At 53.0% G+C, this 120,512-nt stretch overlaps 6 protein-coding genes across 8 annotated transcripts in view; 3 read left to right on the forward strand and 3 right to left on the reverse strand.

The window, feature by feature from the left end:
* PPP1R14A (protein phosphatase 1 regulatory inhibitor subunit 14A) overlaps positions 1-4,631 on the forward strand; it is a 7,166-nt gene extending 2,535 nt beyond the window's left edge. The window contains exons 2-4 of the mRNA XM_079985823.1: positions 2,153-2,233; positions 3,107-3,139; positions 4,185-4,631. Of these exons, the coding sequence (XP_079841949.1) occupies positions 2,153-2,233; positions 3,107-3,139; positions 4,185-4,325 (255 nt within the window). The 3' untranslated portion in view covers positions 4,326-4,631. The remainder of the gene's footprint in view (positions 1-2,152; positions 2,234-3,106; positions 3,140-4,184) is intronic.
* A 6,194-nt stretch (positions 4,632-10,825) lies between these two features.
* LOC307221253 (cdc42 effector protein 2-like) lies at positions 10,826-22,952 on the reverse strand. The gene is made up of 2 exons (XM_079985656.1): positions 22,859-22,952; positions 10,826-11,976 (listed from the first exon to the last, which is right to left on the reverse strand). Exon 2 carries the CDS (start codon positions 11,709-11,711, stop codon positions 11,043-11,045), a length of 669 nt encoding a protein of 222 aa, XP_079841782.1. The 5' UTR covers positions 11,712-11,976; positions 22,859-22,952; the 3' UTR covers positions 10,826-11,042.
* Positions 22,953-24,067: 1,115 nt separating this feature from the next.
* ZC3H4 (zinc finger CCCH-type containing 4) lies at positions 24,068-51,170 on the reverse strand. Its single transcript, XM_079985296.1, has 14 exons — positions 50,974-51,170; positions 39,955-40,171; positions 38,892-39,008; positions 38,014-38,230; positions 36,889-37,031; positions 36,196-36,292; positions 35,862-36,001; positions 34,738-34,851; positions 32,076-32,187; positions 31,653-31,762; positions 31,086-31,441; positions 30,491-30,765; positions 29,189-29,440; positions 24,068-28,364 (listed from the first exon to the last, which is right to left on the reverse strand). The coding sequence occupies exons 1-14, from the start codon at positions 51,153-51,155 to the stop codon at positions 26,824-26,826; spliced, it is 3,873 nt and encodes a 1,290-aa protein (XP_079841422.1). The 5' UTR covers positions 51,156-51,170; the 3' UTR covers positions 24,068-26,823.
* A 432-nt stretch (positions 51,171-51,602) lies between these two features.
* On the forward strand, positions 51,603-80,264 carry SAE1 (SUMO1 activating enzyme subunit 1). 2 transcript variants are annotated; one of them, XM_079985659.1, is made up of 10 exons: positions 51,625-51,678; positions 51,709-51,795; positions 64,008-64,119; positions 71,107-71,280; positions 71,861-72,003; positions 72,275-72,374; positions 74,840-74,945; positions 78,605-78,749; positions 79,655-79,724; positions 79,993-80,264. In XM_079985659.1, the coding sequence occupies exons 1-10, from the start codon at positions 51,641-51,643 to the stop codon at positions 80,083-80,085; spliced, it is 1,068 nt and encodes a 355-aa protein (XP_079841785.1). In that variant the 5' UTR covers positions 51,625-51,640; the 3' UTR covers positions 80,086-80,264. The 2 variants fall into 2 exon arrangements, with proteins under 2 accessions (XP_079841784.1, XP_079841785.1); XM_079985658.1 differs by having other exon boundaries at positions 51,603-51,795.
* A 1,105-nt stretch (positions 80,265-81,369) lies between these two features.
* On the reverse strand, positions 81,370-83,740 carry LOC307223272 (uncharacterized protein). The gene is made up of 4 exons (XM_079989196.1): positions 83,612-83,740; positions 83,172-83,388; positions 81,962-82,107; positions 81,370-81,702 (listed from the first exon to the last, which is right to left on the reverse strand). Exons 2-4 carry the CDS (start codon positions 83,371-83,373, stop codon positions 81,586-81,588), a joined length of 465 nt encoding a protein of 154 aa, XP_079845322.1. The 5' UTR covers positions 83,374-83,388; positions 83,612-83,740; the 3' UTR covers positions 81,370-81,585.
* A 13,926-nt stretch (positions 83,741-97,666) lies between these two features.
* On the forward strand, positions 97,667-114,150 carry CCDC9 (coiled-coil domain containing 9). Of its 2 annotated transcripts, none has more exons than XM_079985500.1 (14): positions 97,667-97,850; positions 98,037-98,141; positions 99,938-100,096; positions 100,201-100,458; positions 100,539-100,622; positions 100,734-100,913; positions 102,057-102,256; positions 102,747-102,793; positions 105,345-105,486; positions 105,621-105,720; positions 107,475-107,841; positions 108,865-109,038; positions 109,141-109,205; positions 113,562-114,150. In XM_079985500.1, exons 1-14 carry the CDS (start codon positions 97,848-97,850, stop codon positions 113,580-113,582), a joined length of 1,905 nt encoding a protein of 634 aa, XP_079841626.1. In that variant the 5' UTR covers positions 97,667-97,847; the 3' UTR covers positions 113,583-114,150. The 2 variants fall into 2 exon arrangements, with proteins under 2 accessions (XP_079841626.1, XP_079841627.1); XM_079985501.1 differs by having other exon boundaries at positions 100,737-100,913.
* Positions 114,151-120,512: the final 6,362 nt, after the last annotated feature.

Consider the following 120,512-nt stretch of genomic DNA (forward strand, 5'->3'; position numbering starts at 1 on the left):
CTGGAAATACGCAGGGATGCTGCCCCTGTGATTAATAAGAAGAGCAACAAAAATAATTAAGACCATTTCTGTGCTGCTCTTGGAGGCGACCTGGAGCTATTGACTTTGCCTTTATTAATTGAATTAATATCCTGCCCTTCATCCCAAGCCCACAGGGCGATTTGTTGGTGGGGATCTCCTCCTCCTGTCCCCCCCCCGAAGGGGCTGCTTTGGGGTGGCTTGCGGGGGGGGGGCAGACCTCAGCTGGTCCCACGAAAGAGTGGCTTTTCAAGAGGAAGAGAATGCATTCCTGCAGCCTGAGGCCTGGGAGGGAGTGAGGTGGGGGGGCGGGGGGGGCGGAGAGGAGCCAGACCCATCTATAAAAGAGGCGCCCGCAACCCTGCCATGAAAGGAAAGTTTCCAGCCCGGCTGGCTTGGCGCATCCCAGGGGAGTTGCAGCGAGAGCAGCAGGACTCAGCTGGCCGGCGAATTCTGCAGCTGCACAGCAGTGGGGGGACGGGACACAGCAGCGTTTGCCCCCGCCTTGCCTGCAGGCCTCCCCCTGAACCCCTTTGCTCTGGTCAGGACGCCCTGGGAGGCTGCAGCTACTGGGGCAAGCGATGGGGAGAGCTGGTTCTCTGCCGGCCGCCCTGGCTGAGCCCAGTGGGAAGCGCTGCTGATCTCCCTTTGGGGCCCCGATGGGCTGGGTTGGCTTCCAGGGCTGTCTGCAGGCGTGTCAACAGCTCAGGCCTCCGATCAGGAGGCCCTGCAGTGCAGGTCTGTCCGGTTGGAGGCCTTTCCCGGCAGGGCCCGATCCCTACCTACAGGATGCCTGATCCTTACGGAATAGGCTCCTGCCTTGACAAACAGGTCTTGAAAAGGCCTGGAGGGAGTCCTCTGCCTTTAACTGATCTTGCCCTTTTATTTTTCAGGGATATTTTAATGTTTGGTGTGTGTGTGTGCGCGCGCGCATAGCACGGTTCCACTTTGCAAGCCACCCCAGAAGGCTTTTGACCCTTTCAGCCAGCATAAACGAAGATAATGAAAGCAAATAAAAGCTGACCCACTCCTCGGTGGGCGACAGGGCCTTGGGTGCGCTGGGTGCCAAGGCACAAGCAGAGCGTGGCCCCGCCTCTTCTGCCTTCCCCTGCCCCCTCTGCAAGACCCCTCTTAGCAGCCCAGGGCTGGAGGAAGGCAGTGGGGCAGCTGCCTGCTGTGCTGCTTCTGGAGGGAGTTTGGGAGAGGCGCCAGCAGCCAAGTCTCTGCAGGAAGGATGGTGAATGAATGAATTTTATTATTACGGTCACAGACCAGTTCCGGGTCACTTACAATATCAGGAAAATCATTAAACACAAAACACAATTGCAATTGGGCACAACAGAGACAATTCAGATATAGTGGCAGTTATATATGTATCATTAAAATATAACCTAAAATTATAATTTAAAACCTTAATCACTTTGGTAGTACCACTTATTCCCTAAGTTTTATGGCAGTCGCACAGAATTTGGCCACCCTGAGTGTGATCTCCAGATCCTTGTTCTCTACCAGGAGTTTTAGACATTGAAGTTCGGACCCATTTGGAGATTTTGGTATAACAGGAGTGATGAATACCGAGCGTAGATCCCCGCAGAAACGGCAGCGTGACAAGGCCGGAGAGACAGTTTCTACCTCCACGAAGTCGCAGGGGCAGACTCAGGAAGGAGGGTGGCAAAGGGGGCATTTGGGAGGGGAAGAGGGGCCAACTGTGATGGAGACGAAGGCTGTTGCTTCTGGGATGGAGCTGCCGGCCTCTGCTCTTCGCAGAGCATACAGGGAGGGCTCTCTGGCTAACAGCTACGCTCTGCCTGTCTGGTCAGAGGCAGTGATGCTTCTGAATCCCAGCTGCTGCACCCGGGTCTTGCTTGTGAGTTTCCCATGAGGGCATCGGGTTGGCCACTGGGAGAACAGGCTGCTGGACCAGATGGGTCTTTGGCCCATTTTCTGTTCTTAGGATCTCCTAGCGAGCCTGCTTGTGGTCTTCACAAATGGTGGCTGGCCCCCCTATTCCAGAGCCCTGTAAAGGGGCTGGTCCCTGGTGAGGCCTTGCTTGGGCACAATATCCCTTTGCTGAGCTTTGGGGCGCTTCCTTGGTCCCACAGAGCCCAACTCGACCCCCTGGCTTTCGTTGCAGGAGGCAGAGATGCCGGACGAGGTGAACATTGACGATCTGCTGGAGATGGCCGCAGACGAGGAGCGGGCCAAGAAGCTGCAGGTTGGCGCAGGGGGCTGCTGCCGTGGGGGGGGGGGCTCTATGTCAGTGCCAGGGCAGCTGCGTGGCTTGCAAGAGGTTAGCCACCCTAGCCTGGCAGCATCTTCCGGTAGGGCAGGGAAACAGCCCTGTGTCCAAAACCCTGCAGAGCCTTTCTCAAGTCAGCATGGAGACTGCGCTGGGTGGAGCAGCCTTCTCACCCAGGTTGAGGCAGGACCCCATGTTCCTGTGCCCCAAATTTGGAGGGAGGGAGCTTTGTGCAGGAAACCCCCTGGATGAGATCCCTGAAAGAGCCGTCTCAGAGTGTGGAAGGTCACAAGGCTGCAGGTCCAATCCCTGGCATTTCCAGGTGGGCCTGGGCCAGAGGTGCTGCCAGCCAGTGTAGACAGTATTGAGTTGGATTGACCAATAGTCTGACTCTTTATAAGGTGGCTTCTTCACGGTCCTCTCCCAAGGCTGGTGGGCAGGATCCAGCACTCCTGATGATAAGATTTCCAGCCTCTGCGCATTTGTGAGCAAGCGAGTTCTGCCTCTGGCCTGGGTGCAATAACCAGGGATCCGCGGGGTAAAGGCCATTGGTGCAATTGATAAGCGCACCTGCCATGTTGCTGCGCCAGCTGGAAAGAAATCCAAATAGTAATAAATTGAAACCAAAAGAGCTTAAAGCGGAAGGGCATCCAAACTTTATCCAAGGGGAGATGAGTTTGCAGCAGGCCGAGGGGCCAGGGGGCCTGGGCGGGAGGGAGGGAGGGAGGCTTTTGGGGGATGAGAAGTGGGATTCTCCTCCTGCCCCCTCCCCAAATTCCAGGGTCAGAGAAGGGGGCTGAGATGCAGGGCAGGCTCCCCCAGCTGTTCCTCATTCTCCTCTCTTTGCAGAGCATCTTGGAGTCTTGCCACAAGGACACAGAGGTGGGTGCCTTTGCTCTTTGACCCCCAGGGACCCCTCTGGCTTTTACCCTGCAAGGGGAGGGAGGGGAATTAGCCGCTTGCCCCCCCCCCAGAGCACCTGCCGGATGAAGCCTCTCCCAGCAGGAGTGGTTGTCTGTGGAGGAGGAGGAGGAGGAGGGGATGCAGCTCCCATCGCTGGCGCAAAGCCCTCCCCACCCAGATACACAACACAGCCTCCCCCCTCCCTCCCAGTGGCTGCTGGGATGGCTGCTGGATCCTCCCGGGGATTCCTGGCGTTCCAATCCCAGCTGGTCACTCCTAAGAGCATCCCCTGCCTCCCCCACTGGATCCCTTCTGCTGAGAAGCACGGAGCCCCTCCCCCCAGGGCTAGCCAGCCTGGCTGCTCTCAGGGCAGGGAGCTGGGGGGCAGCTTCCGGGGGGGGCACTGTGAGAAGAAGACGCTGGATGGGGGGAGGCGTTGGCCGCAGCCAGGCTTTTCTGATGTCCTTATGGAACCCTCAGCTCCACAGGCAGTCTACCTGGACTCCTAAAGGTCAAGGGACCCCTGACCATTAGGTCCAGTCGTGACTGACTCTGGTTGCGGCCGAGAGCTGGTGTACAGCTTCCGGGTCATGTGGCCAGCAGGACTAAGCCGCTTCTGGCGAACCAGAGCAGCGCATGGAAACACCATTTACCTTCCTGCCAGAGTGGTACCTATTTATCTACTTGCACTTTGAGGTGCTTTTGAACTGCTAGGTGGGCAGGAGCAGGGACCGAGCAACGGGAGCTCACCCTGTAGCAGGGATTCGAACCGCCGACCTTCTGATCGGCAAGTCCTAGGCTCTGTGGTTTAGGTAGACGGATATTTGGTCCCTTTGAGAAGAGGATGCTGGACCGGATGGGCCCCTGGTCTGATCTGGCAGCCTGGCTCTCCTTGGGAATGCTTTCCCCCTCCCTTGCCGGCCGTTTTGACCCAGCTGTTGGCCCAGCCTGGCCTCTGACCCTCTCTCCCCACCGGCCGGAGAGAGGCGGGACTCACCCCTTCCTTCCTTCCTTCCTGTCGCAGGACTTCATCCAGGAGCTGCTGGGGAAGCTGAGGGGCCTCCGGACAGAGCACGTCCTCCGCCGGACCAGCCCCGACAGCGGAGGCGGCGGCAGCCGGGAGAGAGCGGATCAGGGCCCGGGGAGCCCGGAGGAGCGAGTGTGAGAGCCGCCTGATCTTGCGGAAGGCTTTGCCGAAAGCCTCAGGGGTGGACTCCTGGGGGAGGGCGGGGGGGGGGGGGGCTGCAATATAGAGGTCAGGCTGCCAGTGGCCGCAGCAAGCCAGGTTCCCAACGGTGTCTGGAAGAGGCGCATCTCCCCCCAGTTGCATCTGGCTGCAGGGAGGTCCCCCAGCCCCACAGCTGCTGCACCCCTGCGCCCCCCAGCAGCATCTCTGAACCCCCTCCCCATTGTACAGTGAACAGTCTTGTCTGCTTTCCGTGTATCCTGTAATAAAGCACTCTGTCTCAAATGGCTCACAGGTCAGCTGCTGCGGAGGTGGGGTTTCTTCTGGGGAGGGGGTACCTGTCGCACACCTGCTGCTGACATCGGCTGCAGGGATAGGCAGCCTGTGGCCCCCCAAAGCCATCAGGGAAACATGCAGTTGGAAGGGGCCCCCCTGGGCCATCTAGTGCAGCCCCCTGCAATGCGGGAATTGCTGCTTTGGATCCTGCTGGGCCCCCCCTCACGTGCCCAGAAGCCTCTTTTGGGGCTCCGGCCTCCAGCTCTGCTTCTCGTGAACCAGTCTGCCCATGCCCCACTCTCTGCCAGGGGCAAACTCTTGGGCTCGTCTCCAGCTCAAAATTGCCAGCGTGGCTGTGCTCTGAGGATGGCTCCTGCTGCTGCCTCCGTGACCCCCTGCTGCCCTCCCCCTTTGGAGGCTGTGAGCCTGGCCTCCAGCGGCCTTTGGGGCTGGGGGGTAGTAGCCTTGCGTGGGCCCAGTGGCCGTCTCCGGGACGCAGCCTCTCCCAGCTGCCGATCTTGTTTACAGCTCAGGATAAACAGCTGCACGCAGCACATCCCTTTTGGATGGGAACAACAAGGCCTTCTCCGCTGGCCTCTCCTGACCTTCCCAGGCCGCCTCTTCCTGCATTTCCAGCTCTGTCAGGGTTTGGGCAGCGAGGGGGAACAGTTACCCCTCCTCCCTTGGGGGGGAGGCTGCCCTTTTCACCGGTGGGGGGATTCCCCTCCTAGAGAGCTGGCCTCGTTTCTTTGCTTTAAAACAGGCTTCTCCTGCCCCAGTTGTCTTCCCCATAGACTCAGAGCTGGAAGGGACCCTGATTTCAAGGCAGGCATCTCTGGCAGGTGGCCAACGCAAGCTCCGAGAGACCACAACCTTTGGAGGGGGTCAAGCAGCTCTTACTGTCACCAAGTTCTTGGCTCTTAGAATCTCCTTCCTTGTAATTTATGGTAAATTCATCGGTTCTGTCCCCACCCCCCTCTCCAGAGCAGGGAGAAACGGGCGTGTTCCTCCTTCCATGTGGCAGCGCTTGAGATATCGGAAGACAGCTCTCCTATCTCCTCTTAAGTCTCCTCCAGGCTACACACCCCCAACCCCTTCAGCTCTTCCTCATAAGGCTTGCTTTCCAGACCCTGGATTATTTTAATCACCCAGATTAAAATGTGTTGCCCAGAACTGGCCACAGTATTCCAGGTGTGGCCTGGCCAAGGCAGAAGAGAGGGGAACAGATTCCCTTGATCTAGACACTCGATTAGCATTCGCTTCCCCGCACTCTCTGATGCGCCTTCATAGTTGCACAATTTCCTCTCAGCGCCTTGTTTTCCTCAGTTCCTCTGGCAACCCCCAGCGCAGCAGGGACCTGGGGGGCGGAGGGCCTTTTATGGTCTGCTTAGCTTGCAGCCACGGACCCAACTGGCACGGCAGACACCGTTTAACTACCAGGTTTAATGACTGGAAATGAACTCTTTTCAGGCTGTCCTTCCAAAAACAATGACTTCACGCGGCCCTTTGGCCCCCTTCAGCAGGAGGAGGCGGAAAACCCCACGGCGGCCTCCCTGGCTCAGCCCTTTCCTCGCTCGCAGCGGAGATACAGTGGGGCATTCATGCCTTTGCTGCTTCCCTCCTGCCTGCCCCCCTCCCCAAAGAGCACACGTGCCCATTGTCTTCTTCTCCCTCAATGGCGCTCTGTGGTTTGCTGTGCCAACTTGTGCCAGCCTCTGCCCAGAGGCCTCTTGCCGCATCGCAGGCAGCTGGAGAGAAACTCACCTCCCACCTTCAAGGTGGTAGACTCTCCTTCAGGGGGGTGGCTTTTAATAAATAATAATAATAATTTACTATTTATACCCCGCCCATCTGGCTGGGTTTCCCATCACTCTGGGCGGCTTCCAGCAAAATATTAAAATACAAGAATTCATCAAATATTAGCTTCTCTGAACAGGGCTGCCTTCAGATATCTTCTAAATGTCAGATAGTTGTTTATTTCCTTGACATCTGGTGGGAGGGCGTTCCACAGGCGGGCGCCACCACCAAGAAGGCCCTCTGCCTGGTTCCCTGCAGCCTCACTTCTCGCAGGGAGGGAACCGCCAGAAGGCCCTCGGAAGATGGACCCAGGTGTCCAGGGTGGAGACGCTTCCTCAGGTCTACTGGGCCTTTGAGGCCATTTAGGGCTTTCAAGGTCAGCACCAACACTTTGAATTGTGCAAAGCTCTGATGGCCGCTTCCGCCGCGAGCCCGACGAGAGCCACAAGAAGCCTATGATTCTGTGCCCTTGGCTGGGTGCTGAAAAATGGATTCTTGGCCACCTGGAGGAGGGGGCCGGGAAGGGGGAGAGACTGGCCGTGGGCAACTTAGCCTTTTCTTCTGCCCCCCCCCCTTGTGCAGGGAGTGCAGGCTGGCCTGACCCTCTGCTGCTGCGGGTGGTGAGCCCCTTCTTTGCCTCGGTGGAGAAAGGCACCAGGCTCCCCACCCAGCCTTGGCTCCGGTTGCACCCACTGATGTCTCCCTGGGGAGCCTGGTTCTATCTCCTTATTTGGCAAGAGGCAAAGGATGGCGGTGGGGGGCTCTCCGGACTGCCTCCGGCAGATTCAGTCGTCGTCTTCTTCGGCAATCCCTCGTAACTGAGTAAGATTGTCTTCCATAAACACAGTTAACAATGAGTCCTTAAGTGACTGTGGAGGCCAGTTCTGGATCCACACGTCCTTCCACAGTGGGGACATTGGTTTCCAGGTGGGAGCTTATCAGTGTGGATTCACCAAGCCTGCCTTCCTCTTAGCACGTTTCTCCCTTGTGTCCTGAGTTCAAGTGTCTTCAAAGCCCAGGACACCTTTGGTCAAGGCTGTTCTCCAACTGGAGCGCTCACAGGCACCAGTGTTTTCCAGTTGTTGGTGTTAATACTACATTTTTAAAGATTTGCCTTGAGAGCATCTTAAAACCTCTTTTATTCACCACCAACATTACACTTTCAGTTTTTAAGTTTGGAGTAGTGCTTTGGAAGACGATCATCAGGCATCTGAACCACATGACCAGTCCAACAAAGCGGATGTTGAAGAATCATTGCTTCAACACTGGTGATCTGTGCTTCTTGGGCTGGGGAGGGTGCCACATAATTGGCCCCAGGCCCAATGGGGCGACCTCAGGAAGGGGCAGCCCACGAGACCCTGGCAAGGTGGAGGCAGGGATGCTATCTCTGGGTGGGTGGAGGCAAAGGGTTAACCTGCCTCCCAGCCACCAGCCTAGGAAAAGGGGGTGTGGGGTTGACAGGCAGCAGCTGGAATTCACCCCCCCCCCAGGAGGCAATGATGGCCACTGACTTGGGATGGCTTTGAAATAGGAAGGGAGTTTGTTCTTGTGGGTTTCCCTGTAATGGGTATTTAATTAGCCACTGGGTATCGTCGTCTCCCCCCCCCCCCCCCGCTCTTCCTATGTTCAGCTGGTATCACTTGTCCAGGACCACTTCTCTCTTGCACCCTCACTTCCATACTTGGTTTCCCAGACTCGCTTTCTGAATTTGCAACCTGGCGGCTGATTGCTCATCCAACCCTCCTGCTCAACTCTGGCTGTCACAGCAAGGGTTAATACACTGCCTCCTCGCTGGATAAGTGGGCAGATGCCGCCGCCTGGTGGCTGCAGGAGGTGCTGCACCCCACTAGGCTTCTTCCATTCTGGCTCAGGAAGAAAAAACTCTCAGCACCTTCAACTGTGTCCGGCCCCCCACCCCCAAATCAAGCAAGTGTCGGGGTGCAGAGAAGGTTTGCACAAAGCAACGGAAGGATGGCTCTGAGGCAGAGCGTCACCAGATGCTGGGGACACTTAAGGCCAGACGCTTCAATTTTTCTAATGCAAAGGCTTTTGAAAATGCAAATCACATGCTCCTAGCAGTCTGGTAACAGATGGGATGAGCCCAGGCATGGAAGAGGAAGAAGCTAACCCCTTCTCTTTTCCACGCAGGCCTGAGGAAAATCCCACTTCCAGATCCAGGGTTAATTTCTCCTTTCACACCTGCTACAGACCACTTTAATTATCAGCCCAAACACCTGATAGAATCTGCATTTAAAAAGAAAAACGTTTTTAAACAATGCAAGCAGCCAGTGGGGTTCCCCACCAATTGGTACTGGGATCTTTTATTCATGATAGGTCTGAAGGTGGCAGGCAACTCCAAACTATTTGCAACCGGAATAAAAGCAGACTGGGAGGGACGCTCCATGCTGCACGGATGTCTGGCACAGCAGACGGGGAGCTGCCTTGGGACACGGGACTTGGCCAAAGCGATGCTCACTGGGGCAAAATAACCCCATTGTACAGGTTCCTGGGAGATCAGATACCATCACTGTGTGAGATCTTGGGGTCACAGTGGATAGCTCAGGGAAAGCATAAACCCCAAGTGCAGCAACTTTGAACAAGGCTAATTTCGTATTAAGGAGCATTAGGGAAGGGACAAAAATAAGACTGCCAGTATGATATGGTTCCTCGCCATCTTGGGGCAAAGTGAGTGGGGGCCACCCAGTTCTACCCTGGGCCCATTGTTGTTCAATGTCTGTATAAATGACTTGGATGAAGGAATTGAGGGGATGCCCATCAAATTTGCAGAAGACACCAAACTGGGAGGGGTAGCTAATGCCGGGGATGACAAGATCAGAATTCAACATTACCTTAACAGATTGGAGAACTGGGTGCAAGCTAACCGAATGATTTCCAGTAGGGACAAATGTAAAGAACCTTAGACAAGAAGAACCAGATGCGCCAATATAGGATGGGGGACACCTGGATTACTAGCAGGACATGTGGAAAGGATCTCTGGGTCTCGGTGGACCACAAACTGAACATGAGTCCACAGGGTGAGGCAGCAGCAAAAAACCCCTAATGCTGGAAGTCTAGTGTCCAGGTCAAGGGACGTCATAGTCCCACTCTATTCTGACACTCTGTCCAGTTCTGGGCGCCCCAATTAAAGGAGGAACACGTGCAGAGAAGGGCGACCAAGATGACCAAGGGTCAGGAAACCAAGCCTGATGAGGAACGGTTGAGGGTGTTGGGAATGTTTAGCCTGGTAAGAGACTGAGATGGAGATATGAGAGCCATCTTCAAGTATCTACAGGTGAAACTCGAAAAATTAGAATATCGTGGAAAAGTTCATTTATTTCAGTAATTCAACTTAAAAGGTGAAACTAATATATGAGATCGACTCATGCCATGCAAAGCGAGATAGGTTTCTACTTCTCAGAGGTCCAATCTTGCTCAATTTGCAATCCTTGTTTTGCTGATTTCCGTGAATATTCTAATTTCCTGAGATTGTTAATTTGGGGTTTTCATCAGCTGTACGCCATGATCATCGCAATGATAACAAATCAAGGCTCTACGTATCTCACTTTGCATGTCATGAGTCTATCTCATATATTAGTTTCACCTTTCAAGTTGAATTACGGAAATAAAGGAACTTTCCCACGATATTCTAATTTTTTGAGTTTCACCTGTAGAGGGCTGTCCCATGGAAGAGGGAGCAAGCTTGTTTTCTGCTGCTCCGGAGAGTTGGCTCTGAACCAAAGGCTTCAAGTTACAAGGATGGGGATTCAGACCAAGCCCTGGGAAGACTTTCTGGCAGCAAGAGGTGCTCCACAGGGGAGGGAAGAGTCTCCCTTGGGGGGTTGTGGCCTCTCCTTCCGCGGAGGTTTTCAAGCAGAGGCTGGAGGGCCACCTGTCAGGGAAGCCTGAGCTGAGATTCCTGCATAGCAAGGGGTTGGACTAGAGGCCCCTTGGGGATCCCTTACAACTCTACCGTTCTATGATAATGCCCTGAAACAAATCTTATTACGTTGGAATGCTTTGAGCATCTCTGTAGACCTGAGAAAGGGGCCACCCAAGCGACGAGGGGCTGGAGCACTTTCCCTTTGAGGCAAGAGGACAATATTTAATGCACAGAATCCACTGTCCCAAAACATCGCTCTGGTTCCAATATAGGATGCCATCAAAATAAAACAATCATGGAGACGGGGGAGGTCTGTCCAGTGGCTCATTAAGTCACGATAGCTATGCAGAACCTCCATATTCAGAGGAAGTCTATCTCCACATAGCAGATGCTGGAGTGGGGGAGCCTGTTGCCTTCGTGTCCTGTGGCTGGGCCAGGTGGACCTTGGCCTGAAGGGGTGGGACCTGGCGTGGTTGGAGCCGCTTCTCCTCTGGCGTTGCAGAAGGCAACAGCAGCCAGCTGCCCCCCACTCTCTTTCAGCAAAGACCCCCCTCAATTCGGCTCCTGGCCAAGCCCCTCCCTCTCCTTGCTGCCTGCCTGGGCCCTTGAGCCCCTGGGCAAATGGGGCTGCCTCTCCTCGTCACCCCAGGACCCCGCAGGTCCAACCTCTCTAGGGACGTTGAGCAGGAAGGCCGCAGCCACACCGGTGGAGCTGAGGAGGGGCGCGTGGGCAGGCGGATGCTCTATAGGTCTTTGGGCACAGGTCGCTGGTATTCCTCCATGATGCGCAGGACGTCATCCAAGATGGAGGGGCCCAGGTCCAGGTCGAGGCGCAGCAGGGACTCCGAGCGAGGCAGGGGGGCTGCTCCCCCACAGGGGCACTCCTGGCTGCTCACGGCGCGGTACCCGCTGTCCCCCACAAAACAGCTGCCTTCTGGTGGGGGGGCCGAGAAGGAGACGGAAGAGGCCAGTGGCTCGTAGTGGGGGGCAGCCGCGGCAGAGAAGGAGAAGCCCTCGGCAGCGCTGGCACAGCCCACCGACATGGAGCGCCCCTGCCCCCCGCCACTGGGCATCTCCTCCAGGTGGAGGCGGGGGGGCTTGGGGGGTGCCTGGTCCTGGGTGCCACTGAAGGCGGGCAGGGAGACAGCGCTCTTCAGGAGGGTGCGGTAGCCGCCCCCACTCCCCGGGGAGCCCCCGCAGCGGCCCAGGCGGGGCAGCAGGTCGTACTTGCCCTGCAGGAAGGAGAGCTCCCCAAACATGTCGCCCTCCCCGTCCAGGCCGATGTGGGCGCTGTGGCGGAAGTCGCCCAGTGGGGGGCTGATCAGGTCGCTGGAGAGCACATCCCGCAGGCGCAGCTTCCGGCCCCGCTTGGGGGTCGAGGTCTTCAGGTAGATGGGGGTCTTGGCTGGCATCTCCGGGGGGGGGGGGGCGCAGGGAGTCACCCTCAGCGGCTGGGCTGGCTGCGCCCTCAGGTCAAAGGCCGCTGCTCCCAAGAGGCTCCTCGGAAGGCCAGCTGATGACGTGGCTGGGAGGGGCCTTTTTTCACAGGACTGGCAGGTGCCCCTTCCAGGGCCACCAGAAGGCGGCGGCGGTGACTCCTCCCTGGCGCCAGACACCTTTCTTGGGCCTGGAGCTCCTCTGCTCAGCTGCCCCTTGCCCTGGGAGGCATTTTGAGAGCTGTGGGAGGAGCAAACAGGCACAGGTGAGCCTGGCAGAGGCCGAAGGGATCTGTCGCCAGTGCCCATCTGCACACACATCCCCTTCCTTGTGGCTTTCTGACTGGGGACCATTCCCAGGCCAGGGGTCCGTGCTCCACATCCTGCTCTCATCCCTGCCAGCAAAATGTAGGCAGCCACATCCATCTGCCCAGGCTGGGCAAGGAGGGGGTGGGAAGCAGGGAAGGCACAGGCCTGACTCTTCTCCCAGCTAATCTGGGGCTGAGCCCTGCTATGGGGAGAGTAGGGGTGTGGGTGGGTGGCACTGTGGTCTAAACCACTCAGCCTCTTGGGCTTGCTGACTGGAAGGTCAGCAGTTCGAATCCCCACGATGGGGTGAGCTCTGTCCCAGCTCCTGACAACCTAGCAGTTTGAAAGCATGCCAGCGCAAGTAGATAGGTACCGCTGTGGCGGAAAGGTACATGGCATTTCCGTGCACGCTGGCACTCATCACAGTCCTCCGTGCGCCAGTGGCAGTTTAGTCCTGCTGGCCACATGACCTGGAAAGCTGCCTGTGGACAAACGCCGGCTCCCTCGGCCTGAAAGCAAGATGAGTGCCGCACCCCATAAGTTGCCTTTGACTGGACTTAACCATCAGGGGTCCTTTAGCTTTACCTATGGGGAGACTGGAGGCTGCTGGTTTCTAAGGCTCCCCTCCCAGCCAGTCAGTCGAGGAAGAAAGCCAGCCAAAGCACAGCCCCCCCCCCCCGACCTCTGGTGCCCAGCCAAGGGCCATGACCTGCCCTGCTTTGAGGCTGGAGTCAGCCTCAGGTACCCAGAGGCCACAGCAGGAGCCCTGGGCAGAGGAGGGCAAGCTTGGCCTTTTGGTGTGGCCTGGAGCTGGCAGGGATGGAGGCAAAGGGCTTCCTTCCCCCAGTGGGACAGAGAGCCTGGCCTCCTCCAGTCGCTGGGCTGCTCTGCCAGGCAGCAAAAGCTGCTTGCCTCAGCCTCGTACCCTCAAAGGGCTGGGAGGGAAAAGGAGCGCCGACCCCCCAAGAGTCTGGGTGAGCAGCCTGCTGTCATTGCAAGGAGCCGCTGGGGATTCTTATTGCTGTTTGGGATTGAAAATGTTATCAGAAAATAAGGAGGGATGGATGTTAATGAACTGCTGTGTGCAAATGCCTCAAATGAGCAGGCAGGCAAACAAGGACGCCTGTCCCCTCTTTCTCCCTCACCCCACGGAGAGGCTGAAAGGTTATCCAAGGAGGAGGTCAAGGGAAGAGCTGGAGGGATGGAGGGAGACCCCCGAGGGATGGTGCATCAGACCAAGGGCAGTGCCAGGGTCACCCCCCCCCGGCTGACCCCAGATGCGTCTGGAATGATTTATGGACCCTCTTGGCCCAAAGCACTTCAGCAGCAGCAGCAGCAGCAGCAGCAGCTGAGATCAATAGTGCAGCAGCCAAGCAGGAAAACTGGCCTGCCGGTCCGAGGGGGTCAACAGGCAGGGAAAGGAGCAGCCATGAATAACCTGCTGCCAGGTGACTGGGGCACAGGGAACCTCTTTGCCACGCCCACCAGCTGGCTCAGGGGAGAAGCGGCTCTCCTCACTTGACCCCAGTGCCAAGGCTGCTCCCCTAGGGCTCCCCCCAGAGCAAGACAGGCAGACCTCAGAGATTCCCGGGAGATACAGGTATTGCAGCGCCCATAAACAAGCAGCCTCCTGCTCTGCAAAGGGCACCCTGGCAACTCAGAAGTGCACCCAAGGGCCCCTCCTCAGGAGTCGGGAACCCACCAATCTCCAATGGCAAGGAGGAGGAGGAGGAGGAGGAGGAGGAGGAGGAGGAGGAGGGGAAGTCTCAGGGCTCTGCCAGCCAGCCGGCCTGCCCCTCCCTCAGCCTCCTTGCCAGGGCTCAGAGATGCCTCCTAGGCCAGCCCCAGAGCGGCACTTGCTCCCTTATGTAACAGGCTTATCGTGGAAATCAGTTTCCTCTGCCCTTCTTCTGATCTTGCTCTCTGAATAGCCGCTCCCCGACAAATCCCAAGTCTGGATGAGGCCCTGGCTCCTCTGGCAAGTGGCACAAGACAAGGAGAGGAGGAGGACGGGCCCTCTGGAGTTTCTGCCCCTCCCCAAGGGAGCAGGCAAGGCTTGACCTCTTCCCTACCTCCCTGCACATCTCTGGGTACACATGTGGGGAAGGGTGCGTTCGCCAAACGAGGCCTGACCTCACCACAAACTCCTGCCCCAAGTTGGCCACCCGACAGCAATGCCTTCCAGTGAGCCCCTTCCCCATTTAAGGCTCACCTGCGGAGCCAAAGAGAGATGGGGAGAGAGGTGACCGAGTGCCCAAGCCCTGAGCATCTCCGCAGGTGAGAAGGGAACCAGGAAGAGCAGCAGGGGTCTGTGGGGGCCGGGAAATGTGCCCCCTCTGCTCTGCTTTCGCCCAGATGTTTTGGATGACAACTCCCAGCCACCCGGCTGGCATGGGGCCAACAGTGGCCGGGGGGGGGGAGGTGCTGGGAGTTGGAGGCAAACAACATCCGGAGGGCAGGAAGTCAAGGAGTCAAAGGACCAGACGAGATGGTGGGGTTGCTGTTTCTGCCCTTGCAAGGGGCTTGGGAAAGGGACCCCCTCCCTCCTGCTTCCTGCCCGCCTGCAGCCTGCCAACCCCTTTTCCCTCCTTGCACCCAGGGCTGAGTCCCACACCCCCATCTCTCTCCTGCTGCCCTGCTTCTTGGCAGGCTCCCCACCCTCCCAGCTCCATCCTCCGAGGGTTGCACTTGCCTGGAGCTGCCCAGCACCTTCTTGCTCCGCGCTACACCGAGGGAGCCTGTGAGAACACCCAGCCCCAGTCCGAGGAGGAGTCTGAGCCGGCCTCTGACGCAAAGCCAAAGCCCAGCTTAGGCCGCCTCGTCCCCCCCCCCTCCTTCCCAGAGGGGCTGCAGACAGGCGCTCCGCCCAGCCCAGCCCAGCCAGCGCAGAGAGGCTCTGTTCACATGGAGGGAGAAGAAGAAAACATCACCCCTTTGCTGCACAAATCAATGGCAGCAAGCTGGTCTCCCCATGGCCCTGGGGAGAAGCAGGAAGGGACAGGATGCGGCAGCTGGTCCAAGAGGCCAAAGGGCCACAGCGGAAGAAGCACAGGCCAGAGAGAGAGAGAGAGAGAGAGAGAGAGAGAGCAGGAGAAGTATATAAAGTTATGCAGGGCCTAGAGAAAGTGGAGGGAGAAAAAAAATTCCCACTCTCTCCTACAGTGCCGGGTTTACGTATAAGCTAAACAGGCTATAGGGACGCGGGTGGCACTGTGGGTTAAACCACAGAGCCTAGGGCTTGCCGATCAGAAGGTTGGCGGTTCGAATCCCCACGATGGGGTGAGCTCCCGTTGCTCGGTCCCTGCTCCTGCCAACCTAGCAGTTCAAAAGCACCTCAAAGTGCAACTAGATAAATAGGTACCACTCTGGCGGGAAGGTAAACGGCGTTTCCGTGTTCTGCTCTGGTTCGCCAGAAGCGGCTTAGGCCTGCTGGCCACATGACCCGGAAGCTGTACGCCGGCTCCCTCGGCCAATAAAGTGAGATGAGTGCCACAACCCCAGAGTCAGCCACAACCGGACCTCATGGTCAGGGGTCCCTTTACCTTTACCTAGGTTAGGGCCCCACTCTCTATTGAGGCCCCCCCAAAAAAATTAAAGAAAAAACAACACTGGATGTACATTTCCAAAATATAAGGTAACAACAAATAAAATAAAACCTACATCCAGCAACAGTGTTTTGTGTTGTGTAGACTCCTATGATGTAAGGAATATTATTAATATTAATTAATTAATATTAATAACAAGCTATTATGGGCTGTCCCATGAATCCGCTGGATAGAACAGTGGAAGAACGTTGCCTCAGGAGAGTGAGGGAAATTCTCAGGGATGATTATTCACACCCTGGCCAGCACTCAGGCAGAAGATATAGAAGCATGATTAGTTGCACCAACAGGGTAAAGAACAGCTTCTATCCATGGGCTGTTAGGCTGTTAAATGAAAAGATAACAACAGGGCAACTGACTTTTGGGTTTTGTGGGTGTGCGTCAGTAAACGAGGGGAATGAAGACTAAGAAAGCTGAGTGGGGGGTGCTTGTGTAATCTCACTATATACAAGTTGTACAAGTGACAATAAACTATTTCAATAATATACTTGTTCTTAATTGTTTTTCACTATTAATATGCTTCTTCTTAATTGTATTTCAGTTCAACAATTACTTTGATAAAATACACATTTTGTGATGTGCAAACGGCTTGAGATGCCTATGAGGTCCATCAATGACCATCTAGGATATATTCAACACAAAAACCAGCAACAATTTGTTGTTGTCAAAGGACAGCTGGACATAGAAAGGGCCCCATTCCCTTCAGGAGCTGAGGGCCGCATCAAACCTAAGTCCGGCCCTGCTCTCCCAACACCAGCAGAAGCGAATATTGGACAATTCAGGACAGAAAAGTCCTTCTTCACGCAGAGCAAGGCCCTAGATGGCTTTAGGACGGAGGGCGATGGAGGCCGTCTCACCATGGCTCGGCTCTGCCTCCACAGTGAGAGGCAGCGAAGCCACAGGAGGGGAGGGGGGGGGTCTCTCTTTCTTAGCACTCCCCTCGGGGCACCTGGCTATTATTACTACTTGTGACTTATTCCATTTGTATACTGCCCTGTACCTGCAGGTCTCAGGGCCCTTCACAGGAGGGAAAACACAATGTGAAAACACAAAATGCATAATCAAAATAAAAACAGGAACAACCCAATAACCCCCAAAGGCCTGGTTAAAGGAGACCATTTTTGAAAGGCGCTTCTGAGAGAGCAGGATGCTGGACTGGGTGGGCTCTTGGACGGACTCTGCAGAGGGGGTTCTCTGCTAGGAGCCTCCAAGGTGGGCGAGCGGGAGGGCCTGGCTTGAAAGCAGAGCATGGATATAGGGGGATTAGGAGATGAGAACCAGCAGGACCCTCTAGAGGAATCTCAGGTGGTCAGACGGCTGCTCCACAGGGCCCAAGGGCAGGCCCCCAAATTCATTTAGTACCAGGATGTACGGTCACCTCCCAACCAGGCCTAACAACCAGGGTGATGAAGATCTTGAGGTGGAACATGACTTCAACCGCCCTCTCCTAGAGAGCAACTGGCACATCTGTGTTCCAGCCACAACAGAGAGGTTGGGTTTTTAGACACCTCGGACAACTGTGGCCCAGAACAGTTGGTCACAGAAGCAACTGATGGGAGAGGATCGCAGGTTAATCTGAAGCTGCACCCAGGCCCTCCTGTGCAATGTAAGCCTCGTGCAGCTAGCTGGGAGCAGCCGGTCCCCAGCGCTGCGCAATTCAACGGATACTAAGTGGGAAATGGCCAAGAGAGCCCAACGAGAGTTCCATCTGAGGAAAGTTCCCAAAGATGAAGAAACTGGTAAAAAGGACGTTGCAAGGGAAAGCCAAGGGCGCCAAATTCCTCCCGAAAGCTTTGGGGTTATTTTTTGAAAAGCGGAACAATCAGACTTTAGCCCAAAGAATACTTTTGGGAAAGGGGCCTGTGGTTGGCCAAGACCCAGCAGGCAGCACTTCATTCTAGGGATCTGAGGAAAGGAATTGAAAGCACACCTGCCGACATCAGGCCATTATGCAAATTCAGGGGGTGATTGCATTGGGAATAATGTGTAGAGCTCTGGTTGCCCCCCCTCAAAAGGGACATTGCAGCGCTGCAAAAAGGTTCAGAAAAGGGTCACCCAGATGATCAGGGAGATGGAGCAACTATAATGAAAGGTTTCAGGGTTGGGGGTGGGTAGAAAAAGGCAGGCAAAGAGGTTTCTGAAATGATGAACGGTGTGGAGAACATGGAAGTGTGACTGTTAGCTCCCTGGGGCAGAGACTTGTCCCCTTGTACTTTGTTACATGCCAGGCACAAGGAAAAGAAACAGCCCAGTAGTGTTCCCTGTCTGAACTGGGAGCTGCTGCTCTGAAAGGACTCGGCCAGGGGCCTCTCCCAGGCCGGCCGGCCAAATGCCTTCTGCCTGGAGATGCTGGCTCTGGGCCTACCAGCCAGCTGGGTCCCCTTCTCCAGGAGGGCCTGAGAGACCAGTACGCAAGGAGGCCAGAAGGCCAGGAAGCAGGAGGTGGAAAGCCCACCTGTGGCAGGAGCAGAGTTCAGTCTTGTGCGGACAACCCCCTGCTCCCAGGCACACATCCTCCATGGAGAACGGGGAGTCATGCCAGCGAGGGCCCCTCCCCTCCTCCTGAAGCCATTCCCAGGCTGGCCTCTACCAGTGAAAGATGGGGGGGGGGCGCCACTCCCTCCATGCCCCCCCCCCCCTGGTCTTGCCCAGGGCTCTCCTTCCTTTGCTTTGGGACTTTAAAAGGCAACTATTTAAACCATTTATTAAATTCAGGCATTCACCTGTGATGGATTAACCACGGTTAACCACGATTTGCCGGCTGCTCCAGAAGAAAAACATTTTTAAAAGCCAGATGCAAATGATGTTAACAGTCAATCAATCTACTGGAAATCAGCAGCAACTATGCTTTGATTTGAAATGTCTTAAAGGCAGCTGGATGGACCAGGCTGCAACCTGAGCTGTGAGACAGGCTTGCCAGCAGCCAGAGTGCTAACCACTCTCTTGGCGTGGGGCAGAGGGGTCTGGGTGAGGGTGGTCTGGGCGGGCAGCTCCACCCACTGACCCCTGCAGCCAAAAGCCAGGCCACACCCTCCCTTTCGAGGAAGTGCAGCGCACACAGATTAGCCAGAACACTTTGCCCTGCACTAATCAGCCCCAGGCAATAAAGCCTCTAAGTTCCTGACCCATTTTCACCATAAGCCGATTCACAGCTATTTATAGTGCACACAAACAAGGCTCCCAAGGTCGCCCGTCAATGGGCTGTGTCCCCACTGAGAGAGGAAAGCACAGGCACTCAAAAGCCCAGCCCAAAATGACCAGGGGAACAGAGTGACTCCCCTTTATTTTTTTAAATAATATTTATTACTTTTAAACCTTACAAACAAGAAGAAAAAAAAAAGGAGAAAAAAGAAGGAAAAAAACAAAAGAAAGAAAAAACAATACAATACAATATATAAACAATACACCACACAACATTAACGCATTAAACTAAACAAAACAGAACAAAAACAATTTTAAAACATACATCATACCATTTCAATGCCTTATCTTTCATTCCCTTGTTTCATTGACTTCCTCTCACCTCCCTTTTTGTATTCCACTTCTATTAATTGTTTCAGCAAATCCTTTCCATCTTTCACTATTTTCTGTCATATAAATATCTTAACTTATTTTAACCTTATTTCCATTAATACTATGATACTTATTTATGCTTAACTCCTTATAACACTTCTACTAAGGCCATATAATTTCATTCCAACATTTTTCTAACACTCATTAATTTTACCCTATTTCTATAAATAAACTTTAAACTTTTTCCAATCTTCTTCCACCGTCTCTTCTCCCTGGTCTCAGATTCTGCCAGTCATTTCCGTCAATTCCATATAGTCCATCAACCTGGTGATCTTCTGTCCAAGGCTCTTAACTCTTTTCCAGGTCCCTTCTGCAAATCTTCATATTTATACATACACTTTACTTTGTCTTCTGCTGATCTTGTTCTTAATTTCCTTTCTTTGATGCTGAAGATTAGGTCTCAGGGGAGCTCCAACCTAACAATGTTTTTATTCCTTCTCGACATGTCATCCACATCTCTGTGGTTAAAACTAAAATCCAAAAGATATTTCAGGACGTGTTTCAAAGTCCCTCCAAATCTGCAGGTCCCCACAACTCCAATTTCCTCCTGACCCAGGTCCAGATCCCAAAGGTCAGTAAATCCCTGCATGAGGTGATCTATCCAACTTTCCTTCTCCAGTCCAAGCAGGGTTCCAATCTGACTTTCTCTGAATTCAATCATAGAGGGCAACAACTTGTAATCATCATATAGTATATATAGTATATACTATATGGAACTGGCGGAAATGACTGGCAGAATCCGAGACCAAGGTGAAGAGTCGGTGGAAGAAGACTGGAAAAAAATTAAAGTTTATCTACAGAAACATTGCAAAATTAAGGAATGTTAGAAGGATGTTGGAATGAAGTAATGTGCTTTTAGCAGAAATGATATAAAGGATTAGGTAAAAATGGATTTGTTAATTGGTGAAAGACGAGAATGTAAAATTACAGTATATTAAGATAAATTAATAGGATAAAAACAAAGCGGGAAAGGATTTGCTGAAATATCTAATTGAACTAGAATACAAAAAAGGGAGGTGTGAGGAGGTCAAGGAAATAAGCAAAGGAAAGAAAGTTATGTAAAGGTTTGATCTGTGTTTGGGGTTTTTTAATTGCTTGCATTTTTTCTGTCTTTTCTGTCTTTTCTTGTTTTCTTTTTTCTCTTTGTAATCTTTAAAAGTTGAATAAATATTATTTAAAAACAACAACAACTTGTAATCATCAAATTGCCTCTGTAAGGCTGGGGCTCTCTCCCTCTCCACTTGTATTACTTTAGGTTCAACAACCACAACTTTCTCCCTCGCTTTCTCCACCATTTGGCATGTCAAAGTAGATTCCTGTATCAGTTCCTGAATAGTTTCTGTGTAGATGTTCACTTTTTGTCCCAAATTAGTCACTTTTTGTCCCAAAATATCAATTTTAATATTCATCACGTCCGTCTTCTTGTGGAGCTGTTCCAATGACTCACTTATCTTGCATAGTGCAATCACTAAGGCTTCTTCTGTCGACATTCTCCAGCAATCCAAGGTCAATCTCACGGTTTTCTCTTGCAGCTAGAGATTCCACCAGCCCAACTCTTGTAACAATTTCAAAGGCTCCCTCTAGAGGGAAACAATTTCTGTTTGTATCAATCCTTTTAAGCACAGTTCAAGCAGTAAAATTAGTTTCAAATTTCAGCTACTTTTACTCCTTTTTAAACGCAGAAGGAGACAATGAAAGCAATGTATTTCTCTTATTTAACTAACTGTCACAATCAATGAACTTTCCCAAAAACGTCAGTCTTACTAGCAGCCCATTTCCAGGTTCAGAGCGGTGGTGATCCAACTTTCTTCACTCTCTCCTGCAGGCTTACGCGATCCAAAATTTCCCCCCTCTTCTCCTGCCTCCAAGGGGGGTTTAATGGTTTTAGCCGATGGAAGTTTAATCCTTTACATAGGACTTTCCAAGACTTTAGCTTGCAAATTCTTTGTTTCAATCTATTTACAAAAGGGGAAGGCGGACTTCCTGTTTGAAACCTCCCCGTTTCGGTGCCAAATTAAGACGTTTAAAAATCCAATTTTCCGTTCTACTCATGGGTAGTTGTTTAGAATCAAATTGTCCACAGGAAAAAGTCAGCGCTCTCCGGCAACAGCAATGCGGCGTCACTCCGTGAAAGAAGCAGTCAATTCGAAGCAGCGCGCCGCTCACCCCACATCGCTCCGGATCCCCGAAACCAGGTCTCCCCACGAGTAGGGGAGGCGCAAAAGGTGCCAGCCGAATTCCACGTTCACAGGCTTCTCCCGCCTGCGATTTTTAGTGGGTCTCCGCCTTCGCCGTGGTGGCCAGACCCTGAATTCCACAGAGCAAGTTCCTCCCAATCAGAGGAATTCCGCCATTGCCGGAGGCGCTAACCCGGAAGTCCCCCAGAGTGACTCCCCTTTAAAGGGGACAGCATTTGGGACTTTCCAGCTAGGAGAAAAGGCAAGAGGCTGCAGCATGACAGAAGTTTATAAAATGGAGAAAGTGGATAAAGAACAGCTTTTCTCCCTCTCTCACAAGGCTAGAACTCACAGAAGAATCATAGAGCTGCAGACTTGGAAGGGACCCCAAGGGTCATCCAGTCCAACCCCCTGAAATGCAGGCACGTCAGCTAAAGCATCCCTGTCAGAGGCTACCTGACCTCTGCTTAAAAAGCTTCACGGAAGGCGAGGCCACCACCTTCTGAGGGAGTCTGTTCCACCGCTCCTCATGGACACCAATGCAGTGGTGGAGCAAGCCGATCGGGCGCCTGTGGCGGCACATGTGCCCTGCACCCAGGGGCAGGGACAGCCAGGGCAGGACAGTCCGTGGGGCCTCCAAGGAGTATGCCTGCCTCCTCCCATGTAGCTGCCCTACAGCGGGGGGGGGGGGGGAGGGGCGAGGCAACAGAGTCTGCACGCACCCAAGCCACTACATCTCTCCCAGAAGAGACGCATGTCTCGGGCGCACTGCAGGCCCCACAGTGAATACTGCCTGGCATTTTGTCACCCCTCTCAGTTGGGACACCCAGGGCGGCCAGCCTCCCCTGCACCCCCCCTTCCTCCTCCCCTGCAGCAATGAAGCTGAATGTTGGAATATTCAGCTGAGATAAAAGCACTTATTCAGGCCACGCATAAACTAGGGGATTTGGCTCCCACAGGAGGCAGTCCAGGCAACTTCCAGTTTTTGTGGGAGTTGCATTCCTGGTCCCCATGTGCAGCGGAGGAGCGTGCGTAAGCCTGCCCCACCCCGTTTTGGGGCCATGTCAATTGGGCGCGTGTGAAACGGTCACTGCCTGCAATAGGCATCAAACTTGGTTTCAAAAGAGGATTACACGAATTCAGAGAGGGCTACCGAAGGCCACTAGCTACGATGGCTAAGCTCTGCCTCCATGGTCAGAAGCAGCAATGCTCCCAAATCACAATTCCTGGAAAGCCCAGGGAGAGCGCAAGCTCTGGTGCTCGAATCCTGCTTGCAGGTTCCCATAGGCATCTGGTTGGCCCCTGTGAGACCAGGATGCTGGGGGCTTCGCAGGCCAGACTGTTTCCCCTATTTCTGCAGGTGCAGCCCCATCAACCCAGCGCTGCAGAGTATTCAAGCTTTGTGCTGCCCCAACACAAGCACGCAGGCAGCAAGGAACAAGAAGGAAAGTCTAGCACTTACCCGTCTAGGAGGACGAAGAGCCGAGCAGCTGGCTGGGCTGCCACCGTCAGAGGAGAGGGCAGCGACCGAGGTCTGCAGCTGGTGGCAAGATTGCCCACACGGCCGGGATCTTCAGCCTCCTGTCTTCAATGGGAGATGAGTGGCGTGTTCTTCTGCCTTTCTGAGCTCGGTTCTTTCCAGACCTAAGCTGCAGCAGAGGGTTAGTTTCAACGCTTGACATTCCTGGGGCCTGGAAGCGTGGGAAGCTGCCATTTCCAGGCCACGTATCCAAGCAAAAGGGGCAGGATCACACCCGCCCACCCTCACCTGAGGACTGCCCCCTACTTTACCTGCTGGTGTCAGCCCAGCCTACCCTCAGGGAAAGATTGTGAGGAGCCAGCCTGGCAACCCAGGGACCGCAAGGTGTCCAGAGTGCCTCAGACGGGGATGCTTGAAAAGATTAGACAAATTAACAGAGAATAAGGCTAACCATGACTTCTTCTTCTGGTCACCGCGTCTATGCACCCCCGCCAGTATCAAAGGCAGCATGTGTCTGAATACAAGTTGCTGGAGATGGCAAGCCCAAGGAGGACACCCAAAGGATCCTGGACCAGGCAGGCCAGCAGGTGCTGTTCTGATCCTCAGACAAAGGTACGCCAACGTCTGTGATGCTATGCCCTTGACGGAGGCTGCAGACCCACCCTCCTGGGCTCTACCCTGGCCCCCACAGCAGCAACCAAGTTTGCCGGGGGGGGGGGAGAGTTTTGGCCTAGACAAAAGCCCTCCTTCCTGCTCCACATTCTGCAGCCTCTCCTGGTCTGGCTGGAAGAGGTCCCATTCGCTCCCTTTCTCCAAGTAGCAGTCCCCCCGCGCAATGACATTGCACAGCGCAGCCCCTCAGCCCAAAACACAGCTGGTTCAGGATGTGTGCAAAGTGGTTGTCACTGTAATCTCAGAGCAGAGGACCGGCGGGCTGGTCATTCAGGAGTAGTTTGGAAAATCCAAGAACGGCAGATGCCAAGCTTGCCAGACAGCCTTGCCACCTTCCCTTCGCAAATGCCATCCTCCTCCTCCTCCTCTGTTACCTTATACCACACTATCCTGGGACCCCTCCCCTGCATACTGTCTCTTCCAAGCATCCCCTAGCTGAAAAACTGCACCTCGGGGGGGGGGGCGGTCGGTCATTTCTGTTACAAAGGGATTCCACACCAGAGCCAAACAACAGCAGCCTTTAAAATCACTGCATCATTTAATGTCAGCAGTACAATGATAGGAGACTTGAGTCTGGATGACATTGTTGGAAGACAAATGTGTGATACAAAAGAAAGTAGAGAGCCATGCAACCAAAGATTCACTGTAAAAATACCGGTACAATATATACAAACCCCATTTCAAATAGTATTTACATTTTATAGCATGTTTATAAAGCTCTGGTAGATGACCAATTTCATCAATTAATTTTTTTGCCATTTGTGTCTATTGAAGTGATTTTACAGTTTTTACAAAAGATCAGGTTTTTTTATACAAATGTCACTGAGCATCTCTATCTAAATAAGCACGCAAGGCAGAATACTTCACAAAGAACCTCCCCGGTTAAAGTTACACTCAAAAACTTTACACCAGTTTGAGAGCTATAGCTGCACCAAGGAGCCCTGGAAATGATAGTTTGGGGAGGCTGCTGAGAATTTTGTTCTAGTTCACTGTCCCTCCCACAGGACCTGCAGCAGCTAGACCTCAATGCTTGTGCATAGAGTCAGAACGGTGAAACGGTTGCTAAGTTTGTAGAACGGACAATTGGCTTAACCATCTCGGCTTTCACCAAGGAAAACTGGTTTAAGTTTGGAGTGAGATGGAACACGTCCCTCCTATTCTTAAACCAGTTCCTCCAATACACTGTGGCTTTTATGCTCCCGGGTAAGAGCCAAACCACATCTCCATTAAATGAATGTGCCTGGAAGAGGAGGATTTGCAGCGGCACAGGTCTGGGGAACGACCAACCTTTCAAGGTGTCCTGATGGCCCTTTTTAAAGTAAACACTGCCAAGTTCAGCACCCACAACGTTCCCAGCAATGCAAATGCCTTAAAGCTGTTTTCCCAACCCTAAATACTTTTTTCTCCGAATGAAAGACACCCCACCACGTCTCATACATATATACTACACGGTAGGGAGAGAAGACCTTCTTACAGCTAGTCAGTTTCAGCTAAGACACACTCCGCTCACGGTGTTTACCACCTTCACCACTCAAGACTATGACCTCCACGCAGGGGGAGAGACCAACCTGTTCCAAATCTTTGGGGATGCTGTGTGCTGAGCATGGTTGCAGGATGCTTCCTTTGACCACGCTGGGTCGCTAGGACTCAGTCAAAGCAGAGGGGAAGTCTCGGCTGCCTCTTCCTCCTCGTTTTCTGGGTAGGTTCCTTGTGCAGAAAGGGCACAAGCACCTTGTCTCTGCCATGCTTTTTTTCAGAACACTGCAGATAGCTGCGAAAGACCCTTGCTGTTGAGAAATACTTTTTCCAGGCCAGCATCCAGTCTCTCTCCTGCCTTCAAGTGCAGATGGACAAGTGAGAAGGAAGACAACAAAGAGCAGCAGCCCCACCTGAAGGAGGTCGCCAAGAGGCGGCAGGCGCTTATTTCTACAGGATCAGGCCAAACAGCTTTGTGTGCTTTAACACAAAGACGATGAGATGCCAACCTCACGACGCTGGCAGGGGAAAGGCAGCAGTACTATGCAGGGCAGGGGGGCTATGAAGCAAGTGCAGGCCCCAAACTCCTCTTCCCTTTGAGAAGAGATTCTGGCTGGGCTTTAAAACAGCCAGCAGGCAAGTTGACTGCGATGAGCTCTCAAGAACAGACGTTGCAATCTCTGGTTCTTGCTCCTGGTCCTCACCAGCTGCTTCTGAAGCACCAACGCCAGACACCTGCTCTTCTGATGCTTCCAAAAGGACTGTCCACCTTCAGGAACGCTTCCACTTCTAAAGCCACGTGGAATCTCGAGTTATTCAGGCTGGATTTTAAGTGAACCTGCTCTCCAGCAGAGCCTCTGGGCCCTGGCCTGCTCTACAGTTGCCCCGTTCCACCTCCCTAAGACGGCCTGCAAAACTGCCTGTTCTCGTAGGAGCTACATAATCTACAGGCCATTTGGGAGCCCTGGCAGTGCCTGCTCATTAAGACATGTGCAGAAGACAGACAAGTGGAATCAAAGGGATATTAATAATTTAATTTCAATACTACAAATTCTGTTTTGGTAGAAAGCATCACTTCTTTTGAGAGGCCGCCCCAACACCCCAGACGTAGCGCCCTGTTCTAGTTCAGCTGGATCTGGATCCAGCAACCTCCAGGAAATGGCAAACAAGTACTTAAAATCCAACACAATTACAAAAATAATCCAACATGGTTATTTCTCCATGGTAATTTTCACCGCACTAGATTTTTTTTTCTTCTTCTTAAAAAAAGGCTATGATACACTTATTTTGTTACAGCTAAGAAATGAAGATACATATATTCTACAGATCAGCATGGCTGACAGCATCATCCCTTCACGCACCAGGAAGGAACCACCTTTCTCTCCCCAGCCTCTCCTCCACCCCGCAGAGAAGACCTGAGGAGGAGGAGGAGGAGGAGGAGCAGGAGGGGTTCGGACGTAGCCCACTGTGCAAAGGAAGGCTAAGGGCTGGAGGGATTGCTGGCCCAGGTTTCCAAAGAAGATTTGAAGACAATGAATGATTTCAGGTGAGCCTCAAACAAAGGCCCAGGGCATCAGACAATACTGGCTAGTACTACTTAAGATACTCTGATTACTTGTTTACAATGCAGCTTGGATATTACACGCTACAGCACTGAGCAAAACCCAAAGGATGTATGTACAAGTTATATGGCTGGGGTGGAGGGGGGGGGGTTAATGGAATAAAAGGAAAAGAAGAGAACAAGTTTCGAACACTGCTGCTTCTCTCGGACACAAGGCTGCAGGGGCAAGTCTTTAATACTACTGGCAGAAGGGGGAGGCTGTGGGGTCAAAGCCCTTAAAAACATCCTTTAAGGAGCCGGCGTCCTGCGGGTCCCCCTCCTGCGCAGGGCTGTTTCCAGCAAAGGGGCTGCCTGCCCCGGACTTGGCCGCCTGCTTCACCATGCCATAGACGGGGGGCACCGGAAGGTTGTGGATGCCGGGCTGCGCGGCAGTCTCTGTGGCAGCAGGCGTGGTGGTGGTGGCGGCAGTGGTGGCCGTGGTGGTGGCGGCGGCGGCGGTGGCGGCCTTGGGCCGTGGCCGGTTGTAGCTGTTGTACCTGTCGGTCGACGGTTCTGCGCTGGGCTTCTCCGCTTCCAGCTGGTCCAGGGCCGACCGGCGAACAAACAAGGGCTCCTTCCCTCTGGCGCTGCCTTTGCTGCTGCTGCTGCTGCCGCTGCCGCCGTCGGAGCCCTTGGCCGCCGGGCTGCCCTCCCCAGCTGGCTCCGCAGCCTTGCCGCCTGAGCCCGGAGTCCTTGGGTCATAGAGGCTGATCCCGCTCAGGACGCTGCTCTGGCCGGTGCCTCTGCTCAGCCCTCCCGCCGTCAGCAGCCGGGGGTCGTAGGGAGCGATGCTGGGGGTTGCCTCCGAGGAGGCAGCAGGGCCAGCTGCCGATGCGCTGGCGGCCTCCGTTGGCTTTGAGGGCGCCGAGGGCGCTGGGGGCTCAGAAGCCTTCTGCAGCCTGGGGTCAGCAGGGGCTTTGCGCATCCGGGGGTCGCTTGGCTTGTCGCTCGGGGTTGGGCTGCCTGCTGCGTTGACGGTCTTCAATATCCTCGAGAGCAGCTCAAAGTCCGGGAGGCTGGAGCCAGAGCCGGCCGAGGCTTCTGCTGGGGCTGCTGCCCGCTGCCTGGGGTCAGAGAGGCCGGTGGAGTTCTGAGGCCGGTTCAGGCGCGGATCAAGACCAGGCAGAGCCTGAAGAGCCGCCGGGACGGGAACAAACTCCTGCTTGGGGACAGGCAGTGGGATGAGGTCCTCGGGGCTCCACAGGACCATGCGGGCAAAACCGGGCATGACCAGGACAATGTCTTTCTTGATGTGGCTGAACTGCTGCAGCTGACCCCGAGGGTCCCTCAGGGTGTGATTGGGCAGAGCATCCAGGGGAATCGTGACCGGCTTGTCCCTCAGGGCCCTCTCCCCCCCATCCTCCTCGTCTGGAACCGGAACGCCCTTCTGCCCAACCGAGGGGCTGGAATGCAGAGAGTCTGCTTTAGGGGCAGAGGGGGGAATGTGCCGCGCCAGCCTGGGATCTGTGGGCCCTGCGTCCCCTGCGCCGGGCGGAGCGGAAGGCTCCACGCCTCGGGAAAGCCTGGGGTCGCGCAGGAGGCGAGGGTCGGCTGGCCGGCCGCTTCCCGGGGGCTGGCTTTTCTGGAGGCGAGGGTCGCTCCTGCCCAAGGCGGGGCCAGCACCACTGGGAGCGTCTTCATGGGGCCGGCTGGAACTTTGCTGCCGCAGAGTCTTCAGGATGGAGCTTACGCTGCTGCTGCCATCGTCTTCGTCGCTGGAGTACCAATTGCCAGTATCACCTGGGGGGGGGGAGGGGAGCAGAGAGAAGAGGCAACAGAATGAGTCACGAGGCAAAGCCGGAGTATCACTCCTGGCTATAGTAACCCCCAAATCAGGGACAACTGACAAGATACTTGAAACTGCAAAACGCAAACCTCGCCTGGCCGAAGCGCTTAAGGCAACATTAAATGCAAACTGCCACCCCAAGCAAAAGGTCTGCCTCTCTGTCTGTCTCTGAGACATGCACCACCCAAGCTTTAGAGGTCAGTTAGGGCTCTGGACTATGCCAGACTCCGTCATGAATGGCAGATGATTGTGTCCTCAGCCTAAACGAAGAGACCACTTCCTTCTCACCAGCTGCAGCTCAAGAACCCCAGGAGGAGGGGCTCTAAGAGAGGGATGGGCACCCTCTGGCCCCACCCATGGCCCCCTGCTCATCACCTGAGGTCATGTGACAGGGTGGGACAGGGCAGATAAACCTGCAGAAAAAAGCATCAAATTCAAAAAGTCTCAAATTCTGCCACAGGCAAAGAAAGAAGACTCAGAAGGCGGGGGGATGGACAATGACTTAGGTGAGTGCCTGGTTTTTCCTTTGCAAGCTGCAGGTTTGAAGCTGAGTCACCTGACGTCCTATGACAAGAGGTGACTGACAGGTAGGCAGCCTTGCCCAACTGTGGAAGTGGTCCATGGAGGGAGGGGGTTATGGGGGGTCCACTTCCCAACTTCTGATCTAGGAGGACACCAAGATAGCCAGTCTGAACGACCAGAGCAGCTTGGCCCCCTCCAAGAACTAGAATTGCCACTCCAAGCAAGCGTGGAGTCAGGGGCTGCCGGAGCCACTTGCCTTCCTCATGCTCCCGATCCGGCTTGTAGCCTTCCGCGTGCCGCCGAGCCCTCTCTTCCTCCTCCTGCTGCTTGTGCTGGATGCGTAGGTACAGAGCCCGCTGCGTGGACGGCAGGAAGTCGGGGACGTTGGTGGGAGGCTTCTGCAGTCTGGGCATCCCTCCATCGCAGAAGGGGTCTGGCTCCAAGGAAGGGTCGGGGAAGATGTTTTCCCCGGGCAGCTCGTCCATCTCATCGTAGTTCCCGTAGCCCTCTGTCAGGGAAAGCGCAGGCAAGGAAGCCGTGAGAAACAAGGGCGGGGAGAGCAAGCACAGCCCTGCTACGGACGGAGGAGCCTCCAAGAGCAGCCGCCTCCCAGCAGACTGTGGCCCTGGGGGCACTGGGCCTCTCCAGGTTGCAGGGGCCAAAGGGCCCATTGGACTCAATGCTCTAGCGCAGTGTTTCGCTACCTGTGGGTTCCCAGATGTTGTTGGACTACAACTCCCATCATGCCTAGCCAGCATGACCAGTGGTTAGGGATGATGGGAGTTGTAGTCCAATGGTCTTATTTTCATACGGAAGCTGCTTTGAGTCCCATAAGGGGAAAAGGGGGGGTAAGGTAAAAAAAGATAAAGGACCCCTGGACAGTTAAGTCCAGTCAAAGGCGACTATGGGGTTGCGGCGCTCATCTCGCTTTCAGGCCGAGGGAGCCGGTGTTTGTCCACAGACAGCTTTCCGGGTCATGTGGCCCACAAGACTAAACCGCTTCTGGTGCACAGAGGACCGTGACGAGTGCCAGAGCACACGGAAACGCCTTTTACCTTCCCACCACAGCAGTACCTATTTATCTACTTGCGCTGGCATACTTTCAAACAGCTAGGTTGGCAGGAGCTGGGACAGCAACAGGAGCTCACCCCGTTGCAGAGATTCAAACCGCTGACCTTCCTACCAGGAAGCCCAAGAGGCTCAGTGGTTTAGACCACAGTGCCACCCGCTCTAGTGGGTCTCGTTTTCAAACCTAAGCTGCCTTGAGTTCCATAGGGGGGAAAGGTGGGGTATTTAATAATAATAATAATAATAATAATAATAATAATAATAATAATAATAATAATAGGCCTGCTGCCCACAGCTTCTCTTTAGCCACACCGCTGAGCTGACATGCACCTATTTTTAACTGCTATTTTTAAATGAGTAAACACTTATTTTCACATGCCTTCTTTTAAATGCCTGCAGTGGTATTGTTTTGCCACTGGGCTCCTTTGGAAGAGAGGGAGGGAGGGAAGGAGGACAGGATATAAATGAGTTAAAAGGAAGGATCAAGTACCTGGGCCCCCCATCAGGTTGGGGTCCATCTCCAAGCCTTCTGGATGCGGGTAGAAGCCGTCATAGAAGTCGGGTGCCGGTGGGCCAGGGGGCATCTCCTCGGGCCCAAAGGGCATCATTGGGGGCCCGGGGCCCATGGGAGGACCAGGGTTCATGCCGGGGCCCATGGGCATGTCGGGACACATGTCAGGGCACATGTCAGGAAGCATGTCGGGAGGCATGTCCGGGGGCATGTCGGGATGCCCAGGGAACATAGGCGGAGACATGCCTGGGTGCCTAGAGGAATGAACGCAGCGAGGGTCAGCAAAATGGCCGAAGAGGAGGAGGAAGAGGAAAAGGAGCCTTTTCAGAGGCGGCTCACTTCAGCACGGGGTGAGGCACGTCAAGCCAAACCTGCTGCATGTGGCTCCCCGCCAGTCGCAGCAGGACATGGAGGAGGAGGAGCGTAGCCTGGAAAGAGGAGTCCCCCCCCCCCCCCAGGCCTGGACCTGAAGCACTTTGGCTGCCACCAAGGGGGAGGGGGAAGCCCCTGGCGTGCCCCCCTTCCTTGCCCCTCACCAGGTCCCCGTACGCGCCGGAGGGAAGGTGGCACGTACCTCACACCCAGCTTCTCCGCCAGCTGGCCGGTGGGCCTCACCACAATCTCAAAGAGGGAGGGAATCTTCTTGAACATGTCCTGCTGCTGTGGCGAGAGGGGCTCGTGCATCGGAGGCGGCATCTGCGGGGGCCCAGGGGGCGGGAGGGGAGGCGGTGGGGGCGGCGGAGCAGGTGGCCCCCCAGGCATGGGCCGGCCGTTGGGCGACGTTGGAGCTGGCGGCCCTGGCGGCCGAGGGGGGGTGGGCAGCAGTCCCACCCCGGGGGGCGGCTTGGGCAGGGGGTTGATGCCTTGCTTCTTCAGCTCCTCCACTTCCTTCTCGTCTTCTGCTCCGGCCTCAGCATCGTCCGCCAACATCTAAGGGGCAAGCGAAACAAGGCCGTGGGCGAAGAAGGCAGGGGCCGCCTTGGGTGGTAAGGCAGGAGGAGTCTCCCGTTATCCCCACACGCTGACTGCATGGCTCCCGAACCATCCCTGCCCCCCACAACTGCTAAGGAGAAGGCACTGCCCTCAGCAAAGGGCTTCCATGACCGGAAGCAAATCTCAGCAGCCGCCCCAGCCCACTCACCTTATCCAGAAGCTCCCGTGTCTCGTCTGTGAGAGGTTCATGGGAGAACATGCAGTCGTCTCCATTGATGCAGTTCCCAGTCGTGTGGAACAACTTGCAAGGGAAGTCCCGTGCGAGGCATTAAAGAAAGTAAATCATGCCAAGGGCAAAGGCACGGAGAACTAACACACCCCAGGCCAGGCTTCGGCTTGCAGCAGGCCCACCCCCAGGCTCAGGGCTCTCACACCCAGGAAGCGGGGCTGATCTCCCTAGAGCAACCCTGGCCCAGCTCAAAAACTTTGACTGAAGCTTAGCCATTGTCCACAGTATGGAGAGTCAGATTAAACCTCCCCACCTACCCTTTGATATTAGCTTTCCTCTAAAAATGCAGGACTCAGAGGCAAATCTAAGAAACCCCGGCGTGGAAGCAACCAGAAAGGATATCGTGCATGTAGGGACAGTTTTCAGCTCTGGCGCAGTAGCCAGTGATGTAAAACTTGCACAGTTCCCGCTTCTTTGGCAGCTCAATGTCATGGCTGAAGTTGCAGTGTTCGCCCTGCCAGGAAAAAGCAGAAGGTGCAAAGAGCTGACTTTTGCACAGTGTGACACCTGAGCACAAAGGATGTTTAGCAGTTCATCCCTGGAAACACTCCCCACCTCAAACAACTCCAGAGGTGAGATGAGCCACCTCTTCACACAATCAGACAATGAGGGAAAAAGAAGAACTTCTCATTTGGAAAGAACAGCAACAGGAGTAACGTACAACCATGAACACCTTCCCAAGTTACAAGGACAGGCTCAGCACTCGAGGTCTTTGTGACGGACCCTGGAAGGGCAGGTGCTGTTGTGACATCAGCAGCAAACTGCTGGCACAGGAGGCCAAAATGGGCAGAGCTGGTGGTACAGCAAGACAGAAGCGGGACTTAGCTGGCATCTAGCGGTGTAACATTATGCCTGCAAAAGAGGTGAAATCTAATACGCTCCAAGTCAGTGGAGAGCCCAAGGTGATCTCTTCCCCTACAGCCGAGTTCAGGGACCCATGGCCCTCCAGGTACTGTTGGACTAAAACTCCCACCATCCCTGGCCACCGGCTGTGTGGGACGGGGCTGATGGGAACCAGAGTCCAGCAAATTCTAGAGAGCAACAGATGCCCACTGCTGCCCTCCCTATGCAACCAGCCATATGCCTTGTAGACCTTCAGTCACGTGCAATGGGGCCACACCCAGGTCTGACTCTGGCGATGGGGAATGGCGCATAATTTAACTCTCTGGTTGCTTGTTTTTCTGCTGTTTTATTGCATTTCTACATGCAGAGCCACACTGAGATCTTGTGAAGGGCAGCACATTAATAAACACACAAAACAGAATAGTGGTGAAACAATGATCCCTTCTTCAAGAGGTAGCCACTGCGTCCTCCACACAGGCCAAGTATGCATTACATAGAAAGGGCCCTCCATCGGCCATGACCCCCAAATGAAGCACTGGCAAAGGCCAAGGGGGGCACAGCAGACATTCCACCTCACCTGCGGGATCTGATCTCTTTCCGCAGGGCCTGGAAGACAGAGCTGTTCTGCCTGGCCTTTGGCTTGGAATCAACTTGATCCCCTTCCCCCTCTTTCCTTTTTCCTTCTGTGATGGAACTCCTATTTGGGGACTTCCCCGTGGGCTTTTTTCTGGCCCACGTAGGACCAGTCTGGATAGTTGGCCTTGGTGAAGACTTGACATTTCCATCCCCAAAAAGTTTTTGATTTGAGTTTCTACTGAAATGAGGCTACATTTTAATGTTGTATTTTAATCTTGTTTTTAAGTTGTATTTTAATCAATTTTTTTATACCTGGTGTTAGCCACCCTGAGCCCAGTCTTGGCTGGGGAGGGCAGGGTATAAATAAAATAAATAATAATAATAATAATAATAATAATAATAATAATAATAATAACAACCATCTGCTGCTCCTTCTAGTCAAATACTCATGTCCCCCTTTCCTGACAGGATCAGAGCAAAAATGAGGCCACATGGACTGGAGATCCCTAAATGAGATGGAAGCTTCCGTGTCTCCACGATCCTCCAAATGTGGCCGTTATGGGCACCACCATCAGGGGAAGGGAGCTAAGGCATGAGGGCCAAGAGAACATCTAGCCAGCTTGCTCACTGACCCCTACGGAGGCACAGAAACTGCTGACTGCTCACTACTCCTGACTTGGCCCCTATAAGCAATGGGACGGCTCTCCAGCAGATGCAAAAGCAGGCAAGCTTTCTTCCAGCACTGCAATGCAGGCCACAAGCAAGGTGCACAGCGGAGCCAGCAGCCCTCAGGGCTTGTCCCCCCTTATCTTCCCAAGCAGTGGCTCTTCCTACACTGGATACATGCTCTCCAGCCTACTATGGAAGCCTCCGGAAATTGTTAGCCACACAGAGTCCAAACCCACCAGCCTCGTAAGTACAGTGGCACCTTGGTTCTCAAACGCCTTGGTACTCAAACAACTTGGAACCCAAACACTGCAAACCTGGAAGAAAGTGTTCTGGTTTGCGAACTTTTTTCGGAAGCTGAACATGCTCTGTTTTGAGTGTTACGCTTCTGATTTGAGTGCCACACTTCCGTTTTGAGTGCTACACTGAGGTCGGTCTGTTTTTGCTATTTATAATGCGTTTTTGTGGTTCTTTTTGTTTTGTTTTGTTTTGTTTTGTGACTGTGTAGAACCCTGTTCAGTACATTGTTTATTACTTTGATTTTATGGATCAATGGTCTCGTTAGATAGTGAAACTCATGTTAAATTGTTTTAGGGGTTGTTTTTAGAAGTCTGGAACAGATTAATCCATTTAGCATTACTTTCTATGGGAAAGCACGCCTTGGTTTTGACCGGACTTCCGGAACAGATTAAGTTTTAGAACCAAGGTACCACTGTACTGTACAAGCCTCTGATGGAAGTGGACTCTAGTACAAGAAAGCTTATGCCATAACAAGTCCATGAGCCTTTAAGGTGCCACCAGACAGACGCCTTGCTGTTTTTGCTGCAACAGACTCCGATGGCACATATGCCTGCAGACCCTGTGCATGGTCACCACATCATCAGGCAGCCAGGAAGGAAAGCTGGTCCTGAACACTTACCCAGGTGCATCTTCCCTCCACAAAATATTTGCAGATGACTTTTCCTTTCTTATCTGATTGCTGGTGAGATTTATCGTGGTCGTTCCGCCGATAATTCCCGCCTCCGCCTCCATCCTATGGCAATCGCAAGACACTTTATTTACCAATGTTATTCATGCAAAGCCTCCGAAAGTAGCTTACATAATTTTAGAACAAAACACTCTGTAAATATTGCCTGCTGCCACCCAGTCTTGCTGCAACAATTTTGTTGGGGTTTTCCCAGCCTGCCTTCTCAGAAGTCTGGCTGCTGCTGCAAATAGCTTCCTTTTCTGCCCCATCCACTGTTCCTTTAACTCTGAACTTGCAAACTATGCTGCCAACAGTGTCTCTAGGAACATGCAGTGCCTTTGCTATCTTTTTGTATCCTGCTCCTTGTTTGTGAAGGGTGATGTTCTCTTCTCTTACCTTCTTGGACCATTCTCCTAACTTAGCCATATTCCTACCATGCAGCCAAATTTGACACTCTGCAACCCCCTAGTCAGCTCAGGTATTCCATGTGTTCAAGCACACCTAGTGCAACTAGTGGAGCCCTTGATCAGTTGTACCAGGTGCGCTTGAGACAACACCTGCTGTATTTGTGTTGCTGTGAGGGGTTCTATACAGGGGGCTGAATAATAGTGAGACTGGAGAAGCCAGTATAAGTTGCAATTTCAGCTGAATTTGGGGAACCATGGAGCATCTGCTGCACTGAACTATTTCAATTGCTTTTGTTTGATTTGCTCATTGCAAACAGCTGAAAGTCTGCAAATTTTGATAATACAGTGGAACCTCGGTTTTCGAACGTCTCGGAAGCTGAACAATTTGGAACCAGAACGTAGAAAACTTGGAAGTAATTGCTTCCGTTTTCGAACACTCCTCAGAAGTCAAATGGCTTCCAAGGCGCATTTCTCTATTTTTTCAATGGAACGGTCTTACAGAACGGATTACGTTCAAAAACCGAGGTTTCACTATAAACTTGATTTGCAATGACGGATGAATAATTTTGATTGCAACTGCTTTGGCCCCATGGAAGCAGAAGAGGCCTGATCCAGGCACACAAACTGTAGGGGAAGGCTTAAGGAACGTGGGTCGGGGAAGTTGCTCACCCCCATGTCGTCATCGTAGTAGTCGTCCTCTTCATTCATCCCCCCTCCTTTGCCCATGCCTCCTCTCCCCCGGCCTCTTCCTCGGCCCATCCCCTTGCCTCCTCGCCCTCGGGAGCCACGGCCTCGGCCACGACCTAAGCCTGGAACAAGTGAAGCAACAACATTTTCTTAAATGGCAACAGATGACACACCATCACTTCAAGTCCACACAGGCAACTGGATCACACAGTGCCAGCGCAAACAAAAGGGAAAGTGAGGCCTGTGAGGGCTCCAGCCTGCCGGCCAGAGGAGTGACTGGAGTCTTGGCCAACCGCAAGACCCCCAGCCCACCTACCTCTTCCCCTTCCTTCCTTGCTCCTGCGATACTGGTTCAGCTCTTTGGAATAGTCGTCATACTCATCTCCCCCTGCAGGCTCTTCTCCTTCGCAGTACTGGCATTCAGAAAGAGAAGAAATCAGCAAAGTGGGGTTTAGCTCATGAAATGCCACACAAGGAGTATCCAACAATGAAGGAATACAGAGAATAGAATCTAACCAAAACAAACACAGCTGTGTATATAATGAAAGTATAACACGAACTGAATGTCCCGATGGAATTTATATTATGCAATTGGACAAAATAATGTTCATGCAACGTACAGTCGCAATGTACATTGTAATAACAGCATGACATGTATTATTTAGCAATGTGTCTGAACCGACTAGAAGATGACATGCGAAATGAAGACAATGCCCAGGCATCTCCTCGGCCGGAGTCCTTCATCTTATCTAGAAGATTCACTACATAGTCAAACTATTGAACTCTCGGTTATATTGAAAAGCAATTTGCAAGATTACATATATGTTTTTTTTCAAGTCCTCTGCCACTGTACACATAGGCCTCAAGTGGATATTATCATGATACCAATTGCGTTGGGACATTCAGTATGTATTATACTTCCATTGTATACAGTTGTGTATGTTTTGATTAGATGCCACACAAGATGCAGAAGCTGGGCTGGCTGCAAGTGCCAACCGTGCCAGCTCACCTCCATTTCCTCTTCATACATTTCCTCCTCCTCCTCCTCCGGATGCTCTCCTCTTCCCCTGCCACGGTTGCCTCTGCCCATGCCTCGGCCACGCATCCCGCCTCTTCCACGACCACGGTAGCCTCGGCCTCGACCACGACCCCCTGTGGACACAAGACAAACAAAACATAAAGAGACGCTGCTTCCAGCTTCCTGCCAAGGCTCCCTGTAAGCAGGAACAGCAGAGCGTTTTGCATCTGTCTATCAGGAACAGCAGGTGGGACGCAGGTGGCGCTGTGGGTTAAAGCCTCAGCGCCTAGGGCTTGCCGATCGAAAGGACGGCGGTTCGAATCCCTGCGGCGGGGTGCGCCCCCGCTGCTCGGTCCCAGCGCCTGCCAACCTAGCAGTTCGAAAGCACCTCCGGGTGCAAGTAGATAAATAGGGACCGCTTACCAGCGGGAAGGTAAACGGCGTTTCCGTGTGCGGCTCTGGCTCGCCAGAGCAGCGATGTCACGCTGGCCACGTGACCTGGAAGTGTCTCCGGACAGCGCTGGCCCCATGCCTCTTAAGTGAGATGGGCGCACAACCCCAGAGTCTGTCAAGACTGGCCCGTACGGGCAGGGGTACCTTTACCTTTACCTATCAGGAACAGCAAAATTCCCATGCAATGGCGCACAGCCCTACCGCCATGATTCTGTGGACCAGAGGACACAACACACCAGGGGTGGGGGGTGGGGAATATATTGTCTTGCCTTTCTATGACTAAGATCTCAAAGGAAAGGAAAACAGCCATGTTGTGGCAAGGGACCTCAGTCCCAGAGGAGGATGCTGCATAACCAAGGAGCTAGCGCACCTTCGGTACCAAAGTCAATCTGACTCAAAACATGCAGCTGGCCTCAAGGGAGCCCAACAGGCAGAGACAGTTCAACTCCTCCCTGGTGACAAAAAGCAGGCAGGAACGCAACCCTGTTTTCTGAGTTTGAACCCAGAACAAAAATCTGCACTGAGCCTGAAGCGCCTTTTAAAAAGGGCAAGTTGAATCCCTTTGAATGCTGACTAACTTTCACGATGGGCGTCACTTTTGTACTGGGGAGCAAACACTTTCCCAGCATCTGGAATGAGGGCTAAGCACAGGCGGGTGTGTACCTCTCCCCCTGTGCGACCCCTCCTTGGCCCTCCGGTATTGGTTCAGCTCCTTTGCGAAGTCATCATAGTCTTCTTTGCCCATGTCCTCGTCATCCTCTCCCTCATAGTCACAATAGCCCTCGTTCTCATATTCCTCGTACATGGGGTAGTTCTTGCTTTCCATTTTGGAATATCCCTTTTTGGGGGCGCTGTGAGATGATGAATACTGCTGATGAGACTGGAAGTGAACGCACACAGAGTTATTACCAGGCATAACAAGCTGATCACCATCACCCATCATCTCAAGGAGACGTACAATGAAAACAGCAAATGTACTGGAAACAGGGTGCCATAGGCACTGCTGGCAAAACCACATTGAGTCAACTGGGAAAGCCACCTGTCTCTTGAAAGAAATGCTGCTCCACACCACAGGGGCAGCCACACCAAAAACCCTGGCCTGAGTTCCTGTGGAGGAGGGCTGCTGAGATCCTGGGGACTTGCAGGAGAAACTCTCCCGTAGGCCGCAGGAATAAGGCGGTCTCTCTCATAACCTGGTCCTCAGGTGTATAGGGTCTTGAGGTACAAATGGGCTCCTTATGCATCTTCTAAACCAGCCTCTCCAGAGGGCCATCCCTGATCACTGGCCCTGCTGGCTGAGGCTGAACTGTAGTCCAAAAAGTACGGAGGGCACCACGTTGGGGGAGGCTTTCCTCCAAACCACCCTTTCCGGGAGCAGACACCCGGCTGCCTGCTTTCCCCTCTGGCACAGAGGCCTCCACTGCCACCTGCCAGTTCTGCCACAAATCCCGCTGGCCCCTGTTGCGTGGGAGCCTTTGCCCAACCGCAGGGTGGGACTGAGACCCCAGCCCGATTCCCGGTGAACTTCCAAATGCACTTACGGAGGAGGAGGAGTAGAGAGGGCTGTACTCCCTGTACTTCCGATGCCCCTTCTCGCCGGGGCTGAAGTCGGAGTCCTCACTGTAGTCTGAGAAATCGTCACTGGAGGAGGCATGGCGCTGCAAAGGAGGGCAAGGCTGTTAGCGGCTGCTCCCCAGATCGTGCTTTTTTTACTCACCCAGCTCTGGCTACTGCTTAAAAGGAGCTTTAATGTTTTCAGCACAGACTTCTCTACACAGGTGGGAATTCCAACTATTTATGAAGCAGCAGTCACTACATCAGGCTGTAACAGCCAACAGAAGACAAGGGCAGCAGGGACACCCCATCGGCACAACAGAGAGACAAGCAACTTCTTGTGCCTCCTCTCCATTAACTTTTTCATGCCAGCTGGCCATTAGATTGCTTATTTCCTCCTCCCTCCCAACCCCTTTATCTTTTGTGTTGTGTCTTTTTAGATTATAAACCTGATAGGCCAATGACCCTCCTTGGTTTTTAGAGATTTGAAAGCTCTGGCTAATGGGTAGCAGTTGAAAATAGATAGATGATAGATAGATGATAGATAGATAGATAGATAGATAGATGGAAGATACTGCTTGCCTGGAGCAAGCAGGCAGTTTCCAAAGGCATCAAATGCAACTTGAAATTGGGCTTCCAGCACATGCACTCTAGGTTACATGATTTTTCAGATACTTTGGTATTTCTACATGCAAGTCTAACTGTTTTTGGTTCCTCGTATCATCTGTTCACCTTAGAAGCAGTTGCTTTTAATCAAGAGTGATCTCTTCTAGCCTCCAAACATTTCTGCCACCTTTGATTCTAGTTCATCACTTCTCATCTCATTCATGCAGTTGTGTGGCCCCCTCATGCTTTTGAAGACCAGCATGCCATTGGCACAGCAGGCTCTGGGCCCACCAAGATCCTTGTTAAGAAATGCAGGTGACAGTCTGTGCTTGGCATCCCCTTTACGTCCCCAGCTCTCTGACCCCAGACCAGGGCAAACATCAAAGGAAAGGTTGAGGAGGGGTCTGAAACTGATATTCTTGAAGCTTGCCTGGCCTCACCCACCTTGTGCTTCGATTTCCTTTTCTTTTTGGACCTCCGCTTCTCTTTCTCGCGCTCTTTCCGACGCTTCCTTTTCCTCCGGTGAGTCTTCTCTTCATCTGAGTCACTATGATGCTTCTCGTTTTTGTCCTTCCGACTCTTCTCTCGGGACTCTGAAGCATCATGCGGCTCCTCGCCCCCATCATCTTCCAGCTCCCCTTCTTCCAGCTCCCCATCCTCCCTGTAAAGACACACAACCAGAATCATTTGGATGGAAGGAGCAAGGCAGGTGACAGAGGGGAGTTTCAAAGCAGGAAACTGTGCTAAATAGCATGTCGCTTGCCTGTCAAAGGTCACAGGCCTGATCAGTGCATTGGAAAAGAACCAAACCAGTCCAGAACAGGTCCTTATTCTGCAGAGTATGTGCAAAAATGAATACAGCTCCAGCCCTAAGATTACCGTATTTCTCGCCCTATAGGACGCACCAGCCCATAGGACGCACCTAGTTTTTTTTGGGGGGGGGGGAAATGAAGGAAAAAAATTTTATTTCCCCCCCAGGTTTGCACAGCCATCCCCAAGCTAGAAGAGGGAGACAGAGCGCTCCGTCTCCCTCTTCTGCCTTCAGGGACAGCCTCTCTAGCCTCCGTGGGTCAGCGGCTTGCCCTGCTGTCCCCCGAGCTTGAGGGCTGGCGATGGGGAGAAGCAAGCTTGCTTCTCCCCCCCGCCAGCCTCCAGACCAGGTCCAGGAATAGCGGGGTGGTGGCGCTCCGCATCCCCGCTATTCCGCGAGCTTGTGGGGCTGGCGGGGGGGGGGGAGAAGCAAGCTTGCTTCTCCCCCCCCCGCCAGCCTCCAGACCAGGTCTGGGAATAGCGGGGTGGTGGCGCTCCGCATCCCCGCTATCCCGCGAGCTTGTGGGGCTGGCGGGGGGGGGGGGGAGAGAAGCAAGCTTGCTTCTCCCCCCCGCCAGCCTCCAGATCAGGTTGGGGAATAGCGGGGTGGCGGCGCTCCGCCTCCCCGCTATCCCCTGAGCTTGTGGGGCTGGCGGGGGGGGGGAGCAAGCTTGCTTCTCCCCCCCGCCAGCCTCCAGATCAGGTTGGGGAATAGCGGGGTGGCGGCGCTCCGCCTCCCCGCTATCCCCTGAGCTTGTGGGGCTGGCGGGGGGGGGGGGGAGCAAGCTTGCTTCTCCCCCCCGCCAGCCTCCAGATCAGGTCGGGGAATAGCGGGGTGGCGGCGCTCCACCTCCCCACTATTCCCTGAGCTTTTGGGCTGCAGGTTGCTGCCCGCAAGCCTTGCGAGCCCGCGGGACCTCCCGCCGGGCTTGCAAGGCTTGTGGAGAGCTTCCTGAAGCCTGGAGAGCGAGAGGGGTTGGTACTCACCAACCCCTCTCGCTCTCCAGGCTTCAGCGAAAGCCTGCATTCGCCCCATAGGACGCACACACATTTCCCCTTCATTTTTGGAGGGGAAAAAGTGCGTCCTATAGGGCGAAAAATACGGTATATTCCGGGAGAGGACAGAAACACACCCATGCATGCACACACCAGCAAAAGCAACCATCAAGTGGCTGGCTACGTATCTGACTACGCAAACACATTTGTGACTGGAAACCTCAGAGTTAAATAAAAGCAAGAGACATTGCTATTCCAACTGCTTGGTATCTACACAAAAATGAAGTGTTGCCTTTTTACACTGCCACTGCAAGGTAACCCATTTACTCCTCCCCAGCCCAAGAATACAGCAAAGTGGCAACACAAGAAGAGCTGAGAAATCCCAGAGCTGAAGTGCTACTTCTTCCTGTCCAAAGACAAAAGTCACTACAACTTCCATCCCCAATTCAAAGCCAGAGAACCAATTGCTGAGGAACCCTGCACTCTTCTGCAAGGCTGAAAGGATAAATAACGCACGTATTTCTAAAGCAAGTCCCCAAAACTGCTGAAAAGAGTTCATGCATGACATGCTTTCATTTCATAAATTAAGTGTTTACTAAAAAAGGTTTGCCATTTTTATCACCTCCATAATACAGCTAAGAGGGTGATGATAATGGGCTGACCCAAGGCGGCCTGGCGGCGAGACCCAGTGTGAGCTGAGAACCGAGGATTCAGCTGATACGTCGTGCTCACCATCCCTCTGCCACAGCAGCTTATAAGCTTTCCTTACATGCGACCAAATTCCTGAGTGGGAATCTTATTTCTAAAGCGAAACCAACATCTCCTGAAGATCTGCGTGGGCCCTTCAACAGCCATTGAAAGGAGCTCGTCTCCTACTTGGAATGACACACAGGCTTTTATTTTGTCTTGGCTGCCTACTGCGGTTTGTGCAGAGGCACCAGCAGTGGGGAAAGGTCAGCGGATGCTCTGAAGACCACCACTCCACCACTATGGCAGAAGCCCTGCAGGCACCAGGCCAGCCAGTCACTCCGAAAGCAAAACTTCTAGGCTGGCACTCTCCAGGCCACGAACAGTTTGGCTGCTTCCATCAGTATCCGTGAGCCAAGCACAACAGTGAGGCCCAAAGACATACAGCAAATTAGAGACCAAGATACAAAGCTGGCAATGGGGCTGGCTTCCCATATGGCATTTTTAATGGACGTAATCTTCATTTAAGAAAAGAAGCCCATATCAGTGTAGACCGTCAGATGTGGAAATCGCAACCATGCCCACTTTTCTGCTGGAAGGTTGGACTCACAAACTTCACACGCACTTAAAACTGGAATACTCACTACATTTTGACTCAAAATGTATTTCAAATAAAGAACCACCTCAATTTGCCTATCTTATGCTAGTCCATGTTCTGTGCTTGTAAACTGAAGGCAATAGGTAAAGGATGTGGTTTATCTGACTTCCAGGGCTAAGAAACAGCAGGCACTCAAGGAAGCGATGTGTTTCACGAAAGGAAGAGCTGCCGGGGGAGACAAGCTCACATCCTTTGTGGCGTGAGCCAGCATTACTTGCACGGAGCTACTGGTGCTACCTGAGTACAGCAAACAGGACTGTTCTCCTGATCTCAGGGGGCGGTGGGGGAAGAGAGGGAAGAAAAAAATAGGCTTGGGTGAGGGTTGCCTGCTCCTCAGGTATATTCATGCCTCACCTCAATGAAGCCCTCTCTTCCTCCACCTGACACTAAAAGTCTGATGCTAGTCAAATTGCCTCTGCAGCACACATGGTGGAAGCCGGGCTGCCGCTGCCGCTGCTACAGAAACTATTGACTTTCTCCCCAGAGCCTGCCAGCCAGCTGACACGGCCCTGCACACAATTCAGCCCCTCGGCTGTCCTCTCTCTGTAAGCAGGCCACAGTGATGCGGTGCTGACGGTGGTGTGTGGCCAGCCAGGGCAGTGCCACCACCTCCAGGCTGAGTGTTTGCATCTCAGACAGGGAACAGTTTAAAGCTGGCAGCAACCTTCAGAATTATTTGCAGCTCTTCCACAACTGGAAGCATGTGCAGTAGGGGCTTCCAAGACCTAAAGAGAGCCAAATATGGCACTGCAATTTACTAGTTATAACTGTTCCAACTCTCAAAATAACTTAGAAGAAAAATGGCACCCAACACCTCAAATCCCTACAAATGAATGCTTGGGAGAGAGGGGGTTTGGACAGCCTAAAGTTTGGGGGGGCACAGAAGGGAAGCCGCAGCCTTTTTAGGGCAGCTGGACTTCATCTCTGCCATCCACTTTCCAAAGGCAGCACTGATCCCTTCACCTAAACCTCTTCCACCTGGGCATAAATACACCGCTTTCGCCTTGACCATGCTTAGTCTGGTAATAGAGAATGCCTTGAGGGCTTCAGCATGCAAGATACATGTGCAATCCCATGCATATTTACCCAGAAGTAAGTCCTACTGCGTTTAATGGGGCTTACTCCCTAGTAAGTGTGGTTAGGATTGTAGCCTTATTCTGGCAGTCAAAATGATCTAAAACTTGGTGGCTTAATGCTGTGTGAAAAGCTATTAATTAGCAACTCTGAGTAAAGTAATTAATACTAAAAGCTACAGGGCTCTGTCAACTTCATAGTAGAGCTTGCCATACGTGTTCACTGTGGCTATAGGGCAAAGCAGCGTGGTTGCCATGTGGCTATAGGGCTTTCAGAGAATCAAGTTGACACTGGGGGAAATGCTAGCCTTGTGACAGGCCCACCACAGCTCTTGGGGACTTTCCTCAGGAGCCAGTCCCTTTGCTACCTCTGCAGCAGAATGCTGAGCTTCATGCAAAGTATTACATCACAGTCGCCCTGTGTGACCTCACAGATCATGTGACTGGAGCCTACTGCAGGAGACAAGACCCTTCCAAGGCCTGGATCAGAACAGCACAGAAGCTTCTCCTGGAAAGTTCATGTGGGGAGGGGGCTTGTGCTTCTGCAGGTGTTTGGTGCCAACAGTACAAAACCCAGGGCACGGCAAAGGCACTGTGCTTGAAAAGATCACATCTGCCAGAGAAAGGCAGAGGAAGAATACCAGGCTGAGGAAAGAAGCCATGGCAGGAGAAGGCTGTGCAAGACAAAGGTCACCTCTGAGTGGTCAAGAGAAGGACCTGGCTTCAACAGACCCACGGGGCACTGAGCGGAAAAGTGGGAGTGGGAACAGGTGCTGAAGGAGGGCAGCAGGCGATGAGCGTCAAGAAAAGACCGGACGGAAACAAAAGGGAAGCCACTGAGCCTGAAATGGAACTTTGAATGAAACATGACAGGGATCCAGCGCACAGACGTAAAGAGAGAAGCCACGCTGTCAAGGCAATGAGGCAGAAAGGTAATTTTAGGAGAATATTCTAAGTTGATTAAGGAACAGAAACACTGCAGGCAAGTGGTATGTGGTTTTGCTTTACTGGACCGTTTACAGAAATATCAAGCTCTTATTTAATTACTGCAACCGAAATATATCAGTTCTCTCTATGAGAATAGTTTCTGCCTTCTTACTTTGCGTCTGAAACTTAATAGATATAGTAAGACTTTTTCTGGTCAAAAATCAAGGCCAGTGTCTCTGCTGCCCCCTGATGGTGGGAAATGGGAAAGCCGTGGAAAAACCACCTTGGTCTCTAAACTTTGGGTTGAACAAACACAATGTGAAAATGAAATAGGGTTGATATCGTTCCCCTGACCTGCATACCAGTGTTAAGACACTCAGCTATATCAGCCAATTGCCAAATGTTACCTTGAACCTAGGTTATGGTTGCCACAGTGGTATGTCTAGGCACGCCCCTCCAATTGAGTTTGTTGTTATTACAGTGGTGCCTCGCAAGACGAAAAGAATCCGTTACGCGATTCTCTTTGTCTAGTGGTTTGTCTTGCGAAGCAAGCCCATTGACGGATTAGTGGATTAGCGGCTTTTAGCGGCTTATCGGATAAGTGGCTTAGCGGCTTAGAAAAACGGGGGGAAAGGAAAAAAAAGTCGGAAAAACTCGCAAGACATTCTCGTCTTGCGAAGCAAGCCCATAGGAAATTCGTTTTGTGAAGCACCTCCAAAACGGAAAACCCTTTCGTCTAGCGGGTTTTTCGTCTTGCGAGGCATTCGTCTTGTGGGCACCACTGTATTTCATTTAATTTCTATACCACTTTATAATCTAAAGAAAAAATAGCAAAGCTTTACAACACATTAAAAACAAATAAAACAATCCAGAAAAAACATACGTATTCAAGCTTCTAGAAAAATATTTCAGATCCTTTTCTAAGTGACATTTTGCTTGCCCTATATTTATTTATATAGCTGTCCCATAACATGAGGACTGCAGGAAGCCAATGTGGTACAGGACCTGGGAGATCAGGGTTCAAATCCCCACTCAGTCATGAAGCTCACTGGGTGACCTATGGGCAGCCACAGCCTCCACCTACTTCACAGGGCCGCTGAAGGATTATCCAGGTCCTCTTTGGAGAAAAAGGTGGGATATAAATGCAGCAAATAAGCTCGGCTCCTGACCTGCTTAAGAAAGGTGGAGGGGCCAGCCAGACGGAGCTGTCAGACGCCCACCAGGCAGCCAGAGATCTCCACGTGGTCACAGTTGGACCCCTGCCTGTCGCAAAAAGCGCCTGGGGAATTTCTAGCACGGCTGCTTACCTAGCAGACTGCTGAAACCTAGGGTTGTGCTCAACTTTACTCATGCTCACTGTAGGCCCACTGAAACCAGCAAAGTAACAAGTCTGTTAATGAGTCTACTTCAAGGGAACACAGTTGGACCCAACATCAGCCATAACCATAATGGGTGTAACTTGGGTTCATTAATTTGGAAGGACTTTTTGTTGAGTAGAACTTAGCTGCAATTATGGAAGCCTTCTACAACATCAGCTAAAATCTGTGCTGGCTGCAGGTCCACAGCAAAGGCCTTCCACAGCTGGGCCTGAGATGTCACACACTGGAGCAGAAGAAGGTGTTGGAGAGAACACCAAACCGTAATTACCCAGTGAATGATTCCTGTGAGAGCAAAACTGGGGAGGAGCTGAGGTGCTGTGAACTATGAATTCAGAAAAGCCAGGATGTTTCCTGGAGTGAGGAACTCCACAACAAAAAAACCTCTTGGCCAATGACATTTTGAGGAAATCTAACCAGTCACGGGGAACTCTAGTCAGCAGGTGGAATGCGAGTCCCTGCCCACTAGAGTATAAATGCACTTTCTACAGCAGGCAAAATAACATTCTCTGGCATTATTATACACAACCTTAATGAATCTTCTGAGCATCTCCCTTCTACCAAGCGAAACCAGTGGTCTCTCTCTCTCTCTCTCTCTCTGTATTGCCCACACTGACTAGCAACAGCTCTCTGGGGTTTCAGACTGTGGCTGCTCCCAGCCCTGCTTGGAGATGCAATTGGGGATTGAAACAATGTCCTTTCTTCATCCAAAGTATGAACTCGGAATGCCGGGAAAATGCTATGAAGGAGCTCACTAAGAAATCTGGAAAAAGGCAAACACTTGGAGCTCAGCTCTCCCGAAACGAAATGGGACCTGTCATGGGTGTGACAACGCACACGCCTTGGGGTGGGAGTTGGCCCTATGGGATTTGGCAGGAGTGGGACCTACCCCCTAAGTACACACTCATCATATACGGCATGACTCTTAACCTCAACCCTGCAGGAGTAGGAGTTCCTTTTCTTGTTTAGCAGCATACACTGCAGGGTGAAGACACCGGAAACCTTCGTGGAGGATTTCCTAACGCCTGTTCCTTAAAGCTAGAAATAACTGTATTTTCAAAGGAGATCAAGACAAACTACGTCTTTAATTCAGACAGGCAGCTAACTTGGACCTCTTTGAAAAACCCACCCTCCAGCTAGGGGGTGGAGAGAGATGAGACTTCAACATTTTGGAATTATTTTAATGGCCTCAACCTGCCCAAAAGCACGGCTTTCAGCCCAGTATCATTTCTGCACCTTTCAAAACAAGAGCCTGCAGCAGAACCAGGTGCTATGAAGCCAAACGAAGCACAAGGGCATATCTCAGAGGAGAATGGAACCCGCAAAGCTGGCTATTAAAAGATCCCTTCGTCAAGAGAGGCCGCCATGGAAGAATGTAGGACACCTTCTTCCAAAGGAATTGGCCACCTTTTGCTCCTACTACCAAAACCGCTTTCAAGGTTCCCTGGGCAAAAAAAAAAAAATCAGAAGACCGTAAAAAACTACCACCACTAACTACTCTGCGAGTCACTCTTGGTTGCGTTAAGCGCTGTATGCACCTGCCAAATATTTAATTTAGAAGATCATTTCACAAAGAAGTTAATATGCAATCTAGCTCTGTAATGGAAATTAGCCACGTTTCCTCCCCCATTTTCCTTGCTGTTCACACTGTTGACTCACGGCATTCTAAGCTGACGTCATTCACCCAAGAATGCCCATGAGTTTCAACAGGGGGCAGCCTCCTACGTGGCCAACAATGGGAGAGAAGCAGAAATTCAGCAGGTGTCCTCAGTGGCAGGAGAAGAAACTCTTATCTGCCAAAGTTCTCCCTTTCCATCCAACTACTAACGGCACAAGAACACTTCCCTTAAAAATGTGTTGACTGTAACCAGCATAAAATGCTGATACAGAGTTTGTATTTTAATCCCTTCCTACTTAACATCAAGCAAAACGGCAAGAGGATCAGCGCCCAGGACTTCGTACTTTCCAAGTGTGCACATCCTTATTCTGTCTTTCACCCTCCGACTCCCAGCCTAATTTTGTCAATAGGAAGAATTTTAAAATCTAGCAGATCTTACAAAGCACTGCCAGACCTGCCTCAACAATGGCTTATTGTTGGCAGTGCTGAAATAATGCACTTAACTCAGAAGTGCCACGTAAATTCTTACGAATTGAGGAATATAAAGTCACAGCAGGGAGATAATAATCTATGTTCAAAGTTGAAGCAGGTCTGTTGACCTGGTAGCACAACTCTTGGTAACACATCAGGCCAAGCCTTGGCTGCCTCATTCAGCCACCGCAAACTCCCTGAACATGGATTCAGGCTGCCCGGACACGGTCAGCAGGCCTAAGTTCAGCCCACCTCAGAGCTTGCAAGCTAGATCAGTCACGAGTAGAAATAAAATGGCTCAAGCTTTTAATTGGCGGAAAGGTGGGCTTTTGTAACAGTTACTGTCCGAATTCGTGCTTTAAGGTCCCTGCCAGAGCTACCAACATGTGGATAAACCACCTAACGTATTTTGACCACCAGAGCTGGACCAGTGATGGAGAAAGGAACCCTTTTCTCCTGTTAGTTTGACTAGGAAATTTCAACCAGACCAAGAGCAGTAGTATCTCTGCCACCAATGCCGCTGAGTGAATACTGTCAAACCACGCAGCAAGAGCCGGGGCACGAAGAGAAAAGGGGTGTGTGACTGCAGCACTAGCAGCAGATGAATCCGACCAGAGAGGGGTGGGTCTAGGGACATATCCCAGGCCCTGCCTGCTTGAGGTGGTCAGGGCAGAAAGGGGTGGGAGAGACCATTTTGCAGTGCCGGGTCTGGTAGTTGAGGCCTAATGGTTCAGGGTCCTCAGCGCTTTGCACCCAAAGCTGCCAACACCCCTTTCCCCAAACACCCTCCTTTTCAGGCCTTTGCTGGCAGTAGGAGCTTTCTGCCCAATAATAACTACTACTATTAATTATTATTATTACTACTATTATTCCGCCCATCTGACTGGGTTGCCCCAGCCACTCTGGGCAGCTCCCAACAAAATATTAAAAACACAATAAAAGATGAACCATTAAAAACTTTCCTGAACAGGGCTGCCTTCAGAATGCCCTATAATTGTTTATCTGTTTGACGTGATGGGAGGGCATTCCATAGGGAGGGTGCCACTACCAACAAGACCCTCTGCCTGGCTCACTGTAGCTTCCTCACACCTTGAAGGGAACTTGGAGCTGGACCCCAGTGTCCGGGCTGGATGATGGAGATGGAGACGCTCCTTCAGGCAGATCTTCTACCTCCTCTCCTCCAATGAAGGTTGGGGAAGAGGCAGCCTATCTACCAGCCTACCCGCCAATCAGAATCAGGGAGCTTAGCATTGCATGCTAAGGTGATTTTTAAAAAAATCTCTAAACTTAACACTTCACTATGAAATTTGCTTTTAAACTATCATTTGCTGCCCAGTGTCTGGGGCAACTCAGATGGTCAGGGTACAAGTAATAAATTGCTACTATTATAATTATTGTCACCCCAAGCAGAAATTTCATACTGTTCTTTAGTGGACAACTTAGTAGTTTCCTTGTTTTGTAGATGTTTTCTAGCACATGCGTACAAAAGTATTTTTTGGTAGTGCAGGAAAGCACAAGCCAATGCTATTTTGCATAAGCGAGTGTGTGGCCCTCGTAGACCGTTTCCCGTTTCATCAGAATAAACAGGACAAAACACTGCACTCGCTATGGGACCAAGTGTATGGCCTTGTTTTACATGAAGAACAGGAGCGGCGGGATTTGGAAAGAGCTGGGTTATGGGATAAGGAGTCTAATGTACACAATACAGAGTTCCTGTCATTTGGATTCACTTGTCTTGTGTGAGGTACAAACATGAACTTTGCACAGAACATGTAGTTAACAAAAGGACGATGGAAACAGGAAGAAAAGGGTTGCTAATAAGGTGCTTACACTGTACATGGTTATTGCTTACCAAATGAGGGAGAGGGTGGAAGTGTTTGATGACTTTGGGGACACTGTGATTTGTTACACTTTTTGGAAACAACTTTGCAAGCCTGCACTAAGTGCAGCGTGTGTCCACTTTCCAGATAGCCGGATGAAGAGGGAGTCTGCAGACACAGTGCCTGGCTGGCATCCCAGCTGGAGCTCCATAGCCCTTGGCTGGGGGGGGGGGAGGCGGGCGAGGGGGCAGCCACTACTCACCCTGCAAAGCAGGGCTTGAGCTATTTTTTAAAAAATACAGTAATCCGAAACATCTCCTTTTTCTTTCCAGGATGGTGTGTGCTTTTGTGAGTACTTTCCTAAGTTAACGTCACATACGGAAGGGGCACCAACCAGCCCAACAGAAAGGGACACCGTTCTGCTGGTTTCCTTAAACGAAATGCTTACTGACTTCTGGCCTTTTGTTTGTGGCGGGAAAGAAAGGAACAAGGTACAAATTGAATTATTCAATAAAAGAGATTACTTACCAACCCAACCCCTGCATCACATGAAAGAGAGAACTCCACAGGGAGGGAGGAAGAGAAGGGGGGGGAGGCACGCGCGCCGTGTGCGAGCATACACACGTGCGCGCGCGCCAAGGCAGACCCACGGCGACCCTGCGCTGCCCACCTGCCCTCGAGGGAGTGGGGGAGGGAAGGATGGAGGAGGATCCCCTTCTGCCTGTCACCCTGTCACCCCCCCCCGTCCCTCGTGGCGGGGCGTCCCAATGCCCGGCTTGGCCCGGGAGGGGGCGCACCCCAAGGCCGGGCCCGCTCCCCGCTCGGGGGCCTGCTGCTCCTGCCGGGATGTGGGGGGGGGGGGGCGAGGAGGGAGGGAGGGAGGGAGGGAGGGGGGTCCACCTGCGCTGCCCTCCCCCGCCTGGCTGCCCCCTCCCCCCCCCCCGCTCGTGCCCCTCCCGCCGCCCCCTCCCCGCTAGAAGAGAGAGAGAGAAAGAGAGAGAGAGAGAGAGAGAGGCGGGTACTGGACCTTTCGTCCGGGCCGGGCCCGTGGTGGTGTTGTTGGAGCGGCCGGGCGCTGGCGCCGCCGAGGCCCAGGCTGCTGCCGTGGTGGTGGAGGAGGGAGGCGGCGGCGGCGGCGGCCGGCGAGGGGGACGGGGGCCTGGCGTGCGGGCTGCTGGGCGGGGGCAGGCTGGGGCTCTCCACGGCCATGGGGGGCGGCCGGGGCTCGGGCGGGCGGGAGGCCGGGGCGGCGCCAGCGGGCGGGCGGGCGGGCGGGCGAGGGAGCCAGCCGGGAACAGGGCAGCGGGGGGAGGAGGAGGACGAGGAAGAGGAGGAGGAGGAGGAGGAGGCGGCGCACCGGGACGGGACACAGTCACTGTACTCGGCGGGCCTGAGGCGCCGCGCTCCGCTCGCGGGCTTGGCTGGCGGGGCGCCGGCCGGCCGGGCGCACGCACGCACGGAGGAGGGCTGCTGCTGCTGCCGAGGCTGCACCACACAAAATGGCGCCCGGCGCCTCGCCCGCCCGCCCGACACTCGCCCAGCGCCGCGCGCGCGCACCCGCAGCACCCGCCCGGCGCCGCCCCACGCACCGGCGGCCCAGCCCGACAACTGGCGGAAACGCCCGAGCGCGGCCGGAAGGCGGGGGGCGGGCCCAGGGCGGGGCCTGGCGGCGGCGGCGGCGAGGAGTCTCAGCCATGGTGGAGAAGGAGGAGGAGAAGGACGAGGCCGGCCGAGCCAGCGCAGGGGGCCCCGCTCCGCGCGCAGCCAGCGCCGCCGCCGCCATCAGCGAGGAGGAGGCGGCCCAGTACGACCGACAGATCCGCCTCTGGGGCCTCGAGGCGCAGAAACGGTAAGGCCGACTGCCTGCCTGCCTGCCTGCCTCTCTCGGCGGCGCCGCTTTGCCCGGGAGCCCCGAGGATGCCGGGGCCCCTCGGCCGCCCAGGGCCCCGCACGGGGAGCACGAGACCCCTCCGAAGCTCAACAAGCTACCGCTTAGGGCCCCCCAAAAAAGAAAGGGGAAAAAACTGGGTGCACATTTCCAAAATATAAGATGATGATGATGGTGATAATAATAATAATTATTTATTCCCCACCCACTCTAGCCGAACATGAAAAACACAATACAGCATTAACATAACATAACATAAAAGAAAACCGATATACAGCAACAGTGTTTTGTGTTGTTTAGGCACCTATGATGTAAGTCATGGACCCTCAAGCATTTTAAATTAGAGCGTAATAATTATTTCACTATTACTATACTTCTTCTTAATTGCATTTCACCATTAATGTACTTCTTCTTAATTGTATTTCACCATTAATATACTTCTTCTTAATTGTATTTCAGTTCAACAATTACTTTGGTAAAATACACCTTTTGTGATGTGCAAATGACTTGAGATACCCATGAGGTCCATCAATGACCATCTAGCATATATTCAACAGAAAAACCAGCGACCATTTGTTGTTGGCAAAGGACAGCTGGACATCTCAAGGGCCCCATTGCCTTCAGGAGCTGAGGGCCGCATCAAACCTCAATCCGGCCCTGCCCAGTCCCATGCCGAAATCCCCCCCTTGGGAGCATTTTTTCCTTCTCCCCAATGGCGGCTTCAAACAAAGCTCCAGGCGCATCCCTTAGGATTCAGGGCAGAGAAGCCAGTGCAGCCGCACCATCGGGGCAAAGCGGGTGGAAGCCACGGATTGATGCGAAAGGTCAGGGGAACACAGAGGAGCTGCTGCCGCTGCTGCTGCTGCTGCCGCTGCCGCTGCTGCCCCCCTGTCATATCATCATCATCATTTTGTTTGTATGCCGCCTTTCCATAGTTGAAACTATGCTCAAGGCAGCTTACAACACGACAAGATTTACATCATTACAAACATATCAGAAGTCATAAACAATAAATAAAACACATCAAAAAGTACACAACCAAGTGGAAACAATTTCCACGTAATTTATAAGATCCAAAACTAAAGATACAACAATAATATCAATAACAGCAACAGCTCTCCAGCCAGCCCATTTATTAGTATTAATATTTATTGAATCCGTATGCTGCCCTTCCTCCACAGAAGCCAGGGCAGTTCACAGAAGAAAAGAGATACACACAAAACACGGGATATAGGCACAACAAAAGCACCTCCCATTCCAAAGGCATAATAAAAAATAATAATAAATTTTATTTATACCCTAGCCAAAACCGGGCTCAGAGTGGCTGCATAAGCGCTACATCGGGTGGCTCCTCCAAAAACAGGGTCTCAAAACGATTCAAAATCTAAGGCAGACAGGGACTGTGGAACTCCCTGCCACCAGGCTCAGTGGCGGCCTCCCTGGCAGAGAGTGAGGGCCAGTGCTGCCTGTGGTCTTCCTCTGGCGCTTGCCGGGGGGCTCCTGCTTGGGGGCATTTGGCCGGCCGCTGTGAGGCCACAGGGCTGGAGGGGCCGGATTCAACCCTGGGGCCCCTCCTGCACCCTTAAAAGAGAGCGGGGCAGCCCTCTTTGGAAGGGGCGTCTTGCCAGGCAAGGCCAAGGCCCTCTGCTGGCTGGGAGGGGCCCCTGCCTGAGCCTTCTGGGGCTTCCTCAGCATGGGGGCCATCGCAGAGAAGGCCCCGTCTCTCGCTGACAAGGGGGTGTCTCATGGGGCTGCATGCTATAAAAACCCCACAAAGAACCCCCAGGTCCCAGCCGATCGGGGGGGCTTACCTGTTGGGGGGCTCCCAGCACGCCACTCCAGCCAGTGGAGGCCTCCTCCTGGGGGTTTGGGGTGCTGCCCCACCTCAAGATGGCGGGGCCCTTGCTGCCGGGCCCCCTGGATCCCGCCAGCCCCCTTGCTGCCGGCCTGTTGGGGGGCAGGTGCTTGGCAGGCCCCTTTTTCTGGCCCCCATTTGGAGCTCCCCTTTCCTGGGAGGGAGGGAGGGAGGGGGTCATGGCCGCCCTCCCGGCTCCCCCCAGGAGCGCTGGACTGGCCATGGGGGGGGTCGTCCCACACCAGCTGCCCCCCTGGGCTTCTCCTGCCCCTTCTGGGGCGGAAGCCGCCTGGTTTTGGGGGGTCCCTCTCCTCCCCTACCCAACGGCCAGGGAAGTTTCCGGGCCCCAGCCTTCCGCCTCCTCAGCAAGGGCCACGGAAAATGGCCACTGGGGGGGCTGGTTGGGCCTGGGAGGGGCCCCAGGCGAGCGGCTGCCATTGAAACCAGGGGGGATAAAAATGAATGGTTTTTATATATATAAATCAAAAAAATCAGGTTTTTTTAAAAAAATAAATTGGATTTTTAAAAATGAAATGCTTTTGGAGGGAAAACCTTTCCAAAGATCGTTTTCTATTTAAGTTACATTATAGTCCAAAGGCTATTTGTCAGGAAACAAGGATTTAAGTTTTTCATGTGTGCTAAAAACTCAGCCTAAGGTGTTGTTTTTTTTTTTTTAAAAAAAAGTCGTTTAACCCCATCGGTTAACAAACATGGATACATATGCTACAGTGTTATTGTTTTAGTTAAATAAATGGTTTACATTTTTATTAAAGAAATAGTTCTTTCTCTTTCCAATCAAGTACAGCAGAAAGGTTGTCCAAATATCAACAGTTAACTTATGAAACCTCACTATAATTTCATAGTTATCTGTCAAGGTATTTCTAATAGTATCACCAAATCAGGAATTTTTGATGTAACTGTAAAAAACTACTCTGGAAATTTATGAGTCCAAAAAGGAAACCTTCCTCTGGTTGTAAATATTCAGATGATACCAGCAAGAATGAGTCTTTCTGCAAAAAAAAATATGATTTAAATCAAATCTTACTGACTAGTAATTTAAACTGTGATTTCAATCAAATGGCAGCCTGCAAGAGGGGGCAGCTCTGAGGCCCCGCTGGCCCCCCAAGCCGGCGCCTGAGGGGCCAAGAGGAAGGAGGCCCTGCTCCCTTCAGGCCCCACAAAATGGCCAGGGCACCTTCTGAGGGAATATCATCTCAAAAATCAGGAATTGTTGATAAAACTGTAAAAAACTACTCTGGAAATTTATGATTCCAAAAAGGAAACCTTCCTCTGGTTGTAAATATTCAGATGATACCAGCAAGAATGAGTCTTTCTGCAAAAAAAGATGATTTCAATCAAGCCCCGCTCCCTTCAGGCTCCACAGAATGGCCAGGGCAGCTTGGGGGGCCTTTGGGGGGCCCTTGGGGCCCTTCCTTCCAAGGGGGCCCCTTCTTATGAGGGGACTGCTGAGCCCCCCCCTTTCCAGCCCCCCAGCTGCATTTCAACATTTTCTGTGAGGGGTTCTTGGTTGCTTTCAACCAGGGAGGGTGGATTTGATTTAAATCAAATTGATTTAAATCACTAGTCAGTAAGACCCGATTTCAGTCATCTTTTTTTACAGAATGACTTGTTCTCGCTGGTATCACCTTAGTATTTACAACCAGAGGAAGGTTCCCTTTTTGGACTCATAACTTTTCAGAGTAGTTTTTTACAGTTTTATCAAAAATTCCTGGTTTTTTTGATATGAAATTCCCTCAGAAGGAGCCGTGGCCATTTTGTGGGGCCTGAAGGGAGCGGGGCCTCCTTCCTCTTGGCCCCTCAGGCGCCGGCTTGGGGGCCCAGCGGGGCCTCAGAGCTGCCCCCTCATGCAGGCTGCCATTTGACTTAAATCAAATTGATTAAAATCACTAGTCAGTAAGACTTGATTGAAATCATTTTTTTTTACAGAAAGACTCGTTCTTGCTGGTATCACCTTAATATTTCCAACCAGAGGAGGGTTTCCTTTTTGGAATCATAAATTTTCAGAGTAGTTTTTACATTTATAATTAGGTGATACTATTAGAAATATGTAGACAGATAATTATGAAATTATGGTGAGGTGTCATAAGTTAACTGTTTATATTTGGACAACTTTTCTGCTGTACTTGATTGGAAAGAGAAAAACAATCATTTCCTTAATAGCAATGTAAACTATTTAACTGAAACAACAACATTATAACATATGTATCCATGTTTGTTAACTAATGTGGTTAAACGATTTAAAAAAACAAAATAACTCTTAGGCTGAGTTTTAGCACACATGAAAAACTTGAATCCTTATTTCCTGACGAACAGCCTTTGGACTATAACGTAACCTAAATAGAAAACTATCTTTAGAAATATTTTTCCTCCAGAAGCATTTTATTTTAAAAATCCAGATTTAATTTTTTAAAAATCCAATTTAAATTTTAAAAAAATTGAATTAAATTTTTTAAAATCTGAAATTTTTTAAAAAAAATTTAAATCCTTGGTTTTTATCCACCCTGCCCTGCCCCCTTTCCTCGCTCTGCCCCACAAGTGCATCCCTTGCCCCTCTTTCCACCCTCTTCAGAGCTGCCCCTTCAAAATGTCCGTCTGCCTTCGCATCGGGGGTGGGATTCTTATCTGAATTTTTTATGGAAAGTTTTCAACATAGAATACAATAGAAATAAAACTTAGAAAATAGAAAAGGAAAGAAAGAGGGGGGGGGACAAAGACAGGAGCCTTCGCTGCCTCTTGGTCTCTCCTCCATCCCCTTCCTGTCAACCCAAACTAGAAGGCAACAAAAAAACCAAATGCAAAAATAAAATGAGTCCCCCATAAAGGACAAAAGCTACATAGCATTCAAATGGGCATTTAAAAAATCAAAAAGAGAGATAAAGGAAAGAAGTAGCAGGGACCTTAGATTCTCCATCTGCCCACGATATACCGTATTTTTCCGTCTATAAGACGTCCCATGTATAAGATGCCCCCTATTTTGGGGGACTCTGATTTAAGAAAATGGGGGAGGAGATGTATCCGTCTCTAGGATGCCTCCCCAATTTTTGACATTATTTTTAGGGGGGGAAACCTAGTCTTATATACAGAATAATATGGTATTTAGTGTATTTCTGGTTTTTATGGAAGCCGCCCAGAGTGGCTGGGGAAACCCAGCCAGATGGGCGGGGTACAAATAATAAATTATTATTATTATTTTTAGTATAGCCAGGTCATTCAAAGTATTCCACCCATTCATTGCAGGCCTCAGTCTGTTAGATGACATTTTCTCCGTCTTCAGTTGCCTCACGTTCGTTCAGTTTCCTTTTTTTAAAAAAATAATATTTATTAAAGTTTAAAAAAAGTTACAAGAATAAGAAAGAAGAAAACAAAAAACAAAAAAAAAACAAAAATACAAAATACAGTAAAGTAAAAACAATTAAAAACAAACCAGCCTTTTCATATCTTGTCTTTCATTTACTTGTTTCCCTGACCTCCTCACACCTCCCTTTTTTGTATTCTAGTTCAATTAGTTATTTCAGCAAATCCTTACAATTTTTGCTTTTATCTTACTAATTTATCTTAATATATTATAACTTTACATTCTCACCTGTTAATAATCCATCTTTAAATACTCCTTTATAACATTACTGCTAAAATCACATAACTTCATTCCAACATCCTTCTAACATTCCTTAATTTTACAATGTTTCTGTAGATAGTCTTTAAATTTCTTCCAATCTTCTTCTACCGACTCTTCTCCCTGGTCTCGGATTCTGCCAGTCATTTCCGCCAGTTCCATGTAATCCATCACCTTCATCTGCCATTCTTCCCGGGTGGGTAGATCTTGTGTCTTCCAATACCTTGCGATGAGTATTCTTGCTGCTGTTGTTGCATACATAAAAAAAGTTCTATCCTTCTTTAACACCAATTGGCCAACCATGCCCAGGAGAAAGGCCTCTGGTTTCTTCTGGAAGGTATATTTAAATACCTTTTTCATTTCATTATAGATCATCTCCCAGAAAGCCTTAATCCTTGGGCACGTCCACCAAAGGTGAAAGAATGTACCTTCAGTCTCTTTACATTTCCAACATTTATTATCGGGCAAATGATATATTTTTGCGAGCTTGACTGGTGTCATGTACCACCTGTATATCATTTTCATAATATTCTCTCTTAAGGCATTACATGCCGTAAACTTCATACCTGTGGTCCATAACTGTTCCCAGTCAGCCAGCATAATGTTGTGTCCCACATCTTGTGCCCATTTTATCATAGCAGATTTCACCATTTCGTCCTGAGTGTTCCATTTCAACAGCAAGTTATACATTCTCGACAGAGTCTTAGTTTTGGGATCTAACAGTTCTGTTTCCAATTTTGATTTTTCCACCTGGAAGCCAATTTTCTTATCCAATTTGTATGCCTCCATTATTTGGTGATAGTGAAGCCAATCTCGCACTTTGTCTTTTAGTTTTTCAAAGCTCTGCAATTTTAATTTATCTCCCTCTTGTTCCAAAATTTCCCAATATTTCGGCCATTTGGCCTCCATATTGAGCTTTTTCTGAGCCTTCGCTTCCATCGGTGACAACCACCTTGGGGTTTTATTTTCAAGTAAGTCCTTATATCCTTATATCTTGTCCAAACATTAAATGCTTTCCTAACAATATGATTAAAAGCTTTCCTAACAATATGATTTTTAAACGCTTTATGTGCTTTGACCTTGTCATACCACAAATATGCATGCCACCCAAATACATTATTGAAACCTTCTAAATCCAAAATGTCTGTGTTTTCAAGAAGTAGCCATTCTTTCAGCCAACAAAATGCAGCTGATTCATAGTAAAGTTTAAAGTCTGGCAGGGCAAATCCACCTCTTTCTTTTGCATCAGTTAGTATTTTAAATTTTATTATGGGCTTCTTGCCCTGCCAGACAAATCTAGAAATATCTCTCTGCCACTTCTTGAAACAGTCCATTTTATCCAAAATTTGCAATGATTGAAACAAAAACAACATTCTTGGCAATACATTCATTTTTATAGCAGCGATACGGCCTAGCAAGGAAAGCTTCAAGTTTGACCATATTTCTAAATCCTTTTTCACTTCTGTCCAGCATTTTTCATAATCATCTTTAAATAAATTCACATTCTTAGCAGTCATATTAACCCCCAGTATTTTACTTTCTTAACCAATGTTAAACCTGTCTCCCTCTGAAACCTCTCTCTCTCGATCGGTGTTAGGTTTTTCTCTAAAACCTTAGCTTTTAACTTATTCAACTTGAATCCTGCAACCTGACCAAATTCTTGAATCAGTTCCAATACTCTTTTAGTACAGTGGTGCCTCGCAAGACGAAAAGAATCCGTTCCGCGAGTCTCTTCGTCTTGCGGTTTTTTCGTCTTGCGAAGCAAGCCCATTAACGGCTTAGCGGATTAGCGCTATTAGAGGCTTAGGGGCTTAGTGGATCAGCTGATAAGCGGCTTAGCGGATCAGCTGATAAGCGGCTTAGCGGATCAGCTGTTAAGCGGCTTAGCAGATCAGCTGTTAAGCGGCTTAGCGGATCAGCTGATAAGCGGCTTAGCGGCTTAGAAAAGGGGGGGGGAGGAAAAAAACCCGCAGGAACTTGCAAGACATTTTCGTCTTGCGAAGCAAGCCCATAGGAAATTCGTTTTGCTAAGCACCTCCAAAACGGAAAACCCTTTCGTCTAGCGGGTTTTCCGTCTTGCGAGGCGTTCGTCTTGCGGGGCACCACTGTACTAGATTCTGGCTCCTGTAATGTCAATACTAGGTCATCTGCAAATGCTTTCAATTTGTACTGTTTAGCTCCGACTTGTATACCTTTAACCAATTGGTCCCTTCTAATCATATTTAAGAGAACCTCCAGGACCGAAATAAAAAGCAATGGGGAAATTGGGCATCCTTGTCGTGTCCCTTTCTCTATCTTAAACTCCTCCGTCACCACATTATTGACAATTAGTTTGGCCTTTTGTTCTGAATATATTGCACCTATACCATTTCCAAAACCTTGACCAACCCCCATCCCCTGTAAATTCTTCTTCATAAAGCTCCAAGAAATGTTGTCAAAAGCTTTCTCCGAGTCTACAAATATCAAAACTGCTTTAGTATTAATGTTCACTTGTAATTTTTCTAGAATGTTAATTATATTTCTTGTATTGTCAGACAAGTGTCTGCCCGGGAGAAAGCCTGCTTGGTCTTTATGTATCACTTCTGCTAATACTTTTTTTAGTCTTTTAGCCAAAATATCTGCAAAAATTTTGTAATCCACATTAAGCAGGGATATGGGGTGGTAATTCTTAAGTTGTGTCTTCTCAGACTCAGTTTTCGGTATAAGTGTAAGCTTCCTTCCATGACTCTGGTGCCTTTTTCCCTTCCAAAATTCCATTACAAACTTCCTTTAATGGTTGTATTATCCAATCTTTCAAAGATCTATAATATCTTGAAGTTAAACCGTCCGGCCCTGGAGATTTACCCAGTTGCATATTTTGGATGGCACCTTCTACCTCCTGTTCAGTTATTTTATAATTCAGCATTAGCTTATTTTCTTGAGAGATTTTTTGTAGTCCATTTAATTTCAAAAATTGGTCTATTATCAATTTCTTTCTGTGGCCCTTGTGATTATAGTTGTTTAAAATATCTCTGGAAACATTTTCTAATCTCCACTGGATTCTGTATATTCTTTCCTTCCACTTCCAAATTTGTAATAGTATTAAGTTTTTGTCTTTTTTTCATTTGCCAGGCTAACAATTTCCCACATTTGTTGGCCGATTCAAATGTCTTTTGTCTCATCTGTTTGATTTTCCACTCTATTTCCTGGTTCATCATTTTCATATATTGTACTTGATGTAACTTTATTTCTCTCAAAATCTCTTGCGACTTTGGTTTCGCTCTCAATCTCTTCTCACCTTCTTTTATTTTCTCCAAAATTTTATCTTTTTTCTCATTTTGAGTTCTCTTCTTTATTGCATTCTGTTGTATCAGAAACCCTCTCATAACCGCTTTGCTTGCGTCCCAGATAATTCTTTTTTCGACAGTAGTATTTATGTTTATCTCAAAATAATCTCTCAAGGTTTTTTGGGCCTTCTTGGTCACTTCTTCATCCCTAAACAAGGTGTCATTCATCCTCCATCTGAAGGAGCCAATTGGTGTTAGTTTCATCTCCATTTTCACAGCATTATGGTCAGAGCAGGTTTTAGGACAGATTTCCACTTTTCTAGTCTTTGGAGCCAGTTCTCTAGTTATCCAGATTTGGTCAATTCTTGTCCACGTCATTTTGGCTTCAGAGAAGAAAGTTCCCTCTTTGCCCAAGGGGTTCTTTGTCTTCCAGATGTCAACTAAGTCCAAGTTGTCAGTCATCTCAAAAAAGGTTTTTGGTAGTCTGCCGTCCTTAGTAACTACCTGTCTCTGTGCCTTGTCCATATTTGTAGATACCACTCCATTCATATCCCCCATCATGATCATATTATAATCCAAATAGTCCAACAAAGTCTCATGCAACTTTTTAAAGAATTCTGATTTTCCCTCAATCGGTGCATAAACACTTAATATCAAAAATTTCTCTCCTTGTAATTGAATTTCAATTGCCACAAATCTTCCTTGATCATCTTTAAATATAAATTTCGGTGATAGGCTCTCCTTTGCATAAATTACTACTACTCTTTTTTTAACTTTGTCTGATGAGATAAACTCTTGGCCCAATCTTTTATTAGTCAATACTTTCCTATGGAGCCTTATCACATGTGTTTCCTGTAGGCAAATCAAGTCCAATTGTTCCTTTTTTAATAGATGAAAGACTCTTTTCCTTTTTTGAGGTGAGTTCAAACCATTAGTATTCCAGCTCAATAGTTGCAGGGCCATGATGTAATTATTCTGATTTTCCTCCAACTGCACCAAGTGCTTGCTCTTGTTCTGTCGGTGGTATTACTGTTACTTTCTCTGGACAGTCCAATCCAAAGGGTAATCTCACTACAGTTGTGCCCCGCAAGACGAATGCCTCGCAAGACGGAAAACCCGCTAGACGAAAGGGTTTTCCGTTTTGGAGGTGCTTCGCAAAACGAATTTCCTATGGGCTTGCTTCGCAAGACGAAAATGTCTTGCGAGTTCCTGTGGGGTTTTTCCCCTCACCCCCCTTTTTCTAAGCCGCTAAGCCGGTTATCAGCTGATCGCTAAGCCACTTATCAGCTGATCTGCTAAGCCGCTAAGCCGCTTATCAGCTGATCCGCTAAGCCCCTAAGCCGCTAATAGCGCTAAGCCGCTAAGCCGCTAATAGGGTTGCTTCGCAAGACGAAGAGACTCGCGGAACGGATTCTTTTCGTCTTGCGAGGCACCACTGTATGTCTAATATTCCTCTTTTCGTTCAGTTTCCTTTGCGTGCAAAAAGGCCCAAAGAGGATCTTCCATTGTTATTATCCCTAGATATCCAGAAAAGTCTTCCTCCAGTACAGTGGTACCTCGTGTTACGGATGGGATCTTTTCCGGAGGCCCATCTGCCTGCAACTCGTAGTACTGTGTCTGCACAAGCGCACGGCGCGATTTAGCACCTGCGCAGGCGCGAGTGGCAAAACCCGGAAGTAACCCTTTCCGGTACTTCCGGGTTGCGGCAGGACATAACGCAAGGTATGAATGTATAATAGTTTTATCTCCAAGAGGTTCCCTTATTAGGATAATGATCCGTAACTCTTTACTTATTGTATGTCCAATAGTTCATACCCAATTCCATATCTTCCGGTCCCATTTCCTGTTGGCTAGGAGTTTCTGTCTTGATTTAGGAAGAAGCGCCTTCCATGCCCCCTTCTTTTTCCAGAGTCTGGGTGGCCTATCCCTCCGAGTCTTCTTCCACTTGCACACAAGATCCTTGGCCATCTCAGAAGGTTCCTTCATGTTTTTTTCTGTCCTCGGTTCCATTTCTCTCCTTGATCTGTTCCAGTCCTCCATGCCTCTCCCTTCCATCCTCTGCCATCTCCCTCTTTTCCATTCCACTCTCATTTTCAGGCACATCTCGATCGGTGCCCCCCCTCCCCCCAGGTCCTATGGATTCTTCAGCCTGGCATTTCTCTGATCTCTTTTCCTTCCTCATTCTGCACACCTTCTTCATTCTGATCTCTTGCAATCGCTTAGCCAATAATCGCTGCGCAATACCAACAATCAATGGGGTTGATTGATAATTAAGATAAGCTTTTTGCTTTTGTTCTTCAGCCTGTTAATTAATGTCTCTTATTATGCCAGCAGCCAATTTGCGTCCTGGGCAAGAGGCAGATGGGTCGCCTCAGTCGTAATTAGTTCCTGCCTCAAAAATAGAAGGGAGGTTTTGCTGATGCCTTAAGGCAGGGGCCAGCAAACTTTTTCAGCGGGGGGCTGGTCCACTGTCCCTCAGACCTTGTGGGGGCCAGACTATATGGGGGTGTGAATGAACAAATTCCTATGCCCCACAAATAACCCAGAGGTGCATTTTCAATAAAAGGACACATGCTACTCATGTAAAAACACTCTGATTCCCAGACCATCCGTGGGCCAGATTGAGAAGGCAATTGGGCTGGATCCGGCCCCCAGGCCTTAGTTTGCCTACCCCTCCCTTAAGAGCTACCCTGAAGGGCCCGATGGCAGTTCTTCTCACCCAGACCCTCCTCATCCGCAAAGAGCAACTTGTCTCCATGTGAGGAGTGGCTCCTTCAGAGCAACTGCCAGTGAGGTTTATTCCATTTAATCTCCCTCTTTTCAAAGGGGGAGTGTGATACCAGGATTCTCCCTGGCTATCACAAATCACTGCATAATCATCTCTAGAGGTTGGCATTTGGGGAAATTCAAGAGGGGAGGAGATGGGAGCGAGGGGCAGCCCCCTTTATTCCAATAAGCACGGGGACCACTTGGAGGATTTTAGGCATAGATTTGAATGACCATCTGTCAGGGATTCTTCAGCTGAGATTCGTGCCTTGCAGGGGGTTGGACTAGATGGCCTCCGGGACCCCTTCCATTCTATGATTCTAATTATAAATATCACCCTCAGCAACACGTACTGCCATTTTCTCGTTGCAACCTCTTTGGATTAGAACAGCAAAGACGGGAGAGAAAAGCAGGGATAAAATTTGCCATTAGAACCCCCGGGGTAATATAGCTCTTTTCAGAGCTTTGAAGATCAAAACCCGTCAGGTCAATTTGATCATTTGGCAAAAGGATCCCTTGGCCTCGGATTAACCCTTTCACCTCCATCCTGGGCCACTTCCTTTTGACCAGCATCTTGTGCCCGGGGGGGGGGGGGTCTGAACTGCATCCTTTCTGCCTCGGGACACTGATGGCTTCCTCTTGTATTCTGCAGCCTGCGGGCGTCTCGGGTGCTGCTGGTGGGCATGAAAGGCTTGGGGGCAGAGGTGGCCAAGAACCTAATCCTGGCAGGAGTCAAAGCCCTGACGATGCTCGACCATCAGCAGGTGAGTCTTGCCCAAGGGGCCGGGAGGCGGGTCCTGGGGGGGGGCTCCTCCCTTGGGCTTCCTGTTGCCGCCCTGGGTGTCCCCTGATCCTGGAATGGGAAATAGGATAATACGTGGTCTTGCCCCTTTGTACTCAAAAGCGCGTGTCCATCAAATTATTTATTTCGTGAAATTTAAACACTGCTTGATTACCGGCGGGGGGGGGGGGGAGCCTGAAAGCGGTTTACAGAAAAGATGATAAAATTTACCCTACAAAAAATTACAGCGATCATTTAAAGCACACAAAAAGTTTAAAACAACGATAGATTGAAACAAATTAAAACTCACTTCAACTTTCCAAAGATCTGGGTAGATTTGTCTAAACAATTACAGTGGTGCCTCGCAAGACGAACGCCTCGCTAAACGAAAAACTCGCAAGACGAAAGAGTTTACCGTTTTTGAGTCATTCCGCAAGACGAATTTCTTCGCAAGAAGAAAGCCCATAGGGAAATCTCCGGGGACCTCTTTTAAATGCTGGCGGTGGGGAGCAAAGCCTTTCGCCCCCCTCCGGCCTTCAGAAGAGGTCCAGGAAGGCCGGCGGGGGCCGAAAGGCTTTGCTCCCCACCGCCAGCATTTTAAAAGCAGTCCGGGATAGCAGTGCGCTTTCCCGCTATCCCGGACCGCTTTTAAAATGCTGGCCGTCAGGAGCAAAGACTTTCGCCCACCGCCGGCCTTCAGAAGAGGGTCTGGACCTCTTCTGAAGGCAGGCGGTGGGCAAAAGTCTTTGCTCCCCCCCGCCTGCCTTCCCGGGATAGCGGAGAAGCGCAGCGCGCTTCTCCGCTATCCCGGACGGCTTTTGAAGGCAGGCAGGGGGGAGCAAAGACTTTCGCCCACCGCCTGCCTTCAGAAGACCTCTGCTGTCCCGGGGGCTTTTAAAATGCTGGGGGTCAGCAGCAAAGCCCTCCTGTCCCCGGAGCTTGCGGGGCGGGAGGTGGGGAGAAGGGCTTTTCTTCCCACCGCCAGCCTTCAGAACAGCCTTCTGAAGGCTGGCGGTGGGAAGAAAAGCCCTTGTCCCCCCCCCCCCCAGCCTTCAGAAGAGGTTGGGGGACAGACTGTCCCCGGACCTGGTCTGAAGGCGGTTTCCATAGGAACGCATTGATTGATTTTCAATGCATTCCTATGGGAAACCGTGCTTCGCAAGACGAAAAACTCGCAAGAAGAAAAAACTTGCGGAACGAATTAATTTCGTCTTGCGAGGCACCACTGTATGTTTTTGGCAGATGCCAAAAAGAATACAGCGAGGGTTTGATGTCAATAGGCAGGGAGTTCCAAAGTGTAGAGGCTGCCTCACTAAATGACTGAGTTCTTACAAACGCAGAACAAGTATTATGTGGCACCTGTAGGAGTGCCAGTTCTTCCAATCGAAGCAGTTGAGTGGGCCCACGGGGGCAAGGTGATCTCACAAATAAGTGGTCCCAAGTCCTTAAGGGCTTCATATACTGGTCGTAACACCTTTAACTCAGTCTGGTAGCAAATGGGCAGCCAGTGCTGATCTCTGAGCACTGGGGTGTTTTTTCCCTCAAGGCCTCACTCTTGTCAGCAATCGTGCTGCAGCATTCTGCTCCAACTGCGGCCTCCAGATCAAGTGCAAGGGAAGCCCCACAGAGAGCACGTATGTGGCGAGGAGAGGGTTGTATGTCGCAAGCCGGGAGATGGAGACTTTCTCAAGAGAGGAATGTCCTTGTTTGGGACCCCTGAGGCCACCGTCCCTCAGACCCTGTGGGGGCCAGACTATATTTGGAAAAAGGAAAAAAGAACGAATTCCTATGCCCCACAAATAACCCAGAGATGTATTTTAATAAAAGGACAGATTCTATTCATGTAAAAACTGCAATTAGTCCTACAGGAAAAAGCAAGGGATAGTATGCAGATGACCAAAAATAGCTTTAGCACATGTAATGAGACAAGAATCCAGGGCTCTCCATAGCTTTCAGTTTAGTAATAAGTTGTAATTCAGCGACTTCTCTTTCAAGTCTGTTTCTGAAATTCTTTTGTAATAAGACAGCTGCTTTGAGATCTTGTATTGAATGATCTGGGAGATTGAAGTGTTCTCCTACTGGTTTCTCTGCCTGTGAGGTGGGTTAGGCCTTGTGAGTGAGTGGCCCAAGGTTACCCAGCAAGCTTCATGACCAGATGAGGGTTTGAACCCTTCTCTCCCAGGTCCTAGTCTGACACTAACCACTCTGCCACCCTGCCTCTCAGTCTTCAGGGCTCCTGTGGCGTTTCCCACCCAGTCTCTTCCTGGTGGCACCAGCCACAACCTTTCCTTGTGCGTATCTTCTGCCAAGGAAGGGCTGCAGCCGACATTCGTTCTACTCAGGGTGCTAGTCCTTCTTGGAGTAGAGCCATTGAAATCATTGGCTGTGGCTCAAGAACTTTAAGTGGGTCTTCTCTTGAGGACGACTAACACAGAATACAACACAAATCAGTCTAGAAATACACTTTCCCCAGATGAGAGATGCTTGTAATCAGGTGTAAATCAAGTATTGAAAAAATCTGGAGGTTCAAGACTTTAGAAATCAGTAACAGCAACAAAATAGGCATGAGGGAGAAAGCATTTGGAGGGGGAGATATTTTGATTAGATAAGTACAGTAGACCCCCAATTTAACTTGTGATTTACTTATGTGATTGCACCTTGCATGGGTGGCAGGAAAACAAATAAGAAATGGAGAGTGAAGGTGGGTGGGTGGGTGCGAGACAGTTAGAAGGGGCTCTCAGCCTCTCAACCAAGATCTCTCAACCTTCCTGGAGCCCTATAAGTAACGCCAGAGGGTTTTAGAAGCTCTTTCTGTTCTGGGTTCTCCTGCTGCACAAAGAGTTTCTTAGGCCTCCGCCTAGTTCGTTGGGCTCTGGGAAGGTCACATGAGGCCTCTGGAAGGCTGTGAGGGGCTGCTGCAATATCTTGAGGTGCTTTTGCAAGATGTCAGGGGGCTCTGTGAGATCTTGCAGGAGCCTCCCACAGTTTCCACAGTCCAGTAGGGTAAGGCTGGACCAGTGGCAGGGCCATTCTGGGGGTCTTCCTGACTTTGCATGGTTTTGCCTTTGCACACAAACCCCTGGCATGTAACCCCTTTGTAGTGCCTTTTCTGGGGGTACGCATACCCCTAAACATTTTGTGAATCTTTGTACTTTTGTCCATTTACCGTATTTATTTTTTGTGATTTGAACTATAAAATAGTGATTTTCTTGAGTCAAAATGAGAGTACCCCTAAACATTTTTTTTGGGGGGGAGCACTGCCCCTGTGTACCGTATTTTTCGCCTTATAGGACGCACTTTTCCCCCTCCAAAAATGAAAGGGAAGTGTGTGTGCGTCCTATGGGGCGAATGCAGGCTTTCGCTGAAGCCTGGAGAGCGAGGGGGTCGGTGTGCACCGACCCCTCTCGCTCTCCAGGCTTCAGGAAGCTATCTGCTAGCCGTGGGAGACCCAGCTCTCCCAGGGCTAGCGGAGAGCTTGCCGGCACCCAGAAGCTTGGGGCGCGCTGAGCTCCGCACGCCCCAAGCTTCAGGATTAGCGCAGCGCTCCGCTAGCCATGGGAGAACCGCGCGGCTCTCCCACGGCTAGCGGAGACCTTGTTGGCACCCAGAAGCTTGGGGCACGCTGAACTCCGCACGCCCCAAACTTCGGGATAAGCGCAGCGCTCCGCTAGCCATGGGAGAACCGCGCGGCTCTCCCACGGCTAGCGGAGACCTTGTTGGCACCCAGAAGCTTGGGGCACGCTGAACTCCGCACGCCCCAAACTTCGGGATAAGCGCAGCGCTCCGCTAGCCATGGGAGAACCGCGCGGCTCTCCCACGGCTAGCGGAGACCTTGTTGGCACCCAGAAGCTTGGGGCACGCTGAACTCCGCACGCCCCAAACTTCGGGATAAGCGCAGCGCTCCGCTAGCCTTGGGAGAACCGTGCAAAGTCGCGCGGCTCTCCCAAGGCTAGCGGAGACCTTGTTGGCACCCAGAAGCTTGGGGCACGCTGAACTCCGCACGCCCCAAGTTTCGGGATTAGCGCAGAGCACCTGGGGGGGGGGAATTATTTTTTCCCCTTTATTCCCCCCCCCCAAAAAAACTAGGTGCGTCCTATGGGCTGGTGCGTCCTATGGGGCGAAAAATACGGTAAGTTTCAGGTGTGGAAAGCAGGCTTAACTTTCCCACTACACGGCAGCACTTGCGACTTTGGGCCACAAGGTGGAGCTCTTCCTTCACGCTGAAATGAGGATGCAAACCGGCCTCTTAGCTGGAAGATGAGCAAGAATTTGTAGAGAAGGAAGTGTGCAAGGATCGGGGTGGGGAGAGCCAAAGTACATAGCCAGCACATATAGTCCCCTCAGAGAAAACAGCAAAGAGACAGCCTGCTTTTCCCTTTCTTGAGCAGTCCTCAAGCTGTTCTAACTCCTCAGTCGCTCCTGTGGTTCTGATGGCGGCATGAGTTTTCAGCAGCTGGAAGTTTCCCCATTCTGTGTTTGCACAAAAAAACTGAGCCTGTTGACTTCCTGCGCAGCATTGAACTGTGAGAGAGAAGCCCTGCCAGAGAACAAAGCGCCAGCTCTCCATTTGCCCTGGCTTCAACTGATTCCCCCCACCCCATGCTCTTAAATCAGTCGCTAAGGACAGATTGAGAGGCAGCAGCTGGGAGACCAGGCATGTGCTTTGCCAGAGTGTGCAGCTGGATTGGACGGGGCTTTATCTGGGTCTCAGCTCCACCTGGATGTGGCGGAACTGAATTCAACTCCCTCCCCCTTTCCTCTTTTGTGCTACATAAGCTCTTGATATAAAAGGTACCTACCAGGAGCTCTTTGGTATAGAGGCAATAAGTATTCATGGAGGAGAAGGCAGTTGACGGCTGATAGCCAGGATGTGTGTGCTCTGCCTCCACGGTCAGGGGCAGAAATTCTTTGGGATACCATAGTAACTACTGACCAGTGACTCATTTTTCCTTCCTGGGTAAAGTTCTCGAGCAGGTGGTCCCAGTAGGGTCACCCCAGGCAGTCACTTTACTGTGGCTTGGGAAACACAGACCACTTTTAAACCCCATCTCCACCTCCTTGAAAGATTCCATCAACAGTGTCTCAGAAAATTTTTACATATCACTTGCAAAGGCAGGCAAACTAATGCCAGTGTACTGGAAGAAGCAAAGATCACCAGTGTCAAAGCAATGATTCTTCAACATCAACTTTGTTGGACTGGTCATGTTGTGCGGATGCCTGATGATCATCTTCCAAAGCAACTCCTCTATTCCAAACTTAAAAATGGAAAGCGTAATGCTGGTGGTCAACAAAAGAGGTTTAAAGACTGTCAAGGCAAATCTTTAAAAATGTAGCATAAACACTGGGGAACACTGGCCTGCAAGTGCTCCTGTTGGAGAACAGCCTTGACCAAAGGTGTTCTGGGCTTTGAAGATACTTGAACTCAGGACGCAAGGGAGAAACGTGCGAAGAGGAAGGCACGCTTGGCAAATCCACACTGGGACCAACTCCCGCCTGGGAACCAATGTCCCCACTGTGGAAGGACGTGTGGATCCAGAACTGGCTCCACAGTCACATACGGACTCACTGTTAAGGCTGTGTTCATGGAAGACAAACTTGCTCAGCTATGAAGGATCACCAAAGAAGAAAGAATCCTTCTGGAGCGGCTGTCCAAGTTCAGGGTGGCTGGCAGCTATTTGCGGTGGTTCCAGTCCTGCTTCGATGGTTGTTCCCAGAGGGTGCTGCTGGGGGAGTGTTCTTTGGTCCAATGGAGCCTTCAGTGTGGGATTCCTCAGGGTTTGATTTTATCCCCTGTGCTGTTTAACATGAAACCTCTTGAGTGGGATTATCCAGAGCAGGCTTCCTCAGCCTTGGCCCTCCAGGTCTTTTTGGCCTACAACTCCCATGATCCTTAGCTAGCAGGACCAGTGGTCAGGGATGATGGGAACTGTAGTCTCAAAACAACTGGAGGGCCGAGGTTGAAGAAGCCTGATCCAGAGCTTTGGCATTGTCATCAATATGCTGATGACACGTAGCTCTACTTCTCTTTACATCAGTGGAAGTGCTGGACTGGTGTCTTCCCTCGGTAATGGACTGGCTCGCTTGGCACCTTCATAATACACCTTTTGGTGCCAGGTAAAAACCTTCTTCCACCAGGCCTTGGGCTGATTAACGTCTGATACGCTTTTACATGTGTTGGGGGAGGGGGTTGTTAGCTTGTTTTGGTTCTTGTTCTTGTAGCTTGCATTTTCATGTAAACGAACCACCCTGAGATCTACAGAAGAGGAGCAATAGACAAATTTGATAATGAATGGCAGAACCCAGGACTGCAGCAAGGGAACCCCACTTTTAAACCCTCACTCAGCCACGAAGCTCACGGGGCCGCCTGGGCTCAATCACTGTGCTTTACCTTTGTCTGCTTTACTGTGTTGTTGTTGTTAGGATAAAATGGGGACGGGAACCTTTTAGGCATCCTTGAACCTAAAGAAGTGAATGAAATGAGCTTGGAACAGGAGGCCCTGGGGTTACTACTACTACTATTAATATTTATTAACTTTATAGACCACCCTTCATCAAGAGACCACAGAGCAGTTTAAACCATAAAACTCCAGTTACTTAATATAATAATAGTAAAGGGCAGCAATACCCCCTCGTCTTCTTCCCCTTCTTCCCTCCCGTGGTTTTTTAGCTTGCGTTTTCATGCAAATGAACCACGCTGAGATCTTTCTTCCCTCCCGTGGTTCTGCTTTCCAGAGATAAATTGCTAGAAGTCCCTGGTAGAAGTTCCTACCTCACAGGGTTGTTGTAGGAAGGGAAGAACCATGTACGCCACTTTGAGCCCCTTAGAGGAAGAGGTGGGATGTAGATGCAATAAATAAACAAAACCTTTTGCTGTGTGGCTTCAGGTGAGGTCAGTTGTCCTGGCGCTGCTGCTTATCCCAGGAGGCCTGGGATGTTGCCCTGCTCTGATTACTGCCTTCTCCCCTCCCAGGTGTCGCCAGAAGATACGCAAGCTCAGTTTCTGATCCCTGGGGGGTCCCTGGGCAAGAACAGGGCGGAAGCCTCGCTGGAGCGGGCTCAGGACCTCAACCCCATGGTGGACGTGAAAGCGGACCCTGGGAACGTCGAGCAGAAGCCCGAGGAGTTCTTCACCCACTTTGACGTGGTAGGTTCTGGCGGGAGAAGCCGGCGAGGGGAGGCAGTCTGAGTGAGTGGCCTCGGTGGGCACCGATGGCACACACTGGGCCACCATTTTCACAATGCCTCTGCTCCCAGATTGCCCTCTCTGGTGCTGTCAGAGGGGGTCTTAAAGCAGAGGCCAGCCGGCATGTAGGAGAGAGGAGATGACAATGAAGGCCTTTTCTGGCCTTTCTTAGAAAGTCTCTGTCCCATAGGCCACTTGGCAGCCTGAGCTAGATGAGAGGTCTGGAGGGTGGCGACATGAGAACGAGGCCTTTTCTGCAGTGGCCCCCTGTTTGCGGAATGCTGTCCCCAGGAAGGTTCACCTGACACCTCCAGGCGCCGGGTGAAAAGGTTCCTCTTTGGGGCTGATGAAATCTGCGGCCTTTTAAACTGTCTGTACAGAGCGGCTATTGGGGTTTTTTATATTATGTTACGCATTTTGTGTTTTTATGTCGTAAGCTGCCCTGTGATCATTGAACGAAGAGCAGCATACAAATTGAATAAACAATTTGAATAATATGCTCAGGCAGCTGACCTCTGGCCCCGGGGCTTTCGCCTTCCAGGTCTGCGTGACGTGCTGTTCCCAGGAAGTCCTAGTGAAGATCGACCAAATATGCCACAAGAACGGCATCAAGTTCTTTGCGGGAGACGTCTTTGGCTACCACGGCTACATGTTTGCCAACTTGGGCGAGCACGAATTTGTGGAGTGAGTCTGCCTGGGAGCTGGTAATGGGGCTGGGAAATGCCCTTCGGGGGGGGGGGGGGACTGTAGGCCTGTCAGGTGCTGCTTGGGGAAACCTCTCTGGAGTTTGGCCACTGGAGGGAGCCCGAGAGCCATCCTGTGCCCACTGTCCAGGTTCCTCTCTAGCTCTGTGCCGACTCTTAACCAGTTGAAACTCAGGCCGCTGGGGAGCAGGGGTCCTCCACTGGCTGGAGGGGAGGGGGCCGCAGTGTTAATTTGCTTCCGTGCCTTGCAGAGAGAAGACGAAGGTTGCCAAAGCCGGCCAGGGAGTGGAGGATGGACCGGACGCAAAGAAAGCCAAGCTGGACTTCACAGAGACCACGCTGGTGAAGAAGGTGCGTGCTGGGAGAGCTCTCTGGCCATTTGGAACAGAGGCAGGAGCGGATCTGTGCCTTGCTCCCCCCCCCCCAACTCCACATAATGCAGTGGCCACATAGCTGCATTCCTGGTCTTCATCCCCAAAACTCCTCTGAGCTGAGTCTGCCTTTTCTCCTCCTCTTCCCTCTCCCTCAGGCAGGTCTGCCGTTGCCCCAGTGCAGCCCTCTCAGTCTGTCAGGTGCTTCTCATTCTTTGCTTGGGCTCCAGACAAGCTCACCGTCCCGGCCTTCCCCTCCCCACAAGAGCCGGGTGGGGACCATGTGGCCTTTCAGGTGGTGTTGGACTAGAATTCCCCTTGTTCCTGACCATCGGAGTCTCAGCTCCCTGAGTTAAAAGATGCCGAGATGAGAAGGAATAGTTCAGGGGGGTGAATGAGCCTCATGGGGAAACCCCATCTAGCCCTGGCATTGGGCAGATCCTGGCCTCTGCCTCCGATGAATGCCTCTCCTCTGTGCAAAACCATAAAGGCTAGGATGTTGTGTCCTGTTGCTCACTATACGGACAGAAGCAAGGCCCTTCTGGGTCCTAAGTGCATTGTAGGGACTGATCCTTTCAGGAAGCTCTGCGCTTCAGCTGGGCTGGGCAGACGCTGACTGGAGCAGAGAAGGCCCATTGAGTCAACTTGCCTCTGCCCTATATAGCTAGGTTTCTAGGGTTCATATCTTGGAAGCATTTTGGGATTCTTCCTTAGGGGGGGCAGGGGGGCCCACGGAAGTGGTGGGCTGTGTGAGAGGGGTGGGGCCGTGGTGGTGGTGGGTGCACGTGGTTGTCTGGGGTCCTTCAAGAGAAAGGACGGGTTATTAATTGTAACAAATAAAGAACTGGTGGTTCATTGATAGTTGTCTGTTAGCAAACACAGTCAGTGCCCGGGCCATTCATAATCTAAGCCATCTTCAGTCCGCGCCCATGGATTTCTGGAGCCTCTTTCTGCAACTGAAGAGGCAGAAACCAGGTTTCTGGCCAGTTCTATGTCTTTTAAGTACATAAACCTGCCAGTTCTGAGCTTGCATGGCAAGCTGCTAGGTATGAGCTACTGGTCTAAGCTGCACCATGGCTTAGTGAAGCGCCCAACACAAGAGATCACAGCTGCTTTGCTTTTCCCCATGGGCTGTGACCAAGGTTTGTAAAGGACAGCCAAGCCCTGAGCCTGGGTTCTGATAGCATAGATAAGCCAAACCCCGGCTGGAGAGGGCAAAGCAGCTGCCATCTCCTCTCCTCCAACCAAGCCTCCTCCGTGTGGGCTGCCAGATGTGCAGCCTCCTAATGGTTCTCACCTGGTTATAGCACCGCAGGTATTGGAGGATGGAGGCCAGAGTGTCAGGCACAGCTCAGAGCTCCAAGAGCTGCTTCTTGCCTCTTGCACCCACTTCGCAGGTCATGGTCTCCAGAGATCAGTCTGGGATGCTCTCTTGCAGAGCTCTGCTCCCCGTCCCTGGCGGCTTTGTGCAACTGAGCTGCTCCTGGCGGTTTCTGTGTGCATCCTAGCAGCCCCACAGCCCCTTCCTGCATAGGCAGGGCGCACTTTGTAAGTCATGAGTTGTCCCAGCGTGGCGTCAGGAGGCGGCTCTCCTTGCTGCTTGTCAGATCAGGCCCCATCTTTCCTCAGCCCCCTGCTCAGGGTGGGTGTCAGGATCAAGCCAGCGATAACTCACAGAGTGCCAGTGAAGTTCTCTCTCTTGATTCAAAGAGACAAAACAGCTCAGGAGACCAGGCCTCCTGGCAGATCTTGCCCCAATGAGCCAATTTCAAGGACTGGAGACCCCTGCCTTCCCACAGGGAGTCCCTTCTTCTTGCCTGCCTTTGCTCTGCCTTCTTCATGCCTCTTTGGCTTCTAGGAGACCAGCGGGGAGGGGAGCTGGTCACAGCAGGAGGGAGAGACCCCCTGGCTTCTCCAGCAACCTGCCTCATCTCTGTCTCCTGCCTCTGATCCTGGTCTGCTCTCTGCCACAGCCTCTCCCTGCTCACCAGACCCTGTTGCCTCTTCAGCTTGCCACCCTCCTCCTCCCCGTCTGCCCCCTCTTCTCCCTCTGACCAGGCATCATTGTCCCGCCCCCAGGCCCCGGGCTCTGAGCCTTCTTCCCAGCCGGTGCCTCCCGCTGCTACTCAGCATCCATGGCAGGGACCTTCCTGGGGTTGCAAGGGGTCCAGCCCACTTTTCCTGCCCAAATGCCATTCCTCAACCTCCCACCCTTTGCTGTGGGGGAGCCGGGCCGTTCAGAAGGAGCAACTGTGGAAAAGGAGAACAGAAAGGTAGCACCTGCTCTCTTAATGCTGAAAACAGTGGCTGTGCCACCGAAAGCGGCCATAATGGGAGGAAGAGGGAATGTGGCCGCCATGAGCCGCTGGAAGGGGCATCCCTTGGTGGCTGAGCCAGGCAGCTGCACACGTGACCCTGGTGGGGCTCTCTGTCCTCTCCCCCCAGTGTGTGAATTTCTGCCTCCTGAAAGAGGCCTTGACCGTCGACTGGAGCGGCGAGAAGGCCAAGGCTGCCCTGAAGCGCACGGCCCCCGATTACTTCCTTCTTCAAGGTGAGATGCCCCCTTTGGAGGCCAGCGGGAGCGTTTATGGGGGGGGGGGGAGAGAGTGTGAGCAGGAGGGCAGTTGGTGTTGCAGCTGGTCACCTGACTGCTCTTAGGACCACATGACTCCTGGTCCCCACCCAGCAGACAATGAGTCTGTGTCCCGCTTGCCGGCACGTGAGCCCCTTGCGCTCCCAAGGAGAGTCCCACCCGTGTGCAGCCAGCCGAGGTGGGGGGCAGAGGGGCTTGGGGGGCTGTCTCTGGAACAGGCCCGGCATTCATCCCTGGGACAAATCTGCTTGGTGGCACAAGGACCCAGCTCTCTTCAGCGGGGCCTGCGGGGCTCCACCTGGTTCCCTGCCAGGGCAAGGCTGCCGGGCTCCAAGCAGCAGGCGCTCTGCCCCTTGCCACCGTCCAAGGCAGGAGGAAGTGGGAGCCCTCTTTCCAGCCAGCGGGGCTTCATGTGTGTCCTTATTGATCAGCCTTGCTCTGGGTAAGAGGCCTGGTTCTTGGGGCAGCATCTCTGGGTTGCACAAATCAAAGAGCTGCTTTGTGTCTTGGCCTCGCTCCAGTCCGTGTCGCTTCTGAAGCTCATTTTTCTCCTTTGCCCTCACGGTTTCCCCCTCCCCATCCCCAGTGGGGGGAGCTTTAAGGCCTTTGTGTGGGCCTGGTGTGCGCAGGCAGCCCCTGTTGGGCCTACGCAAAGGGGAGAGTGCTGAGACAGTCCCAGGGCAGAGGGAGGGAGGGAGGGAGGGGTTGTCAAGAACCCCACCAGGAGAGGAAGGTCCTCAGGGGAGATTTCCCCCTAGCTTCTCCTCTGCTTCCTTGGCTTTTCTAAAACACAGTGCCTTCCCTTCCCTCCTATCAGCTTGGATTCCTGCATGGCAGGGGGTGGGACTAGATGACCCTTGGGGTCCCTTTCAACTCTCCTATTCAGCCATTGCTGCTGCTGCTGCTATTCTACTAATGCTTGGCATCAGTGCAATGAGATTCTTGCATCTTGGGGTTTAGCTACACAAAGTGGAGGAATTCTGAATTAATCGGTGTTTGAGGGGGGTCTGGGAGGAGGAGGAGGAGGCAGCAATGGCATGTTTGGACAGGGAACTACGTGGGCTGTTGCTACCAGTTTCATTGGGCCGGCAAGGGCCTCCTGGGCTCAGAGCATGAGGGAGGGGGCATCAGGAGGTGGGCCATTTCCTTGGAGGGCCAGTTGGTGATGATGCCAGCTTCTTGTCTGTGTATATATATATAATAATTGAGGATTGTGAGAACTTAGGATAACAGCAGCGGGGTTAGCCAGTCCCCTCTTCCTGCCACCCTGGAGTTCTGTTTCTGTGGTGCCAGTGAGGCTTTGCTATAATAGAATTGTAGGATTTTACAGCTGGCAGGGGACCTCGAGGGTCATCTAGTCCAACCCCCTGCAATGAAATAGTCTCATCTCAAGCACGCATGGCAGGTGGTCATCCAAACTCTGCTTTAAAACTTGCAAGGAAGGAGAATCCCCAACCTCCCAAGGGAGTTCATTCCACTGACAAACAGCTCTTCCTGTCAGAGAGTTCTTTCTGATGTTCAGTCATTGACAGTAAGAGCTGTTCGACAGTGGAATTTGCTGCCAAGGAGTGTGGTGGAGTCTCCTTCTTTGGAGGTCTTTAAGCAGAGGCTTGACAACCATATGTCAGGAGTGCTCTGATGGTGTTTCCTGCTTGGCAGGGGGTTGGACTCGATGGCCCTTGTGGTCTCTTCCAACTCTAGGATTCTATGATTCTATGATTTGACTCCATCGGTTCAGGTCCTACCTTCCAGAGCAGCAGCAGCAGAAAACAAGCTTGCTCCCTCTTCCATGTGACAGCCCTCGAGATACTTGAAGATGGCTCTCATATCTCCGTCTCAGTCTCTTACCAGGCTAAACATATCCAACACCCTCAAACGTTCCTCATCTTGGTTTCCTGACCCTTGATCATCTTGGTCACCCTCCTCTGCATGTGTTCCAGCTTGTCAGTATCCTTAAATTGTGGCACCCAGAACTGGACACAGGATTCCAGGTGTGGTCTGACTAAGGCAGAATAGAGTGGAACTACAGTGCTGCCCCGCAAGACGAATGCCTCGCAAGACGGAAAACCCACTAGACGAAAGCGTTTTCCGTTTTGAAGCTGCTTCGCAAAACGAATTTCCTATGGGCTTGCTTCGCGAGACGAAAATGTCTTGCGAGTTCCTGCGGGTTTTTTTTCTCCCCCCCCCCCTTTTTCTAAGCCGCTAAGCCGCTTATCAGCTGATCCACTAAGCCGCTTATCAGCTGATCCGCTAAGCCGCTAATGGGCTTGCTTCGCAAGACGAAAAAACCGCAAGACGAAGAGACTCGCGGAACGGATTCTTTTCATCTTGCGAGGCACGACTGTATTACTTGATCTGGACACTAGACTTCCGTTGACGCAGCCTAGAATAACATTCACTTTTTTTGCTGCTGCCTCACACCGTGGACTCATGTTCAGCTTGTGGTCCATCGAGACCCCAGGATCCTTTCCACATGTCCTGCTAGGAAGCCAGGTGTCCCCCATCCTATATTGGCGCACCTGGTTCTTCCTGCCTAAGTGCAGAACCTGACATTTGTCCCTCTTGAGATTCCTTCTGCTGCTCTGGGCCCGGCTCTCCAATCTGTGACGGTCGTATTTAATCCCGATTCAGTCTTCTGCGACATCAGCTGCCCCTTGGCCCCTGTGGCTCTGGCTTGGCTGACCTATCCTTGCTGGGTGATCTCACTTCTCTTCCAGCAGGGCAAGAAAGGAATTGGGCGGGCCAAGCGGGCTGTGTTTGCTGTTGGGTGGGGCTTTGCCTGAGGCCAGGTCTGACCTTGGTGCAGCCGCCGCCAGCCAAATTTGGCAGGTGGGTGGGGCTGAGACTTTGCAAAGAGCCCTTTGAAACAGCTTCCCCTCCTTTGGAAGGAGGAGAGAGCAGCATTGCAGCAGGAACGCTTCTCTCCCCCAACACACACTCACATCAGCTGATAGGGAGGGAGAGTAATCCTGCCAAGATCCTGTGCACCAGAGAGATCCCTAAAGGAACGGAACAGGGAGGGAGAGTAATCCTGCCAAGATCCTGTGCACCAGAGAGATCCCTAAAGGAACGAAACAGGATTGCTGTCCCTCCCCATCATCGGGTGGGAGAAGCGGACCTGCTTAGCGGTGGGCTCTGGCCCACGTGAAAACGAGCGCTAAGCAGATCGCTCTTGCTTTGCCTTGGCTGAACCCATGCGCAGCCTCTGCAGACTGGAGGCGGTCTGTGCAAAGGCCTTTCCTTCCGGGGGTGCAAAGGGGGCCTCCAGAGAGCAGCCCTGCGGAGGAGGAAGACGCTGCCTGCTGGCCCTGGGAGGAGCTGCCTTGGCCTTCGGGAGAAAGTAGGCTGGGCACTTGGCGCAAACGGGACCGTCTGCATGTTCTTTGCCCCCCACGTACCCGTCTGGGTGGAGGGAGCTGGAGGTGGCTGCCCCTGGGATTCATGAGAAGGGGTCTCATTGCCCAGCCACGCCAAGGGAGAGTTTGGTCGTTTGGATGTGAACCTGCCCCCCACAGGGCCCAGCAGACACGGTGTGGGGTCTGGGTTGGGGGTGTTTGGGAAGCGCTGCCGGCTGCGACAGGTTGTGATGCTGTTTCTGCCGCCGCCTCCTCTTGCAGTGCTCCTGAGATTCCGGACCCTCAAGGGCCGGGACCCTTCCCTGCAGAGCTGCTCAGAGGACGCCGAGGTGCTCCTGCAGATGCGCGCTGATGTGCTAGCCTCTCTCGGGGTCGCGGCTGATCTGCTCCCGGATGACTTTGCCAGGTGGGTGGCGGCCCCTTGAGCCTGCTCCACGGAGGAGGGGCTGCCCGGGGGCCACGACCCCTGAGGACGGACCCCCACCACTAGGCTTTGCTGCTGCCTTGTCGTCAGCGCTCCCCTGAGTCGGCCCTGTGTCCCCCATGGCGCATCCCGAGTCGTGGGACCCTGAATGCCTGGGCTGCATGGCCCCACGTCCAGCGTTTTGGGAAGGGTGGTGGCTCAACCCTGGCAGGACCACGCTGGTCTCCCCCTTCTCTGGGAGGGCTGACCGGACCCTCGGAAGGCTCACGTGGGTCTGCAGGGCCAGAGCAGGGACCGGCCTGGGCTGCCTTCAGCTGCCGGGCTCTTCTGAGCGCTGGCCATTCCGCTCCACGTGGCTGAGGGAGCGGCTGCCGTGCCTTTCTCTTGGGCGAGTTCAGGCCGTTAATCCTGAAAGGGCAATCCCGGGTGCCGCAGTGCTGCACTGCTGCTTGTGGGGATGGAGGGGGCAGCTCTGTGACCTTGGGGGGGCGGTGGCTGCTTTCCTCCTGGAGGGAGGGGGCAGCGGAAGGCCCTCTTGTGCCCCTCAGGCAAGGCGAGCCTTCTGAGCCCCCCACCACATTGGCATGTCTCTGCCTGTGACCCACCAGGGGAGAATGTTGGGAGAGGAGGAATGTGGGGGGGCGGCGGCTGGGGACTATGTTTAGCAAGGCTGTCTGGAGCATGGAGGGGGCAGCCTGCCCAGCCCCCTCAGGACTGTGTGGAATGCCCACGGACAACACCAGGCCGGGATTGGGTTGCCCGGACTACACTGGGCTGTGGCTGCCCACTACCGAAAACGCTCCCCTTGGCATGTTGCTTCTGTGGGGGCTCCGCAAAGAGATGTTTCCACAAGCCCCCCCTCCGACACACCCCTTTCTCTCTCTCAGCTCCTGCTGCTCCGAAGTGGCTCCCGTCTGCGCTGTGGTGGGAGGAGTGCTGGGCCAGGAGGTGGTCAAGGTGAGGCCCGGGGCCCTGGATTCCCCACGGGGCGGGGGGAGCGGCTCTTGCTTGCGGCCCCACCCACAAGCAGCACAGCTGCAGGCCATATCTGGTGTCTCTTCCCCCTGCCCCACAACTGTGAACATTCCTGGAGAGAAGAGTGGGGAGGATCCTGGCTGCCCCCTTGGCCCTGCCTGGGCCCTGGCAGCATGGGTCTTCCGGGCCCCCTCTTATCCCACCCAGCTCTGCCTCTTTGCTCACGCTGCCTTTCCCCCCTCTTCTCCAGGCCCTCTCTCAGCGGGATGCTCCCCTCAACAACTTCTTCTTCTTTGACGGCATGAGGGGCAACGGGATGGTGGAATGCCTGACCCCCAACTGAGTCTGGGCCACAACCCCAGAGCCCTTGGTAGTCCTGGACCAGCTGCCCACAGCCCCATGGGGCACTTCCCTCTGTGACACCTCTGGCCTTGGGAGAGGGGGGGCTGTTGCTGATGCCCCCCTTCCTGCATTGCCACGGAGGGGGTGTGTGTGTTACTCAATAAACTTTTTTTAGTACCATTTGCCTCTTGCAGCGCGTTTGACTGGTGCCTATTTGTCCTTAAATGGAGAGGAGTGGGGGGGGCCCTCTGTTCCTGTTTCCCCCCAGGGGGCCCTGGACTATTCTTGCCTGTCTGGGCACGGGAGGCGGTTTGGGGGCAAGGCGATGGCCTGTACCCAGCAGCTGTTGGGGCTGAAGGTGCCCCCCCCCGCTAACCTGGCCAGGTGCTCTTCTGTGGCTTGGCAGAGCCGGGCATGGGGGGGGGGCCTGCCCAGGGACTCCCGGCACAGGCCTCTGTTCCTGGCGCAGCATCATGGGAGGGTGGGGCTGCTTTGTGGTCAAGCAGCCAGAGGGTCAGCAGAATGCCCGCCCTGCTGTTTGAGGAAGCGACGGTGAGGCTGGCCAAGGGGCTGCCTTTGGGGTCAGCTTTGCATTCCTCCTTCCCCACAGCTGCGCTCCCTGGGGAGAAAGGTCACCTTGGCGCTTGCCAGGGGGAGGGGGGCTGGGGCTTCCAGAGACCTGTCCTGATCTCCCTCTGGGCCCTGAGCTGACCGCCTGGCCCTCTCCGGCTCCGTGGGGCAGCCCTCAGGATCGCAACAGCTCAGTCAGCCCCACTGACCAATATCCCACACAGCCTGCTCCAGTGGGGGGCCTTCCCCTCTCCCGTTGTAGGTACCAAGTTGTGGCTCAGAGCCCCCCAGCACCACTGAGAAGGCCCCCCCTCCGCTGCAGAGTGGCTGCTACCAGGCCTGACCTTGGGGGACAAAGCCCCTTCCTCTGGCCTCTGTTCACAAGCAAAAATCACATGTAGGCCTTGACAATACAACTTCTTAGTCCAGTTTTTATTGAAAAGGAAACATACAAAATTCTGCCTCCCCCCCCCCCAAAGTACAGATCTGGACCCCCCCTCCTCCCCCCCTCAAGTATCTACAGGCAGCACCAAGTTCTCCTGTACAAGTTGTAGATTGTCCACAGGATGTATATACACACAGCAGCTTCCGCTGTACAGCCCCCCCGCCCCCTATGTACAAGATGGCCACGCCCCCTATTTACAGCTTGGCCCGCCCCCCAGAAGGAAACCGGGCCCTGTGCAATTGTCTCCCCCCCCTCCCGCCCCCCCCCCTGTACAGGCTCCATTGAACAGTATTGACATAGTGCTAACTTGCTTGGCGTCCCAGCTGAGCAGCTCTCCTTAAGGCACTGCTGGGCTGGGGGCAGAAGGAAGCAGCCCGGCGCGCCCCCCCTCGCTCACGGCCCCCGGCGGGGGGGGGGCGGCTCCAGTCCCGGCTGGGTTCCCCCCTGGCCAGCAGGAGGACCACGAGGAGGAGGCGGCGGCGGCGGCTAGTTGGGGCGCAGTCCGGCCAGGCCCTCCGCCGGCAGGTTGTAGAAGATGCCCAGCAGCTGGAAGACGAAGTGGGAGACGTGGCCCCAGAGGGCGCCCTGCGGCCGGCGCTGCTCCTGCGGGGAGAGGAGAGGGCGCAGGTGAGCGGGGCAGGGGGGCAGCGGCGGGACGGGCACTGCCCTGCCCACTGGCTCCCGTGCCCGGCCGCCTGCCAGGCCGCGCTATTTATAGGAGATGAGTCAGCGGAGGCGGCGGAGGCGCCTGCCCAGCTCCCTGGGCAAAGAAGCGGCGGAGGACGGGGCTGGGCGGCGGGGCCACCGCCATCCCGCCCCCCCCCCGTGCCACCAGCATCCCGGGCACACACACACCCCTTACCCTGTGCGCGTACTCGCGCTGGAACTGGTCTCCCAGGACTCGCAGGCGCGCCCCGATGGCTCTCTCCAGGCCGGGCGCGGGGGTCCTGAGCAGAGCTCCGCTGGACGGGGGCTCCTCCGGGCGGGGGGCGGCGGCGGGCGCGTCGCCTGCGGAAGGAAGGCAGCGGCGATGAGGGCGGCGGCGAGGCGGGGAGGGCAGCAGCAGCAAGCCGAGGAGCCCCTGCCTTCCCCCGGCGGGCGGGAGGGGGCCCTTTCCTGTCTCCTTGGCAACTGCGGAGGGAAAAGGGATCATTCCAGGACACGGCCCCCCCCGGCTGGCGGGCTGGCTGGCTGGCTGGGGCGCGCGGCGCCGCGGGGAGCGCGCCTGCAGCTGCCTCTTGCCCTGCAGGCCCCCCCCCCCAGGGTTGCAAGGGGGCTGCCACTCGCTGCTCTCCGCCAGGGATGCTCCTCCTCGCAGCGCTTAGCTGGGGGCGGCCCCTCCCATAGTCTGCCCCCCCCCAATACACGCAATTTTTTGATGAGTCAGCGTTTCCACGCCAGGCTCAAGGAGGGCAGGGCGCTTGGGGGGCACCCCCTGGGTGCAGTGCGGCCGAGTGGGGCGGGACCAAAGCAGACAGGGGCAAACGGGGTACCCGCGAGACCCCCGCCCAATGCCTGCCACCTGCGCGCACGCTTCCCGGGGGTTTGGGGGTGCGGAAAGTGGTCTGGTCTCGGTGGGGGAGCATTAACGAGCCCATCGGAGAACAGGCTGGCTCCCGATCTGGGTGCCTCGCCTGAGCCCCTTCCCACGTGCTCGCAGCCACCGCGTGTTGCCCGCAAGGAGACGCAGCGCTCCGGAAGGAGGAGCGCCCGTCGCGGAAAAACAAAGGTCTGTCCTTGACGGGCGGGAGCGCAGAAAGGGGCTGGGCTGTGCCCGACCCCCAGGACTGCTCAGGTGGGGAGAGGAGCGGAGGGTCCGCCCCCTCTTCCGCGGGCACCTGCGGCTGGGAGACCGAGGGGCTGAGCCGCGCCCCTCTTGCCCCGCACCCCGGGGGCGCGCCAGCCCTTTCCTTGCGGAACAGCTCCTGCGGAACAACCACCGCCCTGGCTGGGACCCCGAGGTTGGGGGAGGAGCTCTGCCCATGCTCAGAGGCGCTTTGTGGGTCCCGCCGCCCTCCCCTCGCCCAGCAGCAGGCGCCCCGCCCCCTCGAGCCCCCTCCCCAGGCACTCACCTCGCGTGGCCCCGGAGCGCATCCGCAAGGTCTCGTGTCCGATCCCGCAGCGGCAGAGGCCGTTCAGCCGGGGGGGCGAGGCGAGGGGCGCGCGGCAGAGGGGGGGCGGCAGGGCCAGCGCCCCCCCCACAGGGCAGGCTGGGCTCCCGGACACAGCTGCTGTCGGCTCGGCGCGGCTCCCGTCCTGCAGTGGTCTGGCCATGGCGCTCGGCGGGGTCTGCGGGGCGAGCGGAGACGGGGCGGTCGGTGGGGGCGGGCGGGCTGGTGTTTGTAAACAAACCGCGCCGTGCCAGCTTCGCGGGGGGGGGTCCCTCTCCCTTCCTCCCGCCCCTCCCCGATCCGGGCTGCCGCCCCCCTGCAGCCACGTGCGCCCCGCGCACCTCCCGCGCACCTCCCCCGACGGGACGGTCCCTCCCCGGGCATCCGCCCGCCCCACTTACTGCAGCTGCATGAACCCTCCGGGGGCGGGTCGGGGGTCTCTGGGCAGCGCAGGGGCTCCGTCGGCGGCGGCGGCGGCGGGCGAGGCAGGAGAGCGACCCCGGCGAGCTGGAGCGGCGGCGGCGGCGGCGGCGGCGGCCAGAGTCTCTCTGCCAGGCGAGCGGGCAGCGGCAGCGCAGCCCCGGAGCCGGGCCCCGCCCCCGCCCTGACGTCACCGCGCCCCGCCCCCTCCGCCGCCGCCTCCCGGAGGCAAGTTCGGGCTTGTGCGGGAGTCGGGGATCCCCCGAGGGCGCGGCCGGACGGCGGGACCCGCGCGCAGCAGGCGCCCCCTCCGTCGCGCTCCCCGCTCGACCCATTCCCCGCGCGAGCAACTGAGGCTGCCCCGGGTCCGGCTTGGCGGGCAAACGTCCGCCCCGCCTCCCTCGGAGTAAACAAACAGGCGGAACCCGCCTCCCTCCCCGCGGACTAGCGCCATGCGGAGTGGCGCCAGCCAGAAAAGGACACGGAACACTGACGTGCTTAAGTGTTTTGCGCGCGGAGAGAAAAGAGCTTTCTTCCGCTTCAGGGGCCACAACTGAAAACAGGCCTCCATATGTTGTGCAACCAGGAAGTTCCAGGGTCAAAAATGAGGGGGGGGGGCACCTCTCTCCTGGCACCCTGGCAAGCAGCTCCCCCAGCCAGATCAGAGCACCCGCCCGCCCCGCCCCCCCCCAGAATCATTCCTGGCTGCAGTAGTGCCTTGCCGTGATCTAACCTGCCAGGGACCTCAGGCACTCAGGGTCAGACAGAGGCAAAGCTGCCCAGGAAAGGGCGCAGCTGGCAAAGCAACTGGGGGGGGGGAAGGGGCTCCAGGTCACCATCAGAAGGTCTGGACCCAGGTGCTGCCCACCCAGTGCTTGAAGCGAGGGGCAACCTTATCCAAAAGAGGCTGGACGCTTCTCCCAAGACATCAGCCTCCTCCACCAGGCACCAGAGCATAAGCAAAAAGCCTGCTGGATCAGGCCTGTGGCCCATCTGGTCCAGCATCCTGTCAAAGGGAAGCCCAGACGCAGGATCCAAGCACAAGAGCCCTTTCCCCTTGGGGTGTGGTCAGTCAACCAGTTACAAATCCACTGAACTGTTCCCTGGCCACATCTCACCAGCTCCTCCACCAGAAGGGGTCCCCTACTGAGTCATAGAATCATAGACTCTTTTTTATATATATATAAATTTTTATTAAAGATTTTCTTAATACAGTAAAGAAGAAACCAAGATAAACAGAAAACAAAACAGAAAAACAAACAGAAATACAATTAACATCTTGTAATAGCCATATTTTCTTCGCTTTTTGGACTTCCTCACATCTCTCGCTCCTGCGTTCCAAAATTATACAATTTTAATCAGCAATTTATCACCTTATTTCCATTCTTATTCTATAGATTGCCAATATTATGTCCCTAACTTTGAATACTTTTAGCTAAGTCTTAATTACCCAATTTAAACATAATAGAATCATAGACTCTTGGGGAGCTTCGTCAAAAGCCCTCCTGAAATCAAGATACACTATGGCCACAGCATTCTCCTGATCCACCAGGCTTGTAACTCTATCCAAAACTGAAATGAGATTCATTTGTCTTTGGGAAACCCATGCATGGTCTTAGAAGCCATTGCCACTGGCCCATCTAGTCCAGCCTCCTGCTCTCCCAGTGAATGGCCAGCTATCCCCAAGGGAAACCGGCAATCAGGATCCGAGCACTAGGGCTCTCTCCCCTCCCATGGATTCCAGCCACTGGGATTCAGAAGTACAGCTGCCTCTGGCTGTGGAAGAAGAGCAGAGGGCCTTCTTGGTGGTGGCGCCCACCCTGTGGAACGCCTTCCCATCAGATGTCAAGGAAATAAACAGATATCTATCTGACTTTTAGGAGACATCTGAAGGCAGCACTGTTTAGGGAAGTTTTTAATGTTTGATTCTATTTTTAATATTCTGTTTGGAGCCGCCGAGAGCGCTTTCCTCCATGAATTTCTTTAATCCTCTTTTAAAGCCACAGGTCGGTGGCCATCACTATCAGGGCTCCTCTTCCATGGTGAGCAGTCCAGGACAAGGCCTGCGACTCTTGGGAAAGGGGAAGGCAAACTCCCAAGGCTTGGAAGGGGGCACGCGGGGGGGGGGCGGTAGGAGGAGAGGAGGCCTCCTTGGCAAGCCAGGCCAGGCAGCCTTTGTTGAAGGAGGCTGGCCGGGGGATTTCCAGCAGCTGACCCTTTGTGGAGCTGCGCTGTGGGCCTCTTCCCCATCAGAGGGCCCCGTGCTGGGCTCTGGGTCAGGGGGTCATCCCCACAGCTGAGCAGGAGGGAGGGAGGAGGGGAGGCTTTTTCTAGCTGAATCTTTTGGCCTGGCCTATGGCGGGGAGTGTCATCCATGGCCTGCCAATGCCTGGCCTTGGTGTACAAAGCTGTGTGTGTGTGTGCGTGTGTGTCTGCTTGCGCATTGGAGCAGAGTGTCATGTATGAAGATGTTGGTGGAACACATGTGTCACACACAGGTCCACACAGGGGCCTGAATGGAGGTCCCATGGCAGAACAGTCTGACAAGAGTAACATCATCATTACTATTACATCATCATCATCATCATCATTATTATTATTATTATTATTATTATCAGTCCTTCCTGACTCCAAGATATGGTGGGTGGCATTGAGGCCCCTGGGATGAGGGTGGCGCTGTGGTCTAAACCACTGAGCCTCTTGGGCTTGCCAATCAGATGGTTGCCAGTTTGAACCACTGCAACGGGATGAGCTCCTGTTGCTCGGTCCCAGCCTCTGCCAACCCAGCAGTTCGAAAGCATAGCAGTGCAAGTAGATAAATAGGTACCGCTGTGGTAGGAAGGTAAAGGGCGCTCTGGTTTCCACCACAGTGTTCCATCATACCAGAAGCGGCTTAGTCCTGCTGGCCACATGACCCGGAAAGCTGTCTGTGGACAAACACCTGCTCCCTTGGCCTGAAAGCGAGATGAGCGCCGCACCCCATAGTCACCTCTGACTGGACTTAACCGTCCAGGGGTCATTTACCTTCACCTTCTGAGGCCCCATCCTGTACACCCAGCACCTACATATGCTCAGGACCCAGGTTCAAAGGGGTGCATGTTTCTGTAAAGGACCAAAGCAGGGAAGAATATTCCAGGAGGCAGAAGGAGCCTTCAAGTCACTCTTTGCAGAGCAGAGCTGCTTATCTGCCCATTGTCAGCTAAGGACCTGAGTGCAGCCTAGTTCAGCGTCCTGTTCTCCCAGTGACCAGCCAGGTGTCCTCTCCCTTCTGACAGTTTCCAGCCACTGGGATTCAGAAGCATGGCTGCCTCCAGCTGTGAAGACAAGAGCACAGCTCGCTGGAGCCACTGAGAGTCGTTTCCTCCTGGATGGTTTGCCCAGGCCTCTTTGAAAGCCATCCACCGGTGGCCGTCCTGTGGGAGTGAGTTCCACAGGCTGAAATCCCACCGGCTGTGCAAACTCCCACCAAACTGAGGGAGCCCCAGCCTCAAACTAGAGGATTTGGGGTGGGGGACACAAAGCCGACTCAAGCAGCAAAAGGGACCAGTTGGGAAAGGCAGGGGGGTCCCCAGCAGAGGAAGGGGCCCAGTGGAGAGGTCAGTGGGGCAGGGAGACTGACACCTCAGAGAAGGGGCTGGGCGGCCTGCTGTGCTAAGGAAGGGCAGGTCGTGTTCGGGGTCTTTCAGATGGAATCAGATGACCAAATGGGCACAATGGAAGTTCCTAAAACGATGAATGGCTTTGAGACAATCCATGGGAATAAAAGGATCCTTTTCCCTCATCATCCTAGAATTCAGGACCAGCCGTGAAGCTGCTTCCCCTTCACCTGGGAAGGTCACTGCCGCCACTAAGAAGAGGACCTCGCCCGGAGACACCTGTTTACATGAGGGTGAACATGCCTTTGAGCATGCGAAGAGTGCCACACACTCCCCCCTCCATGCTTAGTGGCTTGGGTGAGCTGGATCTCCGCGGGTGGGCAGCGTGGGCATGGATGGGCCAGGCGGGCGAGGGGGGGCTGGAGTGGCGCCGCCCCCTCCCGCTTCCCTGCTGCTGCTCCTCCCCTGCCCCCCCCCCGTGCCCTCCGGTGGAGGGATCCCGCCGCGTGGCTGGCTGAGCCCAAGCGCCGCGGAGCCAACGAGCGCCCCGTCGCCGGGACGAGCAGGCGGGCCGCGGCCAATGGCAGCGCGAGGCGTCGGGCCGTCGGAGCGCCTTCGCCGCTGTCTCTATTGCCCCCCCCCCCCCTTCTCCCTCCCGCGCTGACATCACTGGCTGTTTATTCCTCCTTCGCCGAGAGCGGGGGGGGGGGGGCGCTGGGCTGGCACATGCGCTCGGCCGGGCATGAGTAACGCTTCGCTGTGGCGGCTGCGGCGCAGGGCGAATTTGCCCAGTGACAGCCACTCAGCAGATGCCCGCCTCGCGATGATGTCACCCCTGGGGGCGGCAGGAGGGAGGCGGGGGGGGGGGCAGCAGGCAGCGCTCCTTCGACGGGGCGGACGCGCCAGCGCCAAAAGCCCACGGTTCGCCCCGCGCGCGGCTTAGGACGCTCCTGTTGCAGAGGCCCGCGCGCGATGGAGGGGAGGGGAGGGACCCACCTGCTGCCAGGATCCCGCCCCGCGCCACCCCTTTGTCCTCCTCCTCCTCCCCACCCCCGGCGGCCCACGCGGCTGGTCGCCTCCTCTGCAAAGTTCCCTTCGCTCTGGTGGAACCTCCAGGCCCAGAGACAGTCTATCTCGCTCCCGAGGCAGGGAGGGGCATTGGGGCACTGCGAGCAGAGGGTGCTGGACGGGGTGGGCCAGGGGCCTGATCCAGCGCCACGCAGGGGGGCCTCGCAAGAGCAGGGCAGGGCTGCGCGCATCCCGCTTCCCTGCTCCGAGCGAGTCAAGCCCGCGGTTCTCCTGGGATTCTGGACCTCCAGAGGCGTCCCGGGCGCCCGAGGGCGAGGGGCGGGCGGGGCGTGTTTCTCGACGGGGAGTTCTTTGCTTAGCAACGCGCTTCCCGCCTTTTGCTTCCCTCCCTCTCTGCCTGTCTCCCGCCTGCGAAGTGGGCCGCCCTGCTTCTCCTGGAGCCTGGATGAGGCCCAGGCGGCCCGAGGGGGCGTCCGAGGACCAGCCCGCCTCTGCCCTGGCTCTTCCCAGCGGGGCCCCGTCTCCCTGCCTCACTTCTCCCTCGGGATTGCAGGGGGCTGGGCTGGATGACCCTGGGGACCCTTCCAGCTCTCCAGACCCAGGTGCCCAGCCCAGCTGCCTTTGGGCTCCCCTGCGCGCGCGGGGGGGGTCCCTCGTGCCCCCCAAGCAAGGCTGGCGACGTCCGTGCCCGGCTCTCGGGCTCCTCACGCGGGGAGGGTCGGGACGCCCCCACCTGCCCACCCCAAATGCTCCCGGAACCCGCGCAATGCACGCGGCTCCCCGTCTACTCGCGAGGAAGGAGCCCCCCCCCGCGCGGGTTTGTTTTGCAGCAGGGGCAGCGGAGCGTGTCTAACCCCCCGCCGGTTCCGCTCGGCTGCCTGGACACCCCCGCCCCCCCTGCCTTCCCATTGGCTGGCGGCGGCGGCGGCGCGCAGCCACTCAGCGCCGAGTAGGCGCCTGTTTCCAAAGGAAGAGCGCCACGCGCGCCGCGCGGAGCCACGGCAACACGGCCCGGCCGGGCAGGCGAACGGGCAGGCGCGGCAGAGACGGGGCGCGGGCACGGGAAGCAGCCTGGGGAGGCCCGGCCTGGCTTGCGCGCCCCCGATGGGTGGGGTTCCCCGGGCACACCTGCTGCGCCCCGGCCGGCCTCCCTTGCCCTGCGTGGGGCTGCTGCGTGGGGCGCTCCTTCTCCCCCTCTGTCCTCCCAACAGGCCCCGACGGTGTAGACCCCCCCCGTCGCCCCATTTCACAGGCGGTGGGGCGAGGCATCGAGGCTAGCGCTCGGCCAAGGGGAGCGTGGCGCAGGGGGGCTGGACTAGATGACTCCGGGGGTCCCGTCCGGCTTCTATGAGCCTATGATGCATGGGCGCCAAGGCATAGCTGTTCACTTTCAGATTTGAAAAGAAGGGCTCAGCAGCCTCCCCTGTCCCGGGGACAGTCGACGGGATATCTAACAATCCGGGATAGCAGCGGGAAACGGCGTGAGAATAAGGGAATTTCCCGCAAAAAAGGGGAAGGTGGACAGCTATGCGCCAAGGCAGCACCCCAGGTCCGTCCGACGGTGGCAGCTTTCTGCGGCGGGGGGGGGGGGGAGCAGGCTGGTGGCGCAGCCGATGCCCAGATGTTCAGGGCGCAGAGCGCTCCGTGGGCCACGTGCGGACGCAGCTGCGCGCCTGAGCTGCCTCCTAATCCTGGGCTGCGCCGGGGTTGGGCGAGGTGACCTCCAAGCTGCCCTCTAAGGGCGCGTCAGGCGCTGAGCCACAGGCCCCACGTCGAGGCAGGGGAGGCGGGCTGGATTCGGCCTTCCCCGGAGACCGGCCTGCCTGGCGAGGCTTTGGGGAAGGAGGGGAGAACTTTCTGGCGGCCAGACCCGGGAGGTCCTTCAACCATCGGCCAGGGATTCTGGAACTGTGATTCCCGCATTGCAGTGGGTTCGACTAGAATGAGCGCAGGGGTCCCTCCCAACCCTTCAGCTCTGCCATTCTTCCCCAGTGGGCCCAGGAGTGCCCGAGGGCGGCCCCTTCGCCTGCCCCAAAGGCGTCGGTTGCTTTTCGGGGGGCCCTACTTGGCAGTGGGGAGGGGGCTGCTGGCCGTGAGCGCCGGAGCCTCTTTCGCTCCCCCGAGGGCGGCTGCTTCGGCTCCCCGGTTGCTGGTGCAAGGCTGGCCCTGGGAGATTAGGATCCCCGCGAGGGGCTGGAGGGAAATCCCCTGATCTCATCCTGGGGATTCCCCCTCCTCCCTGCCCTCCCCGCCCCCCCCCCGGCCGGCTTCACCTCTCCTCCCCACCCAGATGGAGGGATGGCAGCTGGCAGGACTCAAAAGTTAAGTTTCGCGCCCCCCCCCCCCAAATAAATAAATAAAAGCGCCAGGAAAACACATCGCACGAGAGTGAGGGAAGGCGTTTTCCCCTCCCTCCTCCTCCGCCCTCTCGCCTCCGCCCCGTCGCAACAACAGCCGATGCCGCCGCCTCCGCCGCCGCCGCGTTTGGGTCCGTCCCTTCCAACCATCTCCTGCACTCGGGCCGGCGCAGCCAATCAGCGCCCGCCATCCCAGCAGGAAAAGCAACTGCCATGGAAACAGCATCCGCGGCTGGCGGAGGCAGCAGAGCATCCCAGCATCCGCGGCGGAGGAGGAGGCGGCGCCCTCGCGCCCAGCCCCGTGCCCAGGAGGCTGGCGGGGGCACGTCTGGGGCACTGGGGCACTGGGGCCCGGGCAGCCCAGCCAGGCGCCGGGGGGGGGGAGGAGGAGGAGGAGGAGGAGGGCCAGGGCCAGGGCCGGAGCACGAGCGCGAGCGCGAGCGCGAGCGCCGCCGCCACCGGAGCCTGGGAAATACATCACGGGGCTCAGCAACAGCCACGGGGGCAGCCGAGCCCAGCGCGCGCGCCAATGAGCGGAAGGCGCTGCTGCTGCTGCTGCTGCTGCTGCTGGGCCGGAGCCTGCCCGGCTTGGCCTCGGGAGCTGCGGCTGGGGGGGAGTCTGCACATGCTCAGAGGTGCCTCTAAGAGAGCAAGGAGAGCATGCTGGATCAGGGCCCAACAGTTGCCTGTGGTTTCCCAGCAGAAGGGCAACCGGACCATGGAGGCCTAGCGTGGCTCCTCTGGCCGGCAGCCACCAGAAGCCTCCACTGGGATGGTTGAGCCCTACCCTCAGGGGCCTGATTCAGACGGGGAGGGCCAGTGAAGGGAGCAAGCGCCCCTCCGACTCAGCCTCAGGCTCTTCCTGGGACCCGGCAGGCGGGACCGCTCCTTTTCCTGGGCCCCCAAAGGCAGGGCCGGCCCATGACAGTTTGGCACCTGAAGCACCAATATAGGATGGGGCTTGCTAGCAGGACACGTGAAAAAGATCTCTGGGTCTTGGTGGAACACAAGCTGAACATGAGTCCACAGGGTGAGGCAGCAGCCAAAAAAGCGAACGCTATTCTAGGCTGCACCAACAGAAGTCGAGTCTCTAGATCAAGGGAAGCAATAGTCCCACTCTATTCTGCCTTGGTCAGGTCACACCTGGAATACTGTGTCCCGTTCTGAGCGTCACAATTTAAGGATACTGTCAAGCTGGAACACGTGCAGAGGAGGGTGACCAAGATGACCAAGGGTCAGGAAACCAAGCCTGATGAGGAACGGTTGAAGCAGGTGGGTATGTTTGGCCTTGTAAAGAAGAGAATGAGAAGGAGATATGAGAGCCATCTTCAAATATCTAGAGGGCCATCACATAGAAGAGGGAACAAGCTTGTTTTCTCTTGCTCTGGAGGGTAGGACTCGAACCCGTGGCTTCAAGTTACAAGGAAGGAGATTCCGACTCAACATCAGGAAGAACCTTCTGAAAGGAAGAGCTGTTTGATGGCAGAATGGACTCCCTCAAGAGGTTGTGACCTCTCCTTCCTTGGAGGTTTTTAAGCAGAGCTTGGACAGCCACATGAGATTCCTGCGTTGTGGGGGTTGGACTAGATGACCCCTGGGGACCCCTTCCAACGCTACAATACTATGAAGCAAACACAGAATCATGCCTCCCTCCCTCACCAGGGGAGAGTGTAGACCCACATCAGGAGCAAGGGGGTCATAAAGGTCTACATGGGATCTGCTGTCTCTGTGGATTCTGCCGTCTGAGGCGCTTGCCTCACCTTGCCAGGTGGGTGGGCCAGCCCAAAGCGGCCTCTTGCCCAGCCCCCTCGTTGCCCCCCAGGCAAAGCTCCGAGAAGCCAGTGCCCTTCTCTCCCAGGGTGCAAAGGTGCTGCCGGACTTCTCCTCCTAAATGGCCTCATCCGTGTACAGTGGGACCTCGGTTTCCGAATGTCTCAGAAGTCGAACATTTCGGCTTTCAAATGCCAAAACCCCAGAAGTAACTGCTTAGGTTTTCGAATGCTTTTTGGAAGCTGAATGTGCCACGCGTCTTCCCTATGGAGTTTTCCGGACGTAAATGCTTCCAGAAATGTACGCTTTGTTTTTGGAACGTTTTGGAAGTCGAACAGTATTCCAGAACAGATGATGTTTGAAAACCGAGGTACCCTTGTATCCCTCAAGGGACACCGTCTGAAGGCAGCCCTGGATAGGGAAGTTTCAAATGTTTCATTGTCTTCTTATATTTTGCTGCAAGCCACCCGGACTGGCTGGGGCAGCCAATCAGATGGGCGGCATATTCACAACAAGAAGAATTCTGACAACAGTTTCACAGAATCGAAGAATCGTGGAAGCGGACGGGCTGCGGAAGCTCCTCCATCTCTGCAATGCAGGAATCTCAGTTTCAGGCTCCAAGGCCAGCCAAGCTCTGCTGAGAAGCCTCCGAGGAAGGGGAGGGCGCCACCTGCCGACCCACTGCGGAACAGCTCTTACTAGCAGAAAGTTTTTAGATATTTATGTACTTCCTGGTGCTGAGTTGGAATTTCCTTCTTTGTAACCAGGCAGGAACGCCCTCCCATCAGATGCCAAGGAAATAAATCTGACCTTTAGAAGACATCTGAAGGCAGCCCTCTTTAGGGAAGTTTTTAAGGTTTGATGGTTTTATCGTGCTTTTAATTTTGTTGGGAGCCACCCAGAGTGGCTGGGGAAACTCAGTCAGATGGGCGGGGTACACACAATAAATTATTATTATTATTATTATTATTATTATTATTATTATTATTATTATTATTATTATTATTAGCTTGCTCCCCCTTCCATGTGGTAACCCTTGGGATATGTGAAGATAGCTATCATGTTTCCTCTCAGTCTTTTCTTTTCCAGGATGATAAACATACCCAGATCCTTCAACAGTTCCTCATAAGTTTAATAAATTATTATTATTATTATTATTATTATTATTATTATTATTAAGACATCTGAAGGCAGCCCTGTTTAGGGAAGTTTTTAATGACTGATGTTTTAATGTATTTTTAATCTTTTGTTGGAAGCCACCCAGAGTGGCTGGGGAAACCCAGCCAGATGGGCAAGGTATAAAATAATAATAATAATAATAATAATAATAATAATAATAATACTTAGATGCCACTTTCCCACCCCAAGCTGCACACAAAACTGCTTACAGCAAACACTGGAAACAACCAAATACAGAGCATTGGAAATACAAATATATAAGACACAGAGCACGTCAATAAATTAAAAAATGACAAAACCTAGCAATTTGGCAAACACATAATGAATTCTACATGACAAAACAAAGCAAAAAAAATAAATCCTTAATCTTAGGCCTAAGTACATAATTATGAAGAAAAGAAGAGCTATACAACAACCATGTTTTGGGCAGAGGCCTTCTTGCCCTTCGAGAAGCCTGGCTAGACACAGTTCAGAGGAGGGGGGAGGCTGGCACCCAGCCCTGCCTGGGGCGTCTTGGGGGGAGGCACCTGCCTGGTCCCCAGGAGAGACAAGGTGCCAGGGAAGAGGGGTCCCTGTGGCCCCTGTGGCTGCTGTGAGTCGCTTTGGGTGCCCTTGGCATGGGTGTGCCCATCCACAGCCTGCGACATCAAACCCCACTGCCTGGCCTCTCCCTTTTCATGTGCAATTCCTTCCCTGCAATTCCTCACATGGGAAACTGAGGCAGCAACTGGCCTGCTGCAAAGACCACTGTGGGAAGACAGTGGCGAGGAATCAGAACCCAAGCCCCGGCCCCTGGGGGGAGAGGGACCCACGCCAGCTGCAGGGGGTGCGGGACTGGAGGACTGGGGAGCAGCAGAGCTGCCTTAAAGTCACAGGGGGAGGGAAACTTGCAGAGACCCAGCTTGGAACAATTTGTTGTTGTTGTTTAGTCGTGTCCGGCTCTTTGTGACCCCCTGGACCAGAGCACGCCAGGCCCTCCTGGCTTCCACTGCCTCCCTCATGCTGGTAGCTTCAAGAACACTGTCCCACCATCTCGTCCTCTGCCTTCCCCTTCTCCTTGTACCCTCCATCTTTCCCAACATCAGGGTCTTTTCCAGGGAGTCTTCTCTTCTCATGAGGTGGCCAAAGTCTTGGAGCCTCAGCTTCAGGATCTGTCCTTCCAGTGAGCACTCAGGGCTGATTTCCTTCAGAATGGAGAGGTTTGATCTTCTTGCAGTCCATGGGACTCTCAAGAGTCTCCTCCAGCACCATAATTCAAAAGCATCAATTCTTTGGTGATCAGCCTTCTTTATGGTCCAGCTCTCACTTCCATACATCACTACTGGGAAAACCATGGCTTGAACTATACGGACCTTTATTGGCAAGGTGATGTCTCTACTTTTTAAGATGCTGTCTAGGTTTGCCATTGTCTTTCTCCCAAGGAGCAGGCGTCTTTTAATTTCGTGGCTGCTGTCACCATCTGCAGTGATCATGGAGCCCAAGAAAGTAAAATCTCTCACTGCCTCCATTTCTTCCCCTTCTATTTGCCAGGAGGTGATGGGCCCAGTGGCCAGGATCTTCGTTTTTTTTGATGTTGAGCTTCAGACCATATATTGCGCTCTCCTCTTTCACCCTCATTAAAAGGTTCTTTAATCCCTCCTCACTTTCTGCCATCAAGGTTGGAACAATAGTCCACCAAAAATCAAATCCTGCACCTGCATTTATCTACTCAATCCACACCCCACTTTTTCCTCCAAGGAAAAAGCAACCCTGTGAGGTAGGTCAGGCTGAGAGGCTCAAATTCTTGGAGCCAGTGAGCGCCAAGTGGTGATTCGAACCCTGGTTTCCCAGGTCCTCAAGCAGCACTCTAACCCAGTGATGGCAAAACTTGGCCCTCCAGCTGTTTTGGGAATACAACTCCCATCGTCCCTATCTAGCAGGACCAGTGCTCAGGGATGATGGGAATTGTAGTCCCAAAACAGCTGGCGGGCCAAGCTTGGCCATCACTGCTCTAACCACTGCATCACATTGCCTCTCGTATAATGATGTCGTATAATGATGTTGCCCCCTCCCGCTTCCCAGAACTCCATGGAATATGGGGGGGGCAAATCTCAGGCGCACTTTCTAGGTGGGGGAGCAGATCAGGGGGCAGCCAAGGAAAGCGGCCTGCGCCAGCCTCTCTCCCAGCCGCCTTGCCCTGGCACAGAGAGAATCCTTGCTGGCGGATGCTGCCATCTTGTGGTCTGAAACGGCAGCGCAAGGCAAGACTCACCAGGAAGTGTTGCCAATATTATTTGATTTTAATAATAATAATATTAATAATATGTTATTTATTATTTTATTTATTCCCCAGCCACTCTGGGCAGCTCCCAACAGAATATTAAAAGCACGATAAAACAACATAAAAAACTTCCCTAAATGCCAACCTTTATCACACACTCAGGGCGGCTGACGGGGTAAAATAAAAGGTAGAAACACAAGTAAACAGTTAAAATGAAAACAACAACACCCCCCTTCCCACAAATACATTTAAAAGGCTGGGGAATATTAATCAGCCCAAGGCCTGGTCAAAAAAGAACGTTTTCGCCTGGTGCCTAAAAATGTATATATTTTTTTGGTTAGGACATTGTGATTCTAAAATATATATAATTTGGGGTTTAGGATATTGTGGTTCTTCTCTGGGCCACACTGTCAGAATAAAAATTTGCTCGTGCCACAACAACTTTTTTATTAATAAGAAAACGAAAAGGAACAACTGCTTTATGACACTATCCCTGGGACATTCAGAAATTATAGAATATTGCAGCTACCCAAGAACGTGATTCATCCCCCAAATATAGGGATAAAGGGATTTCCCCCAGCGCTGTGTTTGAATCTGGATCACAACTTGGGTCATCCTCAGTCTCACTTGGTGCTTTTGCTCCCCTTTTGAAAAGACATCTGGCCATATTTTGCAAATAAAGGTAAATATTTTGATGCTCGACTGTACAGCACTGAAATCTTTAAATGTTTCTTTGTCCTGGGATTCTCCTCTGAGAGCCACTAGCTCCTTTATTTGTCCCCATGCTCCCTCCCCAAACTTCGGATGAATTAAGTTATTCTTATGCTTATTATTGAGAGCATTTGTCCCCTGCTCCTTTTCAGCTGAAAAATCTTCCAGGGCAGTTTAAAATGCAGCCAAAACAAGAAGGTCCCTGCATTGTGGGCTTACAATCTAAAGCGCAACCACACAAAGAAACGACGGCATACAAGGAAAAAGGGACTGGGAGGGAAGAGGAAAATCTGATTAACCAGTGGTGGCCAAACTCGGCCCTCCAGCTGTTTGGGGACTACAATTTCCATCATCCCTGACTACTGGTCCTGTTAGCTAGGGATGATGGGAGTTGTAGTCTCAAAACAGCTGGAGGGCCAAGCTTGGCCACCACTGGATTAAACAATCTATGGCCTCTTAAATGTGACTGGGGGGGGGCAATTCATTGTTTTTTGTTATTAAGTTATTATGTTGCCAACCACCCTGTGACCTTCGGATGGAGGGTGGTATTTAAATGTAATAAATACACGAACAATTACAATGAATCCAAAGAAAAACTCTGGCAGAAATTGCGAAAGGGTTGTCCCCGCAATGGCCAGTTTGCCCAGTTCTGGTGTGAAACTGGTGCAGTGGAGGAGCCCTGATGCTCCCCCCCCCCCGCGACTCCCTCGGACTCTTCATCCGCGGAGGTTTCGGATGCGCCCCCGTCTGAGGGTCCCGCCTTACGGGGGTTGGGATGGATGACCCTCGGGATCCCACTCCCACCCTCCAAATCCAAGGTTGTGAGGCCACGGAGGCTGCCCGGGCCACTGTTCTGCGCCCGATCCGCCCACGATGGAGGGACGGGCGCCGGTCCCAGGATCGCGGCTCCGAGGGAGAGGCTCCTGGCCCGGCCCCCGCGCCTGCCGCCCCCCAACCTCGCTGCGGGGCTCCCCTCTCCGCACCCCCCCAGCAGCTCCGAGCCTGGGCGCAAGGGACGCGGAGGATCGCGCGCACGGGAAGATGCGCGGCGCAGCCTCCGCGCCCTTCTGCGCAGCCGCCTGTCCCGGGAATGGGGGGGTGGGGCGGGAGCCACGTGACCAGCCCCTCCCCCCGCCCGTGGGAAGGAAGCGGAAGAGGGACCCACGTGGGGGCGGGGAGGGCGGAGCGGCCGAGTTTCCGCGTCTCCCGGTGGGGGAGGGCGGCGAGGGAGGCAGCGCCCGGACGCCTGGGTTCCCCGGACGCCTGGGTCGCAGCGTCTCCGGACGCAGCGTCTCCGGACGCCCCTTCGGGCGCCATGGTAAGGGCAGGAAGGGCGGCGGCGGCGGCGGGGGGGGGGAGGCTCCTGCGGGCCGGACCGGCGCCTGTCCCGGGCCGGGGGCGCCTCCGCGTTGCTGGTCCTGCCCGACGGGGCGCCCGCCCCGGGTCCGGGGGCGCAGCAGCAGCAGGAGGCGCCCCCTGATCTCTCTTTCTCCCCCCCCCCCAGTCCGCTTCCTTGGACCTGAAGTCGAAGGAGGAGAAAGACGCCGAGCTGGACAAGCGGATCGAGGCCCTGCGGCGCAAGAACCAGGCGCTCATCAAGCGCTACCAGGTGAGACGCGGCAGCGGGATCCGGATTAGGGGGCCGCGCGGGGCGGACGGGGGAGCCTGGCGCTCTGCACGTGCGCAGAGTCCCTCGGGCGGCTAATCCGGGCGGAGGAAGAGGCGTCGTCCGGCTAAGCGCCTTAGCGAGGCCCGGGCGCCTTTGCTTCGCGCGACCTTGCCAGGGGCGGGCAGGCAGGCAGGGCAGAGCTGGAAGGGGCACCAGGGGTCCCAACCCCCTGCCATGGCACAGCTGCTATTGTTTAGTCGTGTCCGCCTCTTCGTGCCCCCCTGGACCAGAGCATGCCAGGCACTCCTCTCTTCCACTGCCTCCCTCATGCTGGAAGCTTCAAGAACACTGTCCCACCATCTCGTCCTCTGTCGCCCCCTTCTCCTTGTGCCCTCCATCTTTCCCAACATCAGGGTCTTTTCCAGGGAGTCTTCTCTTCTCATGAGGTGGCCAAAGTCTTGGAGCCTCAGCTTCAGGATCTGTCCTTCCAGTGAGCACTCAGGGCTGATTTCCTTCAGAATGGAGAGGTTGGATCTTCTTGCAGTCCATGGGACTCTCAAGAGTCTCCTCCAGCACCACAATTCAAAAGCATCCATTCTTCGGCAATCAGCCTTCTTTATGGTCCAGCTCTCACTTCCATACATCACTACAGTGATACCTTGGGTTACAGACGCTTCAGGTTACAGACTCCGCTAACCCAGAAATAGTGCTTCAGGTTAAGAACTTTGCTTCAGGATGAGAACAGAAATCGTGCTGCAGCTGCATGGCAGCAGCAAGAGGCCACATTAGCTAAAGTGGTGCTGCAGGTTAAGAACAGATTCAGGTTAAGAACGGACCTCCAGAACGAATTAAGTCCTTAACCCGAGGTCCCACTGTACCGGTTGGGCCTCTTTTTTGCTCTTCAAGATATGGCAATCCTAATGGACTGTCCCGAAAGACCACTAATCAACATCTCACCACCCTGAAAAGAAGTGACATGGTGGAGTGACACATGGTTCTGTCCCAGGCTTGGCAACACTTAACATATTTTTTGCTCTATAAGACACACCAGACCACAAGACACACCTAGTTTTTGGAGGAGGAAAACAAGAAAAAAATATTCTGATAGTGCAGCTATCCCAGAAGCCAGAACAGCAAGAGGGATCTCTGCGCAGCGAAAGCAGCGACCCCTCTTGCTGTTCTGGCTTCTGGGATAGCTGCGCAGCCTGCATTCACTCCATAAGACACACACACATTTCCCCTTACTTTTTAGGAGGGGAAAAGTGAGTCTTATAGAGCAAAAAATACAGTAAGTTCTTAACCCGAGGTACCACTGTACTGGGAAAACCATAGCTTGAACTATACAGACCTTTGTTGGCAAGGTGATGTCTCTGCTTTTTAAGATGCTGTCTAGGTTTGTCACTGCTTTTCTCCCAAGAAGCAGGCGTCTTTTAGTTTTGTGGCTGCTGTCACCATCTGCAGTGATCATGGAGCCCAAGAAAGTGACACTGCACAGCAGTCGCGCCTAACGAGTCCCTGGGGATGTGGACCGGGGCTCCTCTGCTCCAAGGCTTCCTGAGAAGGGGCGCCCACCACCTTCAAAGATCATGCATTGCAGGGAACACAGTTCAGGAAGGACAGGCCACTGCCTTCTGAGGCAGCCCCTTCTTCCCCATAGACTCTCCTACTCTGCCGTTGGAATTAATTGCCCCAAAGATGCAGCTTGCCGGGGGGGGGTCCCCCGAGAGGCCTGTGATTTCTTGGGGGGTGGGCTGCCTGCCTCCCCACCTGACGCACTCTTCTCTCCTCCCCCCCAGGAGATAGAAGAAGACCGCAAGAAGGCTGAGCAGGAGGGCATTGCCGTGACGGGGGTCCATCATCGCCACCCCCGTTCTGCCGAGGGGGAGGGCCCAGAACGCCGGCGGGGAGAGCTGGACGCCCCCACCCTGACAGTGCAGGTCTTGCTGTCCCCAGAGGTGGGTGCTGTGGGGGGGGAGAGGAAGAAGGGTGGGGGCGTGGCTGGGGAGGGGGCAACGGGGGGCTCACCCCTCATCCCTTTTCCACTTCCGTCTCCCCGCAGGAGAAGCGTCTGATTAGCAGCGACAGGAAGCCGTTCCGCCCCAGCCCAGCCGCCCCCCGGGGCTCCCCCCGAGGTGCCCCCTACCCAGGCCCCCGCTCCCCCCGAGCTGAGGGACTCCTGGAGCAGCCCCGATGGGAAGGGGCCAGCCCGGACAGCCCAGGGGCCAGCAGGCGGGGGGGAGGGCGAGGGGCCCGTGGACAGAGGGCGAGGGGCCGGGGGGGCCCCGCTGGCGACACCGGGCCTGACCGGAGGTCCAAGGTGAGGGGTCTCGGGCCGAGGGAGGGGGTGGGATGTGGGGAGACCAGACCCCCCTCTCTGAGCCCCACTTCCTTGGGCAGGAATGGGAAGAGCGTCGCCGGCAAAACATTGAGAAGATGAATGAGGAGATGGAGAAGATTGCGGAGTACGAACGCAGCCAGCGGGTGAGTCTGGGGGGTGGGGAGGGGGCTTGTGCTGCCGAGAGGGGGGGTCCATATGGGGCAAGAGTCTCTGGTCTGGCCTGGACCTGGGGGTCTCCCCCCTCTCTCTCCCAGCAGGACGGGGCCCAGGAGAAGAATCCCACCCGGAACTTCCTGGACGACCCACGGCGCAGCGGCGCCTTTGCCGAGACCGACCGGCGGGAGGGCAGCCGGCGCCACGTCCGCAACTGGGGGGGTGCCGACTTCGAGAAGGTCAAGACGGGCATGGAGCAGGGCAAGCAGTGGTCGCCCCCGGTACGTGGCCGAATTCTGCCGTTGATCCAGGGTAGAGTCCGGTGGAGTTGGCAGAGTAACACCTTAAACACGTTGCAGGATTCCTCCAAAATAGACCAGAGGCCATTGCGTTTCATCCAGCAGAGCTTTGCAGAATGGGCACAAATCCCATACATTCAGGATTGGGCCTGTCCATAAGAAATCCACTTGCAGCAGACTTAACTTAAACTTACAGTAACTTATACGTAATAAGTCTTAATGCTAAGTGTACAGTTGTAACTTGGTTATCAAACACTTTGGTACTTGTATGCTTTGGCTCCCAAATGCCGAAAACCTGGACGTGCCGTACTTTTCTGTGTATAAGACTAGGTTTTTTTATTGAAAAAATGTGTTCAAAATTGTGGGTCATCTTATACACAGATACAGTCTCCCACCATTTTCTCAGTTTGGAGTCCCCCCAAATAGGGGGCATCTTATACATGGAGGCGTGTTATACATGGAAAAATATGGTAAGTGTTCTGGTTTTCGAACGTTTTTTGGAGGTTGAACGTCCGGCGCGGCTTCTGCTTGAAGCTCTTGCAGCCAATCGGAAGCTGCGCCTTGGTTTTCAAATGATTTTGGGAGTCAAACAGACTCCTGGAACGGATTAATTTTGAGAACCAAGGTTCCACTATAGAGAACACCAACCCAGAAGGGAAGGAGCTGCCGGCAGGTGGAGAGGATGTGGGTGTGCCGTGTGGTCCCCTGGCCCTCTGTGGGGCCCCTCCCTTCATTGGCCCCACTCTCAGCTGGAGCGTTTGCTGGTCAGCTGGGGGTGAGGAGAGATGCCTGAAGCTCAAATTGGCATCTGATGCTGTGCCCGCTTTTGCATGTGGCTCTTGGGAGAGGCAGCCCCCAGAAAATGTGGTCCTCTCCTGTGAAAGGTTCCCTGCCCTGGAATAAATAAAGGGACCCCCCCTTTGCAGCTCTCCTGGTTTTGGGGGCTGCATCCTTGCAGCAAGAGGTTCCCTTCACCTGTCGGTTCCTCTTTGCCCTTGGCACCTGACCTCCCTTCCTCCGTCTAGAATCATAGCTCTTTAGAGTGGGGCCCCCAGTGGTCATCCAGCCCACCCCCGGGCAGCGCAGGGGTCTGACCTCTGCTTGAGAACTGGCTTTCCCTGGCAGGGTCGCGGTGGCGCCCGGCGCCGGGGGGTTCCGGTTGCGTCCCCCTTGGACATGACGCTCTCCATGACGGGCCGGGAGCGCGCAGAGTACGTCCGGTGGAAGCAGGAGCGGGAGCAGATAGACCAGCAGCGCCTGGCCAGGCACCGCCAGCCCACCGGGGAGTGGCGCCGCGAGTGGGACGCCCAGAAGATGGAGGCCGCGTAAGTCGGGGGGGTGCGGGAGGAGGAGGAGGCGGGGGGGGCCTTGGGGCTTTCCTGGGGGGGGAATCCTGGTCTGGTGGGGGGGGAGCAGATCGTACTCATGCTTTCAGTGGGGGATGGGACTGGGGGACCCTGGGCCCCACTCACTTGCAGAGCAGGGAATGCAGGGGGGGAGGGGGGCCCTTTATTTACCTGCTTCATAAAATTGTATTTAAAAAACAAAATTTCAAAAAAGTGTACAAAGCAATAAAATCACCCCTAAGAAAAAATCAGCGATGAAACATTGCAGAAGGCAAAGAGGAGTCCTGGCCGTCTCCACTTGGAAGTGGGGGCTGGGCTGGGCAGAAGCCCCTTTTTGGAGGGCTTTCTTGCCTTCCAAGGGCTCTGAGCAGCCTCTTGGAAACACAGAATTGTAGAATTGGGACCCCCAAGGGTCATCCAGCCCAACCCCTGGCTGACCCTCCTCACCGTTCTCCTTTCCCTTTCCCAGGTTTAAAGAGGGTGCCAAGCCCAGCGGTCCAAGCGGCGGCAGGCATGGTAAGGAGAAATTTTGAAGGGGCTTTGGGGAGACCCTCTGCGTGGGCTCCTGGGCGCAGACCCGTGCGATGAGCTCGGGCGCCTCACTCACTGCTCAAGCCGACCTGCCCACTCTCACTTCGATATTTAATAATACACTAGTTCACTTCAAGTCGTTTTCAGAGGTTTTGGGTTTCTAGTTTGGTTCCTTTCTCAGGTGGCACTTTCCTTCAGTTACCCCCCCCCCCACTCCTTTAACTAATCCCGCTCCTGAGGTGCTTTCAGTAATAGTCTATGGCAGTGGTGGTGAACCCATGGCACGTGCGCCAGAGTGGGCACCCAGAGCCCTCTCTCTTGGCGCGCTCACCATCGGCCCAGCAGTTCCATTCTTGGGGGTTGTCAGAGTGAGCAGCCGCTCCCCCCACGCCACTGCGGGTGGGAGCACGCGCCAGCCATAACAGCGTTGGGGGAGTTGCGCACCCGCCAAGCAGCTCATTTTCTGCGGCGCCGCTCCCCGCCCCCAGCGTGATTAGTTGTGTCACGAGCAGGAAACACCGTATTTTTTGCTCCATAAGATGCACTTTTTTCATCCTAAAAAGTAAGGGGAAATGTCTTTGCGTCTTATGGAGCAAATGTGTGGTCCCCGGAGCCGAATTGCCCAGGAGCAAAAAGCAGATTGTGCTTTTTTTTTTTTTGAAAGAGGGAAGGGGGTGTTGAAACAAAGCTGCTAATCGGCAAGCGATTGGGAAGGGAGATGAGGGACGCTAGCATTAAGGAGGCTGCCTGGGATTGGAGAGGTAAAAGCCCATGGATCCTCAGGATTTTGGCATTGGGTCACCCCAAATTCATCATCAGATCACATAGCATGTCTGTGGCCACAGCATGAACCACAAAAATCATACATCCACTGTTTCGTTCAGAATATTTTCCCCCTTGTTTTCCTCCTCTAAAAACTAGGTGCGTCTTATGGAGTGAAAAATACGGTATACAGTGGCGATAGGAACTCAGTAGGAAAAATGTACCTAAATTAAGCCTGATTTATAGTGGTTGGCCCCTTCTCCCCTCCCTGCCCCCCCCTTTTCCCCTCTGCCTCCTCAAGGACCTGCTGGACAGACTGCTCCGCTTCAGGACGAGTGTCTCCTCCCCCTTTTAGCTCATGGGAGGTCTGGCTGCTCTTTCTTCACCCAGTCATGTCAAGGAGCAGCATGGGGGCTAAAAGGAGGAATAAATGGAGGACAATATCCCTGTCCCCCCAGAAAAGCTCTTCTTTCTCTTTTTGTGGAGGGTCCAGGCCCCTCTTGAAGGACCTTTGCCTTGCTCCAATCAGGTTGTATATTTCCACCCCTTGGGACGGGGCCAAAATATTTGACTTGCCTCATTTTGAAAACTGGCATTTTGAAGCTTGGACCGTTAGGCCGTCTCTTTTTGTACCAGCTTGGAGTGTATGAGGGAAACTTCCACTCCCGTGTCCCTTAATCCTTTGAAGACCTCTTTATTTATGGCAGAGGTCAGCAGCCTTAGGCGCATGAGCCGGAAGTGGCCCATGAGCCATCCCCAAACTGAGCCACCTGCTCAGCAAGTCCCTGCGCACTGCGCTAAACCGCTGCGGCACGGCACGGGAACTCCCTTCTGTGGCTCCGGAAATCACTTCTGCCCAAGCCCAGACGCCGGAAATTGCGTCTGCTCATGTTCACGGTGCCAGAAACCGCTTCTGTGCGCAATTGCCGGCATCTGGGCATGCGCAGAAGTGATTTCTGGTGCTGCCCTGGTCTGGCCCATGGAGTATCTCCGCAGGAGTGATCCGGCCCATGCTCAGTAAGCCTTGCCGACCCCTGATTTATGGTAAATCACACTTTATATATATACTGCCAACCTAGCAGTTTGAAAGCACCTCAAAGTGCAAGTAGATAAATAGGTACCACTCCAGCAGGAAGGTAAACGGTGTTTCCGTGCGCTGCTCTGGTTCTCCAGAAGCGGCTTAGTCCTGCTGGCCACGTGACCCGGAAGCTGTACGCCAGCTCCCTCGGCCAATAAAGCGAGATGAGCGCCGCAACCCCAGAGTCGGCCACGACTGGACCTAATGGTCAGGGGTCCCTTTAACTTTACACTTTATATGTCAGCCTGACTCCTCTCCTATCTCCCTCTCCAACCTCCCTCCTCACCCACCTCCACTCAACTACAGTGGTACCTCGGGTTACAGACGCTTCAGGTTACAGACTCCGCTAACCCAGAAATATTACCTCAGGGTAAGAACTTTGCTTCAGGATAAGAACAGAAATTGTGCTCCGGCGGTGTGGCGGCAGCAGGAGGCCCCATTAGCTAAAGTGGTGTCTCAGGTTAAGAACAGTTTCAGGTTAAGAACAGACCTTCGGAATGAATTAAGTTCTTAACCCGAGGTACCACTGTAACTCTCTCCCTCCGAAGCCCCTCCTTTTAAGCCCTCCCTCCTGGAACCACAGCCAATCAGAGACTGCCATTCTTTAACCATTTGCTGGCAGAAGAAGAAGCTCTCCTTGGCTGCTCTCTGCCCGCCTGACTCCTTCTTTCCTTCCTTCCTTCCTCTTCCCCACAGATGAGCCCAGGCGGCCCCCCAAGCCCCCCACTTTTGGGCAGTTCCTGGCTGAGCCGCAGCCAGAGCGACGCAGGAAGGGCCGCGGCCGTGGAGGAGGAGGCAGGCGAGGAGGAGGGGGAGCCGGACCCCCCAAGCCCTACAGGTGAGGCTGGCCTCTGCCGAGATCAGTGGGGCAGACCCCCGACCCCCTGATTCTCCCCCTGGGGGGTGGGGGCTGGCATCTCCCTCCTGGTTCAGCTATCAGGGCGAGTCTTAACTGCTGGTCTCTACTGCCAGCATGCATGACGATCGCTGGGAGGAGCAGGAGGAGCAGCCAGCGCCTGCAGCGGATCGAGCCCCAGAGCAGGAGGAGGCAGACAGGGCTGCCGCCCAGCAGGTCAGACGGGACGGGAGGGGTGGGGTTTTTGGGGGGGTGGGGTCTTGGTCTTCCATTGGCTTCCCCTAAAGAGTGGGTCTCAAACTCTTTTCTCTGGGTCCCCCTTTCAGAATAACAATCCGATTGAATCTTAAGAGTTGGGAGGGGCACCCAGGGTGTCATCTAGTCCAGCCCCCCCCCCCCGCCAGGCAAGAATCACAACTGAAGAACCATTGAATTCTAGATTTGGGGTTCCAAGAGCCATCTAGTCTGTGTCCGGAGCTCAGCCTACACTCGAGTAGGACCCTGGAATGCCCAACTGGCATGTTCCCTCCCCCCTAGTCGTTCATAAGCTTTCTTCAGCCCGAACATCACAGCGACCGATGCCAACAGACACCGGCACACTTAGGGATCTGCAGAGTTTGTGCAGCATGCATGACAGACTCTCAGCAACTCAGCATTTTGGCTAATCGACTTTATTTACATATAAACACACACGGAGCACTGCAACATGGCTCCCTCTCTCTCTAGCATCAGACAGCAAAGAGAAAAAGAACAAAGGACAATAGTCCCACTTCACGGAACACAGGAACACAAACATCCTGTCTCCGTCACTCCCCACTCTGTGGAGTCAAAACATACACCGTCATGTGGAAGACAACAATCCCATGACTGCAATCGTGGAGCAGGAATACTAACAGTCTGACCCCCCGCAATACACTTGCAGTGCTCATATCCACAAATTTGGCGCTGAACGCAATGTTCCACGATTGTGCCACACCAACCTTTTAATAAGAAATACATCAGGAAAGACAACTAGAATTGTTCTCAGATTAATAATAATAATATCACTTGATGCATTTTGAAAAAATGGCTATCCATGTCTTGCAAATACAAAAAATTGTTTTTATAATATATAGTCATACTTTGGTTTCCGAACAGCTTAGTTCCCGTACGTTTTGGCTCCCGAGCGCCGCAAAAACCCAGATGTGACTCTTCCAGTTTGCAAACTCTTTTTGGAAGCCGAACGTCTGACTGGCCTTCTGATTGGCTGCAGGAGCTTCATGCAGCCAATCAGAAGCCGCGCTTTGGTTTCTGAACGTTTTGGAAGTTGAATGGACTTCCGGAACGAATTCTGTAGACTACACTGCACTGAAATGCTTAAATGTTTCTCTGCTTGCCCTCGACTCTTCCTGCCGCGTACTTGGAGAACCACTTTCCTAAAGCGAGAAGGACATCTCTCGATCGTAGTCGCTGCCACTAAGCAGCACAGGACCAGGGAATGATAGGCTGTAGGGGCTGGGAGGGACCCCAAGGTGCCATCTAGTCCACCCCCTTCAAGGCAGGAGTCTCAGCTGAAGCATCCCTGGCTGATGGCCATCCAACCTCCACTTAAAAGCCTCCGAGGAAGGAAAGAGTCCAATAGTAATAATAAAATAATAATAATTTACCCTACTATTTGTACCTGCCCACCTGACTGGGTTTCCCCTTCCACCGCCATCAGCTGTTTATCCTCAGAAAGTTCTTTCTAATGTTGAATCAGAATCTTGCCATTTCTGCCCTGAATGCTTTAGTGAAGCTTCCTGCATTGTAGGGGGTTGGAATGGATGGCCTCTGGGGGTCCCTTTCCAGCTCGGCAATTCTGTGCTTTATGAATTTGAAGCCATGGGTTTGGGTCCTGCCTTCTGTGCCCTTTTTTTGCCTCTCTTGTGTGGTTCCTTGAAGTGCCCGGCCTTTGCCCACTGACCCCCGGCCTTGTCCTTCATCTTCCGCAGGCGGGGCCCCCCGCCTCCCCCAGCGCCGGGGAGAAGGAGGAAGAGGAGGAGGAGGAAGATCAGTGGGAGGACGTCAGCGAGGGAGAGGAGGAGGAGGCTGAAGGCAGCGGCAGCCAGCCGGAGGAGGAGGAAGGGCCTCGCTTGGCCCCCCGCCCCTTGGGGCGAAACGGGCAGCTCTCTCTGACCATGCCTGCCCCCCAGGCAGAGACCCCCAGCGCAGAGGGGAAGCCGCTCACCCCCTTCTCGCCAGCCGAGGGCTACTGCCCCGTCTCTGACTGGGGAGAGGAGATGGAGCTCAGTTCGCCCCGGGCAAACCCCCCCAAGAACCCCCTGGCCGCCCCTGGGGAGGGGCCGCCCCCCACGGCAGGTGAGGAGCCAAGCGGGGTGGCGTGGGGGTCCGGCTCAGGGGTCCTGGGTCCCAAGCGCTGCTGTTCACATGGGTCAGAACCAGGGTGGATTTTGTTTCAACCAAATCGATTTAAATCACAAATTTAAATCTCTAGTCAGCACGACTTGATTTAAATCATTTTTTTTAACAGAAAGACTCATTCTTGTTTAATTTTAACATTTACAACCAGAGGAAGTTTTCACTTTTGGAATAACAAATTTTCAGAGTGGTTTTTACGGTTATATCAAAAATGACTGATTTGGTTCTACTATTAGAAATACCTTGATAGATAATTATGAAATTGTGAGGTTTAATAAGTTAAATGTTTATATCTGGACAGCTTTTCTACTGTACAGTAGACGCTTGGGTTGCGAATGTGATCTGTGCGGGAGGCACGTTTGCAAGCCGCAGCACTGCATGGGCTGCGATTCGACGCTTCTGTGCATTTGCAAAGCGCCAAAACCCGGAAATAACCTATTCTGGTACTCCAGGGTTCAGCGCTGTGCGCAACCCGAAAAGGCGCAACCCAAAGCGTCTGTAAACCGAGGTATGACCGTACTTGATTGGAGGGAGAAAGATAATCATTTCCTTAATAACAATTGAAACAATTGAAGCAATAGCATTATAGCATGTTTGTTAACTGATGTGGTTTAAAAACAACTTAGGCCGAGTTTTAGCACACATGAGAAATTAAAGCAAATCCTTATATCCTGTTGAATAGCCTTTGGACTTAAATGGAACATAAAAAGAAAATTATCTTTAGAAAGATTTTTTCCTCCAGAAGCATTTTATTTTAAAAATCCATTTTAAATTTTAAAAATCAAAATTAAATTTTAAAAATCAGATTTTTTTGTTTTGTTTTTAAATTACTGTTTTTTATCCACCCTGGTCAGAACTCAGTTTGGGTCCTCCCAGCGCATAAAGTAACTGAGGGGGGTGGGATATCCTCTGTCTCCCCCCCCCACCTTGTGCAGCTATACCATTTTCCTTCTCTTTCTGCAGGGACGAAGCCCCCAGACCCTCCAGCTGAGCAGGGCTCCCCTCAAGCGGAAGGGGCGGCCCCTCCTGGACCCATAGCGGCCCCCCCGGCTGTGGCAAAAGAGGAAAAAGAAGAGGAGGACCCGGAAGTCGTGGCCCCCGGAGGAGGGGAGGCTGCCCAGGAGCCTGGAGAGCCAGGTGCTGTGAGGGGCAAGGGAGGACCCCCCCAGCCCACCCCCCTCTGCCAGACCTGGCTCTCCCTCGGGGACTGAAGCCCTCTTTCTTCTCTCCCCCCCCCAGGCGCTGCCATGGAGCAGGACCTGACAGCTGCGTCCGGCGCGGTGGAGATCACCGGTTTCCAGCGGGTGCGTTTCTGTAAGCTGCCCCCCAGCGGGCTCTAGCGGGCGCCCTCCCTGCGGGGCGGCCCTGGCATGGGGCGCGAGGACCTTTCTGTCTCCCTGCACTGGCTCTGCGGCGCCACCTCCTGGCTGCTCCCTCTTCTCGCCCCTTGCATGCGCCTGTCCTCCTCTCTGCATGGCCGGCCTGACCCCTCTGCCCCACTTCCTGGCAGCAGCGGCTCTCTGGGGTTTCAGGCTGGGGGGTGGGTCTCTCCCAGCCCCACCCGGAGATGCCGTTGTTGGGGGGCAAACTATAGACTATCTGCCTGCGGGGAAGCAGCTCTGTCCCAAATGATGATGATGATAAATTTTTATTTATACCCCGCTCTTCCCGGTTCAGGAAGCCGGGCTCAGGGCGGCTAACAACAAATTTAAAACACTTAATTGATGCTACAAAAAATGCAGCATAAAATATGGTAAAGGTAAAGGGACCCCTGACCATTAGGTCCAGTCATGACTGACTCTGGGGTTGCGGCGCTCATCTCGCTTTATTGGCCGAGGGAGCCGGCTTACAGCTTCTGGGTCATGTGGCCAGCATGACTAAGCCGCTTCTGGCGAACCAGAGCAGCGCACGGAAACACCGTTTACCTTCCCGCCAGAGCGGTACCTATTTATCTACTTGCACTTTGACGTGCTTTCGAACTGCTAGGTTGGCAGGAGCAGGGACCGAGCAACGGGAGCTCACCCTGTCATTGTGGGGATTCAAACCGCCAACCTTCTGATTGGCAAGTCCTAGGCGCTGTGGTTTAACCCACAGCGCCACCCGCGTCCCCATAAAATATGGTATAAAGCGTAAATAACAATAAAATCAAATTGGGGGGGGGGAATCCATCCAATAAACACTAGATGATCCCCAGGGCTAGCTGGCTAAATTAGTCCCACTTGAGCCAGTGAGGAGACCGGGGGAGAACCAGCTGTTGGATCCCAGAGCGGGGAATCTTCTTAAAAAGGGGAGAGGGAGGGAAGGAAGGGGTAGCCCCCTGGGGGGTTGTTTTAGGGGTCTGCATCACCCTCCTCTTTGGGCCACCCAGGGCAAGGCCCCCCCATGGGCACAGCTGAGCGGCTGGGGGGGGCGCGTTCCTGAAGAGGCTTTTGTTGTGCATTGTTTATTTTTTTCATTTCTATACTGCTTTATGTTTTCAAGAAAAATCTCAAAGCAGTTTGCAGCATATTGAAACATCAATGAAAACAATCCAGAATCAAACATTTCTAAACAAAGTCAAATCTAGAGTATACAGTCAAAGCAACATAACTAACAGAAAAGTAAAATATTACCTTTAAAGATTTCAAAATAAAACATTGCAAAGGAGGTCAGTGACAGAATACATATTTGACGCAAACAAAGTTAACAAAAAATAATTTTCAATTTTTTTTTTAAAAAAAACATTGCTAAGTGAAGTCAGATATAAAATGCACATTTAAAACAGCATAATGTTATCCCTCCATTTCCCCTCCAAACGAGGAGGATTTTGCTCCTCCTCCTCCCTGGCAACATTCAAGTGGCCTGGGAAATGGGCGCAGCTGTCTTTCTGCTGGGCCAGGAATGCAGGGATCGGGGCAGGACCCCCCCCCCCATGTCCCAAGAGAGAGGAGACTTTTCCCCTTTAGAAGACATCTGAAGGCAGCCCTATTTAGGGAACTTTTTAATGTTTGACAGACTACTGTATTTTAATATTTTGTTGGAAGCCGCCCAGAGTGGCTGGGGAAGCCCAGCCAGATGGGCGGGGTAGAAATAATAATAATAATATATTATTTATTCATTCATTCATTCCTTCCCCCGCTCCAGCCCACAGGTGCGAAGAGGGTGGCCAGAGCTGGTGGGAGTGAGTTGGGATCCAAAGCGAGGAGGGGCTGCAATTCTGGGAAAGAAGGGCGGAAGGGAAGGAGGCTGGAAAGTCTCTGTAGAAATTCCCCCAGCCCCTTCCCTGGTGGAATCCTGGCCACTTCCCCCCACGGAAAAGTTGTGCAATTATTCAAAGCAGGGAGAGGCGGGGAGTAGATTCTTCAGACACACAAGTAGGAAACCACATTCAGGGATCACATTTATTTCTATTAACTTATTCCTTGCCTCTACATTATAGTCCAAAGATTCATCAGGAAATAAGGATTTGTTTTAAGTTTTTCATGGGTGCTAAAACTCAGTCTAAGGTTTTTTTTAAAAAAAATAAATTAGCCACATCGGTTAACAAACATGGATAAACATGCTATAATGTTATTGTTTTAGTTAAATAAATTGTTATTAAGGAAATGATTATGTTTTCTCCCTCCAGTCAAGTACAGCAAAAAAGTTGTCCAAATATCAACAGTTAACTTATGAAACCTCACCAGAATTTCATAATTATTTGTCAAGGTATTTCTAATAGTAGAACCAAATCAGTCATTTTTTATATAACTGTAAAAACCACTCTGAAAATTTATTATTCCAAAAGTGAAACCTGGTTGTAAATATTAAGATTATACCAGCAAGAATGAGTCTTTCTGTAGAAAAAATGATTTAGATTGGGTCTTAACTGACTAGAGATTTAAATCAAGTCTCACTGACTAGTGATTTAAATCATGATTTAAATCGATTTGATTTAAATCAGATCCACCCTGAGTGATGCTTCCGAAGACCCATTGCTGGAAGCCGCAGGAAGGACGAGTGTTGCTCTCGTGGTCGGATCCTGCCCGCAGGTTTCCCATTGGGGCACCTGGTGGGCCACTATGAGAACAGGAGGCTGGCCCAGATCCGGCAGCCGGGCTCTTCTGATGTGCTAATGGAACCTCCAGCTCCAGGGGCAGTCTATCTCTATGGGGAATTAGCCACTGCGAGGGCTGCCTGTTGGGCCAGCTGGGCCAAGGGCCTGATCCTGCAGGCTGCTCTTCGGGGGGCAGGAGCTACGTCTAGCTGCCGGTTGGGGAAAGTCCTTGTCTGTTTCTCTGCTTCTGTTTGCCGCATTAAACCTTTTCTCTTTCTCTCTGACGCTTCTCTCTGGGCTTTTCTCCTCTTCTGTGCATGCAGCCCCCCCGCCCCCCCCCCCCGCCCAGGTTCTCTGTCTCAGGAATTGCCTGCTCTGCTGGCTTGATTCATGGGCTGTGGCAGAGGGGAGACCCCCTCCAGTAGGAGTTTCTTTTGGGGGGGAGAGAGAGAGAACAAAGGGATGCTGCTGCATGTTTGGGAAAGGGCAGGCAGTTGCCTTGGGCCTGACGGGACGTCCCTCTCCTCAGTTGCAATTCCTGCATTGTGGGGGTTGGGCTGGATGACCCCCCGGTGTCCCACCCAGCCCTGCAGTTCCAGGTTTCTTCAGCTGTGCAGTTGAAAGGGGATGCTGCCCTCTGCTGGGAAAGCAGGGCACTGCAAGACAAGCCCATTCAGGTCATCTTTATTAGCCTGCAGGAGGATAATGATAATAATAATAATAATAATAATAATAATAATAATAATAATAATATTATTATTTATACCCCACCCACCTGACTGGGTTTCCCCAGCCACTCTGGGTGGCTCCCAACAGAATTAATGATAATCCTTTTTTACCTGGGAAGAGGAAGTGGCCCTTGTCTCTCCCTCCCACGCCTTCCTTGTACCTGAATTTCAAGAGTATTTGGCTTTGGCAAGAGCAGAGGGCAGGGCTTGCTCTTCAGAAAGTTTCTCGCAAAGACCTTCCCCTCCCACAGGGGATGGAGAGCCTTCAATGGCTCTTGATCATTCTTTTGGAGTTTTTGCCCCCAGTTCGCAGAATTGCAGCCTTGGAAGGCACCCAAAGTCCATCTTGCCCAACCCCAATCGCAGAGAAATAATCCCTGGCAGGTTGGTGTCCGAGCCCTGCTTAAAAACCTCCATCGAAGGAGAGCCCACCGCCCTCCCAGGGAGCCCCTTCTCCTCTGGATGCCTCTGGCTCTCGGAATGTTCCCTTCCTGATATTTAGTCGGAATCTCCCTCTTGCCATTGGAAGCCACGGGTTCGAGTTCTCCCTTCAGGAGCAGCTCGCTCCATTTTCAGCCTTTCAGATATTTGAAGAAGGCTCTCGTACCGTGATTATTTCATTATTCCATTTTGGCGGGGGGTTGCTTGTTTTGGGCCCGCCCCAGATCAAAACAAAGCCCAAACTCCCAGTGAGACTGAAATGTGTTGAATTTCAAGGCAAAAGTCAAGAAACACCAAATGGGGGGCTGGTGTTTTTTTTTAATGGGTCTCTTCCTCTCCACTGGCCCCTCCCTTCTCTGCCTGGCTCACCTGCGCCCAGGTGTGTGTGTGTGCATGTCGGGGGGGTGTCTCAGGTGGGACCTGTCCTCCCCCCCCTACTTGTGACTGATTTTCTTTCCCTCCCGCCCCCCCCCCAGGAGCAGACTGAGGAGGCCTGAGGTCCAGGAGGACATTCCCTGTCGCTCTGTTCACCCCGGGTTGTGGGGCAAGTCCTGAGAGTTCGGAGCCAGAGCAGCTTCCTCCATGGAGGGGGTGGGATCTGCAGCCCCCCCTGTAATCTGCCTGCTTGGACCACTCCTTTGCACAGCCTCCAATACAATGAGTGGGGGGACGCCAGCCCCCGCCCCGCCCCACCCCAATGCCTTTTGCTGCTGTTCACGCAAGTCACCTGGCAGGTGGGGAAAGTGCCCCCCCAGCTGCATGTGAGGCTGTTGCTGACCCCTGCCAGATGAGGCACATTTTTCAAGGGGGGGGCCTTTGCTTTGCACCCCTTGCAGTCCCTGTCGTCATCGTCCCCCTTCTGTGCATCGCTCTTTTATGCCGTTTCCAGGATTGGGGGCCTCTGAGGGTGGGGAGAGCAAGGCCCCCAGTCTGGTAGGGGGGAGCGACGGCAGCTCCTTTTGTTGGGAGGGGCTGCCCCCTCTGCTGGGGTGAGGGCTGTCTGTGGGGCTGCCCCATATCATGTGCAAATGAAAGGGTTTCCTGTCAATAAAGCCTTTCCCTCGACTTTCTGCCTTGTCCTCCCTTGCTAGAGTGAATCTGGGGGGGGGGTGTTTTCTCAGGAGGAGGGGTCTTCCTCTCCAGGGGGTGGGGTGGGGGTGTCGCCGGATGCCTTGGGCTGGATTCAGCGTGCTGGGACTGCATCTCTTGGGCAGGAAAATGTAGGGTGAAAATCTCCCCAAGTATGGCTATGGGCTCGCTGGCCACTCTGCAAGGTCCAGCCCCCTATTTCCTGGGGAGAGGGGCTGGGAGGTGCCTGGAGGAAGCCCACCCAGCTTCTGGGTCTGGAGGCAACTTGCCCTGGCCCCCGCCCAACTGCTTTGCAGTGGTAGAGTGGATCTGAGCATGGAGGTTCTTGCTGCAGGTGAGCAACCCCTCCAAGCCCCCCCTCTCCTGACCCACCAAGGGAGATAATAGCACAGTAGAAGGCTAATAGCAACAATTAATTCATAGACCCGTAGAGTCGGAAGGGACCCCAAGGGCCATCTAGTCCAACCCTCTCTTGCAGGAATCTCAGCTAAAGCATCCCAGACAGATTGGCCACCCAACCTCTGCTTAAAAACCTCCAAGGCAGGAGAGGCCACCGCTGACCCATCAGCTCCTTCCTTGTAGCTTGAAGCCATGGGTTCGAGTCCCACCCTCTGGAGCAGGAGAAAAGGAGCTTGCTCCCTCTTCCAGCCCTTGGGATATTTGAAGATGGCTATCCTTTCTCCTCTTTGCCAAGCTAAACATCCCCAACTGCCTCAGCCTTTCCTCATAAGGCTTGGCTTGCAGACCCTTCGCCATCAATTGAAACTGATGGAAATCGCGTAAGGGAAGAGATAAGCTTGTGAGAACAGCCTTTTGAAGACACTCCTTTCGGAGAATCGCTGCCGCTTCCTGCGCCCCGTGGCGCCCGCGCTCCTCTTAGCGCCCCCACCCCAGGTAATTCAACCCCCCCCCCGGGAACCGCTATCTGCCCCGCCCTGGAAGTCCCTATAAAGATCCGGAGCGAGGACTGGCGCCGGGACAGCAGATGGAGGCGCATCGCCCGGAGGAGCGGACCTGAGTGAAGCCTGGACTGAGTGGGAGGAGCCCCACCCAACATGGCAACGAAGGTAGTTACCAAGTAATTTCGCTTACCCTTATCAAAGTTTTAAGTGGTTTTAAGCAGTTTTTACCCTCTCCTGTTTTTATCCGTGAGTTTTAAATGATCTGCTGGCTGTGCTGGCTGCCTTTTATTATCTCTTTTATTATCGCCACGGCTGCCGCCGCCCCCCTAACTGGGTGAGATAAGTGAAAGGCAGTATTCTTGTGAGGAAGACTAAAGGATTTAAGGAGTTCCCCAGCACAGTGCCCACGACGGTTCCCCTGCAAAATTGATTTATGGGCCATGGAAAACGCCCAAGAGACTCTGACGAGGCATTATCCTCTCCGAGGCCTAAACAATCAAGGAAGGGCTTACTTAAAGGAGGGAGAGGCCCCGAGGAATGTACCTACTCAATAGCAACTCAAAATCGTTTCAATCCCCTAATTGCCCTTGAAATAACATCAAAAGATGAGGCCCCTGAGACGCTACAAATTGGAAACGCAAATGGTAACACAAATGGGGATGGTCCCTATCCAAAGGAGGTGTTGGTAGCCGAATCTGCGGACTGCTCAGGATGCGAGCAACTCCATCTAGTAATTAGAACTCTAAACTGTATATTTAAGAGAATTGACGGCCTATCCTCTCAGCTGCATAACCTTCAGCAAAAACTGGATGACCAGCCGGTTCAGACAGCCCAAGACGGGGCAGTAGATGTTCCATTGTGCCGGCAGAAAGCTCCTCCAAACACTGATCGTATGAAGAACTGCAAATACAATCTCAACCCCGCACTGAATCGCCAATCCCTGATTCTACATCCAAGGAAGATTTCCCTAACCTTCCGGGAAAGGGACCCAAGTTGGGCAACGCTACATGGGACTAAAGAGCACCTCAGATGGCTTCTAAAACTCGAGTCATCACAAATAGATCTTTCTGCTGTGCTTCCCTTAGTCCGCCAGAACAGATATCAGAGAATAATGCTGGCTTTCCACTCTGCAAAAATCCCCTCTCTTATTATTCAGCAAAAAGTGTTTTTGAATAGTCTTGGCATTTTTCCAACGAGAGTTTTCATGGACTCCATAATTAGACCCCTCCTATCGGAGGGATTAATCAAGGAGACGGTACAACCTTCCTGTCCTGAACCACAAAAGAGGGCTGAGCTGTACACCTCATATCTGGGCCAGTCCCATAGTACCCCCACTCCTACAACTAAACACTATGATTGTGCCAGTAACTCTATGACACCCCAGGAGGAAAGAGAGCTTATCGCCTCCTTTGGAGAGTTACCAGCGATGGAACAACAAGAAATTATAAATAGGCTGGACTCACTTAAACTTCAGCTCCTAAGTATCGCCTGCAACGGAGTTCCTATGAATAATACCCACTCTAACTTAGCGGTGCCATGCCCCATGGAGGTGGAAACAACAATCCCCCAATATCCAGCATATAAGGTGCCATCTGCATTGGATGGGAAGGTCTCACCGCTGGAGGCAGACTCTTCTCCTCCCCTTCATGCTGGTAACTCATCCCTGCTTTTAATAGACTTATCTGTTTCCTCTGAGATTAACCGATCAAAGAATGAATCTCAGGATAACACCCCCCTGGATAAATCGTCGCCCCTGCATCCCTCCATGCCGGACTTGGAATCAACATACATCGAAGACCATCCACGACCTGAGATGGTAGTGGCCACTCCAAGTCAGGCTTCTCCACCAAAAACCCAAAAATTACGTGAGGAAGACACTATAGTGTCGAGAGTCAACACAGAGTGGACTGAAGACCCAGCAGGACATATAAATCAAATGATCACAAGTGTATCAGTTAGATCCCCAAAGAGGACGGCTCCAGCGGACTTCGCAGGAGCCTCTTCAGAGCGTAGTTGGGCCCGACAGCTAAAAACGCCAAATATTATCTCTACTCACCAGGATGCTAACTCTTTTCTGCCCCCCAAAAATTCTGGCCCTTGCGATTTGATCGTGCCACAACCGGCTCGCACCAGAGCAAAAGACTCACCACAACCGGCGCACACCAGAGCAAAAGACTCACCACACCAGGACGTCAACCTTCAGCAAAGGAAAATAACGGACTTTTTTATGGGCGCGTCCTTGCTGCATAAGAGCTCCCCACAAGAATTTAAATGACGGTTAGCCGGACAACCCAAAAAACCACCAATATCGATCCTCTGTTGGAACATTGCTGGTTGGCTCAGGAAAAAATGTGACCCAGAATTCCAGTCGTATATCAATTCGTTTCATTTCATTCTATTGCAAGAAACTTGGGAGGAGGGTGAAATTGTTATAAATGGATTTGGCCTATCTCTTCCAGCTTGCCCCTCCCAGAAAGGAGGACGGCCGAAAGGTGGTCTAGTAACTGGTATCTCACTGAAGCTGCATTTCAAATTTTCATTAGTTTTGACTGCTCCCCTCTATGCTTTATCCGGGTTGATGTCGGGGAGGGGGGGGGAAGTATCACTGCTAATCTTCAATGTCTACCTCCCACCAGGGGGTTCGTCCCTTGAACTGCATGATAGATGGGAAATATTAGAAGATCATTTAGTATCATGCCGAGTCAAATATTCCAATAGCCAATTCTTAATTGGGGGTGACTTTAACGCACGCATAGCAGCAAATTGGGTCGATTTAACTAAAGCTAAATGGTGGTCTGCTCCATGCCTCGATAATTATGATTTGAGACATGCCTTGAGGAGAACCTCAAAAGACTCTAAAGTAAATGAGGCTGGAGTACTTCTTTACCAAATGGCTATTCGCTTAAACCTAGTACCCCTGAATGGTTGCTGCCCTCCCGATATACCGGGGGAGTATACCCACCTAGGCATAAAATCAAACAGTGTACTAGATTACCTTTTAGCCTCGAGTGATCTGATGCCGAAAGCTCTCTCTTTTAAGATTGACAATATTCAGTTTAGTGACCACCTTCCACTTGCTGCTACGTTTGACCTAGACTGGCACGGGGACGAGTACAGTCATCCAACTCAATTAGATACTAACACAGAAAACCCGGTAGAGGGTATTAATACGGCATTACGAGTGAAGGGTATAAAGTGGTCTGTAACGCAGGCTCAAAAATATTCTGAATTTTTTCAACAGGAGATCATACAAACCTATTCAGCCCTTGACATAACTTCATATGAACACGATCAAACTATTAATCTATTTGCCAATCTGTTGAATGACCTCACGTCATTCTTTACTGTCCCAACCCACCAGGCAAATCGGGCCCACTTCAAGACAGGTGCACTGTGGTTTAACCATAATTGCAAACAAGCCAAACAACATCTTTGTGCTATTTATAATGATTACAAATCCTCAGGGGCGACTATGCTTCCCAAGGAGTACTATCAGGCAAAATCAGCTTACAAATATGTGCAAAAAAAGGCCAAACAGGAATGGCAACTGAACCGCTGGCACGCACTTATAGCTGCCTCAAATACCCGTAATTCCCGAGAATTCTGGATGCTGGTTAACAGAAAATCTAAAAGATACCCCCTATCAGTTATTCCTGCCCCAGTTTGGGAATCCTTTTTAAGGAACTATTTTGCCTTACCAGACCTTAATATTAATACAATCGATGGATTCTATGAGCAGCTCCCTCTTTGGCCACCCACCGACCCGGAAGAAATCCACGGACTCATTTCTAATCTCAAAGTTGGAAAAGCCCCCGGTCCTGACCTAGTCCCAGCGGAAGCTATAAAACTTCATGCACACTGGTGGGCGAAAATCCTGGCCGTTACTTTTGATGCCGTAAACAACAGTGGGAAGGTTCCAAGAATATGGAAGGATGCGATTATTATTCCAATTCATAAAAAGGGCTCGACAGATGACCCGGGAAATTACAGGAATATTAGTTTATTGTCAATAATTGGGAAAATATATGCACAGTTCTTGTTAACTAAGCTTACTAAGTGGGCCGAAGAGAACAACCTGATTGGGCCTGAACAGGCTGGTTTTAGACCGAATCAGTCAGTGGTTGATCATGTCTTAGTTTTATACCACCTTGCCCGGGAATATTCCGCCCCAAATAGAGGCCAACTTTGTGCGGCCTTTATTGATTTAAAGGCCGCTTTTGACAGCATCCCCAGAGGATTACTTTGGGGAAAATTAGCACGATGGGGAATAGACAAAAGACTTTTGTGGCTAATAACTAAATTGCATGACGGATCGGCCGCCAGGGTGAGAATCACTCCGGCTGGCAACCTCTCAAATTCAGTAACCATCAATAGAGGTGTTCGTCAAGGATGTATCCTTGCGCCGACCCTTTTTAATCTATTTATAAGTGATATGAGGGCGCCTCTGATAGATTCTCAAGAAACGATCCACGCCCCCCGTCTTGCCCAATATTGTTGCCCCCTTCTACTCTACACAGACGACGCAGTGATCCTATCTTTTCAAGAGTTGGCCTTAGGAGGGCATTAAAAATTTTCGATGTTTACTGCAAATCAAATTTTCTTACAATTAATCATGCCAAGTCCAAAGTCCTAATTTTCACTAAGAGTCGAAAAACCTATAATTGGAGAATAGACGGAAAAGCCATTGACCAAGTCTTTAAATTTCAATACTTGGGAGTCCTTCTCCAACACAACATGGGCTGGAAGGTCCATCTGGCATATGTATTAAATAGAGCTAAAGCCCTTTCCTTTGCGCTACTGCGTTTTTTCTTTTCAGATGGGGCTTTCCATATTCCATCAGTGTTAAAAGTTTTCAAGGCAAAGGTGATTGCAACAATAGCATATGCAATTCCAATATGGGGGTCTTTTGTTAATCTAACCCAATTGGAGGTAATCCAAAACCAGCTTCTAAGAAGGTTGCTAAAATTACCCAGGTGTGTAAGCAATACTGCTATACAACTCGAACTAAATGTTACATCTCTAGAAACCACATTATGGAAATGCATCCTCTGTTACTGGTTGGCATTATGGCATAAACTTCTAAATCTCCACTTGATACAGTGTCTCTGGAGAGATGACTTCCCTAGCCCTTGGGCAAAAATAATACATGGGAAACTTGTGTCCTTAGGATTATCTCCATCTGAACTACTAAAATTGGATTTAATCTCTGCCAAGAGAATTATAACTCACAAATTAGAGGAGATGGATTTACAATTTAATATTGCGACAGGTGGTGGCACCTGTTTGCCAATAAACCTTGGCTTAACACCTCCAACGAAACTTCCATCTTATTTAACTACCTTATCTGTGGTGATGCACAGGTATGCCTTTATAAACGCTAGATTCAATGTTTTCCCATCAAATGTGTTGGGTAACAGACTCTCCAACGGACAGATC

Source organism: Podarcis cretensis (genome assembly GCF_951804945.1).
Source record: "Podarcis cretensis genome assembly, chromosome: 8".
NCBI lineage: Eukaryota > Metazoa > Chordata > Lepidosauria > Squamata > Lacertidae > Podarcis > Podarcis cretensis.

Excerpts from the sequence above, each read along its gene's own strand:
- ZC3H4 (XM_079985296.1), bottom strand. The coding sequence starts at position 51,155 with ATGGCCGTGGAGAGCCCCAGCCTGCCCCCGCCCAGCAGCCCGCACGCC. Across the intron at positions 39,009-39,954 it reads AAAGGAAATCGAAGCACAAG|CGCCATGCCTCCTCCAGTGA; the intron begins GTGGGTGAGGCC and ends CCTCCTTTGCAG. Across the intron at positions 37,032-38,013 it reads GGGGTCGCACAGGGGGAGAG|GGGGTCGTGGTCGAGGCCGA; the intron begins GTACACACCCGC and ends TTGTGTCCACAG.
- LOC307221253 (XM_079985656.1), bottom strand. The coding sequence starts at position 11,711 with ATGCCAGCCAAGACCCCCATCTACCTGAAGACCTCGACCCCCAAGCGG.
- LOC307223272 (XM_079989196.1), bottom strand. The coding sequence starts at position 83,373 with ATGGCCAGACCACTGCAGGACGGGAGCCGCGCCGAGCCGACAGCAGCT. Across the intron at positions 82,108-83,171 it reads GCGCTCCGGGGCCACGCGAG|GCGACGCGCCCGCCGCCGCC; the intron begins GTGAGTGCCTGG and ends TTCCTTCCGCAG. Across the intron at positions 81,703-81,961 it reads AGCGCGAGTACGCGCACAGG|GAGCAGCGCCGGCCGCAGGG; the intron begins GTAAGGGGTGTG and ends CTCTCCCCGCAG.
- CCDC9 (XM_079985500.1), top strand. Across the intron at positions 98,142-99,937 it reads CGCTCATCAAGCGCTACCAG|GAGATAGAAGAAGACCGCAA; the intron begins GTGAGACGCGGC and ends CCTCCCCCCCAG. Across the intron at positions 109,206-113,561 it reads AGATCACCGGTTTCCAGCGG|GAGCAGACTGAGGAGGCCTG; the intron begins GTGCGTTTCTGT and ends CCCCCCCCCCAG.
- SAE1 (XM_079985658.1), top strand. The coding sequence starts at position 51,641 with ATGGTGGAGAAGGAGGAGGAGAAGGACGAGGCCGGCCGAGCCAGCGCA. Across the intron at positions 71,281-71,860 it reads TCTTCACCCACTTTGACGTG|GTCTGCGTGACGTGCTGTTC; the intron begins GTAGGTTCTGGC and ends TTCGCCTTCCAG. Across the intron at positions 79,725-79,992 it reads TGGGCCAGGAGGTGGTCAAG|GCCCTCTCTCAGCGGGATGC; the intron begins GTGAGGCCCGGG and ends CCTCTTCTCCAG.